This window comes from Colius striatus, chromosome 3, assembly GCF_028858725.1.
Source record: "Colius striatus isolate bColStr4 chromosome 3, bColStr4.1.hap1, whole genome shotgun sequence".
Classification (NCBI taxonomy): domain Eukaryota; kingdom Metazoa; phylum Chordata; class Aves; order Coliiformes; family Coliidae; genus Colius; species Colius striatus.
Window position 1 is genome coordinate 44,478,763 of NC_084761.1, and position 144,179 is coordinate 44,622,941.

General features: G+C 42.7%; 1 protein-coding gene across 2 annotated transcripts; it reads right to left on the reverse strand.

The window, feature by feature from the left end:
* Positions 1-1,049: 1,049 nt before the first annotated feature.
* Positions 1,050-76,397, reverse strand: TET2 (tet methylcytosine dioxygenase 2). 2 transcript variants are annotated; one of them, XM_061992750.1, is made up of 10 exons: positions 76,318-76,397; positions 21,625-25,015; positions 19,286-19,376; positions 15,611-15,704; positions 14,236-14,444; positions 13,265-13,415; positions 11,709-11,798; positions 8,991-9,128; positions 7,158-7,518; positions 1,050-5,808 (listed from the first exon to the last, which is right to left on the reverse strand). In XM_061992750.1, the coding sequence occupies exons 1-10, from the start codon at positions 76,345-76,347 to the stop codon at positions 4,415-4,417; spliced, it is 5,949 nt and encodes a 1,982-aa protein (XP_061848734.1). In that variant the 5' UTR covers positions 76,348-76,397; the 3' UTR covers positions 1,050-4,414. The 2 variants fall into 2 exon arrangements, with proteins under 2 accessions (XP_061848734.1, XP_061848733.1); XM_061992749.1 differs by having other exon boundaries at positions 1,050-5,826.
* Between the last annotated feature and the right edge of the window lie 67,782 nt (positions 76,398-144,179).

The following is a 144,179-nucleotide window of genomic DNA, read 5'->3' on the forward strand; positions in this document are numbered from 1 at the left end:
TCAGACACGCTTTCTTACTGTATCTACTTTTCTCTAGATTACATGTGATTTAGGTGATATGTGAGCTTTTAGGCTTTTATGGTTTTTGTCTTTTCTTAATCACAATATAATTTATGTGGGAAAAGATCATCAAGTCCAACCATTAACCTGGCACTGCCATGTCCAGCATTAAGCCATGTCCCTCAGCACCATATCTGCATGTCTTTGGAGTACCTCCAGGGGTGGAGACTCCACCGTTTCCCCTGGGCAGCCTTGACCATCCTTTCGGTAAAGAAATGTTTCCCAATATCCCATCTAAACCTCCACTGATGCAGTAATACTATCTGTTGGAGCATCCCATTTGGGAGTTGTTTGAAATCAACTGAGAAATGTATAAACAGGCAGAGAGAAATCCCCCAAATAAAACAGTGAATGCCTAGAGACCACTACCTCATCCTGTCCCTGCCACGTGTGCATTTGTAGCTGTTACTCAAGCAGTGAGTAAATTCCAACAGTGAATATTCCATATTCATCTGTGTCCACAAATAGCAGTAGGAAACCAGCAATGATGCTCTGCACCCTCTTCATGCTGATAAAAATGCCTTTCTCCTTCATTGTAAACACAGATTTTACTGAGCAGTACCTTGGGCCAGGTAAGTAGCATCCCAACCCATCAGAGGCAAGAGTCAAAGCAGAAGAAGGAATAAATATGTCTTAGAGCTCCTGTTTTGAAGTCCCTACTGATCCTGTCTTTTGAGTGTGGTGCTTGAGGCAGGGAAGAGGTAGGTGGGCTAAACCTGTATGGGGGGATGTGAGTCTGCTTTGTTGGAAAGTTTATCTTTTACTGGTGTGTCCTGTGAGGCATTTAGTTGCAAGCTGCTGAAGTATGCAGCTTCCCCAGGCTAGCAGATTCCCCAGGCCCGTCACTGTTGTCCGGCTCCCCTGGGACTCTTGACCTGGGGCTGGCATGAGGGGCCACGTTTCACTGCATGGGCTTTGCTACTGGCTGATAAAAATGAGAAGGGCAAAGACAAGTTTCTGCAAGACACACTTAGAGTGCATTAAATAAATATAAATTTTATTAAAAACACCCACATCTCAGCGTTATCAGGAATGATATAATAAACAGCTTTCAAATAACCTGCATTACATTACAATACTTACAGTATTTATAACCATCCTCGGATTCTTTTTATAGACATACCAAACATTTCATGAAAATGAATGAAACTAAAGTTAAAAAAAAAAAAAGTAGAACATAAGCATAGAAAATGCACACAGAAGTTCATTACCTTAGTGTCAAACGGCTAAAGTTTCCTACACAAGTTAACCACTAGCTTTAGAAGTGAACTTTATACCACTGTGCGTCAATCAAGATGAAGAATTCATTCAAGTAAAGTTGACACCACTCAGAAGCATCTTCAAGTATGGCTATAGTCAACCTGATAATCCTATACAAGCAATTTTATGTCTGCTTTGTCATTCGTTCCAACTGAGGCAGGGTTCTGTACACCAAAAATTACAGATTGGGTATTTACAATACAAAACTGATTCACCGACTAATCTTCCTGCTCCTGCTGCCAGCAGTTTGGCAAATGACGGTGCACGGCACGTTAACCAAACACCTACCGCGGATTACATGAATAATACAAGACTTAAAAAAACAAATCACCAAAAGATGAAGATTTATAAAGGATTTGATTAATCTGACACATAACCATCAATTTCTTTTTAGAAAAGGTGAAACCTTTGTTTCAATGTGGTGGGTAAAGTCGTAGACTGAGGACTAAAAAACAAAATTGCCACAATAAATATTTGACCATCAAACCCATAGGCCTCCTTTGATTTGCTCGAGTTAGGTTGCGATTCTGTCTGAATAAAATTTCTCTCGACCAAACTTAATCTTACAGTATATTGCACAAGATATCTCTGGGACATGGAGGTTTGCATGTTTAGGGAAGCCCTTGTACAGACTGTACCTTTCTATATTTTCTTTTATTCATTACAGTATCCAAGAAGCCTTGTTTAGAGAGTGACTCGAACAACTCTAGCAAACAGTCACTTGCCAAACCCCTGCCTTACATTTTTCCCTTTAATCAGCTCAGTGCATTCTACTTTCTTTTCATTTATTTGTTTGAAACAGGCAAAACATTCTAAATCTCTTAAACGCTTTCATTACAATAAAAAGAGCTAACAAATTTACAAAATTAGTTTTAGTTACATCAATACATGTACAAGAGAAATTAGAGAAGGGATTCAAAGGAAAAGCACTAAATCCCTGAAAAAGAAATACCAAAACAAAACAAAAAACCCAAGAATAATATATTTAACCTACAACAGCTTTACATACACACAGGTGACATGTTGGCATAGGAGAACATGAGTTGAAATATCCCTGAATTTTTAGAACAAAAAATAAAATTAAAAAAAAAGGCTGAAGTTCAAGTTCTACTTGAGAAAAATGTCAAGTATTGAGAGAGTTTTTTTTGTTGGTTTTTTTTTTCTTTTCTTTTTTTTTCAAAGGCTATCGGGGGAAAAGATGGTATACAATATATAAACTTTCACACTCAGTTCAATATCCTATTGCCAAACTAGTGTTGAGGTATATGACAAGTAGGAACATCACTCAAACCTTTTAATGGATTTTTAGCTCACATTATGATATATTTGTAGCAGGCTGAGTAGCACCATGATGTGAATTCTGCTCAAAACCCAAATATATATAGATTTAATATTTTTTACAGTACTAAAATACTAAAGCATTGCGTTAAAAAAAGTTTTGTTTACAATTTAATTTACTATACAACTTTCCTGCGTTTTTCTTCTTCTTTAATAGAAATTAACGATTTAAAACCACCACAGCAAGCCAGCTGCCTATTTGTTTTTTTTTTCTATTTAATCAACGGAATCACACAGAACTAACCCTGTTTCATTCATCTTGCGTAGGCATTGGTCTGCTCCATCTTCCTGGAAAAAGAGGACACTTGCACCGAGAAATGACACACACCGCAACGGACATAATTATCGACACAAAAGCGATCTGCCATTCAATATTTGAAGAGCGTACGGATCCTTAAAAACAGCAGAAGCCGAAGCTAACTAGTTGTAGTCTGTCACATGCTGCTAATTATCACCTGTGGTTAATATAAAATTCTTTCCTTAAAACTGTACATATTTGAGTAATGAACTTGTCATAATAATTGTAGAAAACAGATTACAGTATAGCTGTGTGAGATGAGCACCAGAAAAATGTGTTTTGTGTACTAAAGTATTCCCTTATATCCAGTAAGCCCCATTTTTACCGTAACTGACTGTATTAAAAATGGATATGTAGCCCACTAGCAGATGTATGGCTAAACCGAAAGTATTTAAAAGCTTCTTTAGTTTAAAAAAATTATTTTTGCATTTTAAAATAAAAGTAAACTCGTTTGTTTGTTTTTTGTTTGTTTTTTTTAATGTCTTAGTACCTCAGCATTGTTCAAGTTGCCAAGCTTAGGTAGACAAAGTGCTTTTGAAACACTACTTAGAAAAAAATATCTCTCTCTCTATTTTATTGTCCTTTTCTCGGACTTGACTGGATGAGCAAAATCCAGAGGTCTTTGTAATTCCCATATGTTAAAAAGTAAGCTTATTTTAACACCAGGTAAATTCGATACACACATGAATGAAAAGGTCCTCCCTGTTGCTGAAGAACGTTTGACTACATCGACATTTTGTTATAAAGGCAAAAACTGTTTGACTGTTAAAATAAAGACACCGTTCTCTTAGATAGCACCATGGTTTTAGAATATCCAAACAAATTCAGTGTTTTGCTGTCTATTCATTACGTCTTATCTACTTTGTTAAATAAAATCAAGAGACTAATAAGATTACAGTAAAAACTGTGTGTTAAAAAGCCATAATTCCAGTATTTCAGTACATCGTAGATTCAGCACCAGATGTTATTTTAAGATTCCTGCAGTTGTAATACTACAGTATTATTTTTTAGGGTTCTTTTTTTTTTCTTTGCTCCTGCTCCATGACTACGCAAACTCGATGACATTAAAAGTGGCCACAGATGTGCAAAACTGTAAGAAGAAGAAAAAAATAATGAAATCCACTTGCAAGATTATCTCTTTCAGTAACAGAGCCAGTGTTTTCAAATGTAAATCGTGAAACACTTTGTTGTTTTGTTTTTGTTTTTGCATAGGATGCTTTGGTCTTGTTTCCTACGTGCCATCTGTGACCACTTAAAAACCAGTGGAAAATAAGAGCGCTGGCGAGATTACCTCTTTTTGCTGGTGTGCTGAGGCTTTTTCCACCGACGAGTTTTTTGTAAAAACACTGCTTTCTTCTCCACCTTTGCCTTCCCCAAAACCTAACGAAGAACCACCCTACTGACAAGGTGGGGTTTGTTTTTGTTTTTTCCAATGAGGTAACCAACAAAGGTGTGAAGTTAGATATATCGGTTGTAAGGCCCTGTAACCCGTGTAAAGGCATATGGAGATGTGGTTACTGTGGAGTCTGTGGTGACCGACAGTGTCCGTTGTGCGAGAGACTTGATGAAGCGCAGGTAGGTTGGCTCAGAGGGCTCATGGGGTTCCGCAGGCTCCCGCTTGGCTTTTTTGCCGTAGGATTTCTGAGGCACGTAGTCCGGACCGTACTTTTCACATTCCTCCTCCTTCTCTCTCGCCTTCTCAGCCATCTTCGCCTCCCACAGAGCCAGACCATGTTTTGGTTCATTCATACTCTTGTGCTGGTAAAAGACGAGGGATATTCTGGTGGGATGATTCCTGTTGGGATTTTTTAAGGGAGTCGTTGCGTGAAGCTCACGTTTTGCACACTCTATGAGAATTGACCCATGAGATGGAGCAACTGCCACTCCACCAATTTCTGGATCCAGAAAGTTCTGCTCACTATCTGACCAGACTTCATCGGGATCCTCTGCTTTTTCTGGATTCAGCACATCAGTTTTATCTAAACCAGCCTGGGGTGTAGTCCTATCATGGTTCTGACCTGGAAGCATGTTAGACAAACCATTAACTGCGTGTGAAATCATTTCGCTATCCTTTTTTTGGAGATGCAGTGAGTTAGGAGGACCACTAAACACACCCGAAGCAGAATGGTACTCGTGTGCTAAATGTGGAGCGGGTTGCATGTGATGTTCACTGGTTTTACTCATGGAGGCATAATCCATGCTCGGATTACTCAGATTGGATTTCAGCCTCGAGGCAACCTCCATAAAATGGCTGTCAGCCTCATGGGTAGAGTAAGAGGAAAAAGACCCTACGTGATGTACATTTGGTCTAGCGGCGCAATTACTGAAGGAGTCTACCTGAATATTTTGGTTTCCGTAATTCAAGTACTTGGGACCAAAACTCTGGTTATTCCCAAACCTATGCTGGTATAATGTTTGAATGGGTGGTAGGCTTAGTTTAGACACATGGTCTTGGCTCTGGCAACCATACAAGTCCACATGCTGATGCTGAGAAGTGTAGGAGCCCAAGAAAGAGGGACAGCTGTCCATAGGTACGTTTCCATTGCATTGGTAGGGTGGATATTGGTTATTTTGACTTAATGATCCCGAATAAGGGTTCATGGGACTGGAGGAATTCAAATAAGACCCCACAGGCTGTGATGAGGTTGTATAGAGGTTCATGGACCCTCCATAGGGATCTGAAGGGTATGAAGAGCTCGAATAAGCACTGGCTGGATTAGGCAACCTTACATAGAGATTTGCAGAACCTGAACCCGAGTAGGAGTTAACGGGATTTGACTGAGGGTTGTTAGGGAGAGTGCGCTGTGGATGTTGCTGCTGCTGCTGCTGCTGTTGTTGTTGTGTGGCTGGTCCTGAAAGATGTAAAAGATCTGTAGTTGTGAAAAGAAAAAAATACCCACACAACAAACAAGCTCTTTTTTTAAAAAATTAAAAAAACCCAAACCCAACAAACTACATACTTTATAGACTTTTCATGATACAGATCCATGAAATTTCTATGAAAAGACATCATATGATGTGTTAACAGAGCTTCCCTTTCTCCTATCTCAAATATCATCCTTTAAGAACATGAATAAATACTAAGGCTTCTCATCCTTTTTGGCTTGTATCCAGTAAGATCAGATGCTAGTGGCAATGGGGAAAAAGAACACAGTGCAATCTGTTCAAAGTCACGTGCACAAAATCCAAAGAGTTGAATCATCATTTAAGTAGCCCATGAAATGGAGCATCAAAGTGCTCTCAAACAGCCATGCACAAGGTGACCTTCTTTTCCCCAAGAATAAATAACTCTTCTCATCTATATTAACAGAACAATTAAAAAAAAAAGTGTCTAGCTTTATGTAAAAAAACAATGGTGACATTCACTGATGGAGAGAACAGTTCAGCAACAAGTGAGATTAACCAAAGACATAAGAGTGAAACCATCATTCACTGGAGTGAGATGGCATTGTTTAATGGTTAGAGCCCTAGCCTGGGTCATGGGACAGCTGACTTCTATTCAGAAATATTTCAGCAACCTTCTGGGTGGCCTTGGGTGTTTTGCTTTTTTCCTCTCTGACAAAGTTGCTGTAACAACAAAATTGTCAAGACAAATTCCTTTGCTCAGGACTCTCAAATCTACTGATGAAACCTGCCAGGGATTGTCAGGTGGATTTTTAAACTCTTAACTCCACTATGGAAAAACCTGCTTTGCTTTTGGTCTTGAAGCTGAGAGTATAAATACTGGAGAAAAGGTTAGGCTTCAGTCCCCTCAAATTACAAGGTTCTCTGCAACAGTGTCAGACAGAGAGTAATGTGTAGGTCACTCATTCTTTGGCAGCAGAGCAGCATCACACAGTTTTCTGTTCATGGCTTCAGCAACGCCTAGTCTTTCAAAGGTACTTTATGATACACCGTATGGCAAATAGAGTTTGCAAAAGCACTAAGTTTCTACAGACGTTAACTATTCAACAATAAAGGATTTATCATACCACTTTTTTGTTGCTTTTTTCCTGCTTCTCCAGAGTTGACCACAATTTGGCACTAGAGTATTTGTAAATACATGGTATTGATAGTTTCTTCCAAGAATTCTCTTTCCTTTTTAATTTAAAATGTTCTTGGGCTGAGAATAATGGTTTTCCTGAACCTCGTTGTAAATGGCCCTGATTTCTAGGAGGCTTACCACAGTACACAAAGATCCCGATCAGATTCACATGTTTACCTGCCAGCTGCTTTGTGTGACCTGCAGCCTCAGAGTTGCCTTGCTTGTTGCGTGATGCAGCAGACTTATCTCTTTCACCTTTGCTAGACCCATTCTCCAAGGAGGAAAGCTTTTCTGCAGCTGCTTTCTTTGCTTCTAGCTTCCTTTGCCGGCATGTCTTAACAGGCTCTGCCAACATCCTTACTTTTCGACGAAAGGAAGTAAGGACCTGGATGCTGCCATTCCTCTTCTTCTCCTCCTGCCCTTCAGTGCTTCCAAACTCATCCACATCAGAGACTTTGTATAACGGGAGCACGTGGAGCTGCTCATCTTCTGGTGTTTGGCCAATTTCACGATTGTCTTCTCTAGTTAGTGTGCAAACCTGTAGGGAAGGTGTTAGAGTAACTCTCTCAAACCAGTCTGAGACGAGACTTGAAATGCTAACCTGTGCATTTCACTTTGCCCTGCCACTGTCAGCATTGGCACCTGGCAAGCTATTTGAGAACTCTAAGTTTCTGTGCAATTTATGCATATCACAAGCCTGCAACTTCATTTCTTCCATTGCTCTGTTGGACAGCGTCAACACACATAGAAGTTTTATGTGTATATATATATATATTTCTTGCACTTGTGCTGAGACAAACACTATAGTTAGAGCTTACCTGAATTTGAAATAAATTGTGTGATCCACTGTACCATGGCCAAGCAGCTAAAATGGCAGAACCTGAGATTTTGTACTCACCTGAAGACTTTTTTTTTTCACTGTAGCACATTAGCTAGTTACCTATTAGAAAATACGTGCAATATGACGCTGTATTTCACACACCCTTACAATGGCAACTTCCAAGACTTTGTAAAGGAATGTGTCACTGTAATGTTAATAATAAGATTTAAAGAAGTTATCATTGTATCATGCAGCACGTTCATTGTGTTAGGTCCAGGTAAAATAGGCAATGGGAGGATCTTGGTGGAGAAAAATGCTGATACAGACGTATTCTGTAGCAAAATCATTACATCAGCCAGTTTAAGGAAGAAAGCCCAGGTAAAAATATATATTGTTTTGGTGGCAGTTGACTTGTCAATTGTCACACTGTGTAAACAGGAAAAAATTAGTTGGTTTTAAAAAAATAGATATTCTCTTTGGTTGTAATAAGAGTTGCAATGTGGATCTAAGTAGTTGTTTCAAATTACAACCGTGACGATTACTCAAAACTGAGGATTATTCTTTCTCACATTTACCACAACTGTATTGTCACAGAGAGAGCAGGCAGGGAACAGAATCCAATACAGATTGAAAAGCAGCTCACTTTTCTGGTATCCTTTACACAATCTTTGCAGTACATGCTAGAGATCAGAACCAAGAAAAGTAAAAGGTGTGTGTGCAATACAGAGGATGGTAAGGCATACAGACTTTCTGCTCATCTCAAGCAGGAATGAAATCCACATAATTCCAAAATTATCCTGGAAAAAACTTATTTCTTTTCATTTAAATTTTTTTAGAAGATAATAATTCAAAGTTTTTAGAAAAAGCTTTGGTTTGAAAGCACAAATACAAGCTATTTGTGCCAGGAGCACTGAAACAGATGTTTCAGCCCTGCTAGGACCTTCTTTCCATTGTGCTGATATTTTTTCTTTTACAAGGTCTATATTAAATCTTTCTTTAATACACCACAATTCTCATCCATTTGAATGAAAAATTGTGTAGGGGGTAATGAGTTAGCTCAATTACCACTTAATATTTCTTTTTTTAGCAGTCTATGTTATGCAAGTAGAAATTTAAATGGACAGGAGATACTGAATTAAATATATGAAATAAGAGTTGGAGTAAGGAGGCTCCAAGCACCGCAGACTTACCAGTGTGCTCCCATTCTGCATATTGTGCAAGTCTCTGTGAGCATGAGCACAAAAATCCAGGCAGGCAGTGACCCCTGAGAATGGGCGACCTTCTTTTAAACCCAGGCGACACTCAAGTGCTCTGTGTTCATACTCGATCTGGAAAGAGATGGCAGATATCACTGCAAGCAAGCTGAGTGCTCCAGTACACCCAATTAGCCCTGAATGCTCCACTGTGACAACATACACATAACACCTTCTAATATCTCGTAGGTGGCAACATACAGATCTTGAAGACAAATAAAATCAAGCAATTTGATGGCAATTTTGTGTCTGTCCTTGACTCCTTTCTGCTTTGTTTCCTATTACCTTCTCTCTCTGGAGTGATTGTGAAATTGGCCAGTAATACTTTTCCTTGGGTATTGCTTCTGATTCTGTGTCAGTGATTGGTGTTTTTCCATGGCAAATGCAGCATGTGGTTTCAGTGTCTGGCACCATAAGGGGGATATGTTTGTCTAGACTGGAAATATACCAAAATATTAAGGGAAACGGGCTTTACAAAACTCACCTCAGAATGACTTCATGAAAAGGAAAAATTTGCTTTTTCATTTGTGATCTTTTTGAGTGGTAAACATTTCTTTCATTAGCTTAAGTACAACTCCAAAACCTGACCAAAACCAGAGGTAATTGGTAATGACACTACTGTCTACCCATGTGCTCAATTATTAAGGAGATTTGCATAAAGGTGATAATGCAACAATAAATCTTACATGAAAAGAAAGAATTTTGTAATGGGAGATCAAGCCTTAGACTAACAACAGCTTCATATTTTGTTTACAAAATTAAAAATGAAACCCTATTTGTAAAATGCTGTGCTGAAATTCCTGAATCTTTCAAGTAAATGCAAAAAAATGGAACTTAATGGATCCCACTTTAAGGTGAAATTAGAAGCTTTGCCACATCTTGATCCAAGACCACTAAAAAGGTGTCTAGTTTGCTCACAGACCTTGATTTTTAAAATCTGCAATATTTACCTCCCTGGAGTCTGAAAAGCAGAACAAAAGTTTAAACATGTAGTCTTCTATGGAACTGAAAAAGAGTGGTCTAAAATGTTAGCCAGTCTATCATTGTCTGACTAAAGAACACTGGTGCAACTGTTCTCTGAGATGTTCTGCTGGATCCAGAAACCAACAGAACAGAAACAGAACACATGTTCTGTTGGGTCCAGAAAGCCAGACCCTTTCCTATTCTAGATTTTAATGCAGTAGCTATTCAGGCTTGGATTGGAATAAATCTGGAAACTTGGGATTTCTTTTCAGGATTCAAAGGGAAATTATTTGCAGGGCTTTTTGGTTTTAGAAAATAGAATACAGTACTCAATCACCTCCTTTAAAGTTACTGACAGTAGCTTGGTCAGAGTTTCCCCACAAATACAAGGTCTGCATGGAACTCCTAAAATGGGAGTTCCTTATGACAGAAGGTAAAAATTGCAGCCTGTAAAATATGTATTTTCAACAAGTGTTGGGCAGGACCACGGCTTACATGGGGAAAAATTCTTTTGCAGATTTTTGTGGGAAAGGAAAAGCAGCCTGAGTTAAGAACCATTTTACTGTTCACCACCTCCTCATTTTTTCTTCTTCCTCTTCCTTTCTTCTCTTGCAGAATGTCTCTCAGATATTTGGACAGATAACCACAGCTAGTGGGCATGCAGCCACAGTTTCCTCCAAAATGAGTCTCTAAACATTATCTGATCAGGTAAGTGAAACTGGGTAAGTTTGGACTGAATCTGCCTACACTGTCTAGTTGCTACTAAGTACACACTAAAGGAGTGAGTTTCATAGCAAATAAAAATGGCCAGATTTGTGTTACTTTACTGTTTTTGTTACAGCTGAAAAATCTGTCTTGTGCTGATTGCTACAGCATAATAGTGTCAACAGGAAAGATAGATGATGTCATAGTTTGCAGTGATGTTGATAGTTTGGAGACTGTAAGTTCTGAGGTTGTGAACCTGAGAAACGAAGGCCAACAAATATGTGTTTACAAGGGGTGTGGTATCAAATTCAGACATAAATAACTAAAAGGCACTTGATAAAGGAATGCAAATGAGAGAAAGCCATGCTGGGAACCTCATAAAAGCTTTGGATGGGCTAGTATCTGTAAATAGTTTCATGGAAAATGCATGCGCACTGTCTCTTCATGCAAGAAGGCTGGGGCAGGCACTCACTCATGTGCTTCTGCCCGCAGGACTGTGTTCAAATCCCAAACACTGCTTTGAAAGAATCTTTGTAATGGCTATTTTGGAGAAAACTAAATTAAGCTTCCACTTGAGAGAACAGAACTGAAACTGCAGCTCCGGGACATAAGTGCAATACAATACACTGCCTCTGGCACTGCTGCCAAATCTCACACCATCTTCATGGCTGCCTTGCTAGTTTGTCTGGTGACTCACGCTAAACCCAGAAATCTGTGTTGCAGAGATGAAGAGTTCTGCTCAAGTGTGAAGTAATTTTATTGTGTTGATATAGGTGAAAAGATTAGCCCTATCAAGTGGACCAAATTCTGCTAGTTTTACTTTTGAAAGCATTTTAAGTGGGACTTGCTCATTTCCATTTGTCTTTACCCCACGTCAAAGGAATGCTGTCATAAAACGTACACACTGGTTTGGTGGAGGGTTGAAGCATTGGGAAGAAGTCAGGTTATTTGTGTGACTGTCCCAGTTCCTTTTTCTCCTCAGCATACCTGGTTGTTATATGCATCAGGTGCAAGCTTCTTGTAGGTAGGTGCCATCAGGGTTGACAGATTCTGCAAATAGGATTCTAGTTTTTCTTCCTATGAGAAGAGGAAATAAGAGTTCAATGATGTTTCCATACTGTATGTATGGGATGTAAGAAGTGAGGGTCTTGACACAGTTCATGTTTACACTGATGGTTGTGTGAAGGCCTAGACAGTTATCATTCTTGTTTAGACAATTACTTGTGAATCTCTTTTTAATTTTATTGTTTCATAGCCTTTAAAGTAATGAAACAGTCAACTAGAATAGCGTGATCCTTGTAAGAGGACATCACATACTGTAACCTTAACTTGCTTTATATTACAAGGAATCACATTCTTCAACGTGGAGATGTTTTAGATCTAGGAGTGACAATCTTCATTATTTTCCCTGTTGGAGTTTTGAGGAAACAATGCTCTTCCAAATGCTTGAAAGAAATAATACCAGAACGGTCCATCAAATAAATCTAGCTAATTTAAGGGTTTTGAACATTTCGATGACAGCACTTCAACACACTGAAATATCTTTTAATGTAGCAATTTAAAATTATTTAAATACTTCAGACTTCAAAAGTTCCAAATTCCCAAGCAATGAAGAACTGTGAACATGTCTAGTAGTTGGCAACACAGAGGTAGGAACGTCCACGCTTCTTTTATTTTTTATGAGAAGTGCACACTCTCAAAATGATGGGCTCTGTGAAAATGAAGTACTCTAATAACATAGTCCAGAATTATTCCTCGCCCTCTCATGATCAGCTCAAAACTCAGATCCTTGATCATATGAGGCCCTTATTTTTAATAAGTGCATTAAGAACAGTGGCATACTGCAGTGGTATACTTGTTTTTAGGAGTTTGTATATTTAGCACTGTGTGAAGAGCTGTGAAAAATGTATGGGTTTGAGCGAGACATGTTTGGTGGAGTAGAAGCTTGTATCTCCTGTTATGGGACTATATCCTAGTTTGCGACTCCAAAATTATGTCATGAAATTGTTAAAAATGTCTTGCTGTGACCCAGTGGCTGCTGCCAGAACTTGGAGCTTTTGTGTGGCCCATAAGTTACCATTTATAAGTATTACTTCTAGTTTTCATTGGTGAGTGTCCTATTTGTGTTGTCTAGAAACTGCATCTATGCTACAGGACCCAGGCCCTGGTCTGGATGTTTGCTTTGGCTGACCCCAATTTTGTGTGGGAACAAGATTAGAGGAGAAAACTGTCTTGCCCACTCAGCTCTGGCTTCCATAGGAAGTAAACCAAGAATGCAAGAATGCCATCTCCTCTAATTGTGAAAGTCTGCAAACATGGTTTCAAGTCCTGGGGCTTTTACCGGCTGTCAGAATTTGGACAGTCAGTTCTGCTGGCTCAGTGACTGGAATCAATCTGATCTGACTGGTGGCTATTTAATTACCCTACGTGTACGCCATTCAGGCAAGACTCTGGCTCCTCGTCTCTTTTACTGTATCTCTATTTGCAGAGTGACAGAAAACATTTCCTTGCAAATGAGGCTCATTTTAGAAATGGACACCAACCTCTTTTGGGTCATCCCCCAACAGCTTAAACTTTCTTGGAATCTTGCTTCTGGCAAACTTACAACCATTGTAGTACATGCTCCAGGAGCAACCAAAGGAAAATGAAGCACCACAGGTTTCAGGGTCCAGCCCTTGACATGCGCAAGTCCGTCTGAAAAGCAAGAGAATATGGCTGTGAGGAGCAGGCAGGTCACCCCTGGGGCACTCTCGCAGCGGGCACCAGCGCTCTGCCAGAGCGCTGGGGAATCCGTGCTTTTGTGTTGCTTTCCATCATCAAATAACGAAGAAATGAAAGAGGGAAGCAACACATTATAACAGAAGAACTTATCTGAGTGAGTAGTTTCATAGTTGCAAAGCAAGGACTATGGGGGTTCGATGCTTCTGTGAGAAACCTGGCTTTGCTTGGGAGACGGGATGTCTGCGTGGTGCCTCGCTAGGCAGCAATATTCACAGCACCTGAATGGGGCAGGTACTGAGGGCCCTGCAAGAAGCTGGGAGCCCTCTGACAGAGGCCAAGAAATAATTCCTGAAATTTGACTCTGCCCAGGAATCCAAAGTAACATATAGTGATAACTATGTTAGTTTTGGTCTGAGTATTCTTCACTTTCAGAAAGACATGGGAAAACGATATAGTGCAATTTCTTTAGATTCAAACTAACTTCTGTAGGCTTAGACTATGATTTAGTACATCTAGGTTTTGTTTCAGGGTTGAGGTATCTGCTGGACTGGGCCCTGGCTGAGATCTCTTTCTTTAAATATACCGAGATGCCTCACAGCTCTGGGAAGATGTTTTGCCCCTAACTTACAGGAACATTCACTTTGCTCTGCTCACAAGGCTTGTGAGTTTTCAAACCGCCTGAAATAGCTGAAAGGTTACGTGTATTTCATGGTAATAGCACGAGTGGATGTGCTTGGGCTGAGGCTGAAGCTGGGGTTGCAAGTTTGGTGAGCATACTCTTTGCTCCACTTACTCTTCATTGAGGGCGCAGCGCCGGTTCGTGAGCGTGCCGTACTTCCTGAGGGTGTCAGTGAGCTCAGAGTAGAGCCTATCAGCCAGGCTGGTTGGGATTCCTTCCCAGACCAGGATGAGAATGACGATGACGGCTGTCTCACACGTGTGGCCCGCTCGCTCGCGCACCAGGCAGAGCAGCTTTTCCTCCTGACTGCTTCTGCGGACTACCTGCATGCACAGCAACACACACCCCCAGAGCCCCAACACAACAATGCCTTTCTTAATGTGAAGAGTGAGAGAATAGGAAACCTTAGCATCAGAGTGCATGGAGGGAAGTTACTTCTACTTCCACCTTTGTCTTTGCTTCTGAACAACTCTGTCTACTTTTCTCATTTAGTGACATTGGGCCAGGGCTACCTTTTCTGTTTAATGAAGCTGACTAAAAGGACAAGCTTGACCGTTGATGTGGAAAGACATGGTGGTGGAAAACAGCTTTGTAGAAGCATCCTCTGTGCTGTGATTCAGCAGGAATCTTCTCCTGAATTTGTGCTGTGGTACAAGTGGCCCAGTTCAGTCGCCCAGTGGGCAAAAGGAAGTGAGCAGTGAGATGCCTCCCTGAACAGAACTCAGTGGTAGACACTTGTGCTTAGAGCAGGAACCACATGCAGAAATGTAGGCAGATAAGGAAGGGAGTGAATAATCAGACACAGGAGGCTCGCTTTCTTTCCCTCCCAAACTTAAGCAGCTAAACTTGTAATCAGCCACTCAGTTTTGTGACCTGCCCTTACTACATAAAAACATTACTGTGATTGACAGGAAAGCAGTAGATACTGTTAAAATTAAACGTATGTCCTTGCTTCTCAGTGCTTGTGCTACTGTGGGTATTTCTGAATAAAAAGGTGCAGTCGGTCATGTGTAAAGGCCATCATCGTGTATCAGTTTTTTCCTCATCTTGTCTTTCCTCAGCCTACACAAAGCACTCAGCAATTTGTGCCAAAGTACGCCAGTGCTTGCTAAGAGGGTGTCCTAGTGTGCCTCTTAAATGGTGTATTTTACAAACATTGCAGTGCTGCACTTACTGGACTTATTTGTAAGTTAATATTAAACAGCAGTGACAATATCTGGTGTCATCAGATTGAAGCAAAACTTCCTTCTCAGGTTTTCATATCTTTAAGTCAAATTTTACTCTTGCTGTTCTCTGTGCAACAAGTAAATAGAGCATGAGAGGCAGGGGCTGGAGTAGGCTACATACGTCCTGTGGTACTGCGGCTGTTGAGCTATTTAAAGTTTCCACTGAACAGTGTCAACTAACAGAAGGACATGTCACTGCTATCTGCTTATGTGAATCATCATACTGAACTAGATTAGTCTTAACATTTGTGTACATCACTTACCCATTTAGCAATTGGACATCCTTGAGAACTTTTGCCTTCCTTCCCAGTGTAGACAACCCTCTCAATCCTTATAGCTTTACCCTTCTGTCCAAATCTTAAAACAAACAAAAATATGTACAATAAGCAGAGTCATTTGGTTTTGTGTGAACACTGAAAAGATGGAGCACATTTACCAGTCTTGTCTTAAAAAATAAACACTATGCATTACAGGGAGGGATTGACAGTGTGATTTAGCTTTCTGATTTTACTGTAGTGGTGGATCCATAATGTTAAGAAAGGCAAATGTCTTTTGATACATACATTATGGATGAGTAAAAATTATCCGTACCGCATGAGTATTCCCAAACCTCTGTAGAGAATTTGTTATAATTGACATTCTGAAAAGTGGACTTCAAGTCTCTTTATTTTGGGGAGGAATTTTACATTTTTTCTTTAATTTCTGGATTAAACAAAGTTATTACTCTGAAATGTACACAATTAAGTTGTCATGGAACAGCTGGCGTGCAGCAGCCACTCTATTAATTTTCTCTGCTTGTTTCTGGCTTGAATGCAGCCTGAATCAGTTAAGTCATGATTAATTTGCATCACAGCTATTTCCTTTATTTTATCATCCTCTCATAAATTGTTACTTATTCTGCCTGACTTCTCTTACTGAATTAAGGATCAAAAGGTGCCCTCAAATGATGCCTTGTGTGTGTGTGTCTTCATTACCGAGGTGCGCAAGCTTGTCTCTTTCTGAAGTATTTCATCAAGGTGATTATGCCATCAAGGCAGAATCTAGCCACACATGCAAGTAGTGCTGTAACTCAGAGCAAATGGGAACCACTTTCCATGTCCTCTGACAGATCAGGTGTAAATACATGTAGCTAACGCCAACATGAGCTAATAAAAAGAGTCAGAGCTATTAAGCCATTTCCAGGCATGCTTTCTGGCCAGGCCTCTCCCCAAGCTGCTGCGGCTGGGGGATGCCCACCTGCTGAGCCCTAAAGTACACAAGGTATTAAGTGAGGCCCTGTGTTAGAGACCTCAGGGTATGCAGTGTTACAGATCCAGCTACCATGGTCACTCAGTTGCATTTTAGAGACTGGGCAATTTGCAGTTCCATCACCATTTATTGAATTCTGCCACTCTCATTGACTTTGCCTTATTTTTATTTTTCTTTTTTGCCCGCAATAATAAAGTGTGGTGACTACAGCACGATCTCTTTTTCTTTGTTGTTACCTATAGAGCAATCAAGACAGCTCCTTTCTGGTTATGTAGCCATTTAATGATGCCTTGAGAACTTTTGACCTTTCATCTCTCTTGTTTCTGCACTAAAATCTTGGTGACATATTTAAGAGCAAATATTTGTATGTAAACTTTTGTTCTGCAAAGGAAATGAAAAATGCTTATTTTTAGATGTGATGTTATTGTGAAATTTCAGTGTCACAGGAAATCATACAAATAAAATCAAGTTGTACTACACATGTTCTGCAGGACAACTGTTAGGTCACTTTTTCCTGCATATGCTTGGATGTTAGTATAGATTTGCTTCCTGAACTAACCACATTAAAAAAACATGTAAAAATCTCAACATATTCTATCGATTTGCTAATCTGCATTGTAGGACAACTGTGTCGATGCTGCTACAGAATTATGTTGTACATTACACACTGGAAATGGAATGGACTTTGTCAAAAGTGTTTTCCACTGTCACAAAGGAATTTATGCCTGATGTTTGTCATGCTTGCTTTCAGGGCAAAGCTAGTCGGCTTTAAAGCTGGAGCAAATCTCACTGAGCACAAAGTAGGAATTGGGAGAAGGAAGAGGTAAAATGCATGTATCCACCACGGATTTGGCAAGAAATTTGTTCTGGCATAGCTCAAATATTCACCGTGAGTCTAAATCCAGATGCTGGTTTGTTTGGCAGTGCTGATACCTTAAAAGTCAATCCATATTAATGGGAAGCCTGTTTAAAAGTGCTTAATCTGTGATCAGTGTCACCAACGGCACACATGTGCTTGAGAACGTTTTTATAGTTAAGTATTTTTTCTAACTTACAGGTAAAAAATAAACTACTGAGGAGCAGTTCTGGAGTTCTTTTAGTCAGGGAATCTCACAGTTTATATCGTATGAACAGCTGAAAACTAGCCATTGCTTAAGTGGTTGCTCCTACACTCTTCTCAACCTGACTGAGTAGATGCATGTTATCTATAATCTCTCAGGATTTCCTTCTGCCAACGTGAAATGAAATTAAATGAAAAAAAAAAAAAAGATGAGATCAATATTAAGGATGAAAAATTACACTTCAAAGTAAAGAAATGAAAAAGTTTCATCTCTAATAATTGACATAATGAAATGAATGACTTTCTTCCTTTATTATTTTTTAATACTAAAGAATTAACCAGTCAATGAGAGCTCTAGAGAAAACAAATTGTAAGAAGCTTCTCAGGAGGGTCAGTGTTCACTTCTCTGCCACAGGAAGAAGCTGATTTATGTAGCTCATATGCATTTGAGCTGCTCACAAAGCTGAAAACAAGCATAGGGGCAGGCTCTTTACAGGAAGGAAGGAGATGCTTAGAAAGAGAAAGGACTTTAGGATTTTAGAGGTGATCTGAAGTGGCCCATGGGCATGCAGTGATGCTCACAAGCCCTTGCTAAGAAATGGTGCTCCTTAGCTCTGACACAGCACTGCAATAATGCCCACTTGCTTTTGGTTCTGCAATTAGTTGAAGGTCTGGTGTCCAGACTTTTAAAGTATTAACAAATCAAATTCCCAACTGTTTCTGACTTACTGGGGAGGTTTTCGTTTGCTTGTTTGTTCTAAGGGGAAATAAATTCCCAGGCACCTCTAAAAATCTGTCCATTCATGTCTACACATGCCAAAAGCTACAAGGGATGCAGAATTCCCAGTGCAGAAGTCACTTTTGTGACAGTTTTTAATTTAAATACCTTAGAAAGGCTGGTGGGTTTTGTGCTTGTACACATTTTTAATGAGCACAGATCATATATCCATTCTGTGCCATTCAGAATTTCTACTTTGGTTGGCTCTGATGTAACAAACACATCACGGGATGCAACAGGATACAGGGATCTACCCCAGTCAAGATAGGGCTGGTCCTGTGCAATATGCCAAGGAGGAAGAAGGTATTTTCCCAAGACTACTTATCAGTTCTTGGGCTGAAATCCTACCCAACAACTTTGTGGAACTCCTTTGGATGTGACTGTATTAGAGTTAGCCCTTTAGGGTTCTACTCCATACTTGGTAATTTAGGGGGTCATAACTTTGGAGTCTGGTAATCTGTGCTTCATCTGGAGTTTGGTATTCTGTTCTTCAAGCTTTCTTCTACCTTGGCATTCTCCTACCCAGAGGGAACACCAGGTCCAAGCCTGCTTTTGCAGCCACTGCCAGCTGTCTTGCTTGGCAGGCTGATGTATACTTGCTCCTGCTTGGGTTTGCTGGCATCTGTCTCAAAGTGTGCAGCCCGTGCCAGCCAGCCAACTATTGGCCCTGTCAAATATTGTGACTCTCCGGTGAATAGCACAGTGCGTAATGTTGGCAACACTGGAGGAGCTAAGCCTACAAGTAATTACTTGATTTGCAATTGTTTATTTCTTTATGTGCAAAAGCTGGAAAAATTCTGACATCCGCAAAAGGATAAACGTTAAACTGCCCTGTGCCTTTGCACTAATTACCTTTCTTCCATGATTTCTCTAATAGCTGCCACATTAGGACCGGCTCCTAGATGGGTATAGAAAGGGCCTTCATCTTTTTCAATAATTTGCTCTGTTTAAAACAAAATAAAGGTTATTACTGCGAAGTTTAAGTCTTTAACGTAAAAAGTCACATTGCAAAGCTTACAACTAGCTCATTAGAATACTGCTGGATGGTTCTTGGGTCAGGGTTTTCAAACACTTATGTTTAAAGTATGCCCATGCAATTTGTACAAAACACGCAAAGCACATGGCTAATCCTGTGAATAGCTGTGATACGGACTCTGTGACTTTTGCTAGCATAAACAGCTGTTTCACATCTTGGGCTCTACACTGAAATTCAGAAGGAGTTTTCCCATTATAACCAAACAATTGCTTCTCCTTCTCCCACTTCCTCCTCTCTCAGCATCAAGAAAGGAGGATAAATGGGATAACAACGGTAAATATTGACACTAGTGAGCTGTAAGGTACTTGTTTTTCAGCAGACATGTTACAGTGTAGGAACCCACAGGCTGAGAAAGTGGCCATCAAGGTTACGTAGAGAATTTCTGCCACCCACAGAAAAAAGATTCTGTGAAATGAAGAAAGAAAAAATGAGTTTACTGAAAGAAATCCTGCACAAGGCTTAGTCAAACTGCTTGTATGCTAAGAATGCTTAGCTTTCTGTGTGTAGGTTAGGGACATATCAGCATTCACAATATATACTATATGTTTGGTTGGATCCTGGGAGGTGGGCTCCAGCAGTGAGAAAGAAATGGTCAGGCTCTGCTTGGGTTCAGAAGGAAATGGTAGAGCTGTGCTGACTTGTCTGAGGGCTGACTTTCTATTTTCCACCATGCTAACTCCAAAGGCTGAGGTGATGATGAGGTGACGCCTCTCTTGACACACAGCCTCTGAAGGCATGATGAAGGCATGCTACAAACCTGCACGTGTCAATGGCTTCATTTAATCTTCCTAAGTACAAGTATTAGGAGAAAGCAACAAACTCTCTCGATTACGCTGTGGCACTGGGTTCTTCAAAGAGGACAGGAATTAAGTTTCCTGCTCCTTTATTTCCTAGTGGGTCTGCTAAGACTGAAGGATTAAAATGCTAGTGGAGAATAAGCTTTTCTTCTCAGTTATCAGTTGCAATACTGGCTAAAAAACAGTGAGAATAACAAAATGGTTGCCAGAAAAACATGCCAAATATGTTGGAGAAACAGTATCAAGACAAAAAACTCCAAACGACTTCAGTGTTTGCAAAAAAATCTACACTTTCTAGGTTTTTTTCTCATGAAACAAGAAGGAATGACAAAGAATTGGCTTCCAGTTTTCATCCTGGGAGCTTTGGAAATTTACTATTTTTTTTCTGTTGCTGTTATTCTCATGGATCATCTCCAAGACATAACCCCAAGTGTCTGAAAAGACAAAAAGGTCAATTTTGCACTTTTGGAGGAGTATTGGTTCAACTTGCTCTTTTATAGTTGGTACAAAACCCCAGTAAGTGAAACTCTAACAAGCATTTTTTTTTCCCTTTTTTTTTTTTGTCTTTCCATTTTTGGTGCTGAACCTATTGTGTCAACCTTAATAGTTTACCCAGTAGTCTGAAAGTGCCTGTTAGATCTGGCTATGTGCAGTGTCAGTGCTACATAGAAGTTCAGGCTACTTCGCTTCCCTCTGCTCTGTTCTTCCAGTTCTTGGAGGTTGGGTATGCCATGAAGAAACACTGAGGGCCTCCCTTGCTGCCTTTTTTGTCACTGATTGTTTAGCTTCTCCAAGAAACTGCTGATCTCTTTAACCTTGCAGAAGATAAGTGAGTGAAAGAGAGGAAAAAATCTTGCAACAAGTTGAGGAATAATCTGTCATCCCTTCTTTGCTTTGGCTTTACTGAGAGAAACTTCAGCAATTTCACTCTTAGAGAAAAAAATGGCATGAAGATCTCAAGTTTTGGATCCAGAATATATTTTACACATGCTATATCTAACCTAAATGAATAAATTTGGTTATAAAGTTATGAACTACTTTTTATCAGCATGTTGTCATTACATGTCTGCTGCTCAAGGAGAATGGATATGAGGGGACATGCTACTGGCCATAAGCATTTTGAGTGAAAAATCAAATAGGCAACTGCTCTATGAAATACTGAGAAAGGGCTGCATAACTGCAGTAGGCACAAGCATGTAAAATTTAAATTTTGTAAGTCTTCACTAATTACCATTCTAAAAAATAATCCACCCAAAAAATCCTTCAAAAAAAACCATCCAACTGACCCCGTGATCCCAATTTGAAAGCTCATTTCCTTCCTGTGAACTGGTACCTTTTTTGTACATCTCAGCACTTACCAACACAGCTGCAAGATGGGAAATCATACTGGGTTTTGGCAGGTGTGTCCAATAAATTTTTTACAGGAGTATCCAATAGCTTGGAAGGTGAGTCTAAAAAATTATTGAGAACAGTTCCAGCTGTTCTTTTGGTCGGGGTTTTCTCAGCAGGTAAGTTTGCTTGCTGATCTGAGATTGGGGTTTGAGTGTCAAAATCTGCAGCACTAGTATTTCTTGATAGGATGGTAATAGAGCCTGCTGTTTCAACCTTCACATGTTTAGGTGATTTGACAGTAAAAGTCTTGTGATCAAACAGTGATTTGACCTGTATCTGTTTCAGCTGCTGTTCCATAGTCTCAATGATGCTCTTTTGTTGCACGTTCTCGCACCCAAAGTGCTGGTTCTCTTGTTTAATTGTTTTTTTCCACATTTTGTTTTCCAGCTGCCCAGCTGATGGGCGCATGCAGACATTAGACTTTGTGCCGGCCTCAATTTTTATAGGCTTGCGTGCTGCACTGGGACCGGTCTCAGCTTTGGGTTGCTGGTATGCTTGCTGCTCCTGTTTTTGCAAGAGATGCCACCTTAGAGCAGCGTGCTTTTGAAAATCCTTAGGGGTCTGGGACTGCAAATGACAGCCTCTCTGGTCTACAGAGTGTGGGATGGTTTGCTGGCTGGGTGGTAAGTACCGCTGAGGAATCTGCTTAGCTTGTTGGCTCAGGAGATCTTGGTTCAGACTACTACCGTAGCAATGTGTTTGCTGGAGTGGTGGTAGCTGTATAACTGAAGCTTGTTGTGTCTGATGCTCTTGTTCCTGAAAACAATGATTCACATCTTGTTTTGCCGTCAAGTTGTTTGAAAAATACTGCATGTGTTGCAAGTCCTGCATTTTGTTGGCTCCAAAGCGTTCGGTACTTGCAGCATTTTCTTTCTGCCCAGAAATCAAGTGCACGTTGTTTGGGCAGGGATGCTGCAGGCTTGCATTTGCTTTCTGAGTGTAAAGAGGAGCTTTGCTGCTCATGCTCTGTACCTGCTCTAGACCTAGCTGAGGGTTATGCAGTGGGAATGCAGTTGATTTCATGTACTTATTCCCAGTTTGAAAACATTTATCTACTTTGAGTTGATTGAAGGATGTCCTGTCTAGCGGCTGCTCAGCATTGCTTTGGGAGTGGGAAATGGTTTGGGGCAGGTCTTTATTTTTCATTTGCTGAGTCTGTTGCTGATTTGGGGTTAGCTGTGGACCACGTGGCAGATGCACCTGCTGTGCCTGTTTCTGAAGCATCTGTTGCAAAATATGTGAATGCAAGAATTGCTCATTTTCCCCCGGCTGGGGATTCAAATGCTGCTGTTTCAACGGGGCCCCTAAAGGCTGTTCAGCTTGTTGTTCTGGTCTTTGCTGGAAATGGAGCTGCTGCAGAGGGTGTTGCTGTGCTTGGGACTTGAGCAGGGAATCCATCTTTGTGAGCTGCGGCTGTGGTGAGTGTTTCTGGAACGGCAGCTGCTGGTCAGCTGTGGGACGCGGCTGTAGCTGGGAGGTCTCGCTTTTGTATAGTGGAGGAATTTGTTCCTGATGCATCATCTTCTGGCTCTGGGGCTGTCCCGAAGGCCCCTTCAATGCATCAGGACTTCCAGCATACTGTTTTATATAGCTTGTTCCAGCTGTGTTTGCCTGGAACTGAAGAATTGATTTCAATAATGCTTCACTGGGCTTTTGAGGAGGCTCTCCCTGGCAGAACTGTGTGGAAACCAGTTCTATCCAGGCTGGTTTTGAATAGCGTTGAACCTGTTGCACAGGCTCTTTCACTTGGTCCTTTTCTTTGTAAGGAGGGATCTCAGCTGCTCTCTGTCCTGGGAAACGCTGATAGTGTTGCTGTAACTCACCCTCACTTCCACACGCTTGCAGGGTTTGGAGGGGAGGCTCCGGCGCTGGCGTTCCTTCTTCTGGGCACTGCTGAATGGAGGCGGCCACAGCAGCTTGCAGGTTGCTTTCACTGACATCTTGCTGTGATATTTGTGCCTGCTGCGGAAGTCTCTGGTGAGGGTGAAGTTGTTGTTGGCTGAGGCCAGGACTTTCTGACATTGGTCCCTGCTGTTGCCCTTCATTCTTTATTTTCCCAGGAAGAGTTTCATCACATCTGTTCTCATAGGAATGGTGTCCTTCTTGCACCACGACAGACAGTGCACTGTTCACTTCTGGAGCAGGAGGAGTGGAGGAATCTTTGTGAAATATTGAGTTCTGTTTAAAGAAAGCACCATTTTTTTCTGCTTGCTCAGAAAACCTTTCCAGAGCGGTGCTCTGAGCTTGCAGGTTACTGCTGGAACTTAGAGAGAGGTCTTGGTTGGGAACCTGCCCTACACTTCCATGAATAGTACTGTTTCCTACGGGTAACTGGTGTGGATCATAGCCTGGAATCTCTTGCTGTAGCTGTAGTTCTGGTTTCTGAAGCAAACAGCTACCTGACAATACCGGTGGCTTACTGGAGTCTTCTGCATTGTAGACCTCAGTAACCACTACAGCTGGCACTTGAGGCAGCTCAGAGTTTGAGGTCTGTGGGGAGGTGATCTGCCCTGAGGTATGGGATGAATGTGTTGTCTCATAGGACAACTCATTAGTAGCCTGACTGGTAATGGCATTGATATGAGATGTGTTCTTCTGCATTGCTATGGAAACATGTTCTGGATAATATTGAGACAGTGTTTTCTCCAGGAGTTCACCATGCATGCTTTCCATGGAAGAGGCAGAAACTGTAGCACCATTAGGCATTGGCACTGCCTTGTTCTTGAGTAGTAAGATAATGTCCCTGTTGTGGCAAAGAATAGTTTCCTGCTCCTGCTCATCCCGAATCAGGAGGTCATGAGGATTTTCTGAACCACCACTGTTGTGTCTTGTAGACAGCATTAAATCTGAAGCTTCATTCTCTTGCCCTGTAAAACACTCAGGTTTCTTCTCACTGTAACAATTGGAGACGCCTGGCTTTTCATTGTTATCCTCTGGCTCAGCTTTTTCTCCGTTCACCTCTTTCCCTTGTTTCACTTTCTTGCTCTCACAAAGTCCATGCAGAGAGGGCTCACTAAAAGTGCGTTTTATCCCACCATTTTGCAGATATTTGGAATACGCTTTCTTTTCTTGTAAAAGGTCGGGACTAACACAGTTATTTGGACTTCCCTTCGGGTGGGGCACTCCATAGTTGCTTTTTAGGAATAGCTGCTTATGGTCTCCGTTTACTTCAACTTCAGGCCCCTCTGTTGCTGGACTTCCATTCTGTAGCTTCACTGTAGAAGGTTCTGCCTGGCAAACGTGAGAAGATTGCGGTATTAGGAACGGACTCAATCTATTGCCGTCAACATGGTTGGTTCTGTCCTGTTCCATCTGGCCTGCTCCGGGGCCATCCACAAGGCTACCCTCTAAACTTATCTGAAAGAAAAAAAGAAATGAGAATCTAAGTCAATTTTAGTTTCTGTTGATGCACAGACAGTTACTGACAATTCCAAGCATCCAGTGTTCTGATCAGTTCCCAGGCACCATGTGAGCTTGCAAGGCACACGTGAGGAGTTTCACTGTCCTATCGCATTTTGCAGCTCCATATCTCCCTTTTTCTTGAAGGTTTGCTCTTCAAGATGAAAAGAGAGTGAAAATAAAGAGTGGCTCCTGACCCTTGTTTAACACACAAGCAGATGTTTTACAAAAAAAAGTCTACCCTATTGGTGCAAAAATATCTTCTGCTTTTGAAAGATTTGCATAGACTCCTCTATCATCACTTTTCCTTCTTGAAAAAACAGTCATGCTGAAACCATGGCTCCCAGACTTGGTGCTAATCCTGTTACTTGATTAAGTGTGCCAAGCCTCTTTTGTGTGACTTGAAGGATTATTGCCACCAAACTTGCCAATTAGAGGGGAAAACTTCCTTTTTTCTGTCTTCAGTTGTCTGACAAGGTCTTTTGAAACTGGCAGCCCTAATGACCACGCAAGTGGCACAATACACATGTGATACAAAGCCATGCTTGATTGCAGTCCATAGGAACTCTTACAGTCCATCAACATCTCTGGAATGTTGAGAGAAACAAATCAAGACATTTCAGAAAGGTGTGATGGAAGTGGTATCAGGTATTTGTATCCTTTCAAGTTTACATATAGACATTGAGCATGGCTTATAAACTATGCATATATATGGGTTTTGAACCGAGCCCCACAGCTGTGGAGCTAGGATTTTTTTCTTCTTTGTTTGGATGGAAACTTCCTTTTTTTTTTTTTAATATACTCTTTATATTTTATATATAAAATTAAGATTTTTTTTTTTTAATTGGATAAAAGTACTGACAATAGACAGTGAACAAATTCCATGTAATGACAAACTAATCCTTTTCATATGGATCTTCTCAGGACTCACAATCCCAGCTAACATAGATAAAGCCCTTATTTGACTCTGCTTGTAATTTATTCTTTGTCGGCTTTGTGGTTCTCAGCAAGTCACAGATGACAGACGACAGACTGACAGAAGGCCTTACAGATGTGAGACTGCACAGAGAAAATTTAGACTCATGCACATCTTTGTCCTGAAGCTTTTATTTTCAGTTTGCATAATGGGGAATCTGTAGGGTTCTCCATTACCAGGTCATCCCTGGTTGGATTGCAAAGCCAGGAGCAGCACTACACATGGTTGGTATTGCCACTACATAGGAAGAACTACTATATAGAAAAATTTCTCCCATCGCTGTTGCTTTGTTTATATATTTATCCTAGACTTTTTTTTTTTAACGTTAAAGAATACCTCATTTATACAATTTTCAATGCAGTATTGCCTTACTCAGTTGAATACGATGATTCTAAAATGCTTTTAAAAGCAAAATTAATTCATGAGATTCATTACATCCAGCAGAATCCCCTCTGCTTGCTGCCCTGATTTATGTATCAGGACAATTCAAACACACATTTTGACAGGCAAGCACCTGTGTAATGCCTTTTATACATTTCTTCCATATACCAAACATGGCTTTAGATTTACTTTTGACCTCCCGAGGTTTTTATCTTTTCTTTCTATATTCAATTTATGTTTTGTATGACAGAAGTTGAGAAGTTGTCTCTGCAAGTAATAGTACTTAAAAAAAGAGTTGTTGAAGGGAAAGCTAAGAATAGGGAGACTGAAAAGAATGTTTGTCCATCTTGCCTATTTTCTTGACAAGGTAAGATAGGGTCCTTCCCCTGTAGCTGTATTTCAGTATATTTCCCAACCACATTTGAAGTACCAAATGATGTGAGCCTTTGCAGCTTTCCCAGGGAGACGAAATTCCATGCTTAACAGAAAGCAGCCTGAAAGAGATTCTTTTGATGTGTCATTCTAGGCCAGGCAGCAGGATGATGCTCCTAGAGTATCTCAAAAAAAACTGTCACCCTAATTTGGAAACCATTCTTTGCCTTCACGTCTTTCATACCTAGAAACTACAGCTGAACCACAACTCAGACATGAGCATGTAGGCTGCTGTATTTTGCAAGCATGAAGTGAAATAAAGTGCACCGTAGTAATTAAAACTGTGCTGTCAAGATGTTCCTAAAATATTTACTTATTTTTGAGAAGTTTTAGTCTGTGTCACTGAGCTGTGAGAAATTTCCTCTGGCCCCCAAAGTCTGCCTTGCTGCTTGTGTTCTGGTGTACCATGTGGGTTGCAACTAAAGTTCTTCCAAGAGTTCCCAGACTATCTTTCTTCTCAAATTCTTACTGATATGTAAAAAACACCTTTTTGTCTAGAAGTGAGGGTTGCCCAACTCCCCTAAACTTAGCTTGTAGATCCTTCAAAGGAGCACACCTATGCTTCAGAAAAGAGTCTTAGGTTCATGCCATCCTCAGAAACCGTGAGGTTATTCTCGCTGTGTGACATGGATTATTAGTCACTGTATTCTCAAAGACCTCATGGCATGAGTCAGCCAGTTTCTGCTACTTCTGATCACCTCCAGTGTAAAAGGCACTGGTGTTAGACATTGCAAAGGACACGGGAACTACTTGGATCTTTAAAATACAAAGCTAATGCATCGACTAAAAGTGCCAGATTTGCATTCTTCGAAATGCATCTAGGATTGTGGTGACTTTGCATTATAGTTCCTTCTCTCTCCGTCTTACACTGTTATTCATAATCCTTGAGTCACACTTAGGTTAAAATCTTGCTCAAGCAGCTACAAATCACAGCAATTATTTGTAACTTAAAACTGGCAAAAGACAAGTGATACCTTTATTACTGTTTTTAACTGGGATACTGTGAAGATATTCTTGATGCTACTAGTAAGAAGACCTTGTTGTTCCTTACAAAGTCTCTGTGCTCTTATTTGTGTGGGGTGAACTGTCTACTTCTCAAAGTAAATCTACCTTTCCCTAAGTGGTAGCAGTTAGACTTTTTTCTCTTTCCCATAACTGTATTTTATCCAGACCGTTTAGAAGTTCCACATGTTTTTCTTCAGTTATAATTCATTAGAAATTCAAGTCACAGCAGCAGCATCTGTGAAACAATTACTGCATCTAGGACCGACTCTGCAGTCTAATCCATCATAATTATGACTGGCCTCTTTGAAGATGCCACGATGCGTGACTTTAATACAGCGCATTACCGTGCAAATGGATCAGCATCTCATCCCACCAATATGCATTCAAGTTATAATTCAGTCCACCACCGTTTTAGTTTTTCAGATGCAATCAATGTATGTACATTTATTTCTTGCCTCATATGGGGCACAAATTGGAAACCAGGTACTGAAAGAGAGTTGGAGGGGGTTTTGTTTGATTTATGTGCAAGTTTGATGTATTCCTGCCATTTCCATCAATACTGAAAAAACGAATACTGAAAGACCGGGGAAGCGCCACAAACATATCTGTGGCAACAAAAGCACTCTTGATTATGTAATTTTCTTTAATGGTAAACCTTTATTTTTAGCCACTTCTAGAGATTCAGACCTTATTTTATATAGAACCAGTATCTGGAGAGTTTGTGAATGCAGAGCAGCTCAGATGAATGAATGGACAAATATGGCCACTGCAGGAGAGTACAATCTTTTGCAAAGCTGGGCCAGATTCCCAGTAGAAAGAGTAGGTGGGGAGATGCTGTGTCAGAGTTCTCCTGGCCCTACAAGGACCAAAAGGTGGGATGTCAGATGGGTTGTTTCCCCTTATGAGGTTAGCTGGCATAGAAATATATCTCCCCAGAAGTTTTTTTCCCTGGCAGAGATACATCTTCTCAGATCATGACCTCAGCTGACTTGTGCTCGAGTGATTATTGGGATGAGACTCAAGAAAGCAAAGTCAGATACTAAGGAGCTCGTCAATGGCTTGCTGGATTGTTCCCGGAGCGCTGCCACAACCTCTATCCTGCTGACACCCTTCTGCCCCGCCAGACGACACAGAGGTCTACATTGCTCCCAGAGAAGAAACCTCTGTAGCACTTTCTAGACAGGAGGTGAATTTAACTATATGTCTTGCAAAACTCCAGATTGGTAAATCGTACTTTCTGCTTACATTCTCCTGCTCCTATCTCCTGGGTACAGTAATTGGCTTCACTTAATTTTCCAGGTATTATTATGTGGTGTTGTGCAGTTGCTTCTCTCCTCTGAAGTTCATGCTGATGGCAGATAGATCTAAACCCTGAACTTCCAACAAATGAAAAAGATTCTAAAGTGAAGGGACTTTTTTTCTCCTGTTTCAAGAATGAATGAAAATCTAAGAAAGTGCACAAGAGAATTATTCCTAAGGACACTTGTACATGGCATTATCAGAAAGCACAATTTCTACACAAACCCTTAAATCTTCTGGACTTGCATACATGTGAAATTCTTTCTGATTAACTCTGTGTCAAAGTTTTCTCTTTTTAAACTTTGGAACAAGAGATGTAAGCAGTTATGATACTCAACACTATGATTTATAGTCATGTGGTTATTGTGGGATGTCATTTTTTTCTCTGGCCTATCTAAGCAGCATTTGCTTCGGCTGTGCCTTGGGTTAACACCTGTAAGCAAGCTACAAATGTCACTAGAGGAGAAAAGACAGGCAATGTAACACATCAAAGCTCCTTATTAGTGAGACATTTTTGTTACTCCTGGGATAAAATGTTGCACACATGAAAACTCTGGTATAGTTTGAGGATTTCCTAGATGTTTCACACTTAAGGTGTATTATGTTTATATACCAAGAAACAAAGCAAGCTTTCACATAGAAACTAACGGGAGAGGCAAGACCAGGACTACATCTGCCCAGACTCAGGGTAGTTTGTCATTCCCAGAACAGCTTCTTCCCAAGCCACAGTTGCTGATAGTTCATAACAAATACAATACCATCAGAAACCAAACCCTGTGCGGACCTGCTGTTTAGATATGGATTTAATGTGCTTTTCTGAAGCCAAGCCACTCATCAGAGAGAATTTTAACCCTGTCATCCAAAGCAGATTCCAAAGAGAGACTGCACTCATGACCAAGGTGAATTGAGGCTCTGAACCTCAAAGCACAGCAAAAGGATTTGCTCTGCTCCCTGCCAGCACCACTGCTGCCTCGCTACAAGCATGGTGACTGAAACTTCAAGGCAGATGCAAAGGAGGCCCCAGAAGGACAAGGACACTCTGTTGTTAGCTGGGCTCTATGGCTTACAATGGGTCCTTTTGCACTGCATTCAGCTGTCTCTTCATTTGGATAGTATATTTATTCAGTGTGTTAGCAATGGTTTGGAAAAAACTCACACAAAGCTGCTGCACTTTCTCTGCCCCTTCAAGTTTTTAGGTTAAGGTTGTGTTTCTTTCTAAAAAATACGGATTGCTTTTTCATTCTAGCTTTAAGTAGCAGCTAAGGAGTTAATCTAGAAACTACTGGATGACACTGTATTCTGCAGGAGGTCATATTACATGAATATAATTGTCTTCTCTGGCATTTAGATCTACGAATAATCTCTGTCAAACAGAAAATAAAATGTGGACTAGCTAAAATTTGTTACCTAATTTATAGCTAATTTATCCTTAATCTACAGGGAAAATGGTGACTAGTGAATATTAGATATAAGAAGACATAAGGAAATGAAATAAGATTAATAATTCATTAAATCTTATCCAAGACAGAAGCCTAATAATTCATGCATTTTAAAAACAACTAGTGCTAAACTCTCCTCAATTTACTGACAGCAGTTCTTGCATTTCAGTGATGCAATGTTCTAATCGCAAAAGCACTTGAACCAGTTTAATTTTTTACCTTACTAGAGAGGGCGAGAGAGTGAAGCTAAACTGGTCTGCACAATGATTGCTACATTATACAACCATCAACAAGGCTGGATACTGCATAATATCTACCCAGACATGAAAAATTGAATTGTTTTAACAGTTGCATAAAATCAAAGTGGAAACTAAATGTCTTTACATTATGGGTGAAAAAAACAATTATGTGAAGGAAATGAATTCAGGAGTACAAAATGCAAATAAATAGGAATTATGTTGTTGCATCACACAGGTTCTCCAAGTTTTCTGTGGTTTATGTCCTGTGCAAACTTTGCACCAAACACGTGGCACTTTTGACAGAAGAGCTCAACTCTTGTAACATCACCATAGTATGACTAGATAAATGTTACCCAAAATGTTGAACTTTAGAATCAGGTTGGACTTTCCCACTCTAACAACCAGAACACTCACGATGAGGTTGGCACCTATGCTTGCTCTTTCTCGTTGTAAGCTCATTTCTGTGGTTTAGATTTGAAGTGTGGTAGATTCAGGTGGTTTATACTGACAGGTCATCACACAGAGTTATATTATTTCCTGTTAGCCTGTCTGACATTACCCTGAGTGTTGGTATCCTGACAGACTCCAAGATGAGTGTTGCTCAATTTCTTGAACACCATCTTGACTATTACACATCTTTCACAAGTACAAGGAAGCTGAACAAAAACACACTTTCACCCTTTCTGTTTTTGAGTGTCATTGCAGTTGATATTGCAACGGGAAGGCTACAGGGATGGGAGGGAGTTACAGTCTTAAATGCTTCAGATGCTGAAACAAGTGTGCACTGACATGCTTCTGTGCTTGGGTATACTTGAGAAACTTCTCCTGTGTGCCTCTGAAGTTTGGGCAAGCAAAATTGTTTCAAAATGATGCCCACGTGGGACATAATTCAGTTAATTCACCAGTGCCTGTGGCTTCAACATTGGGAAACATGAAGTCATTCTCTTTTTTTAAATTCATCTCACCTAGTTATCATGCCAGCTTAGGTGCACTGGGTAAAGGCTGACAAGGTATGGTGGGTAGTGCTATCAGGTGCACAACTGGCACTCAGATCTGGTTTTGATTTCTGGAGAAATGGTGTAATTTGAGGGATGATTTTCCTCTCAGACTTTCAACTACTTTGTGTGTCAAATGGTAATGATGATACTGGGCGCTGATTAAAATCAGCTATCCAAGAGCAATAGCTAACTGCTCATGCTGTTCTGAGCAAGCTCTGTAGCGCAGCATGTCTCTGTGTCTGCATGCCAGAATAAGCAAGTGTTGGTGGCTGAACCGTCCTTCAAGATACGCTTGATGTTATCAACCCTCCGCTTCGGTAAGGTTACCAGGAGGTCAGTGTCATCATTATTCCCACTTTCTGTGATGTTTGTCCATCTGGCTTCAGACCTGGATATGGCATGAATTTCTTGGGTTGATGACTTCCTGACACCAGCCAAAGGTCGGTTATCCGTGATGATTTCATCACAGCTGTTGGCAGAGTTAAGTAATTCACTAACTAGAAGCAGTGCAAGAGATTCTCTTGGCTCACTTCACCTCATACTACAAAGAATGGGAAGACCCAAAAGAAAAACCACTGGCAAGCTAAAGACTTCAGGGTTTCATCATGTTGGGACAGTAAGACTAGAAAACAGGAACAAAAATGGTCCTCTTCGGTGTGTGGGTGGAAGAATTGACAGAAGAGAGTAAAATGTGGGCTGCAGCATCCTCAGAAAGCCTATTTTCACAGGTCTGTTTTCCATTATCCTTTAAACTTCAAATAAGAAATCCTGTTGGTCTCCACTTCTGATGAAAACAGAATTTAGTATAAAATGCAATTTTCCTAAATGTCTTTTCTAAAAGTTGAAGGACATAGCAAGAGGAGAGCAGAGAGAACACAGAAACAAGGGTTGATGACTCTTGAGGATTACTCTAACTGTTGCTCCCTCATGCCTAGATGACAAAGCATACTTCCAGTCACTTTGCTGGCCTCAGTATGGTAGCTTTTACACCCCTCTACACATTCCTCTGTTTTTCTCATGCCTTTGTCACATCTAGGCTGGGATGCTGTAGTGAACTCAATTTTCAGCTGCTATTTCTGGCCACTGGGAAAGGAGAGGCAGAGCAGAGATAGCTCCCATGCCACACAGCGTGTGCTGTGTGTGCCGGCACAGCCACGGGGCAGATGCTAGAGACCCCTTCAGAGGCAGCCACGAGATATCTGTGTGTCCCTGCGTGAGATGCTGCATGTCACCAGCTTCTGCCTGGTTCCCTATGTCCTTCTGGGCATTTACGTCCAGATGGTGAAGTTGGAGGAGTTGAGCTACAACAACAGTACTTGCTTTGGAAAGATCTTGTTCCATTTTAATTGTTGCACGATGTGATTTTAAAATGTGTTTTCATGTCCACTTGTGAGGGTTTGTTTTTTTCTGTTTAATTCCTTCCAATTTGTGCCTTGCACAACTTACAGAGCAAACCAAATCATTCACAAAAACAGGTTTGTCAAGGGCCTGAGGAGATGACTGCCCTGTTCTTCAGCTCCAGGACACCATCTGCCAGACCTCTACCAGTCCACTCCAACCTGTTTTCAAAGGGTTGCATGGTAACCCAGAGTTACACACAGTACTTTGTTAACCTTACTTATTAGAAAGCTTCTACCATTTAAAATATAACGCTTGAATATCTCTTTCCATCTACCATAGACTTAATGAGCAGGTTTTTTTTTTGATTCTGTGCTATGGCTTCTTCCTCTCCATGTAACCGAAGACTGTTATTAATGCTCCCCTCTTAGACTGAATAAACAACTCAGTTTACGACATCTGATCTCCTCCCTGAGTGGATCTATATCCATACCATTTGTTCCCTGACCAGATGCACAGAGGTCACAAAGCAAATGCAACAGTCTGCTCTTCTGAGACATTACGCACATGCCCCATTCTGCTAGATTTTCCCTGAGTTCAGATGTTTGCTCTACAAGCAGCTATAATATGTGCCAATACAATATTTTATTTACCTCTATGAATTAACCTGGCTTCCTGCTCTGTAACTAAAATCAGTGTTCTACCCTCAGTGTGAGAGGGCCTGTATAAATTGCATGGAAATCAAAAGAAAAGACTTGTAACAGAGCTTCATAGGCAAGGTTGTTTCTTTAAAACCTGACTTCAGTTTGTTTTAAGCCTCTGAGATACTGGCACAGGCATCTCTTCTGACTTCCACTGTTGCTGGGGCACCACAGAAGATAAGAATCTAATGCATTTTTAGAGGTCTATTAGAAGATGCTCCCTGGAGCTACAGTTGCCATTCAGTTTCTTTTTGTTTTCGTGTGTGGTCTGCAGGAGCAGTTTTCATGTGGGTTATTGCAATCTACATGGAACAATGGCATGGATTATCATGCTGAAATCTACATCTGAGAAAATAGTTACAATTGCCTCTCCAGATGTACAAGAGATGAAAGACAAGGTGGTTTTGATGACCAGAGCCAGCTGACAACTGAAGAGCAGTTGAGATCAAACCTTGATAAAAGCACAATTCCGGGAGAGAAATGAAACATGGGATTTGGCATTGCTTAGCCACAGTTCTGAGCAACACAAGAGAGTTTGGCATGGGTACTATTGCCATCTCCTTCAGTTTTAGGTTGGAGATGAAGATGTGGGACTGCATTTTCATTTTTGAATACACAGCATAAAAGCTAGAAAGAACTTGGTCATGGACTAATCTTAGATGAAATGGCCCAAACAAATTGTAGGTCAAGAGACAACCACTTCACATCATGCCAGTAGTTATCAAGGAGTTACAGCCTAGCTTCTGAAGATTGGCTTGAAAAAGAGATTTCCTGTAGTTGCCATCTTGGCTACAGTATTTTTTCCCCCGCCTTTCTAATTTTAGGTTTTTATTGTTTGGCAAGAGACTTTTCAGCTTTTTCTGTAGAATGTCACTATTAATCTGGTTCTAAGGATCAAGCAATGGGCTTCAGCTCATGCTTCCACACAACTGAGGCCATGTCCAAGTTCCTTCTTATCTTGTTCCATCCCTGCTCACATAGGACGTGGGTTTTTATCTGTAGTTATTTAAAACTTTTTAACATTTAAGCATAAATGGTCAGTACGTGGGGTATTTTATGTATTTGCAGCAGGAAACAGTTACAGAGCTCCTAGAGCAAAAAAACCACCCCAATTTATTATAGGGAGACAGGAATTTATCTTTCTGTAGTATCTCCCTTCAGTATTTCAGGGAAGCTAAAACCAAGTAAAAAGTCTGGATTTTGTGAGCAGGGTGTTTGTTTAAAACCACAGCTCTGACATGAAGGTTTCTCCCTTTAACTAGATTACATGACTGGATAAAAACTCAGGATTGCTGTACTGAGAAAGTGTTGGGACCTAGAACAAGCTAGCATTCCGGCTTTCTTTTAATTTCCATCAATTCAAAGCACATTCTTTCTCCTGCTTATTTTTTCCTTTTTATAATGAGATGCAACATGAAGAGAGAGAAAATGTGCTGCTGCCAAGGTAAAAGAAGGGGGTGAGTGGAGGGGTGGATGTGGAACTGGCAGAATGTGTTTTAACTCTTACTAAGACTTTCAGACTCCCGCAGCTGACACTTGGAAGAGTAGTATTTGAGCAGTCCTGAAGGGAACTGCAACACTCCTCTCTCTGTCCTTCCTTTTCAAATATTTTCAAAGCTTTGAAAATAGTCAGTTGTTCTTCATCCTGGCAACTTGCCATTTGCTGCTGGCTCACATCAGTTTATAGTCTTCCAAGGTATCCAGTGGCCCACACGGATTTGAGAGAGTTTGAAGCTCTAATGAAAGATCTTTGGTACTTTGGCATATTTAAGAGAGATACAGAAACGGGTGAGTTAAAAGAGCTGTTGTGAGTACCCGCAAAGCCCACTTCATATTCTCAGTAACAAGACACCATTTCGGTAATTGATTATTGTCTGTCCATAACATAGTCATGCTCTTAGTACACAAAGAAGCAGCGTGGAGGAAAAGCTCACTATTGTAAAGTACATACTCAACTGTATTTAGAAAGCTGGGAACTATAGCCAAATCTAAGATCCAAGACTGCTTTAAATGAAACTAAAAAACTATGGCTGAGACTTTTTTCTGTTTAAGTAAATATCTTTACAACAGACAGTGAAAATTAATAGAAGTATTCTAACTGACTCTTGTCATTTTTCTATGGCAGGGTGGCAGGTGAGCTCTCTCTCCACAAACAGGTCAGGTGACTTTTCATTGTTTAAATCCACAACTCCAGCGAAGAGGACCTGATCCCACAAGTCCCACAGAACTGCTCCTAGCTGGCAATGTTATGCACAATGTTTGCCAGGCTAGTCCTTCAGCCAGGAGCCTAACAGCTGGGGTGGGCCTGAGCTCAGGAATGCAGGTGAAGGAATGAACGCCTTGCATTGTGCTGGGTGACTTCCTGTAAGCCTATATACATCCTTGTAGGTGAAGTGTGATTGCACAGTTCAGCCACTGCTTTTCTTGCCAACACAAACTTTTGCTCCCTCTTCCACTCCACCTCCCCCAAAATACATCAGGTAGAGAAGAGAGTTGAGGGCAAAACAAGGGTGATGTGGACATTAAGCTCTGACATATGCAAGTGGGCTTTCTCAGAAGAAAATGCAACACAGCCTGTGCTTGGTAGTATTACTTCTCTACAGCCTTTGGGGGCAATGAACATCTGCTTTTCCTTTCATAAAAAAAACAAAGTGGGAGAATTGGGAGGAGAAGACAGCTATCAGGACACTAAATGTCTGAATGCAGTTATTCAAGCTAACACACAGGACACCACCCAATGCATACAAGAACACTTAATTGTTTGTTAACAATTTAAGGGTCAGTCAAGTTGATTATGAGAAAATGAGTTAATAATTTTGTTGAGGGAAGGGTGGGGGATAATGATGAATGACAAAGTCTATCTGCTTATTACACCACTCAGCAAACAACTCTTCCTAACAGCCTCATCTAGCTCACAAAAGCTTTTGGGTAATAAATCAGAAGCATGCCTTACCTTCCCAAACCAAAATGCTCTTAAAAGTTTATGATAGGTATTAATGATTAAGTGCAGGTCCTGAAAAGTTAGTTACACCTAAAATTAGAACAAAAAATTAGATTGGTAGAAAAAAAATATTCTCGTTTACCTGCAGTTAACCTTTAAAAAAGCATCTGGAGGACTAAAGCAAATCAGGGGAGCAATAGAGACCGGACGGATACTGCTGTGCATCAACTGCAGCATGCCACATCCTTCAGAGGAATTACAGCATGAAGCTATTCAGAAGTTCAGCGTGCTGATGCCTCTCAGTGCATCCTGTTTCCTACTCTTCCTACCCCTGCCTTGTGGCACTGTTCATGGTCCTTTCACTGCCCAGTCACCCTAAAAATCATGCTCCTCTGTTCAAGCAGAGAGGTCATCCTGGCATAAGGGCCCAGGGGGCACAAGCAGGGCAGGGTGGGTGTCAGCACCACCACACAGGGATCCAGTCCCATCCAGAAACTGATGGAGATCTCAGCAGGTCCCAGTCTCTGCATGTCTGGACTCCTTGCCCCAGCCCCTGTTGCTGGAGGTGTGGAGCCTTTAGAGGGACACCTTCAGAGCTGTCAGAAGCTTACGACAGACAGTTTGTGTGACCAGAGTGCCGGCTATATAAATATCTGTTTGCTCTTTTTCTTCCCATCCTCCTTCCTTATACACTGCAACATAGCCAGGCAGCATAAAGTCTTAGTCTGTGCTTCAGTTTTAGTGACTTCATTGAAAAAATTCAATGTGTCAAAAACAGCTGCTCCTACTTAATGATCTTGTGGTAACTAAGGCCGATTTCTTTTGTTATGCTCTCCGAAGATTAAATTTTGCTCCAAACTCTTTTGCCTGAAGGAAGCTATTGTAAAACAAGATACTCAGAAATTAGAAAAAATATGTTAAAGCAAAAACAGAAAATCAAAGCAGTTTAACTCTAGCGGTGCTGCTGCCAATGAGTTTGAGGAAAGATCCTGAGATTATGCTAAAACTATTCTGGTATTGTGGACTTATATCTGGGGACCTGCTTTTTAACAATGTATACAGAATATCACATCCGTGATATAAGAGATGCTTCTTTGATGTTAGGTTTTAAATCCTGATTTGATCAAACAGGCTACCATGCAAATAACTAGATGCTAGTAAGCATTGCTATTGCTTTAGATTGTGAAGAGGGAAATACAAAGCTCAAGGATTTGCAATCCCTTTTATTAGATATCTGTTGGGGAGAGATTGCATCTACTGAATACTGAAAAGCTCCATCAAGATTACACGGGAAATTGCTACAGAAGATTAAAATACATGGTGGGCAGCAATAGCTCGCTCTCTGTTTGTTGTCTCAGATTGTATTGTGTTGGAGGAAAGATTGGTGTACTTCAGATAGCAGCAAGGAAGAGAGAGAGAGGTTTCAAGTGACATTTTCCATGACAAGGTTAACAAGAGGAAGTAGATGGGGGAATGTGCTCCCTAGACCTGCAGGAAGTTGAAGCTGGAGGAATGCAGTGCAGCGGCTAGAGAGTAGAGCTAAAGACTTTGACAAAAAGTATGAATACTGACAGTAGTTTTTGGAGATGAAATTATTGAGGATTGCCAACAGATCCAGTGTTCAAGCTTCTCAGTGTTGGGATGCTCCCGCAGCACTGTATCCCGAGGGGCTGGGTGTTGATTACAGAAGGCTTCTCCTTTCCTCAGCTCAGCTAGGAACCTACTGCAAAGGTTATGCCAACTGTGGAACTGAAAGTGATCACTATTTTTACTGGTTATAAAAAGCTTTCTTTTAAAAAACAGCATTAGGATACAGACAGAATACTCCTGTGTGCAAAGGAGTCAGAAGTGGGCTGTAATGAAATTCTGGCTGAAATGATTGCAGCATTTTATCTTCTGTACTCTGTGTGTCTGCTGCTTAGAATTATAATAGTGATTCAAGGGCCCAAAAAGGCAAGAGAATCAGGCAGGAGAATCAAGCCAATTTCTCCAGATATGGCTGATGAGAATAGTCATCCTTCTTAATTGAATGTTAAAGCTCATGCTTCACAACTATGGCACTTGTTTCCAAGTAGCTAAAATAACTTTGATTCAAATCAGTCTTTATAGGAACTGGCCCACATGACCATCTGTATCTCCCAGTGCAGAGCAACTTTGGTGTTTCCCTGACCCCGCTGACTTACACTGAAATCCTCTCCTCTGATCTAGCCTGGTACCAGGATACATGATTATATGACCTGAGATACTAACTGCGGGATGTGTGAAGCCACTTCTTAAAGGCTAACTGTCCCTGCAGAGTACCTCCTCCTCTTCCCTGCCACGAGCAGTGGGCTACTGAATGGTATTGGGGCTTGCATGTGATACCACTTAGCCTTCATTTTATGTTCCAGCTGAAAAAAGGTATCAGCCTTCACCAGGTATTTTGCTCATATGGGTCACCACCACAGATACACAGGGAATTACAGTAAGCAGTATGTAACAATGTACAAAAGTTAGGAAACACATTTTGTAAGCACTTTAAGTACTTGCTGTTCCCTCTTTATCTTAAAGGTACAGACATATTTTAATAGTATACAGAAACAGACTAAGTCAAGTACTGCCAATATTGTCTTTTAAGAGGAGATTTGCATTTCACTCATGGACAATAACTACTGCACATGTTACGCTGAACAGTAACTCTTCCTGCGGATTCAGGGTGGACTGACATGCCTGGGCAACCCTTGCACCTTTTGCATCCCTGGAGAATGCAGCTTGCAAAATGTTATTCCCACCTTTGGTTCCCCTTTGAGTAGCTGGCTCCATCTGCGTCTGCATCTCTACACAGTTCTTTATTTGAACACTTAGGAGACTCAGGAGCTAACTTAGAAGCAAACAAGTGCGAGGCTGTGAATCTGCCTGTGCCAGTCACCTGCCTGTAGAGCAGTGGTCGCAGGCTACACACTGTGTACAGCTTGGCATGGCAAAGTGCAGAGCACACAGTACAGGATATAGGGTGTGTTCTTCTGACCATAGTTCAGGAATGAACTATTCACAGGCATTATAAAAGAAATAGCTATACTTTTAAGTTTTAAATAAACTTCAACTTGAGATTTAGTAGCTTTTTGGAGCAGCTATAACATCAGTTGTTAACTCTGTAGCCATTTATGGCCTTATAGGCATTTAGATTCAGTTTTAGGTACAATTACTTCTATAAATGTAAAATGATTTTACTTTATTTACACTTTCATTTCTATGTACTATAAATGAAAAAAACCCACCATGAACTCTTGCATCCATTGCAAAATGGACAGGAAAACTGACATTGACTAGATCAGTGAGCAGATTTTACACATAAACATTAGAGAGTCTAGTAACTTAGAGGTGCTACTTTTGAAAAGATGAAAAGTAGAGAGTGGTGGGATTTTTTTTTATATTAGTCATGCTTCAATAAGTCCCACAATGCTCTTCTTTTGTAATACTGAGTCTTTCATTGCTTTACAGTGTTTATTTGCACTTTTTATATTTTTTGCTTGAAGGGAAACTCTCCTGTGAGCCTTTTTTAAAAAAAACAAAATCAAACAAAACAACAACCAAGCACTTAAATTTTGAAGTCTAGTTTCTATATTTCTCATCTTCTCAAAGGGAAAAAAAATAGATTTATGATATTTGAATGAAGAAAAGAAGACAGATAATATGAAGTACCTGACACCTCTTGAGAACAAAGATCATCAGCTTTTTATTTCAGTGTTATAGTTAGAAAGTGCATTTGAAAAAGTTACGTTGTCAAATAGATCATCTGCTGGGACGATTTACACAGTTCTCTCACTTGTTATCTTTTAGTCGTGACACATAGCTTAGTTAAATTCAAGACACTACAGATGACAAATGAGAAACCATGTTTCTTCACTTAAAATCACAGTTGCATTAGAGTTTTCTGCCTTGTATGATGTTGCTCCTGAATGTGTATTCCAAAATCCCACTCATCTGAATTGGTGCATTTCTGCTCACAACAGTTTAGCATCTGAGCATTTGAGCCAGAGCCCAGGGATGTCAAAATTACACTGCAAGCTCTTAGAAGGATATTCCTAAAAGACACCCCATACCTAGAAAGGTATGTGTTTTCATATCCCATATGTCTTTGGTCCATGTCTGCCTGTCTCACAAGTAGAACTGCAAAATGCTTTACAGTGGGAAACTGAATCAGTAATGGACAAACAGAAATCTCTTTCTGTCCTCAGTTCCATAGTCCACACAGTTGCTTGTTTTTATTGTTTTAATTTCAGTATTAAGTGTCTTTGTGAGCTGATGATTAAGGAAGAAAATCCAGGAAAACCTCATGCTTGTACTTTTTGTCCTACACACAAAGTTCTATATACCTTTTTCTTTTAAACTTCCCAAACGGAGCTAAGATTTGCTTGGATATCTTTAGGGGTGAGGGAAAAGGACTACTTCTCAGCTTTAACTGTCACTTTAGCAATCCAGCAAAATAAACCTTAGTCATAATGAAAAGCGGGTGATAATTTGTAGCAGGTGATACAAATGCTGTAGTAAGGTTCTTGTTTTTACAAAGGTAAACTCTAGTTCAGTAGTTAGGACACAGAATAGGAATCTTTCCAGGTTAGGAGAAAAAGGGGTTACAGAAATGCATAATCCTTGTCATAGTTGATCTTTTGTTTCCTTGAGCTAATGGGTGTTTTCTCAAGAAGTAGAAATCCTTGTTCTAGCTAGGCATGGAGAAGATAAGGACAATATCACAGGAGGAGGCAGTTGTGTTTTCCTAAAAGGTATGTTACTATTTAAAGAGGGAGGGAAAGAACAGACAGGAACTGCTTGAGGAGGACATGTTTTACCCAGGGGAAGGAAAAAATGCATAGCTGAGATCAATTACACTGAACAGACTGTAAGAAAAAGAGATATATAGAGAGATATAGAGAGTGTGTGGGGGATCCAAAGTTTATGGAAGAAAAAATGCATTCATGAAATGGTAGAGATCAGCATTGAAATGTGAAAGTCATGGTTTTTAGAGACGGAAAGGATTGGATGAGTTTGATTGTTGTTTTTTTTTTTTTTAAATTTTTAATCATCATCGAATGAAATGTATTTTGATAGAGAAGAAAAGAAAAATGCAAATCAGGAAATCTCCCTGTGCCTGGGTTAAAAAAGCCCTCAGAGTCACTAACACATTGAATATATCCTGTTTTAGGCAGGTAATGACTTGAAGCTCCCTGCAGAAAACAAAGCTGGTTCAGAATGATGCGTGACAGATGCAGAAGCATTATGACTGTGAGATGGCACAGTTATTCCAGCTTCAGGGTTGATGGGAGTTTATCTAAGGATAAAGGAGAGAGGGATTCCCTATGCAAGGTCAGTGCAGGGTAAGAAACCCAGGAGGAGACCAGCTGTCTGTACTTACTAACCTCTAATCCAGGAGGATGGCTTTGTTGTGCTGTTAGATTCAATGCAGATGAGGTACTGGCTATCTAGGAAGTCATTTTCTGTTTCACTGATTTTGGTTCTTGTTGTTTTGTTTCCCCTCTCTTTGTATGTAAAACAAGCCTTCAAGGAGTTCCTGAACAGAGGCTGCTCTGCTCCTCTCTAAGAGCAAATTTCGCCATGAGCAATGTGCTGCTGCTGGCTGAAGGGCTCAGCAGCGCTTCTCAAAGAGCCTTGAGAGTACATAAATTCAGATCTTCACCAGATAGATAATTTTATATGGCCTGTAGAAGAATAGGTCTTTGTCAGGATGAGATGACAGCTGACTTGTTTGAGAGGGGGAGGGAGTTTTCTCAGTTTCTGTGTATTTCTATTCAGCTGCTGCAGAAACATCCCCATCTGCTTTGAATCTAGATTTTAATTCCAAACCCTAGCAAGAAAGCAAGCTGGCTTGCCTGTCTGGCAAAGTACACACATGGCAAGTTTCTGAGCTGAGAGCCATTCCAAAATCCAGGTATGTAAAAAACTTAAAAGCCAAGTTACTCAGCTTTTTGTTCTGTTTAACCAAAAATTCAGACTCATTAAATTTCTCTGGTGAAAGCAGGCAATGAAACTTTGCTTTATCTCTTGCATGATTAATGGCTAGTGAAACAGAGGGTGCAAATTAAAATGCTGATTACCCTCATACATAACACCTATATCTCGATTCATGTAGAATTACATGACTTTTGCATATTTCATATATATATGTGAATGCCCAAGGGCTTATTTTAGCATCATGATCTGCACAGTTTGAGTTTTCGCTTGCCTTTCCTACTGCAGGAAATTTTATCCCTAACTGTCAACAGGTGTTAGAAACAGAAGCAGCTGGAGCCAGAGCTGAACATTTCTGTTCTGATCTGATAAACTTGCAAATAAACCACATGTAACTTCTGTTATGGATGCCCAGCAAAAGCTAATCGTGATGCAGGCTCTAAGTTAATTTCTGTGCCTGTTTCACAAGCTGTAACAGGGGATAGTGATATACAGGCTAACTTGCAGGCAGATAAGAAGCAGAACTGGCTCTTAAATTGCTCATGGCTGAAAGGAATCATAGAAATGCAAGTTATTTGCATTGCATTCTGGAGAGGGTATGATTTAAGGGTTTTTTTTTTTTTTGTAACGGAAAGAGAATAGACAAGAGAAACTGTTGAAGCAAACTTAAGCTGTTGTGAGAAAAAAAAGTAAAAAAGGGTTTACTGTGAGCTGAAAGAGAAAAGAATTGAAAGATGCCCATTCAAATGCTTCATCTGCCTTCTAATTTTAATTAAGACTCCTCCTTTGTAACTATGCCACAGAGCCTGAGTCTTTAAAAAAAAAAAAAATTGTCACTAGGCAGATTTCTGAGTCTCCTGATTGAATCATCATTTTAATCTCTTCACTGCCTCCCCCCTTCTTCTGAGTAGAAGCTACGGCTGAATTATCTGACAATTAACATGCTGAGAAAAGTTACTGCACTCCCTGGGGGGGTTCAGCGATGCAAAACACTATTTTGCTGTGACAAAAATGCCAAAATCTTTAAAAAATCCTATGTGGTAAAACATCCTGTGTTTTCTGAAGCCTAGATACACACCCAGTTTTCACCAGGAAAAACTATTCATCATGAACTTTTTCTGAAGAAGAAAAAATATTCCTTCTGTTGAGTTCTGCCCTCCCCCAGTATCCCCTCCCCTAGTAACCCCTCCAAATTTGGAGAACTTGTTAAATACAGTGGTCTTTGCAAAGAAATACTGACCAGTGACAAAACCTGCTGGTTGGCTTTGAATGTCCTTGCTCATTGTCCTTGTACTTTCTCAGATCCTTCCTTGTCTTACTGCTTCACGGTTCACCCCTCTTCCCTAACAAAGCACTAGAAACAGCTTCTTGCTGGGTGCCTAGTGGGGTCTCAGCCTGCTCTTCTGCACCATCCCGCCCTAATCCCATGGAAGCCAAGCCAGGTTTATTGAATTGGGTCACTGCTCCCAGTTAGACACCATCCACTCTATCAGCCTCCTCTCCTAGCAACACAAAGAGGAAGGGAGAAATAAAGAAAGCAAACAAATCCTTTCTACATCTTCTCCTGCTGCCACCTTTGTAAACCACAGATCAGTCCAAGCAAGGTCTGCCCACAGGGACATACTAATTGAGATGCTGTTTGGCAGCAGACTCTTTCCTTGCACAAATGTTCACAAAATGACTAATTAAAAACAAGCCTCTCGCCCTGCTTCCTTCCCTCAACAAGTTAACATAGACATGTTTTTCCTTTCATTATTTCATGAACAACAATAATGAACACACTAAGGAAAGAGCACTTCAGGGACAGTTTAGTTTGAAGAAAATGCCAAGGGTGGTTGTCCCTTTCTTCTCCCACTCTCTGACGGCTGTCTGCACTGCTGGGAAGGTACAAACCAGAAGGAAGTAATGGAAGAGCAGGTGTATGGGGAAAGGTGGGCCGTTCCAGGTAACTTTTAATTATAGTGAAAAGGAAGCAATATGCTTAAGCATAAGAGTTTTGTTTTGGTTGACCCAAAAGTAATTTGAGTATTTAATACAAGAATAAAGAGATTTTCTGTGAAGACAGGAAGGTTAGGTCTTAGTGAGGAAACCCTTTGAGTTCTGCTGCTCAGCTGAGCATCTGTCCTCCCACGGCCATGCCTGGAAACCAGAAGGCATTGAGTAGGAGTGCAGAGTGCCGCCTGACTCCAGAAAGTACACATGATGCCAAATGGGCAGAGCTCTTAATTACATCATATATAATCACGGTGTAATCACGGAAACATGCAAGGAATGGGAGTAGCTTTAATTCAGGAAAAATAGCTAACTGGGTTGTGTAATGGAGAAAAACAGCAAATGCAGGAGGAGAATGCAATGGTGAGGTGACTGTTGCATAGCGGGCAACAGGATAGTTTCCCTATCAATGGGAGATTGTGAAGCAACAAGCTGGATTTTTACGTAGCTGGTGTACATGACTAACATGAGCTTTGTGTGTATGTGAAATGCTGAGGAACTGCCTTCACTGTTATTCCGCTGCGTGTGCGCTCACTGTTGACTAAACTTGGGAATAATTGCTGTGAAACTTTCAAGCATATAAGAGTTTTCCTGTAGGCAGAACGGACAGATCTCCAAGGGAGAAATGAGTTGGCTCCTTGCAAGGACCTTGATCTCTAGACTTGGAGAGCAACAGCTTTGCTCTGCTGGAAAAAGCTGCATGTGCACCCACGTGCTTTGGAGGCAGCCTCCTGGCTGGGTCCATGCCAGCTGCCCGATAGGAACATGCTGAGGAAGCAGCTCTCTGCTCCACGTGCAGCCGGACTGCCGGCTGAGCGCCCACGACGCACAGGCATGGGAAAAGGAAACCACGTCAATCCTGCCAAGGCTGGGAAGGGACGTGGCGGGGCATAGGGCCCGCCTGTGCCTGTTGGGTGATGTTGTTCCGAGGAACTGCTTGGGAAACCTTAACAAAACTCAACCATGAGACTGAAGAAATGAGCAAAAGGTGCTGTGGTGTTTAAGCACGCAGACATGCAGATGAGCACCTCACGGGGATTTACAAAATCACTTTGGTGGTCAAGGTAATTAGAAACTTCATGGGAATTACCTAGAAATACTTATCTGTCTCTCTCAACATCTAAATGCCTCTGCAGAGATGATTCCCAAGGCCTGTTTTACCAGAAGTCAGGTATGCAGGTTTGGTGACCACTGTATGCAAGGGTCAGATGCTTCCATGCACAACTCTCCTGTTGGGTGCCTGAGCTCTGCTGTGTACTGCTGGTGTTTTGGTAGCCAGCTCTCCAAAATGCCTGCTTCTGGCATTCCATTAGTAGTCTCATATGTGGTTTGTGGAATTGCCGCTGACCTACAGGAGATCCTGTCAATACATGGACAGTGGCCAGAATCAGCCTTATGAAGCTGAGGTCAAAGTGTTTTGCAAAAAAAAGGAAAGTGCAGTGGCAATTCCACCTCGAGTTGTACTACTGGACCTTCCTTGTTAAGCAGGTAAATTAACTTAGTTACAAGGAAAAGCCAAATGCTGCAGGAAGTAGGGCTCATATTTCCATATGTAAAAACCACCCTCCCCTTATGTTTGCACCAAATCCTCAACACAGAAAGACAAAGTAGTTTGATTCACAGACACAAAAAACTGTCCTCCTCTGAAACAGTTAAATATATTTTTGTTCAGAGTAAGGAGAGGGCAGATAGTGAAAAGGATGATCTTTACAAGCTGGGGTTTTATTTATATAAACTATTCAGAACACCTTGACAATCTTTGGGATACACAGAGCTATATATAGAAATGTGAGTAACTGTATTAGTGAGCGTGATACTGTGTGCAAGCCAGGATATTCCCAAGTGTTTTCAGCCATGTGCTTTCCCTTCTCTCCACTAGCCTTGTACAGGTTAAATCACTTTAGCATCATCCAAATTATTTTTTTCTTGCCTTTTATGGTAATGATTTCTGTATGAATACTATGTAGTCTTGCCATTTCTACTGAATAATACTGAATATTATTAGGATCTTGTCAAGCTCTACCTCTATCCCATTGCAGTAGGTTATTCTGCAGTAAGCAAGGTATACACAAAACTCATCACTGGAGGGAGAAGCACAGGTATGACATGAGTCAGTAGATCAATAACCTCAACAGGCTGATGATTCCTCCAGAATTGATACATACCTGCAATTACCTTGAATTACTTACTAAGCTTCTTAGACCCTAACACTAACCTAAGAAGTAATGTCTTTCCAGGCCATGCAATCACACAAGGGGTTTCAGTATGGTTACTTGTATTTTCAGGTTTGAGAACACAATGCTGTGAACTAGGGTTTGTTACTCCACGGCTGAAATGCAAATGCTAAATAATCCTGACTGGAGAGGGAATTATTCCTGATTTGGGGCCCACATCATACTTTCCAAGCAGGTAGTTCTAGGAGCAGCAAGACTGAGGAAGCCTGGGAATCCCATGGGTTTGCTTTTCTTGGGCAACTGTGAGTTTCAGCTGATGCTTTTCCCATGACTGTATTGTGTATAAGGGCTCTCTCCCATGAGAGATCTCTGGCATGTAATGACATGTGAAGTAATGCATTTGTTGCTCCCTCACTTGGGATGTTCTCAGGGTTTTTCTCCTTTACCCAGCTTTTGATATTCACAAGTTGGAACACTAAATCTATCACACACGGCTGAAATCAGCCAGTTGGACTCATCCTCTCTTTGTGGAGGATGGATAGGTGCATATGCACAGTATCATCTCATATTATTCATTTTGCTGGGAAACTAGTTTAATATATATTTTTCTAGTCACAAGAGAGATGTATGATGTCGGTAGCTTGCAGAAAGCTGCCAGACATACCACCCTAAACAGGAGTCTGAGATCGCCAGGGAACACTATCTCTAAGAAGTGGAAGTGGAGAGGAGACAATAGAGAAGGATAATTTTTAAACAAGCCTAGACAGTAGTTGACTCCTGGACCCTGCAAGGTCAATGGGGATTACGCAAGGAGTTCCTCTGGATGCAACGCGAAGAGGTTCATGTTTGGGTTCACAGAGAGAAGTGAGAAGAAGTAAAATGAAACAAGCCTTTTCAAGCAATAGATTTACTGTACTGTGGGACTGGCTAGAGGAGAGTTTTTCTGGTTGATAGCTAATGAGTGTTTTGGGGAAAGCAAAGTAGAAATGTTTGACAGTTCACCAGTGGACTTCAGAAAGGGGCAGGGCAGAGAGGTGGTGCTGTTTAGAAAAATTCTGGGTTGGTTTAATGAACAGTAAGTCACGTAACTGCAGACTAGGAATTTTGTGCCAGTCAAAAGTTTTTCCAAAGAAAAAATTTGTACACATTGACACACATGTGAAAGGCTGGAGAGCTTCTGAACACAAAGGACAGGAAATCGTGAGTGTGTTAGAAATAGCCCCTTCCTAATTTCAAGATGGGAACTGTTTCAGGAACAGTTGAAGGTAATGGCAAAGTTTGGTGGTGGGAACTGAAGAGAGAAGTTTGCAGGTTGCAAAGGGAAGCAGAAAATGTGTAGGTGCTTTGGGAGCAAGCAGGCTGTAAAGAATTAAGGAAGAGTGCTGTGTGTATCCAGATACAGATGCAGACCTTGGTTAGACTAAGTGGATGTCTGTCTCTCTTTGGGAAAAAAAAGCAGTGAGATAAAATGAAGGATCTTAAAGCGAGGGCAAGAATAGATGAGCGAGACTGTGAAATGGGGCAGGCTAGATGTGAAAAAAGAGGTTCTGGATGAAGTGGAAGAAAAAGCTTATGAAAGCAAGTTTTGAAATAAAGCAGCAATGCTTTTCAGCTTGTAGAAAGTGAACAGAGCAAGCAAGAGGTGAAACTAAGTTTACACAGCCAAGGAAATTAGACTGTTTTCTTCCTTTCAAAGCCATGCCACTAACAAAATAGTGAGGTTTAGCTTTCTGTGAATGACAACTGCTGCTCTTATCTAGAGCTAGTGTAGAGTGACCAAATGGTAACAGTGATGGACATGATGAGAAAAGTCTCTAATGAACATACAGGCAAAAATACACGTGAGGATGAATCTACTTATCTAGCTTATTTGTAATAGCTGCTACAAATGTCCCATTCAAAATGATCAAATGGATTATATGATATCTTTCCTGTGACCCGTGGAACTGAATCTGTGTCATGGAGTAAGGTCACTACACTGTCAGCTGGGTGACAAACGTAGTTTGAGCATTGACTCAGGACTGCAGGCCATGGGCCTTGGGCCAAGGGATGTCGAGCGTGCTACAGAGGTGACACACGTACTCCCAGTGGAAGGCTCCCAGCCGATCGGCACACCGCCACACCGTCCCCGTGCCAATTCATGCAAGGCAATGGGCTGCTCCAAAAGGGGAGACTCCTATGGCTGTCCAGATGGATGTGACGCTGCGCTGGCAGCACTGAAAACCTGGTGGAGCTGAGGAAGGGAGTCTGTTGCATAGTCGTTGACCGTTCTTGATCTTAGAGCTTTCTAAGGAGACTGAACACTTGCCGAAGAGGCCCTGCTTGCTTTGGCCAAAAAAAGATCTAGATATTTTGCAATAAAAGGAGGGGACAAAAGCACACATCGTGCTGCCATAGATTGGCATAGCTTCACTGATCCCAGCAGAGCCATACTAGTTGACTTTCAGCTTCAGGTCTGAACAACAGCATTAACACAACGAGACTGCGGTAGCTACACTGATGTAAAACAGTAGTGTTCCAGATATTTCTGGTATAACACAGAGGTAAGTCTGTCCCCTCATGCATTACTGCTAAGATAACTTGCTGTTGAGAGTTTGTTTGGAGTTTCTGCATTGGTTTGAACAGGTAGCAACATCGTTGTTGTAGTTTAATCCTTCAAATAGTGCCATGACAACTGTGCCACATGGTGCCTGTCGGGTTCAAGCAAGGACATGGTGCGCGTGTCAACAGTGGAGCTACAAATGAGGTAATGTATTATCAGCAGACAGGTCAGGGCTCTATGTATCAACTCCTGGAGCACAGTGTGACTAAAAATAACTTTCCATTGCAAGTACCCATTTCCCGAAGAAGGAAATGCCCTTGTTTGACACCTTCAACCCCAAACAAACCAGGAATGACTTATCGCAGTTCCTGCATCCCTTGGTGTTCCAGTGTTCTAGCTGGATGTCTAGCTCAAATGCTCTGCTTTCCCTTCAGAAGGTGACCAGAAGTCAGGAGCCATATAAAGACCTGAGAAATCCCAGCCACATCCCCATCACCTGACCATCACCATGGATAATGTTACAGTTATGCACCAGCCTCACTCTCAGGAATGTGAGTGTCTGGAGCAAGTCTCAACTGAACTCACTCATCGTGCTTTTGGAGTGTTCATCACCAGATCAGGATCTAGATTACTAAATAACCTCACATGTCAATTTCCCACTTGGGCCTGAACCATGAACAGAAGCCTTTGGCATCTGTTATTAAGATGGACTTTATTCTTGTACACATAGACCAGAGAGATCCCAAGCAAGTAATATTTCTATTAAAAAATACATTAAAAATGACTCTTCATTTGTAGTTTATGGTGTGCCCTGAGAGATTTATTTTATCCACTAAATTGTAGTGGATGTTTTGGGCCTTGCATGTACAAAGTGGAGTGGCATGGGTTCAAATCAAGAAGTGAACTGAGTGAGGTACAGTTTCTCATGAACATTGTGCAAAAGAAGTTTTCAAATTTAGATGCTCTAATTGTATTTACGCTTCTTTACAAAAATCTTTTATCTGATTTCTATTGGGACCACATTTTACTACCTTGTCCAATAGCTCTAATGATTTTACTGCTGGCCAGGCAACTTCTATTCCCCTGCCCTCCTAATTATTAGTTTTCCAGATGTTTATATTAGTAAGTCGTGGAGTATGCTAATGAGAGTGGCAGATTTACAATTTTGCCACTACAGAACAATGCAGTCTTCTGCTTTGAGAACCCACAACAGAGAGCAGAACCCCACAGTAAATAAATAAGTAAATAAATTTAAAAAAAAAAAGTGGGTGAAAATTAAGGGGCAGGGTAATGTAGGTGATAGCGTTACAGGAGTTTGTTACAGGCCACCTGATCAGGAAGAGGAAGTGGATGAAACCTTCTACAGACTGCTGAGAGCTGCCTCACAATCATAATCCCTGGTCCTCATGGGGGACTTCAACCACCCTGACATTTGCTAGCAAAGCCACACAGTCCAGGAAGTTCCTACAGAACGTTGATAACAACTTCCTGTCACAAGTGGTCGAGGAACCAATGAGGATGGGTGTGTGCTGCTGGACCTTATGCTGACAAATACAGTTCAGGTTGGGGATGTGAAGGCTAGGGGCAAACTCAGCTGCAGTGACCATGAGATGGTGGAGTTCAAGATCCTGTGTGGAAGAAGCAGGGCACCAAGCAGGACTGTGAGCTGAGGCGAGCTGACTTTGGCCTCTTCAAAGATTTGCTTGAAGGAATCTCATGGGATAGGATCCTAGATGGTAGAAGTGCCCAAGGGAGCCGGTTGATCTTCAAGCACCACTTCCTACAAGCCCAAGATTAGTGTGTCCCCACAAGTAGAAAAGCAGGAAAAGGAGGCAGGAGCAAGGATATGCTGGGACACCTCAGGGAGAAAGCAGCCATCTATGAGAGGTGGAAACATCATTTTTGAACAATCTTGGAGGACAGGTGAGGTGTCTGAGGACTGGAGAAAGGCCAATGTCAGTCACTCAAGTCTTCAAAAAGGGTAGGAAGAACGACCCAGGAAACTACAGGCCGGTCAGCCTCACCTCCATCCCTGGAAAGGTGATGGAACAGCTCATCCTGAATGCCATTACTAAACATATGAAGGAAAGGATGGTTATCAGGGGGAGTCAACATGGAGTCACCAAGGGGAAATCTTGTTTGATCAACCTGATAGCCTTCTATGAGTGCATAACTGGCTGGGTAGATGAGAGGAGAGCAGATGTCATCTACCTTGACTTCAGCAAGGCTTTTGACACTGTCTCCCATAATACCCTCATCAGAAAGCTGTGTGCCTTGGATAAGTTGAGAGTGAGGTGGATCGAGAGCTGGCTGAATAGCAGAATCCAGAGGGTGGTGATCAATGGCACAGAATAGAGTTGGAGGCCTGGGGACAGTGGAGTTCCACAGGGATCCATTCTGGGGCCAGTCTTGTTCAATATCTTAATCAATGAACTGGATGAGAGGACCGAGTGTACCCTCAGGAAGTTGGCTGACTCCCCAGAAGGCTGTGCTGCCATTCAGTGGGATCTCAACCAGCTTGAGAGTTGGGCAGAGAGAAACCTCATGAGGTTCAACAAGGACAAGTGCAGAGTCTTGCACCTGGGGAGGAACAATCCCATGCACCAGTATAGGCTGGGGATTGACTTGCTGGAGAGAAGCTCTGCAGAGAGAGACCTGGGGGTCCTGATTGATAATAAACTAACCATGAGCCAGCAATGTGCCCTCGTGGCCAAGAAGGTCAATGGCATCCTATGATACATCAAGAAGAGTGTGGCCAGCAGGTCCAGGGAGGTTCTGCTCCCCCTCTACTCTGCCTTGGTGAGGCCTCATCTGGAGTCTGGTGTTCAGTTCTGTATTCCCCAGCACAAGAAGGACAGTGAAGTGCTGGAGAGAGTCCAGTGCAGGGCCACCAAGATGATTAAGGGACTGGAGCATCTTTCTTACGAAGAAAGGCTGTGGGAACTGAGCCTGTTCAGTCTATAGAAGATGAGACTGAGGAAGGACCTCGTTAATACTTACAAGCATTTGAAAGGTGCATGTCAACAGGATGGGACAATATTTCTTTCTGTAGTGTCCAGTGATAGGACAAAGGGTAATGTACAAAAGCCAGAACACAAGAAGTTCCACACGAAAAGGAGAAACTTCTTTCCTGTGAGGGTGAAGGAGCCCTGGCACAGGCTGCCCAGGGAGGGTGTGGAGTCTCCTTCTCTGGAGGTTTTCAAAACCCACTGGGACGTGTTCCTGTGTGACCTGATCTAGGTGGACCTGCTTTAGCAGGGTTGTTGGACTAGATGACCTCTAAAGCTCCCTTCCAACCCCTACCGTTCTGTGATTCTCTGCTTCTGTGAAAGTCTCAAATACTACTTGCATTAATACATGGGGAAGGATCCTCTTTAACAAAAAAGCAAAAGCATTTCAAAAAGGCATGTACTAATAGAAATAAGCTTTCTCTGAAGTAAATAGTCCATGGCACATCTAGTAACTGAAACCACAGGTGTTTTATTAACACACATAAGCAATGAGCTAAAATGGAGCTGTTGGATCAGGCAGGCCAAAACTCTTCTGTCTTTGCTTTAGTTGATTCGGAATGGGCTTTTTTTTCTTTTTTTTGCCTGACTACAGACAGTGCAGTGAGTATAAAAAGGACAATTAAGCACCACTGCTGAGCATGTTGCTTCTTCCCATGTTGCACACCCTGGCAACAAATCAATTTTGTCTTTTGCTGTTACGCTTTTTCTCTCTCTGCTGGCACAAAATTATTCTCCCAGAATCCTCTAGAGCAACTTTTTTTTTTCCCCTTTACAGTTCATCCTTCCAGTTGCCACTTTAGTATCTAGCATATAGCAAGCAATAACTTTACTTTTTTTTCTGTTCTCTCTAAAGGTTAACTATAGGTGAATGTTTTATTCTTTATAACAAGTAATTGACATGCACAAGCCAACTTTCTGTTCAAAACATAATTTGTATTCTTGAGAGATCTGTGCATATTCTTGTTCACATGCTTCTTCCCTGAAGGGATTTGGGAGGGGGAGGAGAAGGAGAAGCTTTTAAAGTTTGGCTCACAAAAGTTACAGAGAAAGATCTAGGCTTTCAGCTCCATCAGATAAATGGAAATGCAACTGCACAATGTACAGTACAGTGGCACGTACTGATAGGAAAAGAACAGAGTAAATAAGGGGGAGGGAGAAGGGGAAGAAGGAAAGTCAGCAGGCAGAGAAAAGAGAATACTCAGTGTCCAGGCAATCTTGCTGCTAAAATATAAATCATCAGAAGCTTTGATCTCAAAGGTTGGTGGGCTCATTGGAAACACAATTCAGGTGTGATTTTAACAGAAGCTTTCTAATGAAATGTCAATGCAGTTCTTCATATCCTTACACTTGGGACAGCATTGGCTTAGTGAAATGTGATGATTTGATCCCAAGATCACTGAAAGCAGTTTTGTCTCAATCACTTCAGTGACCTTAGGATTAAGTTTGAAGAAGCACTATTTTCACGGAGGTGTGATGCAGGCACTTTGGGAGCATACTTTTTTTTTTTTAAATTTATTTTATAAACTAAGAATGTTTTCAGATGGTTACATCTTCTGGTGAGGTCTTTTCAGAATTTATGTAAAAAAAGAGTGTCAGCATATATGCAACACCTGTAATTTAGAATATAGCTTGCGGGTTGTGGTCTCCTTGGTCAGGCTGGTAGGTGTGGTGGGTACAGCTGCATAATCCTTGCAATGCCGTAATCTGGCAGCTGCCACTTCAGGCCTTTAATTTTACCACACAATGGTGAATCTCTATTTTGTAGTAAGGACCTTCAGTCCCCTTGCTTCCTTTTTACTTTTTTTCAAAACCAAACAAACTTAAAGACTCCCTTTAGCAAACACAGAATGTATTTCAAAGTTAATGTGAAAGGGCATTTAAAGACTTGACATTCACACTTTCACCTATGAGGGCAGGTCTTGCCTATCAGAAGTAATGCCCTTAGCTTGTAATACTCAAATTTGTGGTTTTAGAAGAATGAGCAGTCTATTTTTACTCAAAATATTATTTACAGACAGAACTGAGACAGGAATATATATTACTTGTACATTATAGCAGCAATTTATGGGACTTAGCTAGTGCAGATTCTTCACACTACTTAGGTTACAGTATCCTCTTGCAGCCCCTTACTTGCAGGTGCCCACTGCACCCACTAACAAGTATTCTCCACACACAGATACCAGTTGTCTAGTAGAAAAAAATAAATATTAAGTAACTAAGGCAACTTACCCAGACATAGCCACCTATCTTTTACAATGAAAGCCTGAAAGAGCACCACAAGGGTTTTTTTTCCACTCACACTTTATTTCAAACAGGTGTGCAAAGGGAACGTATCAGAGAGATTTAAATAGAAGGTTAAGTAGACTGTAAATTTCCATCTACGCTTGGTCTAATTAAAGCTACGAACATACCTGAGACTGAGAATTTTGTTTAGAGTAATCCCCTTATCAAAACTGTCATATGCCAGGAAATGTTAGAAGCAGAGTTTCTTATTCCCCGTGTTCTTGAGCTACTGTGTCTGCCATTTAAATATCAACATTTCTCAACAGCTTTCAGTTTAACCCACAGAGGTTTCCCACAGTAACTACTGGCTGACTTACGAGCCCCTTACTCATACTGGTGATAAGTTAATTCCACAAATAGCTCCACTGACTGCAATGGGATCACATTTAAGTATGACTGCATCAGCATAAAAGATTTCCAGCCCTTTAGGAGGAACACAGTTAGTGCTATGAGATAACCACAACAGTACTCCCAGAGGTTGTGATCACCAGACTTTTTAGCTGCTTCTGCTCATGTGAACGATAAGCTCGTGCACCACAGACAAGTGGCAAAATGTTATGACTGCAAGCTGTGCTAAGCCTGGGTTTGGGTTTTTTTTTTTTTTTCCATTGTTACCCTCCTAGAGTGAGTGCTCTGCCTCTTCTGTTTCTTGTATTCTACCACAAAAGCAGTATTTTAAGCTTTAAGGGGCATGGATTTTCTCAACTTATAGCCTTACATGGTGGGGTCCTGAGATTTGCACCTCTACCCAGTATTTGCACTTACAAATAATTAAGAGATTATACAGAAAAAAAAACCCCTTATGTGCTATTTTTGTACCACAGCAGTGTCTTCAGGCCTTAGATGAGCTAGAAGCCTCCTTCTGTTAGACACTGTAAGGATATATAATGTGCTTTTGATTCTCCTCATTGTTATCTGTTTCTCCCCAAAGAGCTATATTTTGAGTTCCTTACATGGATGCACTTAAAACCACGTGTGATCTACACAGTTAATGACATTATTTGTGAGATTAACTAATCATCACTGTGGCAAAGCACTCATGTTCAGATCTTCATAGTCAATGAAGAGAAAAGGGTAAAAAAGTTTTCTAGTGCAGGAACTACACTCCTACATGAAGCAGCAGACAAAGGCTAGGACTGGAAACAGGTGCTCCTGCACCAAGCCAGCCTTCATGAAGCCACCAAGTGGGTCCAGGGCTAAATCTACATATAGAACACAGGGATGCCCCTAGGGGTACTTTTGCTGGTGTCCCAAGGACAGATTTCCCTGCTAAGCTTTTGCCTGCATGCTACAAAGCTTTCTTTTTTGAGAACTGCTATGTAATAACCTAAAATAGCCTGCCCCATCCATCCTGAGTGCAGCTGGGCAGAGTTCCTTCATAATATCTGTCATGCCTAAAAATATTCCTGTTATGAAAATAGAGATACTATGTCTCGTTTTGTGTCCTGTGCCTGTGTGTTTAGTGTATGTGTGTGGAGTAAGTCTGAGGGTGACTTCTTCATCCACAGAGCATGAATGCTGTATTGAAGAATTATTTAAAACAGTGAGCTTCATGAACAAGGGCTTGACACTTGTTTCAGTATTTGTCTATAGCACTACTGCTACATTATAAATACATCTATATCAAAGCAGACAACGTGTAAAGCAGGGCAGGGAATACCTCTGACTTCTAGACTTGCTAAACTTGCAAAGCTATGGGCAGTGCTGCTCACAGTAGTATTTTGCAGAGGTGAGAGAGAAAAATACAACTAGGAATGAGGCAGGCTAACTGTTACGAGTGAGATAGAATATAATATTTGAATGCTTCCAAGGAAAGAAATTAAAGGATAGTGCAAAGTAGGCAAGATGTACTTTGACTGGTGTGTAGAGGATGGTAATGGTGAGGACTAAAGTGACAAAGCAAGGTGGGAAGCATTTTAGATCATATGTGGTTTTCCTCCTCTGAAAGTTTTAAGTCATAGAAAAAGCCCACAGAGGAATCAAATATGACCATATAGAAACAGGAACTAATGAAACAAATTAAGTCTTGGGGTAGAGGAAAACCCTATTAGTTCAGTGTTTCTCACAGCTTTTTTCCCCTTCTTGCTTTTTATTTAAATGATGATGTGATCACCCTCATAAAAGAGGCAAACCCTGCAACCGGGCCTGCCCAGCTTAGGTTTTGAAGTGCAAAGAGAAGCAAAAACATGTAAGCACAAACACCTGCTGCATTTAGGAGAACAGAAAGAAACAAGACAAAAGATGAAGCAAAGAAAATGCCCAGGTTGACATCAGTTCCCTCTGAATCTGGTCCAGGTCAGCATTGTTGCTAGCTGTACTGCCAGACAGGAGATTCCAGCAGGATGCCCAGATTTTATGAAAGGATGGGTATTTCTCACAAGTACTATCTTTACATCAGGTTACCATTGCTTTGAAACTTTATTTGCTTCACAGTTTCTACAGCTCTACAAACAATATGTCTGTGTGCACATCCTCTGTGACTGCTGGAAACTACTTCTTAATTCCCCTGAGGGAGAGGCACAGGCAGATGAAGCAGTGCTTTCCTGCCCAGTTCTGCAGAGGAGAAGTGGTAACCCTTCCAAAAAACATTTTGAAAGGATTTCTAAGGTCTGTATCCTAGCCTATAAAACCCTTTGGCCCATGTAGAATAATTTAGCTACTTTCAGGTAAAAACAGTTTTGGCAGAAAAAAAGGAAAACTAGAAGGAATAATAAAAAGCCCAAACCCTTGAAAGTACACATTATGACCTTCCTCATACATTAGGCTGCAACAAGTCTGATAACAGGCAACGATGAAGTAAACAAAAAGCCTGAGGATTGTAAAGTAAATGTTTCGGTATATTAGCTAACTGTTTGTGGGTGTTTTGTGCTTTTAAATTAGTTTGTATTAATGTTTGAATGCAACTCATCTTCCAAAAAAAGTTAACTGAAATGCTCCCTCTCTTGCCCACAAGTCATCTCCTCCATCAATACTTTTGCTTATCTCTCTTCTCCTGTTTCATGTTGTTTCAAGCAGCTCTTTAGTGAGCCACAAAAATGTTAGCTATCCAGTTAGGTTTAAGTGGACCCCAGCTGAAGTAAATACTCCATGCAGGCATACTATCTTTCTTTTCCATTTCTCTTCAGGCCTGCTACACATAGATCAAGAGACTTTAAAATGTTTAGTGAGGAGATTATGGCATTACAGAAACTATTGCTTTCACAGTGCTGTGTTTCTATAGTAACCATCTTATTAAAGCACTGAAGCCATCTGCTTTAAATATTAGCTTTACTAGACCATCAGGGCTAGCTTAAAACAATATCACATGTTTATTCAATATTAAAACTAGAAATAAAAGAAAAGAACTACAGGAGAGCTTTTTCCTGTTCCTTCAATCTAATCTTTAAAAAAAACCACCCAGTGTTGGCTTGCTCTCTTTAGCTAATTTAACAGTTCATGCCATTACTTTAGAAAGAACTGTTTAAGCAACCATAGTGGCTGCTGGTGACATAAATGACAGCTTTCTGCATGTTGAAAGAAACAAACAAACGAAGAAAACAGCTTCTTGGGGAAGTGGTCACTTTGTGTATGTTCCTCCTAATAACAGATTTTCTTGACTCTGTTTTTGCAGAAGTATTCTCAGACCTGCTGTGCCAAAATCTTCAGAGGAGGGAACGCACAGGGAGAAAGCCAGCAGCAGCAGAAAAGTGCCACACTGGAGCACACAACTGTCTGTTTTTATCATAGTCTGCTAAAGGGCAGATGTCTCAGAGAAAGGTATCAATACCCAGTAATGCATTCAGCCAACCTCCAGCTTACAGACAAAACCAGGAGACTTAAAATCCCCTATAGAGTGTATCCAAAGGAGCAGGGAGCCTCAACATTGTCCCAATTCACAGAAATGCCTACTACTTACAAAAGAACCTGCAACAGCAACAAATCATAACAGCAAGGTCATTAGATTAAGTATACCCAATTGTATTTGTTTCCTTTCAGCAATGTGAAATACGTTGGCTGTACCTTCTTTAAGTACTCTCTTCAAACTGTGCTAGAGAGCCAAAGCTCCTGAGAGCCCTTCTCTGTCTTTAACATACGGTATCTAGCTCATTCTCCAATATTATTTTTACTGTGCTCTACTTCCTGCTCCCTTGTTCTGTGCTGCCTGTTAGCACAGGCCAATATATTTGGAGTCAGAATATATGGGAACCCTCATAATTTGCAAACGTCATTTGAAAATTTCCCTGGAACAAGAAGAGAATTCAAATCTTCCCATGGCAAAACCACACACGTCTGGCACTGTAGCTCAAGAGAAATCTTTTCCAATGTTTTGCATTCTCTGAAACATGCTTCTATCTCCATCCACTACAACTTAACAAAACCATACATGCTACTAAGATTAAGTACTGTATTGCATCTGGTTTTCCCACTTCTCTTTACTGCCACATTGAGCAAGTGCCTACACTGAGCTGTTTGTGATATTATCCAGATCTTCTTCTGTAGGACAGAATTCTTTGTGTTATGCATAGAACAGCAGCAGGGTGCCCAGGTAATGCAGACACAGTCTTTGTCAAAGAAATTCAGTCTAGTGAATCACCAGACCTTCACAAAAAAGGCATAATTGCTTAATTTTAAGATTCCTTCAGTATGCATTTCTTCCTTCCTGATGACACCAACTTCTCTGTTTTTACACACTAGCTTTTTTCTAAAGTAGTTCTGGGGTTTCTCATATTGGTAACCCAAGGGCAATATCTGAAAAGGCAGGAACAGTCGCAAGCACAAGCACTGAATGAGGAAGAGCAGTTCCCTGACTTACAGTGAATATCAAGCTGACAGTTGATTGCAAGCCTTCTGATAAAAAACCATAGTTTTTGCACAGGCTCCAGTCCTGTTTGTGTGGCTTTGTCAGGCATCAAGTTACCTTTCTTCTCAGCCTTGGGAAGGTTTCAGCTTGAATGCTATGTGGGTCCAAAAAGAAAAAAGTGATCAAAACAAGAAGACTCGGAGGAACACAGAAGGTCCAGTAGCAGATGACTTCTAAAGGAGATGATACAAGTATTTGGCAAAGTGACAGTTATGATTTATCTGGCTTGGGAGAAAAAGATGGATTAAATGGTCTCCTCCATGGCTATTTTATACAACTTTTTGGAACAACTTGTCTGATATTCTCACTACTGTGCATTGGTACAGGGAAACTCCACTTAGTATATCCTAGTGAGAATTTTCCTGGATGAGCATGCAAGCAAGTTTGCACAAGGCATAAAGGGCTTATGCAAGGACACTCACCAGTCTTACCCACAAAATTTAAAAAAAACCCCAGTTTTGCACATCAAAGATTTACACTAGAGCACAAGGTTCTTTTACATGGAGTTTTGTGATACTTGCTAGGCTTTAGACATCTATTCTCTTCACACTTGCGAAGCTATGGCAAGTTAAAATCATTAGGGGGAAAAAAGAAAAAGCTGCCAGGGTAGCAGAATATGAGTAGAAGAGAAGGCTTGACTTTGCAGCTTCTGGTTTATCTCTACCGAGTTCCTAAACCAGGGGTTCTGCCGCTTGCCTGTTGCATAATAAAGCCTGTTTTCTTTCACTGATGTGTAATTTGGCTTCCAGAAATAGGGGTTTCATCATATTTTGAAGCTTTGGAGGCTGGCCATGGCCAAAGGCAGCCTGGTGGCCATAGCACAATAGTGTTTCTTGTAGCATTGAAAGACATGGGAAGGAACATTAGCACCTCACTCGTTTAATCCTGTGAATATGAAGAAGAGCCATTGCCGGCATGGCTCCACCAACTTTTATTTTTTAAAACTTACTCTGTAACATGGGATTTTATTCCTCTACTAAGAACATCTCTGGGCATATTTTCCCATTTGTTTCCCTGCATGGTAAAAATATAAAATATCCCTTGTTTTTTTTTCATTATTCTTGTTCTCTTTCACACACATTTTAGTTCTTGTGACTCTCAAATTAACAGGACTCATTTTGGTTTTAAGTAGGGTGATAGGAAGCATTTTCTACCTGTGGTTTGTGATGAGAAGATATTCTGCAGACCTGTTGCAGGTTCCCACCTTGCCTTTGAGCGCTGTGGGCAGTTGTTAACGTAACATAATGTAATGCATTGTCCAGCAGGTGTTCTGTAGGTTTTTCTCTCTGTGCACAGAAGAATAAGCAGTTGGTTTGCTAAGGAACCATGTTCTGCTGAGAAAGCAGGGAGTAACAGAGAGAGAGGAACAAGGTGGTCTCTGTCTGTCTGCCTCCTGGGTCACTCCCAAGAGTCCTCTCACTGCCTCATTCAGTGCTGCAAGTTTTGGTAGTGCAATTGAGATACCATCCAATATTCACAGCTCCACGAGACATCAATGAAAAATCCCTCTGGTAAATACCACAGGCACTGCTTCATCTCTTCTGCATCTCCCCTTGCTTTTTTGGTAGATCGGATTTTGAAGGTGGAGAGAGTGGGGAAAAGAGGATTAGCAGAAAATTATAAATTGGTGAATAATCTCTTGCTCGCTGTCACACACACGTGACAGAGAAAGCTATGTCTGGGGATAGTCGTTTATTACGCCAAGGGATTCTTTCCCCCAAACTATGCACTGATACTTACTGATCAGCATATGTTCTGAGTATAAGAAAATATCAAAAGTCCCAAGTCTATTCTCTGGCAGTTGGGTAAAATTCTTTGGTAAGAATTGCACTCATGTATCTGAAGACATAATTAAACTTTAGGTGTGCCTTTTGCTGAACTTGTTGAACAAGATTTCCATCACTTTTTTACCCAGAGGACAAACCCATGACAGAGTCTGTATTTGTTTTGAGATACTCATCTAAACTGACACAATGGCGGTATTTACCCTGTAGCATACAATGGTAATCTTACACTATTTGCTGCCATCCTGCCTCCAACTAAAAGTTCTTGCCCTATATTCTATTCATTGGGTTACTATAAGATGCTTTTCATAGAATGTAAGAAAATATCATAAATCACAACAAGAAGAAGATTCAAACACCACCAGATCCAGAATTTGTGTCTGTATAGATCTTACACTGGTTAAGTTAAATGTCACAGTAAAGCCACCAGTCATCATAAATACTAAAAAATCAGTCCTTATGAAACACAGTATTTTCTGATTCAGAACACTTTAAAAAGCACTTCAGGATTTCTAGAGAAAGACTCTCAAAGACGTGCAATGATATACCCAGGAAAAAAGCTACATACATTTAGAGAAGATTTTATAGGAAGGCTCTAGTTCTCCTTTCTCTGAGTCTGCCAATACTTGTACAGTTTCACAATAAGGTGGGGATTTGCCTTCCTCAGGCAGAAGAAATGCCACAAAGAACTCTTAAAATAGGAACACAGCAGTGGCCTACTTCCATTCTTATTTCTAGGTCTATCATATCCAGTGTAATGAAGGTTCAGCAGTGAAAAGACATCAATAACTGACACTTGAACATCTGCTCACATTCCAAATGCCGCACTAAAAGTTATCTAGGAGAGTGGGCAAAACCAGTGATGGGCCAGAGTCTGACCTGCAGAACATTTCACCTGCTCACGTTAGAGCTATATGACCACATGTAATGAGCTAGTAGCGAGACCAGAACAAGCACATCAGCCTCTCCTGGTTTACTTTGTTTATACAGTGAAAAAACTCTGCAAGAGCTTTGAAAACTCTAATGTAGAGCCCCCATGGGTATGGATGGGAAAGGTGAAGGCTATTGACTAGCTTTATAGTTATGAAAGCTTTATTCAGTAATGGGATTAAATCACATTGGAGAAGAGGCATGAAGTGCCTCTTCCTAACAGATATCCTATGATATTTACAAACACTGACATGTACCATAGTAACTAGTATAAAATGGAACTACCATCTTTCTACCATCTCATTTGCTCCTGAAAAGTCAATCTTTCTATTTGGAAGGTGGAAAAAAAAATCCTTAACCATTTAGTAGGCTTTTGCAAAGCTAGGATTAAGTTCTTTGATTCCAAAAGTAAAATTGGAAGTTGTTTATTAACAAGTACGGGCTATTTTTGCTAGTATAGCAACTTTTTCAAGAAAGCTGTTTATCTTTCACAACTGCTCACAGTTATATAGCCTGTCTTACATACACGTATTTCTGAGAAAACTTCAAGAACACTAGAATCTCACAAAAACTAATTGTCTGATGACGTCCCTTCCATTTTACAATAAATTGCTAATTTCTAGGAGGGAAACTGCTATAGTGTAATTTGGTGTATAATACAAATTTCTTTGAAGAACTTTAAGGTTAGGAAAGCAACACTGCTTCTTTTTTTTTCCCTCCTTTTTTTAAAGTAGACATCTACTGTGTCCAAAAGTGATTTCTGAAAAACTTCTGTGAAGACAGAATGTGGACATTTGACAGTTGAGCACACAGCACCTGTATCGCTAAGGGGGCGTTTCTGCTCTGCATCTCTTTCTTAAGGCGCATGTCAAAAAACACAAGTACCACTGACTGGCTGATGGGTTTTTTCAGCACTTGTGTAATTTGAAACTATTAAGGTATCTTTTTCCTAAATGGATGGTCAAAACCTGACTATAAAAGCTTCATTTGTTCCCAAGTGCAAGTGTTAATAAAGGAACAAAAAAAGCAACCGCCAATCAGGAATCATACGATCATGCATTGTTCTGTTCTTTTAGCTAGAGTAAGCCAGCTTTGCAGTTCCGTCCCGCTTTGAAAATGTTAAGTACTTTGTGAGCAAGTTCAACGCAGAAACAGACTTACAGTGCTGAAGAACAGTCTCATTTCTACCCCTGAGTTGCTGAATGACTTTACCCGCCACTCCTGCTAGTTAATAGTGGCTATTTTTAGTTTACGGTGGAGAAGTCTCTCGTGGTGGCAATGATATTTCAAAACAGTTTGGAAGCAAAATCTTCTGCCTCAAACATCCAACGTGCTCTCAGGATCTGCATTCAGTACGAGTGCCTCGCTGCTCAGTGGTGCTCTAGGTCACCCTCACGCCCGCCCGAGGTGCGGCTTTCACTGTCTCTTTCATAACTACCTGTTAAGAGTTCTGGGGTCATGTTTGTAAACACTGCTGCCATGTGCGCATGAGCACGTGGTGAGACACCAGCATGACCTGGAGTGTGGAGAGCCAGTGAGTGGGGAGGTGAGCCTTGGCACCAGTGTTGCCGCCACAGCCAGCTCCCTTGCTGGCGCACACCCCTCACAGCCCTGCGAAACACCACGGTGGGTTATTTTGAAGGGCGAATGGAGACCTTTCTCCTGTGCATGGTGCACATGGATGATGGTGTTCAAGCAGGTTCCTTCTCTCAGCCATAAGGAAATAGCAGCACTGAGTTGTTCTCAGGAAAATCTAAACTCATTCCTGCCCTAAAGTCGCTGAAATTGGAGCCAGTGTGGTCCCACAACACAATGCAAAACTATGGCTATTAGGAAAAAGAATTGTATAAGGGCACATCGCCAAAGTTTTCAAAACGACTTCAAAGTCAGATAGCCGACACTTTGCATCTGTAATAGCTTTTTGCTGGCTTTGCACTGACGAAATTAAGACCACGTTTCAGGCAATTGAGGAAGTAACTCCTAAATTATTTCTGTTTACCGGTAGAGGTTGCATGAAGCTAGATAGGGACAGTACAAACAAAAGTCACAAGCCTTTCATTTCCTCTTAATGAGAAACTAGCAGATACAGCCACCCAAAGCCTATGGAAATTTTCATCTCGCTCTAGCCATGCACTTCATACGCTTCAAGAAAAAAAAAAAACAAAACTGCAGAAGAGTGGGGAACACTCAGTAGTCTCAGTTGCTCCTTCCTATAGCGGCTCCGTTGCAAGTGCAGCTGGAAGTCTGGTTTGCTTTGACCTTTGCTAGGAGAGCTGAGAATAGGACAAAGAGTTAAAGTGTTACCAGTCCCTGCTGAGTCTGCACTTCTCCGCCAGGCAAGCCAGAGAGGCGGCTGGAGGGTGTGCACACAGTAGAGGATAAGCGGGAGGGGGTGCCGGGAGGGAGAGTAAAACAAAAGAAGAATAAACAGTGCACACCCCGAAACAAAACAAGGGAACAAATAAGTACAGAAAAAATGCTTGTCTTTGGAGAACATGAACTTTTCTATTTGTTTCCCTCCATGTAGTTATATCTTGTTATCTGAACTCAAGGTATGGTAGATATATGGGTCCTTGAACTCTGAACCCATGAGGAGAGCTGCAAAAAGTAAGTCAATACAGCTTTAGCTGAGTAGCTGGAAATGCTTTGTCTTTTTGTGCCTCAGCTCTCGGAGGCCATTTAATGCAGCAACACACAGCTATTCAAACTTCTTTCTTGCTGTATGCCAATGGGCTGCTAAAGCAAAACCAAGGCAGACTTCTCCAAGTGATAACACAACTGTGGTTTCAAATTCTAACTGCTCCAAGCTACTTGTGTTTCATTGAGACCCGTCTCTTAAAACTGTACAGATAGCGGTCCTTTGGCTTGTTAGCGGAAAATGAAAAAAATGTGCCCATTCATTTCCACAGGCTTTCTGAAATCCTGCCCTACTGTGAATGTTACCCAATTCCCCAACAGCATCTCTGGAAAGCAGAAAAGCACCTTCCTCCGTGTTGCATGTACGTCCAGCTAGCGCTCTCCAGTGCTAGTACTCTATCGAGCAATAAAGTTGCTATTTTTGACTCGCCATGGATGGCCTCACTGCAAATCCCTGCCCTGAATATTGCTCAAATGTAAACCGAGCAAGCCCAAAGGAGGTAGCGAACTCCACCGGTTTGCCACTGCCCTGCCTCTGGCCATGACTGCTGTGAGAGGCCACAGAAGCAGGTGAAGAACAGGGGCTCTTGCAGCCCTCTTGCCTGTTACAGGGCCCCTCGGGGACACTGGGGAGGGTGTTTGTAAACAGTGTGGCCACGTGCGCATGACCCACGTGGGGACTCGGCAGCCAAACCTCCAAACTGCATGGGGAGAGGAGTAATGATGGGAAAGCAAGTCCAAATGCTACTGCTCCAGATTTTCCCAAAGTAGGCTGCAGTGCTGTCAGAAATCTACATGTGGCAGGGAAATATCCACCCGTCCTTCATGGTCAGCTACCTCTGTCAGCATCCAAAGATGCTGAACGAGATAAATTACCCATCGGATTTTATTTCCAAATACATTTCATCATGGATTTTATCACGAGTCTATGACTGTGCTGAAGTTACTCAGGGTAGGCTCTCAGTTAAATGCACTGCGTATCACATCAGGCTGGCTGAGGTATGACTGCCCACAGAAAAAAGAACTCCCAAAGACTGGAGTGAGACATTACAATTTACCATCTCCCATTCAGGTTGAGGGGATAACAGGTCACTGTTGCACAGAAACCTATGAAAGCTGCTAAGGTTGTGTCACTTGCATGAGTTTGTGCATCTGTCTCTAGCAGTGAGATTTCTGACAATAAATTAAAGTTTATTTTGTTTTGTTTTTTTCTCTGAGCTCTGCTACAAAGTATGACATCAAGGTGAAGGCTTGTGAACTCTGACAAATCTTTCATTGATAAAACAGCTCTAAACAAGAGTCGTGTGGTAGGCTGGAGCTCATGTACAGGAATGGTTTGCAGACTGTGGGAAATCTTGCCTGAATGAAAAGGAGGATCAAGGGTATTAAAAGTTAATGGGAGTTATTGGAGTACCTACTTATTGAAATGATATTACACAACTGTTTCACAATTCAACTGCAATTAACTGACACAACATACTATTTTTAATTAAAATTACCTCATTGTGAGATTTTGCTTATTTGTTTGGAGGTGTGTGGAGACATCCGCAGTGCTAGTAAAATGGACATTACATCTTTTCACAGAAGGGATGTTTTCCTTTTCTCCACCCTTTCTCACTTGGAGTGGAGGGTTTCAACACTGCTGCCGTCAAAGCAGTGTGCAAAAAGCTGTCCTTTTCCCTGAGGAGACAAACAACAGCATTTAATTTGGTGGGTTGTTCTGGATGAGCATTGCTAGTTTAAAGGTCTGAAGGCTTCTGAAGCAAATAAAGAATGTGTTGTCAATCAAGAGAAAACGCTACTGAAAAAAGGCTTCTGAAAAAAAAAAGTGAAAAGCTACTTGTTTCTGAGTCCAGTTTCTGTTTCTTAAAATTGATACTTCTGTTATCTTAGCAGAGAAAACTATCTGTAAACCACTGAATGAGCAGGAAGGAGGGTATCATGGGTACACCACTGGGCATTGAGATACCGGTTCAGTTCCGAACTATACCACAACTTTCCTGTATGTCACTTAGGGTTAAGGGGAAAACAAACAAAACAAAACAAACCCCTCAAAAAAACCCAACCCCAAGATTAATGGCTCCAGCAAGGTTTGTACCACATTGTGTGATCCGTGTGTGCTTCAGCTTTCAGTTGTTGCTTATTAATTTTGTACCCTTTCTCTTACTCTTTGCATGTTTTGCCTGCTCATTAATATTAGCAACTTGTAGGAAAAGGCTGAAGTAATACTGCTTAGGAACTCCTCTTAACATATGCTCTTAAAGCAGGTAGCAATAGAGGCTTTGCTTTATTTACTGCAAATATTTAGGAGTTCGGAAGGGAGCTGCCTGCCTCTGCTTTGCGTTATAAACAAGCGTTACTAACACTCTGGCTCCTTGTGCACTGCCAGACCCCTTCTCTCTGTCTCCTGTACTGAATTAAATAGCAAAGCCAAACAAAAATGGCTTATGTTTGTACAGCCCCAAGCACAGTGGGATTCTGTTCCGTGGCTGGGATATGAGGTGCCTCCTAATGTGCAATAATTAATTTCACTCTATCCACTCTCCTTATATTTAGAAGCATCAGAGTTGCCATCCTGAATTAGACTCAAGCTCCAGCTTGTCCAACAAAATACCTCTAACCAGCTAACAGCAGCTGTTTCAAGAAAAAGCAGCTATTCAGTAGGTAGTTACAGACTCACTCTTCCAGAGCCAGAACTTCTTTCCAATTCATCAGATAGGATTTCTGTTCTACAGCAAAAAATCATGTTAAATTGCAATTGCTTTGGGAAGCTTAGGTTTTTTAAAAAGTAAAAACTTGTTTCAGCTTCTATACCTGCCTCTTCTCATCCATTTTCTCCCCTTCCCGCTCAAATAAGAAAAAATACCCCTAAAACTACTTTTTTCAGCTCATATAAAGTATCTGACTGACTAGATGCCTCACTACTGCAAGTGTCTCTACATCACCAGACTGTTAAAACTCTGTGAGCCTAAGGAAATTGAATAGGGCTCTGTGAAAATGGCAAGGGCTGCCATCAGTTTGCAGGATCACATACGACCTGACAGCAACAGGAAAAAAAAAAAAAGAAAGAAAAATGAAAAGAAAAAAAAAAGAAATATACCTATACCAAAGATACTGTCAGCTGCACAACATAGGCACAATTTTCCTACCTGCTCTCTCACTTCCCAGGTGGTACATGTAGTAATAAAGAGAAAGAAAATAGCTCAGCACAATGCTTATTTTTTCCTGTTATTTTCTCACACCTACAAAAGCTGCTTCTTTGCATTAAGGATTACAGGGAAGCAGCAAGGTACAGGTCCAAACTTATTTGAAGAAAACAAATGTTCTGTGGAAAGTATAGAGAGCATCATAAAAACAGAGAAGTGAAAGACTGTATTTTTCTGTTTTCTGCATTTTACAGGCTTATGAATAGCAAGAATGCTTTTCCCTATTTGATCAATATTTTCATTTGCTCCTGGCTATGTGATGTGTACACTCCCAGTGTGGAATGGAGACTCATTAGCGTAAGCTTTCTTTCCCCAAAAATGTCTACTGGTTATATGAGTCAAGTGTTAAATCTGACCCTTTTCAGTTGCTTGGCTTTCATGTTTTTGTTTTTTACTGTCACCATTTTCATAATACTTCAGACATTTTTGAGCAGACAAACTGGAAGTCAAAAAGACAAGCAAGCAAAGAAGTGCAGTGAGAACAAAAAGTTGGTCAGTTGAAAAGACAATATGTTAAGGTCTTTAACACATGGACAAACATGCTCCCCAACTTCTCCAAATCCCGGGCAGAGATGAATCAACTGTATTTTCCAGCTTTCATATTGTCTTTCAGAGATAAATTCCATTAATAGAATCATAGAATCATAGAATGGTCCTTTCATTAAACTGTATATGTAATTTAAGCTTCAAGGAAATGTCTCACTTTTGTGAACTTCAGTAACTTTGGGGGAAGGGAAACAACTCCTGCTTTACTGAAACAGCTAATTTTCCTCATTTTACTGTGATCAGGACAGTAATGCTACCTACACACAAGAGGAAATATGCAATCATTATTTTCTTCTTTTTGCTTATATGAGAGCTGAAAAGAGATTTACATCCTTTCGCAAATATAAAAAATGTAGAACTTCAAAGTATGTGACTTCAAACACCAGTGAAGTAGCACTAAAAGAACAAGCATTAAACAAAGATGAAAAAAGTATCAGGGGCATGAAACCAGGGTGAGTGCTGCACAAACAGTTGTTGTCTCTCACGCTAAGGGACAAATACAGAAAGTTATTAAAGGACACTGAAGTTGAGGGCAAAATTATCCTGTCAGCATCAGGCTCAGGGTTAACATTTACCCTTTGATCTCTCTAACAGCACTAGAAGTGGCAAGAGAAGGAACAAACAGAAACTGCAAATTCAGAAATGCCTTTGTCATGTATTCTCTCATACATTCTTTATTCTTGTTTGCTACCTTCTCCTGCCCACCTGCTGCAAGACCAATGGGAACCGTGTGTCAAAATGAAGTCAGAAAAGAAGACGAAAGGAGGTGAAGAGCTTAGTGAAACAAGTAGATTCTGGATGTGACACAAATAATTGTGTCTCACAAGTGAGGAAGAAACCGCTGGAGTGTAGGGACAAAAACACAGTGATTGTAATCAACAGAAACATACCATGGAACTGACTAAAGAGAACACACAACAAATAGCATGTCACCTGTACAACAAGGTCTGAACATTGGCCTTTGTAGTCTGTTGTATGATGGTGAGCATCATGTCTCACCTACATAAATTCAGAATATGGAAGAAACACTTGTACCAAACTGCTTCTTCCCTACAATGAAAAATCAGCTCTTAGGATTCATTTTGGAAAGCAAGTGACGTGCTTTGCACACTATCCTAAGCACTTCCTGCTAAACTGCATGAGAAAGTCTGAAAAATATGCATGGGACTGGAAGATGTTTCTGGATGAGAAGCAGCACCTCTGCTAATAAGCCCTCACAGTGCATGGATAGCATAGCCTTCAAGTGTCTCTAGAGATCAGAACCTGTCTGACAGCTTTGGTTTAAGTCCACAAAGGGAGGCATGAAATACATTTTCAGCTGGGTACTTATGAGAAACTATGATGTATTTTCACCTGTGCTTCCTGAAACCATCTTAGCATGACAACCCCAATAATTATCACCACTTCTCCCCACTCTCCTTTTGCTTTTTTTTTTAAAGAAACCCCCAACAGATTGGTTGAGTAAATGCAGAAATCTCCACCAAGCTTCTTACATCTAATGGACATCCCAAACTTGCCTTGCAGTGGTATTAGCTTTCATAACAGCAATATTTCTTTGTGTCATTATGTCTCATTAAGTAATAAAGACTTTCAGCTATTTGATTTTACTTATAAAGTTAGTAGGATTCATGATTTCTTTTCTGTTCTCTTAAAAGGGAATTGTTCTAGCATTCTAACAGGCAGTGAGTCATGCCTAATTAAGGAAAAAATATATAACAATTTACAGTGGGACTCTTGTATTGCAAAGAGCTGTTTTATCATGAAAGCTTTCGAGGATTGAATTCCTTATAAATTTTTAAAAAAGAGGGGGCAGGGAAATCACTTGAAACCTTTGCAACAATTCCCTTAAGCCTTGTCATGTACTAAGGGTCAGTCTGTTCCAGGGAAACACGTCGACACGGCCCAGATTGCGCTTGAGTGGGACAAAAAAAATCAGATGTAGAAAGCTCAGCCAAAACCCAAACTACGATACATTTTCTTCAACACTGTGTTTTTTCTTTCTTTCTCCCTCCCCTGCCACCAGTGAGGATCAGGGACATTCCTAGAACTCTGTCCTCACTGGCTGCGTCAAGGCAGCTGCCAAGGATGCTGGGACGCTGTTTGTAAACACTTTAACCACGTGCGTGCAACCACATGGAGAGTCATCCTCCTGACCTAAACATCTACCCACTTGGTAAGCCAGGGTATTACTGCAATGGAGCCAAATCCTTTCCAACACGACATGACATAAAGCAGCCCATGCCAGGACATTTCAAGACAAAGCTTCATCAGTATATGCATTGCTAGAAAGGAGATTAAGCAGAATAGTTAATCAAATTCTATTCATTGAAACATTAAGTTTCAGGGTAGAGTAGCTCATGTAAAGAATATAAAAGTTATCATCCTCTTTATATGTCTTTGAAAAATTCAACTTCAGCCTGGAAACTTCTCCTCCCCTATACAATGGTGAAACCAGTATTCATACAATGGGAACACAAACGAGGTAATGCTGTAGAACACGGGAAGATTTCTCATACTGTTTTAATTGCATCATAGCAACTAATCAGAAAGTGCCAAGGTTACTGTCCTATACTCATGGAAGACATTTCCAAGGAGTGCTTGGTTATTTAGCTGCTCCTGGTTACCTTAGCTATCTCACCACTCACCTGCTTGCTTGCTACTTCTTTTAAATTGTCTTTAAAGATGTGCTCTACTCAATTAGCATGAAAAGGATGAATTTTCCTTTCTTGCTGAACTTGAGCAAAGAACAAGCCTATTCCTGTGCACACAAAAATAGAAATGCTGCCTTTATTAAGGAAAAAAACACACACCAGAAATTAGGTCAAACTGAAGCCTTGATACTGCAAACCTTTATTTATTTGTATGAATAATCCTACTGGGGCTTCTTGCCATTTGTGTGCTACAAGGCAACAATACTCCTACTTGGAATCCACACCTCCACCGAAAACTTTGGTTTTGAAGGACAGCCTGAGTTTTGCTCAGGTTGCTAAAGTGATTCAGCTTTTTGGAAGGTGTTTGACAGAGGTGTCAGAAAAGATAGACAGGAATCTAAACCTTTACAACTTTTAATTGTTAAAGTGTTTTTCAAAGCAGATTTCTTTAAATTGTCCCTAGATTTAAAATCCTTTACTATGAACAACTACATTGTTTCCGATTCTCTTAAAAGGCATTTTTTTCCTTCAAGAACAGTGTGAGACATGAGTGAAATGAGTTAGTTGTGCTTCCTATTTCTCAATCCTTGTTTTTCTCTACCTTCCTTCTTTTACTCCCCACTACGTAACACGAGGCATGTTCCTAGTATTCTAGTTCAAACAACTTTTTTGGGTCAGTCATCAGCTGTCCTTGGGACTAGTCCATCTGATGCTGGAGGTTCAGAATTTTATTCCTTAACCCCACCAACCTCTGTCTCCACCTACTGAGCAATTCCTTGGGAAAACTGGGGGTGGGGTGTATTTTTTTTAAGAGACTCATCTACCCTAAGGGAAGGCAGAAGTGACTTCTTTTCAATGGGTGACTGAGAAGATGATTACTCATGGTACTTTCCATTTGTAACATTTTATTACCTAGGATATTGGGACGAGCTATGCAAATGGAACATGCCAACAGTGATGATCTGAAAGTGTAACAACCGGAACTGTGGCAACTTGTCACTGGTTATTTGTTTGGTGTTCAAAAGCATAGTTTTCCTGCAGAATATCATTAAATGAGTAAGAAGGTATTCACTGTCTTACGGAGTATGAGATCGGAATAATGCTACAAGTGTGATTGATTCATATAATTCCCTTCTTGGCTTTCAGCCATGATGCAGTCATATGCTTTATCTCTGTTCAGTCTACTGCTTTTTTTTTTTTTAATAATGAATCATAGTACATCCCACTCCATTTCAGAACTAGCACATTGCCTTTCAAAATGATGTCACAACACTTACTGTTGCTGGCGGACTGCCTTAACAGCAATCAGAGAGCTGGACTAAATAAATACTGTATATTATTTGGCAAAATCATTTGTGGTTGTGTTCTCCAGCACAGTTTCCAAGATAACCACCAACTCTACTTGAAACTTGGCAACTTTTTTCTACCACTTTCAAGCTCCAATTGTGAAGCTGGCTTACAGATGCTGCTACCACACTTAGAGCTACTGTGTAGCACTAAATTGAGAGAGGTAGAAGGGTCATTCACTGCAACAAGCCAAATTTGACAGCTCGTCTGAAGTCCCACCTTGAAAAAATGGACATTTTTTTTTTTAAAAAAGGACATTATTTGGCTCCTGTAGCATCAGAAGACACATCTTCCATTCATAAAGAAAAAGAGCAAGGGATTTAAAATGACTGCTTAGGCACACTCTGGAAAAAAACACTCTACTACCCAGGGAAGTAACTTAGAAGTGAAGCATTCCCTGTAATCCCAAACAGAGTTCGTTACACTAGTCCAACCCAAACTTGGTGTTTTTCCACACCTCAGCAGCAGATTTTTCCAAAACATGGTGAGGTTTTGGGATGGTGTTTTGTTTTACATTGGTTTTTTTTCTTTAGGGCCATCTGTCTGTTGCTAGTATTTAAAAAAAACATATGGAAGACAGAGACCCAGTATCATCTGAAGTGCTCAGGGCAAGAGGGAAAGGTCCCTTCCTACTCTGGCAGCTGAAGTCCCCATATCAACAGCATCAACAGGGTCTCCTGATTCTGCATGCAGAAACCAAAACATTTCCAACCTCCTTATTTCTGTTACCCAATGTGGTACTGGTGCCAATAAGAGACCTTGGAAATCTGTCTGTCATAATAACTCCTCAGCAGGCACACGTTTCTTGTTCTTTAAACAATGTTGACATGCCCAAGTCTAGGACCCATGCGCACTATATCAAAACAATACCAGTTTCCCTGGCTAAAAGCCAAGAATTAGAACAATGCCAGTCTTCGTTAAAAGCCTTACTATGAACAGTGATAGCTGAGCAAATTTGGGAGCCTCGGTGTCTCCCATTCAAACTTTTCTTCTTTTGAAGATTTATTATCAATTAATTCTGAAATGGGAAATACAAAACCACTTTCTGAGGTTCCCTGGATATATTCATAGAGTTTTTTGATGTTGCTTCCCAAAGCGAAACAATTGTTTCCACTGAAAAATTACTTTTTAGTTCTTCATTTCATGGAAACAGCAGTTTAGTCCTACCACCTAAGCACCTAAGTGTTATTTTTCAAATCTTTGCCATCCCTTTTTTTTTTTCTCCTCCTTACACCCTGGTTGCTAGATTTAAATAATTTCACTGGCAGTGTCCTCTGTGACACCAAGGAAGAAAGATAAAATACTGCCCAACAGTGATTTGTTTACATTGGTTCCAAATTTTTTTTCTGTGGGATAAAATCCAAGATGTATACATTCTTTCCAAGCATTGTTAACAGCAGCAGATCTGGCAGACCGAAAGTTCTTGACTTGCTAGATTTACCAATGTTTTCAAGACATAATAGACTTAAATATAATAGAAAGAATATTATTTGGAAGCAGGAAAAGAAAAATACAAAACTGTCTTTATGCAGATTCAGCAAAATAGTATCAGTGTTTACATTCACTTTTATTTGTCTTTTGAAAAAAATCAGATACTCAGCAACTGAGAACAGAGGTGTCACAGTACAGCAGTAACCACAGTGACACGTGCTTGAGAGAGAAAGTAGTGTTTCTGCACAACAACCCAGTAAATACTGATACCTGACCATTGTTAGTCACCGACCTTTAGCAATGATATATAAACGGTAATCCATACAGAAACTGCATAGGCTTACCTGTACTTGGAGTGGTGCAAGAAGTTAATTGTGAGGCTATCAGGAAAAGAAAAAACACACCAAGAAAAAAGAAGTTTTGGGAAATATAACAACAGTAATTGAGGTGCCAGAAGCTTTAAAGGCTCAAAGAAAAATGCCTGTTTTCCGTGGCTACTCGTAAAAAAGGAGCTAGTACATTCATCACAGACCACTTAGGGAAATTTGTCTAACTCCCAAAAGATAAGAGATGAGATGATTTATAATCTATTGTCAGCCTGCCACACCGAGGGGGTCTCTTAAGAGTACACTGCATGTACCATAGTGTTGGTTTTGCCACCTTTTATTCAGTCAGAGCCCCCTCTAACTCGAGTTGATACATGACATGACCATTAACATCTCCCTGCTGAATACCTTCAGCAACCACGTCCTGTTTTGCACTTTAAAACCTCCAGAGAAAGTGTCGTGGTGGAATCCACGTGCAGATATACAAGTGAATATACACGTAACTACACTCACTCCCCCTGCTGCAGTAAGTCAACCTGCCATTAACATGCAAATAGAACGGCCTCATTAGTCGACAAACACCCACTGACCTGCTTTCACTAGCGACAGTATCTCCTCATCTCCGAAACTCCTAAACTTCACACTCAGAAAAGAAACAAAAAAAAAGAAAAGAAAAAAAACCCATGCCGAACTGATATTCAGAGCTGCCGATCACTGCTCCAAGCCTGCACATTTGCATGCTGCTCATAATGGAAAACAAATCTTGTGATGAGATCTTTGCAACACTTTGATGGAAGCACGCTAGACCACATCACTTCTCCCTTCATCTCGCTCTCTGAAAAGGAAAACTACTTAGCAGAAAAGGGTCTGCTAAATTTCCAAGCTTCAGACCGCGAGCCGAAAAGCCTCTCTCCTCATAATTAAGGACTATTGACTGCTGATGTCTACGGGGGCGATTTAACGCCAATGAATGTCACGATGCGAGCGTACAGTGCCGCGCGTCCGACTTACCAACGTGGTAAGGTTGTTGCTCTTGTCTGTCATCTGGCGGGGAACAAGTCTGACCTCGCCGACAGCGTTATTATAAGGGAACACGCACGAGAAAGTATTTTCTCTTTTTTCTTCCCGTGGCCACATTGTGCAAGTAGCCCCGACAGTAGGATTTGGCAAAGCGGGTGAAACGCGCGTGTAGACCGCACAGAAAAAGGCAGGCCTCGCAACGAGCCCCCACCCCCCGCACACACTTCTCCCTCGCCCCCCAGATATGGGTTTCGTTCCGCCCCCCCGCAAACTCCACACACAGCCTCCTCTCCCCCCGCCCCGTCTCCCCCCCACCTCCCCGCCTTCCCCGGGGCTGCGCCCGCCTTTGTGTCCGCCCGGGGCCGGGGAGCGGCACAAAGCCGGGGCCCGCTGCCGCCCCGGCCCCCCAGCCGCCCTCCGCGGGGCTCTGCGCGAGGGGCGGCCCAAGAAGGTGTGGGGAAAGCCGGTCCTCGCGGGGCGCAGCGCCGGCAGGGGCGCGCCGGAGGGGCGAGCGGGGCTAAGTCGCGGAGGGGGCAGCCGCCGGCCGGACGGCGGGGGCTCAACGGCGGCGGGGGCGCCTCCCGCCGCCGTCCACCGTCCCCTCGCCGACGCCGCGCAGACAAAGGCTCGGGGACAGGCGGCGAGACAAAGTTGGGTCTGGCCCCGCGGGGAGGGGGCGGCGGGGTCCCGCGGCGCGTCGCCCCCCTCCGCCTCTGTCAGTCAGCCATGTTGGGGGAGCCGCGGCGATGCCCACCCCCCCGTGGGCACCCGGCGGCGCGGCGCGGCCCCGCAACATCCCCAGGGGCGCGGGGGGAAGGCGGCCGGCGCGGGGGGCCCGCTCTGACCTCTGCCGCGTCCCTCAGCCTTGCCGACATCCAGCACGCACAGCCGGGCGCCGCGCTCCCCGCTCCTACAGGGCCGCCATCTTGCTTCCTTCTGCTCCTTGACGAAAGCGGCCGGGCCCCCGCATCAATATGCACGCGGCGCCCTGACGTCGGCGCCCGCCCCGCACCGCCCCGCGCGCGCAGCAGCCCCCTTTCCGCGGCACCCCGTCTCCGGGCGCGCCGCGCGCCTTCCCGCGCGGCGCGTGCGGGGGCGCCCCCGCCGCTATCCCAGTCCCACACCGCGGGCCGCGGCCCCAAATAGGGCCCTTTTTGTTTTGTTTTGTTTTGTTTTGTTGGGTTTTTTTCCGACTACTGACGCTTTTTGACATTTTGGGTTCCCCCCCGCCTCCCTTTCCCCTCTCCCGCCCCCTCCCTCTCGCCCGCCTTTTCTGCTTTCGCACCATTTGCCCTCACGCTACGCGGGTCCGTGGGGTACGGCGGGGTGCCGTCCGCCACCCGGGACACCCTCCTCCTGCATCCCCCCCGCCCCGCTCCCAGGCGCCGGTCGCGTGCTTTCCCACGGCCGCAGGAACCCGTCTGCCGTCCCTACGGGCCGGGAGGCTGCTCGGGCAGCCACGTCTGCCTGCGGCTGGGGGCTTGGGGGGCCAGTAACGTCTCTCGGCAGCCGGCTGACAGCTTAAAAGAAAAGCCAAAAAAAAGAGAACCCAACAACAACAAATAAAATCTCCCCAGATTTCCCCAAAAGTGTGTCCCGGCTGAGGGGGTGGTGGGGTGGGGAAGGGGGTGTCGCTCAGCTCGGGGACGAGGGGACACCGGCCGGGCGAGCGCCCGCTTCCACGCGTCTGCCGCACGGCTCGGACGCGTGACTCCGCGCCCGTCCCCAGCGAGCGGGGCTGATTACACCGCTCCCAAACTCCGGTTTTAGCCAAACTCCGAATTTATTACTCTCCGTTGGAGAAATGGTTTCGTGCGCGCCACAACAACAGCCGCAGAAGGAGGTCTGTCTGCCTGTCCCAGCCCCGCGGCCCCGCGAGCGGGGTTTGGTGGCCCCCGGCCTGCCAGCCCTCCCAGAGGGTGACAAGTTGTCTCAGCCGTCTCCTCCCTACGCCCCCCACCCCATGACTGTGCCCTTGCTTTCGCTGCACAAGCTGGAACCTTTCCAGCTCGGCGGCTGTGGGGAGCAGAAGACCGTGCATACACCAGCTGTGTGGGAACCAGCGCTCGGGATTCACAGCATCGAAACACGGCCCCAAAGTCCTGAGCGCTGGACTGACCAAGGGGCCTCCCCTCCACCGCACCGTCCCCCCTGCGCAAGCTAGAACAACCTCCGAGATGCTCTACTCCAGCCTGCCCGGGAGGCGTTGGGAGAACAGAGGGGGATTTTAGGAGAACATTAGCTTCTCAGTCAGACCTTTTCCCACCGGTGGATGTGTCCTTCACTCCGAGGGTGGCAGGAGGGGGTCTTGCAGGCGCTCTATTCATCAGCAGTGCCGGGGAGAAGACAAATCCCCAGCTGTCCCCTGACCGAAGAAGGCAGCCTGGTGAGAAAGGGCTTCAGAAAGATGCGAAATCTGGTGCGCTCAAGGCAGATTGGAGTGATTTCTAGGAAGTTCAGGTCATCACTGAGTAACTTGTTTTGCACATCACAGGTTGTTCTCTGGCTTTTGGTTTTGCTTTAATTTCTGTGAAACATTTCAGAAGCAGACTGAAGATAAAAGGTTGCTCTTGTAACTCGCTAAGAAACCTCTGTCTGACGGCAGTGTCACTCCTCTACCCGTGCCGGGCATTTCACTCTCCCAGCCCTTGGAAAGGTGCTGGCCTGGCTAGCCCTGTCCCGTAGGAAAATACATGCGTTTTCTAGACAAAGGTCTTTCTGTTTGTTTCTGCAGAACCGACTTCAGCGGGATCTCGTGAAGCCTAAACATGTGCAAATAGGCTCAGGGTCTCTCTCTCTTTGTGGAAAAGTAGATGATGCAAAGAATAGACAAAGTCTGTATCAGTTTTGTCTTTTTTTTTTTTTTTTTTTTTTTTGGTGTATGTTCACAGCACTTGCTTGGTTTCCAGCAGGCTTTAATGAGTATTTCAAACTCTTTTAAGTCTGCACGTATATTAAAGCCTAGGATTGCTTTTTCCCGTTGTGTGGCACATTCATCTGACATTACCAGGAACGAGCACGTTTCACTTCTTAGCACATGCACCGTGCTGTCTCCTCACAGAGCCGCTCACCTGCAGAGAAGCCTCTGCCCTCTGTACCGTTCTGTTCTGCCCGATCAGGGCACGTTCGGCGGGGCCTCTCTCTCTGTATTTGCATTGCATTGATCCTCTTTTGCATGGCTCAGATCTCTCCCGTGCCCGCGCGCCCTTCGCGGTTGGAGAAAGCAGGTGGCTGGTTTTGGCAGGACGTGGCTGTGCCAGCTCCTAGTTTCAGCACGAGCACAGTACTCTTTTCCCTTTGTATGGGCATGCAGCTGCAAACCTGGGTAACTAGGTGGTTAAAATGAAAAAAAGAAAGGAAAAAAACCGCAGCAAACCAATCCCAAAGCCGCAAGCAGGAGTCTTATGCTGAGCTGGGATTCTTTTATTTTCTTTTCCAACTGTGCACTTGTGCTGAAGATAAGAGAGAACTCACGCACGAATGTGAGAAGCATGCATTTTTAAAATGCTTCCTGTCATAGGTGTGGTTCACTTCTCTGTTCTTTTCTTTCTCTTTTTTTTAAAAAAAAAAAAAAACAAAAACCCTTGACTGCCCTAATGACAGCCTGTTGTAATCACCAGGCTACACAAACCCAGAAGCAGTCCTGCTGAACCAGCAGTGCTGTCTTCCCTCCCAGAGCACAAGGCGCATTTACAGAGCCTCTGCTGCTCAGCTGGGTTGTGCTCAGCTATCTTGACCTACAAGCCTTCTAATTGACCCTGTGCCCCCCCTCATAGCCCTGCCACATTTTGACGGACCACAGGATCTTCTGGCTTCCAAAACAACTGCATTCTGTTACACATGCCTCTGTCAAACGCAGCTTGCTCTACAATGTACGTTTCTTGGTATCCACTAGCAGCCTAATGAGAGGGTCATGGATCTAATTTCTCTCTTGGAATAGCCCTGTTAGCTTCAAGGTACTGCTTTGCAGTATCTCTGCCTATCGAAAAGGGAGAAAAAATGCCTGGTCTTGACCATACCCATGAGTGACTTAAAAAAACCCACACCTTCTCACACTTAAAGAGTTGGGGGAAAAAAAAAAAAAGGTTTTCACTTCTTGAACGTGCCATTCCCAGCCTGAGGTTGCATGCATATTTCAAAAGAAGTACCTACTGTAAAGAATGGATATGTAGCTTCCTTTCACTTAGCTCAAGTGGTATTTGTTTCTAGGGCTATCTCAGCCTTACCATTTTCCTTCTCGGTCGATCTTTGAATCTGTAAGCAATGAAAATGTAAAAGAAAAGAAAAACCCAAACAAACAAACCCAACAGATTAAACACATTGGCAATCCTACCAAAAACCCCTCTCTAGACTACGTGTCCTCTGCTATCCTTGTCAGGAACAACTTTTTCTCTGTTTGAGATCTACTGGGAACAGAATAATGTGCTTCGATCGAACTTTCTGAGCTGAAGGTTGATAGCAATAGAGCCAAGAGGCCTGACAGTCAAAAGGTGTGATTGCAGGACAGGCGCTTGGGGCAGTCACTGTAGGTTGGGGCTGGAGCAGTGTTTCTCATTTCCCCATTTCCTCAGTGGGCACTGCAGCCAGCCAAATATTTCACAGGCAAAATGTCAGGTAAAGAGCATCCCGTCACTTGACAGTTAAAGCATTTGTATGTACAATGCATAACTGCACATGATTAGATCAACGATCTAAAAGAACATCTGACTTATACTTCTGCTAGGGGGAAAGCTTTCTCCCATAATGGATACCAGAGTGGCCTGATGGATGGTCAGGAAATCAGTCACAGCCAAAATTTCCTCCCAACTCTAAAGCTGCAATGAGCAAACCTGGGTCTGACTATCTAAAGGAATATAATTTGCTTGCCCCTCTCAAAGCTCTGCATGAAGCATTCAGAAATATGTATGGTACAAATAATTTTTCATCCTTTACCTTTCATTGAAGAATATGGGGATTCATATTTTAACTATGCCCTTCATGTAGCTTGCTGGGCCAAATTCAGCTCTGACTCAAAATTTCCAGGCAAACATGAGTCTAGAACTGTAATTAAATATTTTCTATTGAGGCTGCAACTCTTCATGTTATTTTATTCATGTTTTCTCCCCTCTGTGATAAAATGTGAACAGCTACATGAGGTCAGGGAAAACGAATTTGCTAGATAGCCCATTTCACCTCCTCAAGCAACCACAAGGAGTCTAGAGAACTGTCAGCAGTGACATGATAGGCCTACACAAAATTTCTCATATCCTTTCTCCATGTAGACATTTATCTATGTCTTTCAGTTAACAACACTGATTACTCATGGGGCCACATCCAGATCACAGCAGCTCCCACCAGAAGCTCTACAGAAACAAGGTGTCGCACTCCTGATGTGAAAGACAATGGGGCTGGTTCAGTGAGCCATCATTTTGCTTTGGATTATGCCTTCAGCAGGGCTTTTTTGAGTCCTGTGATAGCTATCCATCCCTATGCTCAAGAGCCTAGCCTCAGAGCTGAGGGATTGGACTGATGCTGGGGCTGCAGCTGTGGCAGAGAGACAGGGGGAGTGTCCCTACCAGCAGGATTTGGAGGTAGCCCAGGACTCCAACATAATAGGACACTCCTTTCTTTTTTCCCCCACAAGGTGTCAAAGGTCACTATTTGTCATTTCTTAGTGTTCCTTCCCTGGTCAGGAGGGGGCTTTTCTGGGACCATGCAGATGAGATGGTGCAGATACTATGTGGAATTTGCGCAACAAGGTATCCTAGGGCTGGAATGCCTGCTGGGACATCAAAGCTGAAGTTTATTATCTGCCTAGTGCCATCATTCTGCTGGTGTGCTTCAGTGGTGAAGAAGAGCTGTAAGCGATTCAGCTTCTCAGCTCTTAGCTTTTTACCAATGGTTGTAGATATCTTTAAGTTGCTCTGTGGTGTTCATGGCTCTCAAAGTTACTGCAGCCTTGTGGTTGCTTGAATACTTGTTGCTGGAAAGCCTGGATCTGGGCATCTACTAGGCAGGACCATGGCAAGGATGCACACGCTGGGGCAAGAAAGCTCCTGACCTGGGAGCAGCAGTAGGGGTGGCTTAAGGAGGGGTGAAGCGGCAGAACCTTCTGTGTGCCTGAAGGTACAGCTCGTCTTTCTGGGGTGCCAGGTTTGCTTTACTCCCATAGCTATGGAAATAAAATCCCAAGTTCTTCATGCAAGGGAAGACTCCTCTCATGAGCACGTAGGGGAAGATGTGGGCTGAGGGATGAAGACTTTATCTCTAGTTTCTCCTGAGGAGTGTCATTGTAGTTTGTTAACTTCTGGGAATAATCTTCTCAAAAAAAGGCCAAAAGCTGACCTGCAAAGAAAGGGCTCTCAGCAACGTGTATGACTTCTGGATGCAACTGAGTTGGTGACATTCAGGAACAAAGTCGGCTCTCCGAGCTTTGCTCATCCCACTACTGTGCCCACCAACATCCCTCAGATGTTTCCACTCTTGGACCACAGGGCCTTTGGGAAGGCAACAAAGCCAAGAAAGCAAAGGAATCAACCTAGTACCACAGACCAACATATGCAGGGTGACCAGAGAAGTACACGTGGGAGCCCTTCCCTAAAATATCTGCCTCCGGGAGTAGAAGGGTTGACCAGTCTTCTCTGAGCTGAATGCTCTCCCACATATGAATGCCTGATGTAGCAAAGCATGATGAGCTGTGCTGTGTTTCCATCAATTACATTAGGCAGCCATCAGAAGACTCAAAACCCCGCTGTTACTATCAGTTCAGCTCTGGGGAGGAAAGCCATGCCAGTGCAAAGCTGTGCCACAAACCCTCCACAGTGTTATTAAAGCAAAGGTGTGAAACCAGGAGTGCTCCTGCCTGGTGCCACCAGCTCCTCAGTATCAGACTCGGTACATAACCGTGTGCATCTCTCACTGCCTTTCTGGGCTACAGCAGCACTGAGTAGCAGCAATAATTGATTTTTTCATTGGAGAAATTAAAATCCTGTGATAAGCCCCAAGCTGTGAGCATTTTACTACTGTATGAGTAGCTAAGAATGGACTGAGCAGAACAGACTGCCTACAGCTGCCAAATCCCTCTATCAAAATTTTCCCCTGATTTTTCTTAGTGACATTTGATTTTCTCCTCACCTTTAAAGCCCTCCACCACCCCGCAGTTGGCGTCCTGAGCTCATTGGTCTAACTGGCAACAGCCATGGTTTTGCAGTGGTACTGTGGGATCAGGCAGGTAGACAAGACTGTGGAGTCTCCTACATGCTCTCCCTGGCCTCTGTCAGTGAGGATGAGGTAGCCCTGGCCCGGGCTGCCTGGAGAGGTTATGGAGTCTCCTTCCTTGGAGATCTTCAGGACCCACCTGGACCTGTTCCTGTGTGGCCTGATCTGAGCGGACTTGCTTCTGCAAGGGAATTGGACTGAACGATCTCTGGAGGTCCCTTCCAACCCCTACAGTTCTATGATTCTATGATCCCTTGTGTACAGGCTGTCAGTAGCTGCACAAGCAGAGCTCATGCAAAGCAGGAAGGGCTGTGGGAGGCTTCAGCACTTGTGTTTCCAATATGGACATTGATAGCATTGGCTCCAGCCAATATAATGTTGGTCCTAGGCCCTGCCTTGTCCTTAGCTTTTCTGAAACGTGTATGGTGGTTTGTTTGTAGGGACCACTCTGTCCTCTGCCCCTGAACATGGCTTTTGGTCAACTATGAATCAAAGAGGAATGATGAAAGGCTAAACTCCTACAGCTGTTGGTCACTAAGATGTGTTCAGTGCCTTTTCTCCTTGGAAACCATTTTCCTTGGAAAACTGGGGTAGAAGATGAAGAGATGACCAAACATTTGCCTCTTGCAAACACATTTTCAAATTAAGTGTCTGAAGATAGGCTCCCTGTGTCTACCGTCACTTTTAGTCAGGCGTTTTCCAATACGTAGATTAAAAGTATAACTTTAGATTTCAGGAGTTTTGTCATTTTATATGGTTCATCTCAGAAGTAGAAGCAGAAAGGTCTTGCCATCGACTTGGACAAGGTGAGATGTGTTACTTTTTGTGATGCAGCCTGTGCTTTTCTGGAAGAAATGAAAGCTGGCTCCTAAGAACATCCTGCAAAGAGAAAAACACGGAGGGCTGGTGAAAGAACCAAACTGGGTGATAGAGACCTGGGCTGCAATACAGCAAATGCCAACACTTAGAAGCAGCCTTAGTGTTGTACTGACAGGTCTGGGAAAAGCAGGAACTGCATGGTTATACAGCTTATAAAGAACTCTACTTTTTATTTTTTAATAATAATTTGCCTTTTTAACAAGCTTAGTGGGACTTGGTCAGCTGGTTCTTCCAGTGCAAAGCCCAAACTTAACCACAGGAGTTGCTATCACCCCAGTGATTTGGAAACTCTGTTTCTGAACAGAAGTGTATGTGTCATGTTTGTTCATTCCTTAGTGCAGGCACAGTTTTCTTGAGTTAAATTTTGCTTAAATCAATTTTACTCCATAAATAAAAACTACATGCAAAGCTAATTGCCTTGCAGTGTACATTTAAGCAGCTAAATGGTGTTCAAAAGCAATGTAAATGCTTATGTACCCATGATCTCATTAGTGAAGGATTTCTAATCTAGAAGCAACGTCTAAAGAAGATAAACGTTAAAGTTAACTTTATCTTTTTTGATTTCCTTCTCTGACAGAGTAGTTTGTCTGCAGTCCTAGCTGAGCTGTCAGCTTGCTTTGATTTTTAATTCTATGTCTGCTACTGCTTTAGGCAGGGAGTCAGCACTGTAGCTCTTTGGGGTCAAGAGATCAGGGGTTCAGACACGACCTGGCAATAGCCTGGGGTTTTGCAGCTTGGGGAAGGAGCTACAAGCTCAGACTTTGAAGGATTTTTTGTGTTTGGTTGGGTTTCTCTTTTTTGTGAATGTGATGATGCTATATACTGTCCTTCCTCCTCCTTTTTTAAAAAAAGCTGTAGAAAAGCTCTACTGAAAGATGTAGACATGCAGTCATCACATTTTATGTATTTAAAGGTACAGTTTAGTCTGAGAATTTGAAGAAGGGGAATAACCTGGCAAGTCTCTGCAGCTGTGAGACACCAGCACGAGTCCTTGCTACCCTAAGCAACTTAAAATACCCTCCAAAATTCTATCTTCTCTGGGAGAGTTTGACAGGGGGGGAAAGCTGTCTGCCTTTCATGGCTCATTAGCACAGCTTTCACTCTCATCCTCCTTGGGTAAAATGTACCATCTTACACCCATTTTCAGCAGGTGGTGGGCTGATGTGGCAGCAGGTGGGACTTGTGTTTTGCTGGTGATGGCAACCTGCCCTGTCTTCTCCTTCCTTTCATGGAGTGTTGAGAGACAAGGTAAAAAAGATTTTATAAATCTGGCAAAAAGTGAAAAAAAAAATATTGTAGCTCTTAGGATGATCTCTGCCTTGCCAATTCAAGTTCTGAGAGATCAGAAAGTGTATTAAAACATGCTTGCTGTGGGAGAAGATTGGCTGTGGCCGTGGATTCTGACTACCACATAGTCTACAATTAATTTCTTTTATTTTCATCCAGGAAATAAATGTATGACATCACCCTCAGTTTTCTGCAGTGCCAAGGAAGTGGAGTGCCACACATCAGAGGTCCCAAAACTGAGACAGCTTAAGGGGCACATGTTTTAGAGGATAGTTAGTTGGCATTTCCATAAAATTTAGCTGCTGGATGCTTTTAGGGCATCTCAAATTAGAGGCCTGTTTTATAAGGTTTTTATTTCCAGTCTGACTTTGCCTTGCTTTTCTGTTCGTAAATAAGACTCTTATCAACAGCAGGATTTAGCAAAGATAAACAGATTTTGGTTTAATTCCTTCAGAAATTGTGCCAGGAGCACAGAAAATAAACAGGAAGTATTTGGATACCCAGCACAGAAACAAACCAGGATTTAATAGGCACCACAGAGATTCCAGGGGACAGATCACAGCCTGGAAAGATGAATAGAGAAGGGCATAGCTGATTTAGAAAAACTAAGCAGAGAAAACTGAGGGTTAAATTTTTCATTGAATACTAAGAGAAGCTGCTCTTCATCTGACTTTCTGGAGGAAGCAAGTGGAAGTTTTATTGAATGAATGAGACTAGAGATAGATTAAGAGGGAATAGAGGAGAGTGTCAAGAGGGACAACTGTTACAGCCCATTTGGTCAAAGGGAGGTGTTTGGGAAAATACTGCATAAGCAACTGCTAATCAGTCACCCACTGGTAATGAAGGACTTCACCTATCCCCTGCCTTCGAGGGGACAGCATCTGAGAGGGCCAGAGGCTCTATATGCCTGGGGTCACTGGGAATGTATGTCAGAAAAGGCTCCAAAGGCACCAGTGGGTGATGCTCTGGAGTCAGCAGCCAGACGGTGCTCTCCAAGGGCAAACTGTGCCCCGTGGTTTATTTGCCATGGGGAGATATGCTCTGTTGTTGACAGCTTGGTGAAGCTTCAGATGCAGAAATTCGGCCAGCTGGAGAGCCATGCTTTTGGTAATATATTAGACAAGGGAGTGGAGAGATGGTTTGCAGGAGTGACAGCTTATACAGCAAGGCTGTGCCCTGAACAGAAGGGTTTGAAACTGCTGAATCTGGATTTAGAGTGATGTATGTCATCTGCTCCTCGTTAAATGCTGTTAAAACATTGATCATCGACTGTCCTTCACATCTACTGGAAATAAAGCAAGAAAAACCTGGGGTAACCATCAGCAAAGCACATCCACAGCTACTATGCCATGACATTAACTTCTGACTGTAAAGCTAGTTCTGTGCTGAAACAAGTTACCTAGCGAAGAAACTGCAACAGAGGCTTAGCAAAGCAGAGCCTGTCAGGACCTGTCTACCCATGCAGGCCAAGGGTGGACCTGGAGACCACCTGCAATCCTCCTCTGACCCACATTTCCATCACCCTGTGAACACTGTGGACATTTTTAAGAATCTCAAGAAGAACTGACAGTCTCACAGCAGCACATCAGTTGAAGAACATGTAGAAAATAAAATCTGAGTGCTGAGAGTAAGATAAATAGTGAAGATGTGCAATTTGCTGAGCTACCTACACTCAGCATTACAGGTCACGTCACCACAGGTGAAGGAGGGGGCACAATTTATCATACTTGTTTCTAGGGAATGGACTGAACCTGCAACATTAAAATACATGAAAAAATATGACTAGTCATAAACTGAGGAGTGACTTGGATGCAAAACATTATTTTGTTTATAGAGACAGGAGTCCAACAAAGCCCAGATTCAGAAGTATTTTAAATGTCTTGAATAGAATAAAAATACACAAATGTGAAGTCAAATTAACAAAAAAAAAAATCCAATAGGAAATACATAAGGAAGTAGGGACTTTCAAAGTAATTACTGGAAGGCTATACCCGTTTGGGAGCAGGAAGGACACCCACAAATAATGCTGACACATTGGAATGGGTCTACCAGCTTTCTATCAGTTTCTGACCTTTTTTCTGAGGTCACTAAAACTGAGATGTAAAGAAGTTCAACTTATTTGTTTTAAGAAAGGCAAGGTTAAGATCACAGTCCTCAAAAATCTACTAAGGGAAACATTCTTGATAGCTGCAAGTTCTTTAATCAGGCAAAAAAAAAGCAAACCACAGTGGATGGAGGATAAAGCAAGACAAATTCAGTCCAAAATGTTCTTGGTTTTGAGAAAAAGTGGCATTTTTTTCTTAAATTGTGGAAAAATTTAGCAAGGGAAGTGGCAGAGCCTTTTCATCAGGGGTTTATCTAAAAGACACTTTGTGATGCTATAGCTTTTATATAAAGGCTGTGCTGTATGAGAGGTCTGGTGAGATGATCTAGTCTGTGGATCACAATTTTATGTCATTTATACTGTTATTGTGCTTAAAGCATGACAGGAACAGTTAATCCAAAGATGTCTTCCCTCTGGCAGGAGCTCTATCCAGTAAGCAGGTGCCTAGTGTTTGAGAGGAAAGAGGTAAAGCACAAGATGGCTTATGCAAAAGGATTGTGATGGCATCAATTGCACAGTTCTTCCAGGGCTTTGAAGCCAATGATTGCCAAAGTAGTCAAGAGAGGTGGCTGCTAGCTCACTAGTGAGCACATGAAGCTCCCACTTGTATCTTGATTGGAAAAAGAAACTTTGTGGACTATTGTTGTGGAGCTCCTGTGGCTTTGACCATTTTAGCTGTCTGTCCCTCCTTGACAGAGCTCTTCTCAATTTTCAAGCAACAAAGAAAAAAGGGTGTTCCATCTGAAGGAGGTCAAGAGAGCAACAAGTTTATGAAAAGGGCAGGACTCAGATTAACAAAAGTGGGTGGGATGGAGATGATGAGGTACATTTGTCTTTCACATCTAGTCACCCATGTTAATTTGTTCTAATTGCATTAGGGGGAAGTTCAGGGGATGTTCACTGAAGCTGGTGCTTGTAGCAGCTCCAGGCATCTGCTGGGGGATTTCACCGAGTCAGCTGCATTGAAGGCAAAGATGCCTCTCTCTGGCAAGTGTAGACACCATATAGGTACATATGTCACTGTATTAGTGACATGTACGTAGACATATGTATGCATACATGTTTTCAGGAAAGACATCTGAACATAAAACTTTGCAGTTCGTGAACATAATATTCCTTCACTTCAAACTTATGTGAGGCTGATGCTTTCCACATAGAAAACCAAGCTATTAACTTCTCTTTTGCTCCTCTTCTCTTTTGAATGCAATGTTTTCCCAGAAGAAAACATTCATCACATCCCCCATAATGGACTGGCTCTTTCATACTGATCTTTCATACTGTTCAGCACAGGGTCACCAAGATGATCAAGGGACTGGAACACCTGTTTTATGATGAAAGGCTATGGGAACTGGGGCTGTTTAGTCTAGGGAAGAAGACACTGCGGTGAGGATCTCATTAATATTTACAAGTATCTAAATGGTGGATGTCAGGAGGTTGGGGCATCTCTTTTTTCTATTGTGTCCAGTGACAGGACAAGGGGTAATGGGATGAAGCTGGAACACAAGAAGTTCCATTCAGACATAAGAAAAAACTATTTTACTGTGAGGGTGAGGGAGCAGTGGAACAGGCTGCTCAGGGAGGGTGTGGAACAGGCTGCCCAGGGAGGGTGTGGAGTCTCCTTCTCTGGAGGTTTTCACAGCCTACCTGGACACGTTGCTGTGTGATCTGATCAAGATGAACCTGCTTCTGCAGGGGGCTGGACTAGATGATCTCTAGAGGTCTCTTCCAACCCCTACCATTTTGCAATTCTGTGATTCTGTTTCCTCCTGGCCATGATGGATTCCAATGAGGGAACCTGCAAGTGTGCGGCTGCACAAAACCCCCATGATCTGGTCAGTAAAGTCCAGTGAATTTGGTTTAAAAACATTATTTTGTCTTTTGTGATAACTTTTGCTTTCTTCACATTGAACCATTTGGTGTTTGAGTGGGTTGTGACTGTTTGAAGCTTCTCCGAAACCAGCACGTTGAGCTTTAGCTTTCCGGTCTCCCCATTCAAAGGAGAAGATGCTGGTAAACCAGGCAACTTCAAAGCCTTGGCTCCTGGGGGAAGTGTGGGTCACAAGTAGGGCAAGGGTTGGCCCCAGAGTGGTCCAGTCATTCTGACCTGGATAAAAGGGAGAGGTTTGATGAAACTGAGAGGTGAAGGAATTGTCCTATCCTCATCTTCTTCTGGTCCTCCCTCCCTCCCATTCTCTGCTCCCTTTCCCAGTCACCTTCCTGGTCCACTTTGTGGTCCCAAAGAAAAGCAACAACCTTTTCTTTTTGGGGTAGCTGGTTGGCAGCCCCATCACTGAGGCTGTAACTGCATCAACAGTCTGCAGCCATGAAAAGTTGCTTTTTAGGACACATTTCCTTCTGCTGATGGGTTTTTATATTACACTTATAGCAGACCAGACCTCATCCCAAGAGAAGTGCTAAGTAGGAATTAACAATTAACTTCTATTTCCAAGCACCTCCCAAAGAAGTGTTTACACTTTTCCTGCTGTGAGGTGTCAAGCAATAGATGCCGAACTGTCATTACTTATCTCTCTCTTGCTAATTAGTCTCATGTGTGCCTGGGAATGTAGACACACGAGACGGCTATCTGCAGGTGCCTGCTCTATTGGGTACTGCTTCTCCTGAGGTGATGTTTTGGAACCTCTTTTCAAAGTGCCTCTGTGCTGGTGAAGGATGAACTGTAAGGGCAGAGCATCCTTTGGGGCGGGTGTCCTGAGGAAGGACAAATGCTGACTGATGAAACTCAGTGAGCAGTAAAACTCACCCCAAACACAGGGAAATGCTTTTAATTAAAATATATTGACTCTTTAAAGTCAGGGGAGAGATCTCAGAGAGCGACAGCATGACCAAGCCTGCCTGGGCTTTAACCCATATGATTTAAAAGGGCAGTGCTGCTTGCCTTTGTAAGAGAGGAAGTTTAGACAGAGATTTCCCACAGAGACAAGTGGCCCTTAGCAGCAAAAACTTCTCTCCTTTTGGTGCTTTTTGCTGGATTTCAGTGGCACTAAATCCTACTGAGTCCTACAGCTGTGTTTCGTCTCCCAAAATAGTGCTGCTGGGTAGGAAACTGCCTGTAAAATACCCGTCCTTTGGGCATGCAATCTGGGGACGTGACTTTTTTTGTGAGGGTGAGCAGTGTGGGTGGTGTTCATTTCCTCAATGTATTTATTTAGCATTTAGGTGTTGGCAATATGTATTTATGAGAAAACAGCCATCAGTCAGTAAAACCCCCAATGATCTCTCCCAGTTTTAAACAGAAAGTTGCTCTCTGCGTATCAAAGCCAACACAAATCAGTGCAAACAATCATTAAGTCATTAGCAAAGGCTGTAAATGCCAGTAGTCCTAAGATTAAGCCTTCTGGTGTTCTCCCTGGAATCATCTGATTTGAATGCATCCTGTTACACTTGCAATCTGCTTTCTGCTATCACAAATAAGCTGTCAGCCATTTAAGTTCTCATTTAAAAAAATCCTAGAGTTCTTGGGTTGGAGCTTCTTTTTTTTATTATTGTTCTGTTTTGGTTTTCTTCCTTGCTCTGAAGAGAATGTGATGGTTCCCAGAGGGCAGCCTGGGGAAAGGCTTGATCTCCTGCAGGGTCAAGTACTGTCAGCCCAATTTTGGGCTGGTATAGCCCACAGCAAGGGTAGCCAGGAGGGAGACTGAGCCTTACTCTGTGTGTGGGACATAGCCTGCTGTTTTCACCTGCCTCCTCATCCTCTGTCCCTGTCCCTTATCAGATTCCTTCTCCAAGGAGAGATGGGAGAAGACGATGCCTGCATTCATAAAGCCTGGGGAGGCACAAGCCTTTTTCAGGGGAAGATTCTGGGCCCAAAGAGTCAGCATGAGGGACATGAGGGGAGCTCACACCCATGGAGTTGGGAGTTGTGTCAGGCATGAGGATAAACTTAATTTTTCTGAGGAAACAGAGGCAAAGAAAAGTGACACAAATGAAGGGAGACAACCCCTCCTGCAGCCCTCACTATCCAAGTGGATGGGGCTTCTCTTGAGCCTCCCACCCCCCTCCCTGTCCTCTCCAGCTTCTGAGGGCAGCTCGGACAAAAAGGTTTGCTGGAGATGCCTCACAGCACATTTCCCATTGCAAACCTTCCCTGGCCACCTGACGTGTGAAGCCACTGGCTGCTGCTGGCACTGCCATTTTGGCATCCACAGGTGTGGAATGCTGCTGAGGGGTCAGCTACAGAGGCAGCCTTTGGTAGCGTTAACTCTTAATTCATTTACGTCATTTAACTATTGGCAAGGCAGTTTAAAAAGGTTTTAAAATGCACAGGGACATGAATTCCCCCCTGCATCCCTGATGCTTATGTTTAAGTCTCTCTCTCATTTGCACAGCTATGAAGATGTCAGAAGGTTTCCTGTAGGACTTGGCTGGGATGCCTGCCCAGAGGCCAGCTTTTGCATCCCTAAGGACTGCTTTGCTGGAGGGATCTGCAGGTGTGGGAAATCTTCATATAAATGCCATCTGCCTGGGAAACCTTGTCCCAAGGGAATACTTTATGATTTTTTTGGTCATGTCTCTGTGATGTGGCGAGCTGTAACCACCTCCTCTGAAAATATCTTGTCAGTGTGGAAACCCTGGTGTAACCATCTTTACACAAATCATTAACCTACTGCAAGGAGAAAAAAAAATGTTGCCCAGCTAAGTTTAGCTCCTTACACAGCAAAATCTATATAAGCTAATAAAACCTGACAACCCCACTTTTGTCTGTAATGAACCACAGTAATCCTACTGACTGCCTCCTGAGAGAGGCTGCACACATCCCTAGTTGAGGAGAGCCATTGGATGCACCTAACTCCAGCTCCAGGGCTTCAGGAGTGCTTTGGTAAGTGCATTTCCTCCATGGAAGACACTTTTTTTAAGGGGTTTAGGAAGCCACAAGAGTCAGATACACCTCCCCAGGTGGTGACAAATCCTTTGGACAGCTTCCCACCAAGACATAAAAGCTGTTCTGCCTTACTCCTTCAGCTCTGTGCAGCTGTGCTGCCCTCTGCACCACAGGTGAGCCTCCAGCTGTATGGACAGGTGTGAGGGCTTTACACCTGTGGCTGTTTCTGGAGACTGTCTTTGTTCCTTGCAGCATCTGTACAAGGAGGACATGGCTCCTGCCCTAGGGGAAAGGGCTACTTCACTACTGGTTCTCCTCTGAGGAAGTAAGACCTTCAGAGCACCACAAAATGCCGCTGAGGAAATGAATCCCCTGTGCAGAGTCGGGGACGGGTTGGGGGAGGCTGTACTAAGCCTTCTGGGAAGGCATGGAACAGAGAGGGGGTGGCCATGGGCATAGAGCATGGGCAGCCCTTTGGGGCCTACTGATAACAACAGATGGGTTTGACTCCTTTTGGAGTACCTTTCTTTTGGTCAATATGTTAGTTTTTCTGGAGAAAAATTATTTCCAAGGTGAGTATCCCATTCCCACCACAGGCAGTTAAAGTCTAGCCCTGCACTTCTGCTGACGGCTGCCAGATCTTCCTGCTCTTGGAGAGCAGCAGTGCAAAGCCACTTACCTGACACAAGGGGAAACCCCTCTTCCTCCCCTGGGTGACAGGTTTGTGACATGTGACTTAACAATGTTCAGTTTCTCAGGATTCACAAGCAGCACTCAGTGCCAACAGCTTACCAAATCATGCGTGCTTTCTGTGGGCGTGAGTGACTGTGCAAGCAGTCACACAATCATACACATGCGTGCATGTAGATAGATGGACACATGTGCATGCATGTAGCATGCATATAGCATGCACACCCAAAATTCGTATTAGTGAGCAGTGTCTGGCTTGGTGGCATGGAGGGGAAGTGAGCCATGTGCCCTGCTGTCTCTGGCTCCCTCCCTGGGGGGCTGGGGTGGTCCTCCCCATTGCATGGGCACAGGGGCTCAGTGGCACAGCCGTTAGCACCAGCTGCCTCCCATGGTGCACGGGTGCCTCTTCTCTGAGGCAGCGCAGGTGGCAGATGATTCATCTCTGTCATCTGTGCAATGCTCATCTGCACAGTCTCAGCTTAGGTGGACGTTTTTCTATTTTTTTTTTTTTTTATTCAATACCCAGATGATTCATCTCCTCGTGCTGTTGCTTCAAAAGCTTCAGTCCCAGGGGTACTCTCTTCTGTGGTTGGTCTTCTAGGAAAACAATGCCACCACTTCCCTCCCTCCCTCCCTGCTGAGCAACACAATCTGAGCTTTCTTTACTCTTTGCTCTTTGCTTTCTTATTGGCTTGCGGTTGGGCTTATGTGGCATCAACACACACCTATGTGTAAGAGACAATTTTCCATGCCATCTCACAGAATCATAGAATCACAGAATCTTAGGGTTGGAAGAGACCTCGAAAGATCATCTAGCCCAACCCCTCTGCCAGAGCAGGACTACCTAGAGTAGGTCACAAAGGAGCTTGTCCAGGTGGGTTTTGAATGTCTCCAGAGCTCCATCCAGTGCTCTGTCACCCTCACAGTGAAGAAGTTTTTCCTTGTGTTTCTTTGGAACCTCTTACATTTCAGCTTGTACTTGTTGCCCCTTGTCCTGTCATTGGACATAATTGAGAACAACCTCTCATCCCTTATATTCTAGGAGGACAGTGATTACGATGGCATCTTCCAGCCTCACTCTGTCAGGACTTGGCTGAAGGCATTGAGAGAGCCTGAAGATGTCTCACAATACCAGAAGAGTCTCCCCAAAGACCTTTACCTGGAGTTAGTGGGCAGAGACATCACTTCTGAAGGAAACCAAATCACTCATCCAGAGTGATGAAGCACATATTCAGCTTTTTGGTGTGCCAACTGCAAAGCTAGTTAGATGTTTGTCCTCTGCTGTACTTACTGGTTCATGAGGTGATGAGAAGGAGTTGCTGGAGATAGAGATGCTGGAGATAAAACCAGTGGGGGGCATGAGGGCTTTAAACTGGATGTTTGTAAGCACCAGCTGGAGGTGGGAGATGGTGGGAGATGATGGGAAGGTAGGTATCAAAGAGCCATGAAATCATTCCATAGAACAAGCAGACTTCAAAGGTAGAGATATGTCCAGAGGAAGGAAATATCCTTTCTTCCAGGACAGGAATATCCCTGTGGACATGAGTAGCAGGGACAGTGAGGGAGAAGAGGGGAAAGCCCCTAGCATGGATGTGACAGACATCATGTGGGTTTGTGGCTTGGATTTTCACTTTAGCATTTCCTGAAAAAGAGTAATAGTTTCTCACACAACTCTAGCAGCTGTGAAATGTATGCTTGCCACGGATACGTTTTCACTGCTTCTGGATGTGCCCTCTGAAAAAGCAAGGGCTGTAAAAAGTCTGGCATTCTAATTGAATGTGTGTGTAGGATGGAGAAGGTGCAATCTAAGGTAATTAAAGCTAATTAATTATTACATGGTCAAATGAGCAGGAAATGCACATGGAAACTAAAAAAAAAATATATATATATGAAGATAGGATAATCACTTGTGTGTTCAGATGCACATTTACCTGAGCAAGTGTATACTCAGCATTTTAAATAGGGTTACTATAGGAAAGAGAAAGCTATGAAGAGAAAACATTTCTTAAAATGCTCTCTACTTTTTTTTAAGAAAAAGAATCTAATTTCAGTATCACTTGCCTTCAAAGGGGAAAATATTGACACTGAACAGCCTACTGCACTCTCTCCATACAAATACACCTGGCCCGTGAATTTAGTCATTGTTCAAAAACACCAGAAAAGGCTAAACGTTGCTAATTGTCCTCACAGCATGCAGTGTTGTGTTTCAGAGTCATTGCAGTGAGGCTGGAAAAAACAAGGTGAGAAGGCTGGCTAGTGAGTGATTGAAACCAGTGGGATGGGAGTGTGCAGAGGCAACTGATGGCTTTTACATCTGCCTTGATTTGGCCCGGATAACCATTACAGCTGCAGTAAGCCAGAACCTGCTTTCCTTGCAAATATAAAAATACTTGCTCAGAATGTCTCCAGAGCTGTCAAAATGCAGAAATGTATCTATCCAGAGAACTTGAGATAGGGGAGAGAGCAGTACTGGAGAAAGAAAAATCAGCTCCTGTGAGAGAGATCTAAAATTTAGAACTTTATAGTCAAATTTTCTCACTTTCTCCCTCCTCCTCATCCAAAGATTCTGATTTTAGACATTTTCAAGAAAAAGCAAGCTTGCCAAATATTTGCAAAAAAAGGAAAATCTAATTTTATCGTAAAACTGTTTGATTCAGAAATCCATCCTAACTCTTGTCTGAAGTCTTGCAGAGCCAAGACACCTGTGTTTATCTGAGGAGTGGGCAGGAGGGAGATGAACAGAGCCTGGACCTTTCTCGAAGGATGAGCACTACAATTTGCTGTTGATGTACTGCAGTACAGACTTTCTGTCACCTTTGGGTGAAAAACAAAGATGGAGCAGACGTTCTTGGAAATGGATAATGATCTGAGCATTTTCCAGGACCTGCTCTTGCACAGAGAGTTGAAGGACAAGCTCAGCACTGCACCTAAAGGCATGATCAAGTCCTTGGAAATATGTAACAGCTAAACTCTCATCTCTGAAAGGCATCAGCAGCACAGATTTGGGATTCATCAAATACTTTATGAAGGCACGGGCACCAGGCTGACCTCCAGGAAGCGGGTGGATGAAGTGTGAGGGAGAGTATGTGATTTGTATTAGAAATAATCAGTTAAGACAACAGCAGTTCCAGGGAACCACAGCAGATCATTTCCAGCAATTGATTTTTTTGGAAGCCCCATGGATAGAGGTTTTTTTTTCCTTTTTGTATAATGGATCTGTCTCCCAATGATTAACTAAGTTATTCCTCTAGCAATTACATCCTCTCTAAAATGAGAAGTTACTAAGAGCAACTCTCATCCTCATGCTTGTGTGGTTTGCCCCTCTGAGCCAGTCTCTTCCACTATCTCTCCAACATGCTCATCTTTCTTATACCCAACTGTACCCCTGTGGTTCTCAAGCCCCATGAGAACCACATTGAAACATCTGTAAATGCAATATGAAGACAAAGTGAACAGCTCACACCTTGGCCCTGACACAAAGGCCATGCCTTGTCTCACCAGCTGCTAAGCCCATGGGGCAGAGAAGGAGGTGCCAGCAGATGCAGGACTTGGACTATAGGCATCTTGTTTCTCAAACAGGACCAGCAATGCTGTACTGTAGTTGAATCAGGAACAGTTTGTTTTCTCTCAGCAGCTGTAGAGTTGTGCGTGTTTGCTGTTGGAGGTGCAACAACTCCTGGAGGAAGGGTCTCTGACTGCCTGCAGGGACAGGTGTGATACAAATGGGTGGTCTGGATGTTTATATTGTATGCTGTCCATCCTGCTCCATTTCAAGATACATTTTGGGCATACCTAGGAGATAGCAGGCAGATTTCTTCTGTTAACTTTAAAATTGCCTCCTGAACTTTAATGCAGTCAGTAGAGTATGATGAGCCCCTTTCATCCTTGAGTGGGAGTTGCACAGGCGCAACTTTTCCCAGAAGAAAGGTGTAAACTTCAGGGCATAAGATGGAGACGAGTTCTTATGGCCACTGGCCAGCGGCAAATGATTACAAACTAGCAGTGGCACCCACTTCCTTCGGCTTCTTATAAACCAGATAATTATCCTTTAGCTTTTATGCTGGTGTCATCAGCGTAGCGTTGGCTTGTTGAGTTGGCAGGAACCCATGCAGTCTTAGCAACAGGAAGTTTCTTCTCTCAGGGCTTAAAACTTTAATAACTATTTGTTCAACGGGTAGTATGAAAGCCAAGGCATAGCAGAAACACCAGGAGTTTCCTGGGAGACCTCCCAAAGTCTTCAAGAACTACTGCAGGTTCAGTAGTAAAGTTATTAAAAGGAGAGAAAATCTTCTCTGAAGAGCTGGCTGGCTATTTTTCTTGTGCTCTTTCCCTCACTCATTTACCTGGCCAAATCTCTTCAATCTGCTTTTATTTAGTAAAGTCAAGGAAATAATTTTCTTTTATAAACTGAATCCTTCTTGAGTGATCTTGGGGAAGAGGTAGAAGAAGAGAATACAAATCAAAGCACTGAATTTATTCCTAACAATGGGAGCTGTTGCTGCCAGTCCTGAGACAAACAGATAAGTCCAGTAATTATAGATAAGTGCTTTTGTTTGATCTATATAACAATTTCTGCATTTTCAGGTAATTTCCCTTAGGCGTTCACAAGCAGGTGGGAAGCTATTCTTACACAGGCTGTATTTTAATCTATTTTCAATTGACTTCTTGATGAGCAAACAAACAACTTTCTTCCATTTTTAGCTTCCACTAAAGCTTTTCCTGAGACTTTGTATGAGCTAAAGTTATGATTGGTTTTTAATATGCTTTCTGACTTCTGCCCTTTCCCACAAGTAAGCTGGCAAATAAAATAAAATGCCCGTTGCTTTATTCTTGATTTTCTTCAGTAAAAAGAACTTCAAAATGATTACAACTTCAGAACTTATGACAATTTAGGGGCCAAAAGCTTTGGCTGAGATTTATCCTAAGTCTGCTAGTTGATATAAAAACTTCTCGAGAGAAGTGAGAATAGTGTATGAATAACTCAAACCCTTCATTTTTCCCAACCTTCAGATTCCTATGAAAGCCCACTGGGATGTTTTCCAGAGGCATAAACAGAGACACAGATGCCGTGCTAAACTCCATGCACTCCGCACGCTCAGCAATCCAGCATGCAACCAGGACTTCAGGACTACTCTCAGGAACATTTCCCTGGCTAGTGTGTTCAAAAGTGCATGTGAGCTGAAGCCAGCTCCGTAACTAAGCAATGAACTCAAGCGTTTGCTATCCCAGCTTGAGCTCCCTGAAACAAAGCCAGAATCATGGAACAGGTTGATAAGTTAGCAGTATGGCCCACACAGTCATTCAGAAAACACTCCCCTGGCTGAAATCTCCTCACTGTACTGCTGTTTCTAGGTGATTGTGAGAAATTTCAGAGGTTTCTGCTTGGAAAGGGTATCTTTTTTTTTGATGTGCAAAGTGAACACAATAGCAGGCTTCTTGTCAGCTTGGCTGAAAATTGTTCTTTTAGTAGTGAGAGAGCAGCTATTTGAGAAGGACAAAAGCAAACCAGATACTTTGAACACTGCATCTTGCTCTTCTTCCTCCTCTCCACTGTCCCCAAGAGCAGGAGTTTCTCTCTAGAACAACAGCATTCATCGATCCCACCTCCAGATGCAGTTTGGCCTTGATGGCAACCCCAAAACGGGTGGCCAGTCAGTCTGGCTGAAGAAGATGGTAGGTGAGTGGTTTGCCTTTTTTTTTTTTTTTTTTTTCTGAGTGTTGATATTGGGGGTAAGGATGGAGTGAATGGTGGTGCACAGAGACAGTGAGAGTGTGGATCAAGAAATTTGCTTTCTCTGAGGAGTCTTTGGTGGCCTTGTGGTAGCTTCCCCTTGACAGGCAGCAGTCGCCCTTTGGCAATGCAAGACTTTTTGTGATTGAAGGAAACCTCAGTCTTGGCAATGCTGTGGCCAAAAAACATACCTGACTTAGTTGCAACTCTTGTGATGAAGCTCTAAGGCTGTTTGAATGAAATTTCTAAGATCTGATGAGCCCTAGGATTTCTGAAGTGTCTTAGCCGTGTTTAGGTTACTGTTACCACCTCAATAAAAAAGCTGATGTTGAATGGGGTGAAGTGAGACAAAATATTGCTACATTTGTTGCCATTCTCATTGTAGCACCCAGCCAAGAGGAGGTTTCTCAGCTGCTGGGAGGTGGGGACAGGAACAGAAACAGCTGCTCCTGGGAGCACCTTATCCTGGCTGAGAGCCAGGGGTCTGAGAAGGACAGTCACGGCAATGTGGCATGTATCTGTGGCACAGATATGTGCCACATACATTCAAGCGGCACCACTCCCAGAGGGTGTTGAACTGCAGAGAGTTTCCTGGGTGCAGCCCTGGTCTGTGCCCACCTGCACTCTCCAAGATGGTGCCTGGGGAGCGGGCAGCCATGCTACCTGAGTGACAAGCTCTTCCCTTTAGCATCCTGGATGATACATCCCATTGCAAACAAGGTAGCAGAAAGCTCCAGCTCAATAAGAGTGACTTCGCTCTTAGTCACTTTTGACACTGACATTCCACTGATGGTTTTGGTTACCTCTGCATGTATCTAAGCCAGTTTGACCACTTCACATCATGCCTTCTCTAGTTTTCTTCTTTCCCAGACAGTTTCTGGGATGAGACAAATGGAGGACGACACATCTCCCCCTTAGGAGTAAACTAGTGGGATTGTGTTTGACAGTGTGATTGCGCCTGACAGTGAGGGAGCACTAGTGTTTAATTGTGGACCATGTTAGTGTCAGCTAGGTGTAAAGGGAACAAGTGTCTAATAAGTATTCAACACAGTTCATTATCAGTCATGGTAGATTAAATAACAAGACATACATTAACTCAATTAATAATTAGCTTCCATCATATCAACTTGATAAAAGAGTACTGTTAAGTAAGTCTGACATTGTATTAATATAGTCTTTAATTTTTAACACGAGTGATTAAGATAAAGCAACTGCCAAGAATCGCATTGTAACACCTTTTTCAGCTATGTTGGGATAAACATCTTCTTGACAGCGTTAAAGCTTCCTAGGAGTTGTTAATGTTAACTCCCACATCTGATATTTTTCTGAAACCTTTAGGATGTATATTAATTGCTCACTTACTGCCCATTCCTTTGGGCAATAGCAAACTGGGAATGGACACCTGATGCAGCAGAGACAGTTTCAGAGGAGGAAAGGCAATGACATAGTGAAACCATGCAGAGCTGAGACCATCCCATGCAGAGGAACATGAGGAGGAAGGAAAGCTGGAGGAGATGGCTCGGGTCTACCATGAGCTCCCTCTGCAGTGCTCAAGCTCGTCCTTTGCCTTTTTTTGTATTACTTTCTTATCTGTGTAAATATATGAATGTTGACCTTTTTTTTTTTGGTGTCATTTAATTTGCTCTGTCACTGCTAGCATTGCCATACCAAGTGTAGGTTTAACCACATTTCCTGGGCTGGTTTGAGAGGTACTGAGAGCACAGAGGTACCTGCTGCCTTGTATGGGCTTCTGTTGGCCATGTGGAAAGTCTGGGTTTATGCTAAAAGGGCAACAGGAATGAAGCGTGGTTTGTGAGAAGCTTAAGCTGGTTACACTTAGCAGAGATCCTCCTCATACTGAAATGCTAGTAGGAAGTGGGATGAGAAACAAGCATGGTTGCAAGCATGATGTATAAATCCGCTGCATTGTTTCCAGTGTTGCTGCTGTGCCTTGTTCTAGTGGTGCTTTTTTGAGCTGCATGGGTAGGACCTCTAGCAGGACCTTTGAACTCTTGCCTTCACTTTTAGCTTTAAAAACATGCAGGAGAAGATCTGCTGGTGGGAATCACACCCAGGAGTAGGTAGAGGTGTGGCAGCATCTGTGCTCTTGCTGAGGCACTGGTGGGCATCCAAGGGGGTCTCCCCACCAACGCTGCTGGAGGAATTTATTTTGTAGGGGTTTGTCTGACCCTTTTTCAAATCTCTAAGCTTTTTGCACCTATATGATGTGCTGCCAGCTTTGGCCAGCCACTGTGCAGATGAGTATCTTTCCCACTTTCACACTCTGCCTGCAGGTTCCTTTCCACTCCTGCTTAGCTCCTATGTTAAAATGAGAGTGAACAAACCTCACCGGTTGATGATGTAGAATCAAAGAATTATTTTGGTCGGAAAAAAACATTAAGATTATTAGGTCCAACCACTAACCTAACTCTGCCAAGTTTGCCACTAAACTGTATCTTTAAGCACCTCGTCTACATGTCTTTTAAATATCTCCAGGGACAGTGACTCTACCATCTCCCTGGGAATCCTAATATCCAAGCTAAATCTCCCCTGGTATAACTTGAATCCATCTCCTTGTGTCCTATCACTCATTACTTGGGAGAAGAGACTGACTCCAATCTCTCTACAACCTCCTTTCAGGTAGTTGAAGAGAGTGATCATGTCTTCCTTCAGCCTCTTCTTCTCCACATTAAACAACACCAGATCCCACAGATGCTCTTCATCAGACTTGTTCTCCAGAGCCTTCACCAGCTTTGTTGCCTGTCTCCGGACACACTCCAGCACCTCAATGTCCTTGGGCCCAAAACTGAATACAATATTTGAGGTACAGCCTCACCAGCACCAGTTACAAGGGGACAATCACTGTCCTGGTCATGCTGGCCACACTCTTTCTGATACAAGCCAGGATGCCATTGACCTTCTTGGCCAACTGGACACACTGTTGGCTCAAGTTCAGTTGGCTGTTGATTAAAATCCCCAGGTCCTATGTCTTTCCCCAGGCTCATTGTCTTTCCTGTGTCACTGGACAAGTTGCTACATATTAATGTGGGAGTTTTGGGGGTTGAATTTTTTTATAATTTCAGAAGTGAAATTTAAGTTGTTTCTCAAAAAAAAAACCCCAACCCTGCTCAAAGATGAGTATTTAGTTTACAAGTACATGAATATTAATATCTGTCATTTATCGTTTTGCTGACATGAAAGACTAAGCAACCACATTGTAGAAAGATTGCAGAGACCTTTATGAAAGGGGAGTGAGCACTGTTATACAGGTGCATTAGCTGTTAAATACTGCAGTAATGCCAGTTCACCATATTAAAAAATAAAGGTAGGGTCAGAAAAAAAAACAGAATTCAGCTTAAAATCAAAAGAATGAAAGGAAAACACATGCATATATATATATATATGTATCTTTATCTTTTTGGTTCTTAATTACCTTCTGTTTTTTGATTTTTTGTTAATGATTGCAAGGGCTTTTGTTACACTTATATGCTGTATTAACACTTTGTTATTATATTGAAAACCAGATTTCCAGAACATTATTCAGAAGAAGGGCCAAGGCCTTAAGAAAAGCAAATGTGATGAGATACTTGATAAAATCATGGAAAATGACAAGCTGCTCTGGATGGTTAAATCACTTTTTCTGGTGAAACAAATTGGCCAGGCAGCTGGAAAGAGCAGGTAGACTTATTCTGAAAATCACATTAACAGTGTGCACACAGGAAAGTGATGTCCTGATGGGAGGTGCTCATTGTTATTAATTAAACAACTTACAGATTGTATGATTAGTATTGACCTACAATATTAAATCAGTAAATTACTTACAGAGTGGGCAAGACTACAATATGGGGAATTGAATAAGTTAATACATCAAAATTAATGGGTGTCTGGAACAATTACAGTCATTAGTGTAACTACAGTCACTTTAAATATGTAAAGGGAAATCCATAAAAGCTAATAACATTACCATGGAAAGGGATTTCTTGGGGTGAAACACAGATAGAGTCTGCTCCTGAACCCATATTAAGTCTGGAGAGGGTGGGCATGAAGTCGGGGTGCACCTCCAGGTAGAAAAGACTTTTCTTCTCTGTGTTTCTGTGTGGCTTCTTAAGGCAGCTCAGATAAACTACTTCCAAGCTGTATGTAATATGCACCTCTCCACTTAAGCCAATGAAAATTAATGACTGTAAATACCTCTCAAGATCAGGCTTTGATGTAATGTCCTCCCAGAGATTAACAAAAAGTAAATGGTGCTTAATTTAATAAGCTCAAATCCTGCTCCATACTCATAAGAGCCTTTTAAAGTGCCTTGAAACTTGGGAAATCACTAACGGTTTAAAAGATAAACCACCACTCAGGGGCTGCTGATAGGACACTGGGCTTCCAATTGCTCACGTTGCTTTTGCTCTCTTATCGGACTGTGTCAGCACAGCTGCTTTACTTCTGCTGAGAGCCTGGGCCTTGGACCTTAAGGCTTCCCTTCCCTTCCTCTGGGCACAGCAACCATCTGCATGGACTAAAGATAATTTTCTGCACTGTGGAAACGTTTCACTGCACATCTCAAGCAGAGCGTTTCCTGGCAGGCACAATCTGGGAGAGGGTTGCAATGAGTGCTGAGGCCCTGGCTACAGCTTGGAGACAAGTCCTGAGAGCTCAGGTACTTGTGTGCAGTTCATATCTAGGGATTCTTGTGCAGGTCGCATCATCTCCCACACAAAATGAGCATTTAACATTGGCAAGCTGGTTCCTGCCAAACTCCCTTCTGAAACAACATTAGAGTTACTCAGTGCATCAAACATTACACAGGGCAGGGCACGTTCCCCAGCCTTTCTCACCACAGCCTGAAACAGAAGGGAAGGTGCCCTGGCAAGTTCAACAGCAAAGCCTTCGTTGACTTGAATGGAACAACAACGTTTGGTCTCAAACTGTGAAGACTCATGTATACCAATGAGGTTTCCACCCATGGAAGGGAAAAGGACTTGCACTTGTGCAATGAGCTATTACCATGCTAAAGATGCAGGAGTTTGTGTTCAAAGATGATCTTCTTGCACTTCAATGAGCAGCTGTGGGTCCTGGTCACCTCTGGAAGCTACGACCACCAGCTTCTGACACGCAAGGACATGTAGACACTTAGGGCTACTTTTGAGAAGAAAGGGATAGGAACATACTCTGAATCCACAACAGGGCAAAGGAGGTAGTATGTTATGGATTTGATCTCCCTTAATCCTGTTAGCTTAAGTGAAAACACAGCGAAGCCTTAACTCCCAATCACCAGGAAACTGAAGATCTCCAGCCATTTTGTATCCAGAAGCAAAGTTACACTCTATTATTAAGGCAGATTTAATCAACAGGAACCAGTGCTGGAGGGCAGTAACAGATAAGCAGAGAAATTAGTCTCAGAGTCATTGTAATTAAAAACATCTGGGTGATGTCAGACTGCGTAAAAGACCATTTCATAAGGAGTTTGTGAGCACTCCTAAAATCATCACGCTAATTGGCAGGAGCAAGCCTTTGCATTACACACCACACTTCTTTTTCTGTGTGCGTGTGTTCATGTCTGTGCAATATTTATGGGTTTGGATATTCCCACAAATGCTGTTTCCCATTGTTCAGTGTTGGAAAACCAATGCCACTTTGGAATTTACAAGGACAAATCAATGGCGAGGCTCCTCAGCAGATGGAAATGTTTAACAAATTTCTGTATCCACTGGAGAGACTTACCACAGATGTATCTTACCCAGAGACTTTGGCCAAGTCTTTATTTGTACATGGGGAGATGTTCTTTTTTTTATATATGAGATTCTTCACTGACACTGAGCAGACACAAAGAAGCTGTACCTATTATTCCCACCTCCGGTGCTGCAGAATTGGCTCTGGTGGATGCAATTCAGATGGAAAATGGGCAGAGTTCAGATTTCCTTCCTGGGATGTATGGCAAGACTTTCAACATCAAGACCCATCAACTGGAGAAAATGCCCTTGACTTTATTATTAAGTAAGGTCAAAACAAATAGGATACCTCAGGGCCAGCACCGGAGTAGAAGTGAATTTTCCACCAGGACACCGGGAGAGTTAAGCTGGGTGCTAGGCATATGAAGGACGGTTGAGCTGGTGCTGATAGGATCTGGGTGCTGTTCTGCTCTTCTCAGAATGGGAAAAGAAAGGAGTGGTCAAACTCTTCACCCTTCCTCCCTCTCCCCTACATCCAAACACCCGTCTGTCATCCTGAGGGGACAAATGTAACCTACTCTTCCTCATTTCTTGCTTTGCAGCTTTATTCCTCACCTTTGCCCACACCTTCAGGTGGCACCAAAAATCCCCTCTGTGTCCTTGGGTCAGAGGTGCAGGTTAGATGGGGATGTCCTTGTCAAGCTGCCACAGTGTTCAGGGAGTACAGCTTATTGTAGATAGGTGTCTGTGCTGCCTTTTTGGGAATGGGCAGCTTAGGAACATGCTGAGGACTTCTCTGCCAGAGAAGTCAGCCAGGGCAGGTATAGACACAGGAATTTTCCCCTTTCCAAAGGTCAGTAAGACTTTCTGATTAGGAAAGACTGAAAACCTTAATGTCCAAAAGGGCTTTTAAAAAAGTAAATAAATGAGGTTTAATTGACAGACGATGATGATGTTTATTGTTTGTAGGACTTGTGTTGTCCCCCACCAATATCTAAACTTCACAGCTTATTAGTTTGTTTTACAGTCTGAGTAAGAGTCACCCTGATTAATGTTAATGTGAGACTGTCAAATAAAAGAGAGCTCAGGCTTTTTTCAGATGCTGTCCTTGTTATTTTATAGGATTTGATGCAGGGGAATGGCTGCTTCGATGTAAACTTGATGCAGCTACAAGGACTGGAATGGCAAGGGTCAATGGGAGTTATTGCAAGACACACTATACAGTAAAACATCACTGACATCTCCATTAATGGACTGCTACAGGAAACTTTAACTGTGCTAAAATTAACCTGGGGTATTGTTTAAGCATTTTATCAGACTGATCTAATCTGCTTTTCCAGGTGTTTACAACATAACTGTACTTGTGATTTTTATGCACACTATGCAACTCTCTGAAACTCTGCAAATGTGTTATGCTAGAGATGGATTTTTCTCTCTATAAACATCTCTCTGGAGCAGAGTTCTTTGCTGCACTAAAGAGTGTAAGGGTGTTTTTTAGGATAAGGCCACTACAGCACATCCCAAGCTCGTTGCAACTGACATTATAGTTCTCTGCAATGGAGAATCTCACCGCTTTAGCCCTGAGCTCCTGGGAGCAACCTCTAAGAAGTGGTGCTGTGTGCACTGGGGACAGATGTTCTGGCACTGTCTCACAGAGGTGCAGAACTGGGGCTGCCCTCAGCCCTGATGGGATCCTCTGGATCTCTGAAGCAAGCCCATGGGCTGAGCATACCACAACCCATCACTTTGTAGATGTTCTAAACAAAAGGAAAGAGCCACATTCTCAGACCTCTTTGCTGCAATGTGCTCACCATATTGTTTCTCGCAGCCCAAAGGTGGCTGGGTTTTATGAAGTGCACAAATAGCTCTCCCAGAAGCCAGGGTTGCTTTGAAGACAGTTTTTTTTCCTTTCCTGGAACACAGTATCTTGAAAATAGCTTACAGTTTTTTTAGATAGAAAATAGATTTTCTTAAACAGATCCATATCCCAGGAATATACACAGAGGGAAAGCTTGCCAGGCATTAAAAATACCAAACTGAGCAAATTTGGTTTGTATCAAAGTGTGCCAGCAATTCCACAAAGCAGCAGACTGTGTTTAAATGAGGTCAGACATGCTGCCTTTTAACCAAGCTTCAAGATAAGCCACGTGTTGGCAAAGTGCACCTCTGCAAATCATTAAAAGCAAAGAAATGGCCAGCTGGAGGTAGGCTTGTTGTCAGCCCTGCCTTCTTCCCTTGCAGCCCCCGAAAGCCTCCTTTATGAAAGGGGTGAGGGTGTCCTGCCACCAATGTCATATGGAGCAAAAGCAGCAGGGTTGTTATGCCTGAGATAATTCCCACTACAGGTCCCCAGGCTGACTGTGATACATCCCAAAAAAACTGAGGAGGCCAAAGAATGCCTTTAGGATAGGCAAGGAGGACTCGTCCATCTGCATTTGCTGCCTTGCTCCCTCCCAAGGTGGATAAGAGGCACAGGCACCTGACTTTTGTCTGGCTCCAGTGCCTTGTAAAACATAATAGACCAAAGACCAAATAGATCAAAGGCCTCAGCAGCTTAATAGCACCTTCCCTCCTAGCTTTTTGCTAAGGCGATACTCGGAGTGCAAACCTGAACCAACAGGCTGAGAGCAAAATTGCATGTTTTCACAGGGAATCTCCCAGTTCAACAACTAATTGAAAAAAGCCCAAGACCAGCAATTTGCTGAATGCAATAGCTTACTAGTTATTAGTCATGTAGAAACCTGAGGAAATGGTTGCTCCCTCACACTCACACTTGGCTAGAAAGTGGGCATGGGGAGCTAGTAAGGCTTCCACTGTCCTTTGCATCAGTCATCAACTTCAACCCTTCCTGCTTCAATACTGCAAAGCAGGGGTACCTGCTGTGGTGGGATCCATTGTTTCTAACAGCAAAGTGGCATGGAGTCTAGTAGCAGTGTACCAGGAAAAAAAAAAATAAAAATCACACATTCTTGTCACCAGGATTAACTGGAAGCATCTGTGCTGGTGCATGGGAATCAAGGGATCTCTAGCAGGCATATCACTGGATGAAGGGCTGTCGCTCCTGCACAGCATGGCTCCTGGGAGTGACGCTTGTCTCACGCCTTACCAGTTTCTCTGGTATTTTTGAATAACCCAGACCCTTTACCAGGGGAAGTCAATTGCCAAGCAACTTGTTGATCACACTAGCTGATGCAGACACTGTTGACAATGAAAAGTTTTAAACTTTGAAATGTCACCATTATTTCTAGTTTTCTTATTAGGCTGGATTGCACTGGAAACAATGAGTGGAACTCTTAAACTGATTCTCACTGTAAGTAAAGGTGTGAGGTGGTTTGGTCCTTGTCACCTGCAATGCAAAGTAACAAATCGTGTCAGATGAGTGACATTAGAATTTATACAGACTTGCTCTATAGCAAGCAGGTGAATATCATGGAATTGTAGAATCATAGAATCATTTAGGTTGGAAAAGAATTTCAAGATCATAGAGTTCAACTGTTAGTCTAGCACTGACACCTTCACCACTAAACCATGTCCAAGTGTCACATCTACACGCCTTTTGAATATCTCCAGGTATGATGACTCTACCACTTCCCCAGGCAGCCTGTTCAGTGCTCCATAACCTTTTGAGTGAGGAACCTTCTCCTAATCTCCAATCTAAACCTCCCCTGGCACAACTTGAGGCCATTTCCTCTTGTCCTGTCACTTGTTACTTGAGGGAAGAGACCAATCCCCATCTCACTACAAAATGGCATGAATATTAATTCCCATTGAATTAATGTGAAGTGACTTCACATGGGCCGTTCTAGGGTATTTTGCGTCTCTGGAAAAGACAATTAAATGCTTAATGGATCCTGGCTGATTTGTTGTCCCAGAATTTTCTAAAAGCAAACCTTGCAGTGAGTTTTCCAAGTGAGCCTGTTTTGTTTTGTTTTGTTTTGACAGAGGTGGGAATAGTGCCTGGGTCAGCCTATAGAGTAAAATGCAGAGAAGAATCCCATCAGTTGCAATAACCCTTGGCTATTTAGGCAATGTTGGTCCTGACTTTGGTCCTAGGTAGCATGATTGGAGTAAATGCAGAGGTCACTGTTGAGGTTACATGACATTCCCCTACAGCCTTCCCCTGCCCATGTACCTATACATGCACACCCCCATGTACCCCCACCACAAGTGGAAGTTCTGTCAGAGCGCAAGTAGTTTTGGAGATATCATTTCATAAGCTGAGTCTGTCGTTTCACACAGGGCCAAGGGCTCAGTGCATGTAAGATGTGCAAAGCCCCTCCAAAAAATGGCTTTACTAGAAGCATTTCAGTGCCAGGTATTGATCCACTGTGGCCACCCTCATCCAAAAGTCAGCCTTATACAAAAAAACACCTCCGTGGAACCCTGGTCAATTTTGTGCTCCTACAGCTTGCAATGGGTCTAGTTGGGAGGAGGTGATGATGTCCTGGTGGTGCTGGTGCATCTATGTGTTAATGCCTTGTGCCCCATGCTACTCCATGAGACCCCTTCCCTCAGCCTGGCACTGTGCAAGAGTGAGCCTCCCAAAAGCTGCAGGCTGTGGGGAAGGCTTTTTACCATGTTAGAGAAAAGAACCATGGATGAGACAAATTATGGCTACTGCTAGCTTTCTGAATTTGGAAGGAAATTATCCTAATATCAGCTGATTTTTTTTTCAAATTCCACACAACAAAGTGTTTTTTTCCCAAACAGAGACTTCAGAGTTTAGATTGTCAGCAGTTCAGCTTTAGGGCTCAGTGCAAATACTCTGCTTGAGCTGAATGATACCCCTTGGCAAGGCAGGAGTTTTGCTCCTGACATTCTGGGGCATTGCACAAATGGAAACACACGACACAGATGAAACATCTGTCTCTGGAGGGAGCTGGATGCCAGCATGTAGGAAAGGCATCTCTATCACTCCAGAAAAGCTGTAGATCTTTAAAAGCTAGAGATGCTGACCATCCTCCAGAGCCTGCATCCTGCTTCCCTCAACTGCCTGGAAGGTGGTGACACCTCTGCTGGGAAAACCTAGGGTGTAAACATTTCTAAGCTGCCATTTAGATCCTTAACAGCCTATTTGCATTAGGACAAGATAAGAGGGGCTACTCAGCATACAAAAGAACTTCTGCAGAGCTTCCAGTGCTCTCCAGCTGGGCTGCAGGTTGGACCCTACAGAAATAGCCTCCAATGGTTTCTGATGCACCTTCAGGAGTTAGAATTGATGAACTTTTGGGATATCACTGTAGGCTACTTATTTGGGTTGCAATTTTTTTTTTTTCCCCAATGTTTGCAGCATTAATCAAGAACACTTTGCAGGGCCTAGCTTTTGAAAGAAAACCAAAGTAACTTTGCAGGGTGTTGCCAGCCCTACCCACTCAACTACTTTTAGCTTTAAAAGACCTTATCAAGTTGAAACACAACTGACAGGTCATATTTGGAGGAAGCAAGCCAAAAATGTTTTCACTATTCAGTTGGCTAAATTACAGTGCTGAGCAGCTTAACCCCTGAAGAACCATTCTCATTTGCTCCCTGTACTCCTTTAAAAATTGGTTTTGAAAAGGACAAAATGCAGTTGGGCTATTTGTGAACTGAAATGTGAGTAAAACTTTGTGTTTTTCACAGCATTGTAAATAGATGGAAGATTATTTGGTAAAAGGTAACTGTGGGAAGAGAAAGGGAGAAAACCCCCAAAAGCGATTTCCATCAGCATTTCCAGGCTCCACTTCTACTGTTGTGCAATAAAGTCCAATTCAGTTGATATATCAGTTATCCGAAATGGAAAGACAGAAGGTTTATATTACTTTCCACTATTATGGGTATGATGAAAGTACCACAGGACCCTATCCCTGATAGAAACCTCCATTGTCTGAGACACAAAGCTGAGTAATAAACACAATCCCCCAGGGGAGATTCTCAGCTAGTGTAAATTATCACAGCAATTAATGCGCTATTTTGATGTATGACAATTTACAACAGTTGATAATCTTCCTCCTGGCCTGGAAGAATTGCTGATTTTAGCACACGATTCAATAAAGCTATAGCTACAATTGCAAACTGCCATGATTTACATGCTCTACTCAAACCCTTCTTCTCTGTCACATTCCTCCGAGTAAAGAAGATTAAGTGCAACACTTAAGTTCTCCATCTTCCTTACAAAAAACACCTGTTGAGCATGCACCTTCTAGGTGCAGACAGCAGTTTTTAGGCACTGGTCTTCAGCACCTTCTGAAAGCAGCTTGACTCTGTCTCAGGGATCTCAACCTTATGCTCTCTCACTGCCTTGTGTCATGGGAGTCTGTGGCTCTTGAGGTGTTTTCCAAATGCTGCTTTGAGAAGTCTCTGAAACAGTCTTTGGAAATGGGATGGATGGGGACACAGACTTTGTAAAGCAACAGGCCAAGGTGGTGTGTTTCTGGAGCTGTGTTACAGCCTGAAGGATGAGGAATGATGAGGTTGGGAGAAATCCTTCCTGAGCCCCCTGCTTGGCAAAGTAGCTGTCACTACTGGCTTCTCATTGCCTCTCAGGATATTCTCATCCAGCACCTTATAGCATATGAACATTTATTTGCAGTGACTTTTTTACTCTATTTGGGCTTTAATGCATTTAGGACACCCGTGTGATCTCTGCCACGGCTGAAATTTTCGTGTCTCCCTAGAAGCAGAGCAGAAGGCTCTGAAGGAGCTATGTACGTTTTAGAGTGATGCATACAGAGCTTCCTTAACATCTAAAGGTGGAATTTCAGGATCTAGTTGTGCATTGATGCACCTAAATTATCTAAATCCCTCTCTAGCAAAATGACTTTTATTATTTTTTTCCTCCTTTGTGAGGGTTGTGCTGCTATTGTTCCTTCTGTACATGTATATCTTTAAACTTATGAATGATACTGTGCAAACTCACAAGAGTGAGAACTCCTCACCTGTACTTTACATTTAACACAAATATGCACTAGGTTGAATCCTGACTTTATTTTATTTTATTTTATTTTATTTTATTTTATTTTATTTTATTTTATTTTTTAGCCTAGAGGTGTTGTAGATGCCACTGCTGTTACACATATGCAATGAAAACAGGGTTTCTTTATCTGGATAAGCACTTTTGGATCCTGCAGGATGTAGACATTACTATTATAATAACGGTTATGGTAATTTCCAAGGCAGGTGATAAATCTATCGCTTAATCCATCTCTTCCTTAATTAGACAGCAAGCGTAACATCACTATCTGGAATAGAAGGAGACTCAAGTGAGATAAGTGTTTAAAACCTAAAATTCACATTATCCTTTCCTTTGTGAAGGAGGGGGTGGAGAATTATTTAAAAATAACAAACTCCAGTGATTTATGTGGTATCCTCTCATCTTATCAAAAAAGTACAAATTCAAATTGCAGAAGCTTTAGTGAACCCAATGGAGAAAAGCCTTAGGTTTAATCCTAAAAGACATTTTAAAACCATGAGAAGATACAGAGCACAGATCTTAAAAGGGAAAATGAAATCCTTAATCTTTATCAGAGTGAAAAAGGCCACTCCAATAACACAGAAGATTATGCAACTTTGAGGAAAAGGTTTAAGTAGTTACTGCAACTTAACTAAACTGGGATGGTAAGAGCTGGGAACAGGAGACCTGAGCTTTGTGTTTAACTCGAGGCTGGGTAGGTCATGCATGTGAAATCTGGACTGGAACATGTAAGTTGAGGTCCTGGTTCACTCAGGGCCCTCTTGTGTGGGAGCAGCCCAAAGTGTTTCAACAACTTGTAAGGAGTAGGACAAGTTGTGTATGTCCTCACGATGCTGAAGCAGGGGCCAAAGCATTAGCTTAGATGGTACAGTGATGGATTGTTGGCCTCTATTTCTGTAATATTGTCTTCCTTTTAATTTCCTGAATATAGTTATTTTGTAAAGGTTTTGCAGCTAACTTTCCTGGTTCAAGAAGCCTTTCAGGTGCTGGCTTAGACATCTTCTGCTCATGAGCTGGGGCCCTTGTAAAGAGATCTGCAGCCTTGCTTGTGGCTGCTGGATTAGTATTATCATTGCCATGTGCTTGGCATCAGACCCACATGAGCTGCTTTCTCTAAAGGGCTTAGAATAGAGAATAAATTACAGTTTTTGCAGGGAAAAGAAAAAAAAAAGGTGAGTCAAACAGTTTAAAATTTCACCCAGGGCTAGCTTGTAGACACTCTGCTAGTACTGTCTAACTTTTTATTCCACAATTTTTTAGCAGGATGCATTGTAAACTGGTCTGTGACTGCAGGTTACTCTTTCCTATCTTATTTTTTAGCACATTAAACTTTTTTCTTCCAATTGAAAAGATAAAAAAGTGTTTTTTACAACCACATCAGAGTGTTAGAATCTGAGTGTCTCTGCAACAGGTGGTTTTAAGAAGAAACAGGTTTGCATTTAGGGTGTTTTTAGCTGATTTGTAACATAATGAGTGTTTTATATCTGTGGCCTTAAATGTGAGTGACAGGGGCTTGTCACTCATAAAGCCTTGTCTGATGCTAAAGATTTCCTCCATCTGGAGCTTCTCTTTTCTGCCAACTTTTATCCTACTGTGGAGAGGCTGTAAGGGTTGGATTGTTAATTAATAATATCCTAAGGATATTGTCTTAAGCTACTGGAGTAAAACAAAGCACTGATTTATTGTTTCTTTTTTCCAGCCTTAAAAGACTTTAAAGACTCACAAAATAGTCCCACCAAACTCAAACAACAAACCCCAGAATGTTTGTTGTAGTGGTAAGATCTAGACATAGTGCAACTGCTGCATGTGGTAGAGGGTGGGGGAAGAGGAGGGAAACCCCCATCTTGCCTCCCCTCCATCATGAACAGAGTGTATGTAAACCAGTTGAGCTAGTTTACAATAAAGTCTGCAAACTAGATTGAAAGCAGTATGCATTGATGCTTCAACATCAGCCCCTGGCATGTCCTATGCAGCCTTGATGGGCCTGGCTGGGACAGACTTGTCCAGTCAGCGTTAGTCTCTGCAGAAGCAGTGCTTTTGAAGGAGATATGCAGGTTAATTTCGGCCATGGGTCTTTCCCCTCGAGTCACCAATTATTTTTTTTAAGGGAGCTACTTCTAATTTATATCAGCTTAAGTCAAATAAAAATTGGGAGCAGTATGTCAATAAACCCACGGACTGCTGTCTTGATGGAGTATGAATTGGTGCCCTTTTACTTAGGCCAGCTTGCATTCATTTCATATACCAACATAATCATCTGGCATTAGCATCTGGATGAGGGTATTAAAAGAGGAAAATTTACACGACACATCAGAAGTGACATTCAAATACAAATTTCCCATCATTTTCTTGACTCAAATTCTGCAATTACAAAAACCCAAGCTCATTACGGGCTGGGGGTCCTTTCAAACCGCAGGGCAGCCTCGCAGGCAGGGAGCGTGGCAGTAATGCAAGCGGCACTTTGTGTTCAAACAGTGCTTGACAGCATTAAATATAACATAGACTCATCTAACCTTCATGTCTCCATTCAGGTGCCTCACAAAGGCAGTGGCGTTGTTTTATTATAGATTGAAGTGCATTTTCCTCTTCCTTTGACTGGCTTTTCTTTTCCCTTCAGAGCACACTGGAAAGATCTAGACACGCTTTTTTTGGTGTATCAAGACAGCTTGGGGATATTTTCTTCTCTCTCTTGTCTTTCCCACTGCACAGGTTATCCCCCATTTTGAGGGCAGTGTTGAGTATTTGGTGAGTGGTAAAAGGCCATCTGGAGGGGATGAGAAACGAAGGTGCAACAGATCTGCCACAGTGATGCTATTTGACTTTTCACACAACCGTCAGCAGTGTGAAGGGGAGGGATGAGAGGATTCAGGGATCGATCTGGCTGTGGGTTAATCTATCTTGACAGCAGAGCTGTCAAGGTATCTTTGCTTAATGGAACCCGGAGATAATTTGATTTAGCAGTTGGGGCCAAGCTGTGAACCCTGGGATGAAGGGGCTACTGATTGGTATATCCCCCCGCGGGAGGGTCGGGGTGTCTTCCTGGCGGAGGACAAGTCCTTCCTACAGCCCCCCCCCCCCCCCCCCCCCCCCCCGTGCTTTCTGCAGAGCTTGGGGCAATGAGCCAGAAGCTTCCTCCTCAGGGCGAAATTCCTTTCATTATCTCCTCCTTTCGCTCCCCCTCATCTCGGTTGACTGCTTCCTCCCCTCAATGGGTAATCTCAAAGGAATATTTTACGAAAAAAAAAATCATATTGATATAAAATCTGGGTTTTTTTCTTTTTTAATTGTAGTCTTATGCAAAATCGGGAACCATCCTTAGGAAATAATAAAAGTGACAGAAGTCAAAGAGACAGGGAAGATGAAACGCAATTATACCAAAAAAGTAATTAAAAATGCAGATTCGCTGGAGAAACGGCAAGCCCGTAATTGCAGCATTCTCTCTTATCGCCGCTTCAAAAGCTCTGCGTGCTCCCTTCCTCCTCCGGGAAGGGCCTCAGCCGCGGCTGTGCTGCCACACTCTGACCTCTCCAGCGAAATACGGGGGACCCAGAATAAAACTGGGAGGAGAGAGGGGAAGGAGGTGGCTGAGGGGCCTTCACCCCCTGAAACTCGGTGCCCGGGGAGGGATGCCTGCCCTACAGGCAGGGGTGGGAGAGATCTTTACAGGGCAAAGGCTGTGAATGTGTAGGTCTGGAGAGTGCTAACCTGCTGTGCGCACCTTCAGATCAGTCTTTAACGAGCAGAAATACATAATTGCACTTTAAAATAAAAAAGTTCAGCTGAGAAATTTGAAGATACTCCAGCTAGTGACATGCCTTTGTGTGGCACCGGGGAAACAAAGACCTAACAAGAATATATTTAGTTCTTGAGCAAAATGTTTGTAGCTCTGGAAAGTTGTCCTTAGAGGTTGAAATTCCTGGTTGGGCTGTGTAGCAGGTGGCATGGACACACTACACGCACCACTGTGGCCTCCTGGTTGACACCACTCCTCCTCTGGGGCAGTCGGAGGCAGAGGGATCTCTTTGGTCTCCTCTTCCCTGGCTTGATGCACAGATGCTATCAAGTGTTAGGGTAGAGGTGCCAGTCTTTGCCAGCAGGTATGTGGAGATATGGCTGTGGTATGGCTGTCAAAGATGTCCTCAAGGCTTTGGGCTCAGTATCTCCCAGGGAATTCAGAAGAATTGGGTGCTTCTAACCCATTCAGCCATACTGTGGCCTTTTCTGTTCGTGGTCTGGGCCACTTTCTGTGTAATTATGCTTTATATACGAACTTGAAGTGCACTGAGGCTTTCTGATTACTGAAAGGCAGAGGAGTAATTTTGGAAGCACTAAGCACTGTGGCAGGGGCTGATATCTTCCCTGTACAGGCTGGCCAGGGTTGTGACAGACAGCAGGGTGGCATGGATCACCTGGCCTGTCTTCACCTGCCATGGATCTGTGAGATTTACTCCAGCATGAGAGGAAACAGCAATTGCAGATCTCTGCTCAAAGGCATCAAGCAGCTGGTGACCTCTGGGTAAAATTACAGAGTCACAGACAGGATTTGCTGGCCTAATGCTCACTGCAATCACGGGACAGGTGTGTTTCCCTTTCCAAACCCCACCCCATGCCGTATGACGCCGTGTCTTTGCCCAAAATTTTGGCAATGCACCGAATCAAAGCACTGACTTTGTCTTTTTCCAAGCAAGGTTTCACAAAGGCTGGGGCACAGCTGGGATAACTCATAGGATGTCTCTCTGGTGCTTGCCAGCATCTTGAGCTGTGGTATGAGGGTGCTGGGCAAGGAGGTTTTTCTGATGCCTCTAATGTGAGTAGTGGAAAAGCCTTGTCAGGGTACTACCTTTTTAACCATCCTAGCTGGGATACGGAAAGGAGTAGGTGGAAAAGGGGATGAAGTCAGGCACATGACATTTTTTCCTCTGAAGAAATAGCCAAATGGGTTATGCTAGTATAAATGCTGACAGAGTTCTGCTCTCTGTTTTGCCTCTTTCCCATTGTAGCATGAGCAGTAGACCCAAATCAGCCTGTTTGGTGCCTCGTGGCTGAGTTTAAATCCACCTTTGTCAGCAACGTGGGCTCAGATCTTTGGCTGAAGTCCCTGAGGTACATCCTGCCATGTTGGCATCCAGAGTGGGAGCTGCAGGACAATGAGGGGTTGTGGGAACAGCTTCTGGGCACTTGTGTTTAGGACCTACTGCTGCAGTGGCTGCTGATTACTGCTTAATTTTGCTTTATCATTGCTCTGCTTTTTAGGGCACAGCTGCTCTTCAGCAATATGGGACTGAATTCCCTCTGTGATTCCCCACCAAAGGCATATCTGAGCATGATGAAGCCTTTACAACCTCTATGCTGGCTCTTACAGCATAGATTTGTCCCTGTAAGGCATCAGGATGCTCTAAAGTGGTGAGAAGAGGAGGTCTTCAGGATGGCTTCTGGTATCTCCTCTGGACTTTCAGGCACTGGAGGACACCTGTGGCACAGCCAGCCCCATGCTACCTCAGATTGCAGTGAAGAGGAAATGGGACTTTGGAGGCAGGCTGACATGTGTATTGCTATCCAGTCTGCTTTGGATAAAGTGACTATTGGCACACGCAACTTCGTTTAACCATGTGAACAGCTTGCTTGGCAGGGACGGTGCCAGCTGGATGCATGGTCACAAATGTAGGCACAAGGAAGAGGCATCCGCATAATCTGACAATCAAAACCCGACTCTTAAAGACCAGAGTGTGTTGTTTTATTTCAGCTGGAGATAGAAATTGTGATCTTGAATTATTAACACAGCCTTATATTGGAGATACGTATCAAATGTGAAAATCTTTCACCTGTTGACTCTTTTTGAGTTGGATTTTGCCAGTCTCATTGATTCGATCAGTGCGTAATCTAACAGAGTCTCAGGTTTTCTCTGGAAATACTTACATAGCACAACTTACCTCATGACCTAATGACACGGTTTAATTTGACATATCATTATTATTGCTAATGTTACTGTGCCTCTAAAGCACCGCAGCCTTGCCTGGAACCCCCACCGTGCAAGGGCTGTCCAGGAAGGTGTCAACAGCAGCAGTATCTGGGTTAAGGAGCATAAAGCAGCAAATCAAAAGTTTCAAAATGAGCTTTGAAATGTTATTCCTGTCTTGAGCCTGGATTGGATGTCGTAGCCATTCAAACACAGACGTCACCCCAGTCCCGAAGCTTCTAATGACTTTCACCCAGAGAACGCAGAAAGCTAACCAAAAGGCACAAACACTAGCTAAAAACCTATTTCTAAAGCCAAAATGTGGATCATCTTTAGTTCACATAGATGGGTGAAGGCAGCAGGCACTCACTGTTGTGTTAGCTGTGATATGACTGTCAAATTTCGGAGCTGGAGGTTAGTTGCTCACACGCAGCCAAGTGAGCTGCAGCCACTGGTTATGGCTTGACAGTGTCAGAGCTGAGCAAAGATTATTTATTTCCACATAGTAGAGCCATAATGAAAAACTTCTTGCCTCAGACAGGCATGGTGCTCACCTGGCTCCTTTTGTGTTGATAGATGGGAAAGTGAATGAGATTTTACTTGCCTGCAGAAAAAAAATCTGCAAAGAAAACCATCCCAAGCTCACCTCGTTGGAAGGACTGCCAGGGCCTTTTAAAGATGTTTTTGGGGGTAGGGCAGTAGTGAAGTAATTATTATCTGAATGCACGCATACAGCAAAATGTTTTCTAAATCATCTCTTTTTAAAGCAAAACTGAGTGGTAAGTAGGAATACTTCCCTGCAGGCTGGCAGAAGGACACAGTTGGTATCACACGTTTTAGCAGCTGGCATGTTAATGAGGCCATTTTTATTGAAATGAGCTAAATACTATTAACATTGTGGACTCCCAACTGATTTCTGAAGCATTTATTGAACTTCAAAAAGTGCTTCAAGAATCAATTAAAAATAATTTTTTAGATTTGATAGAAAGAAGACCAAAGAAAATTCTGCCGTCACGTTTATGTTTATCTGAACAGATCTTACCTTTGTGTGACTGACTTTAAACAGTTTCCTCTCTTTTTTCCTTTCTGTGCTCTAAATAACACTGAAAAACATCTCTTTTGAGAAAGCGATAGGGTAATTTGTAGCCAAGATGATTTTGTTGGTGAGAGTTTTCTCCCTTGTGGGAAGATGGTCAGTGTATGTTTGAAAGTTAATATATGGCTCCATTATACACTTCACTTTGACCAGTGAACTTAAAGATTATTTAAATTATTAATTAAATGTTAATTTAAATTTTTACTCTGGAAAAGAAGAAAACAATGAAGAGCAGTCTGGTTTGGCATTGCAGGAGCGGTGAGTGGCAAAAGGTGCTTTCCATTTCTCCCCTCCCTGACAGATCTGGGAGGAACCTTTGAGCTTTGACTGATGCTTTTTGGATGCCCAAGCAGGCAGCTCTGGGTGTGTGGTGAGGAGCTGCTTACCATCCCAGCAGGGCATCTGCTTCAGCACTGCCAACCCCGTCACAGCACGGGGAGGTGAGGGGCTGCTGACCTCTCTTCTGCTTCCATCAGCTACGGGAGAGCTGCAGTTGGTCAATATTTAAAGTGTTGTGACAAGCTGTAGCATTTTCAAGAAAGAGTCAATTATTTGGTGCTAAGGGGAAGGGCTTGCTGCTAAAGACAAATGTTTAAAGGAAAAATCAAGCCACGTTCTTGAAAGTGACATTCATCTAAGCAGCGTGTCAGCCTGCAGATGCCAGTGGAGTCATTATCCCAACCTGAAACAACAACCTATGCAATTTTATTTCCCTCATTTTAATTTTTTTTGTCACAGTAGGTATTTGCTGCCTGCAAATACGTGTAACATTCATCAAAGACTGAGACTTGATGATGCATTGATGATGCATTGAGGGCAGCAGGAGCCAGGCATGCTGAGATGGCTGAGGGCACCCTCTGAGCTGACAGTGTCCATGCAGATGTTGCAGGTGGAGGTATATTTAGGAAAAGGGATGACTGATGGGTTTGTTGAAATAAATCTGAATCAAGATTTCCAGGCTATCCTCTGGCCTCCCCAGGAGGCTGCAGGGAAGTAGGTGCTTGCTGTCAGATGGGCTTAATGGCCAGCCCAGAAAACCTGCTTACCAGCAGTGCTCCCAGGAAACCAGGTTTATGCACTGAATGCTTTGGAGGGACTAACACAAAAAGCCTGGAGTGAAAATGTTAATTCTTACCCCGAGTACATCTTGGCCATTTACCAATGAATCCAGCCTGTGGCAGGGAAATGCTGTTGGAACCATTTAGCAGCTCTGGAAAAGAAAGGCAGAGTGTTAAGAGTATGATCTATGGTTATGTATCAAAAATATGGGTTGTTAGGTCTGTGCGCAGCCTGCGAGACCACAGCGTGCCACAAATGCGCAACTGTGCAGCAGTTCAAATGAGCAGTGTTTCTGTTTGTGTACGTGTTCCAAAATGGTATCATCACTTGTAGTTTTATCTCAAATCTAATGTGACAATTACTGGACACTAAGACTATATTTTTTTTTCCATTGGTTTCCTTTGAAAATAATAATAAAAAAAGACATCAAAACCAGCCCTCAAAACAAGCAAAAAGATGCCGCGATGAAAGTATAGCACGGGAGAAAATAAACCAGTAGGCTGAAAAAAGACTACTTGTTGTATAAATATGCCTAGAAGTGGTTGGATTTTTTTCTCATTCAGTTTTAATCCTATCCCAAACTTTAAAAATAGCCCTATCAGAAGGAAGGAAAAGGAAGCCAGAAGAAACAGCATGTCACTCTCGTGCCTTTAATCACAAACCTGTGCTTCCCCAAGCCACTAGGCAGTCATCCAGCCAGCACTCAGGTGGTAGGAGCATGACATGAAAGCAAAGGAGGCCAGAGCCTATCATACAGTGAAGGAAGGAAATTCTCCCACCCTTAAATGGGACGTGTGAGCCTGGCAGGTGGGGATAGCATGGAGGAGAGGAGGGGAGTGGTTGTGGTGCAGGCTGGTGCTGGGGCACCAGCATGGGGAGATGCAAGGTCATCCTGCTAGAAGGGAGTAAAGTCCCCCACCTGCTTCCTCTAACCCTCCTAGCTGACAGCATCCTCTGCGTGCTCCTGCTTCTGGCTGTGGGGGTAACAGCATAACGCTGGAACAAGCTTGGTGTACTCTGCATCGAGGTTTTGGGGACTTAGATCATGACTGGCAAAGTCTGCAAACTGCAGCTGATGTAGGAGAAATGAACTCAGTTTACACTTCTTCACTCTTCTGAGTCCAGTTTTGTCACACAAAAAAAGAAACATGGATGATGCAGTTGCCTAAGTTAATTGCTAAAACCTGATCTTTGCTAGATATCGCTGTGGCAAAAACTGGTTTATCTGCTTGTTGTCTCTGAGGATGCACAATTGCTTCAAGCTTTGTCCAGGGAGGACTTTTATCTTTTTACTGTTATGAAAATTGTGGACTGTTTCTCAGTGTGTGAGACACAGCATCCTCAAAGGCTGTGCTGCCTTAGTTTCTGTTAGGTGTGCGCGCGCACACACACACACATACACACACACACACACAAGCTATTTTGGATTTATTTAAAGGGTCCAGGATCAGTGTTCTGGCTGGTGTAATTTAACCTGTTTTAATGAGTACTGCTGTCATTCTGCTGATGTAGCAGAGTTGTAGATCTTGATCATTCTCTTCAAAATACAGATTCAAAATACTCTTAAAACGCATTATGAGTGCTTTCTGAATACCCAGAAATCCTCTTCCAACTCCTGTTTACTGAGGTTCCTATTATTCACTGAATTTACAAGACAGGGGCAGCGTGCAGGTAAGCCTGCTAAGGAAAGCTATGAGCATCACCATGGCAGAAATCAATCCAAGATGTGCTTGTGGCTGTGCAGCAATTTCAGCACACAAATAATTAACATGTTTAAATAAAAAGGCCAGCCAAGGTGTTTGGTGATAAAGACAGTGTTGAAAAGCTCCACAAGTTAATCCCTTGGGTAGGGCTGGGGCTCCCATGCCCAAGGGCTGCCATGGGGCTGCACGTTGGACAGGGGTAAGGCCTGGCTGCCTCCAGCCCCAGCATTGTGCTACCAGGAACATATCCAGTGGGTTATTGTTTGCTGATTTTTACATGGTTTAGACAACTTGCGTAGGTCTCTTTAGATGTTGAATGCTTTTATGGAAGCTGCTGCCTGGAAAGCTTCACGTGCCAGAACCCAAATCTTGAAATAGGTAATAACTTTTACTGAGATTAATAGCTTCATTCAACTGGGAGGGGATTGTTCCCAGTAGTCAACCGTGTAAGAGTTTGCTGGAAGATGAGACAGCTGAAGACCTAAAGTCAGTAAGAAGATGTGATAACCAATATGTCTTCTTACTGCCATACAGCTTCCCTCCTAAAGTATATTCTTTGTCCTATTGCTGAGTTGTGGGGTTTTTTTCTCACAGGTCTCCATTTTCACAGGTTATTGTTCAGGTAAATCCCCATCTTCCAGCCCCTGGCTGCCTCAGTGCTTTGCTGCTGCAGGGTGGCCCCTGCTCCTCTGCCCAATTTGGCCATAAATAAGGCTGGCAGTACCTCTGTGGGAAGCTCTGCAGTATGGATGCTATCTCATCGATTTTTAATTTTTAAAAATATCAGTGTGCAGCAGTGGTGGAGACCTTGCCCACAGGAGCCTGGGATGCCAAAATGAGTGGAGCCAAACAGTATTGGTTGCAGCTTTCTGTACACACTGTGTTGCCGGATCCAAGCAGAGTTTGCTGAAGCCAGGCAGGATTGTTGATTCTTACATGACACGGTGAGAAACATTAAAAAGCAGGGCTGGCTCTTGCCCACAAAGAAAGTACATGGCTGCTGCTGAGAGGCAAAATAATTAATTGTTATTTATTGCCTGAGAGGGCAAATAGCTGCTTTCTCTGGCAAATGTGAGCTTAGGGTAGGCATGGATAAACATTACCTTTCCCCAGTGCTTCTTGTGTGTGAGGCTGTTCCCTGGTGAAAGTCTGGGAGAGGAGGGTTTGCGGAGGGGGGAGTGACCTGTATAGGGATTTCAGAGGGGATATCTCAGAACAAACCCCATAGCCAAAGCCTTCTACTCCGGGCTTGGCTTTGTCTCCCTTTTTACTGGGAAGGCATCTCCCTTTCTGGGACAGTCAGCCCTCACCTGGCATGTGAGATGAGGAAGAGCTGAAAAGAGCTACTGAGATGAGTGAACTCTCTGAATGCAAGAATAAAAAATGAGTTCAGATGGGAGGTGGCATCTCCTTTATTACTCACCAGATGACAGCACCAGTCTCAGCTGCTGTACACAACCCAGAGGCTTTAACCGGAGGTGCCTTATTCAGGAAATAATGTTTTCCCTCCCTCCCCCACTAGCCATTCCTCTTTTTCAGAGGAGCGGTGGCCTCTCCATCTGCTGAGCCCTTCAGCACCTGGGAACACAGATAGCTTGAGCTTACCTCCCTTCTCAAGCCTGCTGGCGGCTTGCACGGGGCAGCAGCAAGGAGCTGAGGGCTTCCCTACAGACATGTGAGGGAGGCAACAGTCATTTCAGGGAGACACCCACAACCAAACAGCCTTCTAGATTTGACACTGCTGGGTTTGGCCACCCCACACCTGGCCATGCACACTGAGCCATGCTCTGTCACACCTCTCTGTCTCCCTAAAAAAACCCCACAAACAACTCCCACGCCCCCTGAGATGGAGAAAGGGTGTTTTAACTAAATGAGTCAAACGAAAGCATTTTCATCTGAGCTCTGCTCTCTAATGTAACACTGTGGTCAAAGAGAAGAAACAAAAGGCTGTCTGTTTTTAAGGCTTAAATAATTAATTTTTACTGCAAACAAGACATAAGGGCTGACACGGGACCAGATGTAACACTGCCTGCATAGTAGTGGGTGCCATTAGATGTGTAAACCCAGGGAAACTGGGACTCTTTGAGGAGCCGGTAATGGTCTGTTCATGGTAAAGCCATACACAAAATCGACATTCACACTCAAAATCAGTGCAATTAGTAAAAATAACTCTCCCTGCAAACTCAGCCCTTTTTGCAAAAACATCACCTCCCACTCATAATGTGGAGTACAAGGGGCCTTTTCTGAATTACCTGACTCAATTTCATTTATATCTAAACACTTTGAAATCACGTGATGGTGCCGTAGCCTTCTCCAGAAAAAAAAGCTGCTTTAAACAGAAATCTCTCTGCCTGGAGAACTATAAAAAATGTATGACTCTGTAAACATGAACTAAAAGGGCTGAAGTTATCCTTCCTGTAACTTCAATAAAGCTGATGCTCTGGTCTGTGTCTTTACGAATGAAATCAGCCTGAATGGCAAGCGAGATGACTTTATACTGGATTATTGCAAATGTTCGCAGGTACTCCACTTTGCTACATTGCTGTCGTGCAAATTTTAAGTACCATGTCTCCCAAAAAACCAGAAATAGGAAGCTCTGTTTTGTTAAATCACTGCATATCAAGTATTTATTGTGAGGCATTTGGAAATGGCTATCACATTTTAAGAGCTCACTTGCAGACCAGCAGTCTCTAGGAAAATACAGAGTTTGAACATTGATTTTGGAATGGAGTGGTTAAAATAGTTGGTTTTGGTGAATTTTTCCTCTTCTGGATTTTAAGGAAAGAGATTGTTCTGCTGTTGTCTCTTCAGGAATGGTGCCGCTATTTTTTACTTCCCTGTGAATGGCAAAAACATAAAGCAAGCTGGCATCAAAGATTGTGCTTTATAAGAAAGAAAAGATAAAACAGCTACATATGGCAATATGGACAGTTTCCAACTTAATGGAAATAAAAGAGTCCAATTTTTCCAGCATATACTGAGAATTGAACTGTATTTTTATGCAAATGCTATAGAAAATGCAGCTCAGCAAAGGCTGTTTTCCTAACATTGGCTGGAAAGCATTTTGAGAGCCTAAAGACTTATGTTTTCCACAACAACTCGGTGAGAGAGAATATAAAAAGGTAACAGAGTGTCTAAAAACATTATGCCTATGAGGGCTGGGGTTTTTTTACATCCAGGTTTCATCTCAAGAATCTCAGTTCTCCTCAAGAGGAGGAAATACTGCTGAGGCTTTAACAAGTCTAAGTACTGATTATTCCTTGCTATTTTGATTTCTTTTTTTTTTTTTTTAAATTTTTTTTTAATACAGGTCAGAAGCAATTTGTTTGTGGAGTAAAGCACGAGAAAAACAGTGTATGTCTGCACAGCATGATCCAGCCCTGAGGGCAGCCACCGCAGGTACTTTAGGTGCAATATAGCTTTGATAGCATAGAGTTTTATATATCAGAGGGGAAAGGCAGCACAGCATGGGTGCACAGTGCTAAATCATGTCTGCTACTGAGAGGACCCAGCTTCATCCAGGTAGCTCTGAGTTGAATGACACTGTGCTACATTGGCTGAAAAACTCACTGCATGTAGTGAATAAGATGGTACTGCTATCAGGGGAAACCCATTATCTAGAAATACCTTTGAGAGAGGGTAATTGAGGCACACCTTGGGGTATGGATGAGCGTGGTTCAATATGGGGATACTCCTTAGAAAAAGAGTTGAAGGACCCGAGTCCATTTACTAGCATGGGTGGGATGGGATGATTTCCCATGTGTTCTGCTACTGTGAAAAACATATCATACAGCATTAAGTCTGGGACTCTGTGCAGGGTATCCCAGGAAGCCTGTCACAGAAACATTTCTAGAATAAGTCTGAAGGAAATGAACATGCCATTAGGGTGTCCCAGAAATGAGAGAGAATGAGTTTTAGGCTGTCTGTCTGTCACAGTACCTTCTCAAAATATCTGTGTGCCTTTTGAATTAATTGTGACTGAAGGAGACTATTTCTCACTGACAAGCAGAAAGTGGCAATCTATAAGCATAAACCAGACTGAAAAGAGGCACACTAGAGACCTGCCAGGGACAGGGAGCCAAGAGGTAAAACACAGAGCCATAGTCAGGGCAGACACTTGTTTTATAAATGGTACAACAGGAAGGCTGAAGCGAGCAGGCGATGCCGGGGCCATCTGTGTAGGGGAAGGTGGCTGCGGAGAGGCGGTCGGATGGATTGAAGGAGCAGCAGGCTGGATTGCAGAGGTAGCATATCATTTCCCCTGTGGATGCCAGAGAGAGGGTTGTATCAGTCATATGTGCTCCCAAGACCCATGATGGGGCATGGATTTGTGGGAACTATAACGTCACTGTAAATCCTTGGATGCAAATGGATCAATATCCAATTCCTACATCATAAGATTAATTCACAGAAGCTTTGAAAAGAGAGGAATTTACAAACATGACATTAACCCTCAGAGTGGCCAATCAATATGCCACAGGATGAAGGGGGTGAGAATTAGCTGTTTTTTCAGATAATGTATTAATGAATGGGATGAGCTCAGAGGAACACTTCTCAAATCTGGAGGAGGTGTCAAAAAGATTGCAAATATATGGCCTCACTTTTAAAAGAAGTAAGCACATCTCACTTCACCAGATTTAATTGGAGCACCATGCAGGTGCAGAAGCAATGTGCGTATTAAAAGGCAAAATACAACCAACTAAGAATGTACCAGTACCACAGAATACGTCTTCTGATCATGTTTAGCTGTTATAGTTTAAAGGTTTGCTCCAAATATATTGGCTTTCATCAGCTTGATGTCTGGCTTGTTTGGGTGGGGTTTTTTAAAAAAAGCTTTGTTCAGAAGAGTGAAATTAGATATTCTGACAATTAAATAGCTTGAGCTCTTTGATACATTTCATTCTTTAGCATTAACATTACTACCTGCATTGGAAGGGCTGCTTTCTGCAATTTCAAACCTCTATTAAGAGATGAGTAAAGAAACCCCATACCATTATCTTACTGACCATTTTCAAAAACGGCCAGCATTCCTCTTGAACAATACTGCTCTGCCTCCCTCCTTTCACTACAAAAACCTTTTGTCCACCATTTGTGAATAAATGATAAAATGACCTGTTGGGATGAAAATATTGTCATCATCAATCCAAAACCACCACCAGAAGCATTAAGGCTGAGAATATGCATTTTTCTGCTGGACAAAGCCAAAAAGCAGACACTGAGTTTTGTTAGATAAGCATTTTACCAATATATTTTTTAGACCAGACCTTCAAAAATGCTTTCATGTACCGATGGGGGTAAAAGACCAGGAAAGCAGTTCAGTGCATGTTTTCTGTTCTACAGGTTTTTTTCTTAATAGTGCTAAAGAAATTGTTCTTCAAAAGAAGGAAACCAAAAACTGCACTTTGGTTATAGTTACACACTCTGGACTTTAGAGATGGCCACATTACATCACCGGCAGCCAGCTTAAGCCACAGTGCTTTTAGAAGACTGACGCTTTCCTTGGTTGCTTGCCAAGGGGGAATACTAAGGACAATAAAGCAGCTTACAAGGACACACAGCGATGTAATTACCTGAGTAGCACCAAGAGACTATTAAATTGAGAAGGTGGCAAAAAGTCATTTTGCGTGCCTGCTGCTTTACCGCAGGGTAGTCGCAGGCAGCAGTTTGTGTCCTCACAGCAGGCAGTGGGACTTGCCAAGGAAGGGCATGCTGTCACCAGGGGACATGTGCTGTGCCACCACATGTTAATTTCACAAGAAGAAAAGCATTGCTTTCACCGCTGGCTGGCGTGCACTGCTGGTGTCGGACTGGGATGTGCAGGACAAAAACTTGTACTGTAAAACTGTCCAAGTGCTTCATGAAGCAAAATTTTCTGAAACCAGACGCAGACAACCCATGTGCCGACGGCAGTCCTGGGTGGTCAGCCCTGCCAACAGGATCAGCTAAGTGCTTCAGAAGACAGTGGGAGAGACCTGCTTTGGTGCACTGCTACAGCTTCCCTTGGCTCACACAGGTCAGCTGTGCAGAAACACCCTCACTTGTAATATCAAGCAGACTCAAAATGTCTGGCAATGGAAAAAGCCTCCTATACAGGTTCCCACTTCCCCCATGTAATGCCCTAAGTTTCTGTTGAGGGCCACCAGTACCAGCATGTAATTGGATGCTACAGGGAAATCTGGGAAAAGACAGAGTACGCCAGATGCCAGTGACAGTGACTCATTAAGTAGAGGTTAAAGACACATTGATTAATTTTCTGGAGAAAAACTTAGAGCAAATGTTATATGTGGCTCCAGAAGTTAATAAAAATGGCTTCATTTTTACAGATTTTTCTTGTGTCAGAAAATGACAGCCAAGGAAAGAAGTGGATGGAAAGATCTGCCAGGTCCCAACAGGAAAAAGAAAAATCAGCCATTTGGTTCCTGCCCTCCTGCCAAGCACTGACCACTGTGAGTTCAGAGAGCTCCCCTGAGGTTAGGTGTGTGGTTTGTTTTCCCATGGAGGATGTCAGTCAGGTAACGTACAACGGAGAAGCATACTGTACGGGTAAGCTGTGTTTTAAAGCTTATGGTGCTGCTGATTTCCAGCTCACTGCGTAAAAAGCATCTGAGATTTTGTTCTTTGTTTCAACCTTGATTACGGCACAGTGGGGGCTGATGGTCCTTCTGTGGCCGCTTCCTTGCACCAGTTACTTTTTTTTAACTTCTTCATATATATCAGCTACAACATTTGGAAAAGGCCTATAGAAATGTCTATGAAAAATAACTGCAGCCATCTAAAAAAAAACCAGCTGGGTAGAAATTAATTGAAAAATTGAATTGTAATAATCTCCTTTAGATTTTTGCAACAGGCAAAACAAACTGCTTAAAACTGATAATGTTATTTGTCAGAGAGATGGTACAAGTCTCACACAGAAGATACAACATCCACATACCTTTAAGAAGCATGTCCCTAACAGAACATGGGCACCCATTCTTCACCACCGCTGTGTATGTGACCCCTCGTTTGGGCACAAGCTGCACTTTGGTCCAGGTAAAGGGATGCTACCTAGATGATGGCCCAAGGGGAACCTGGCCAGATACTGACTGTACAGTTTTGTTGACTCCCAAGTAAAGATAGGAGACGGTCTGTATTGGGTCCCCTGTGCTCCAGGTTTGGTGCATGAGCAGAGGGCTAGAGGGGCAAAAGCAGAAGGGCAGCCCTGCACTGCCATTTGCCTTTTTCTTTGACGGCTAAGCCTTGTGAGATATTTATGCTCCGGCTGTCTGTTTTTACAGTTGCCATGTTTTTCTCCCACATGACTTAAACAAGAAAAAAAAAATTCAGATTGTAATTCTCAGCTCACTCTTCCTAGAGGGATGGAAATTTGCTCTTCTGGAGGCTATTATTATTGCCAAAGATGACTTATTAAATGCTTATCTCTTATGGTCCACCTCCGTAAGACTCAGAGCTGTCTCACCTTTACCACTACCAAATCACAAGCAGAAGAGGAAAGAGAGCTTTTCTCCAAGCTCTAGCTCCAGGATTCACAGTGATTAAGTTGGTCTCTGGTTTTCTATTGAAAAAGTAGATTTCCAGCTGCCACGATTGTAAAGGAAAGTTGAAAGTGTAAGTCCATCGTATGTAAAGCAAAATATGAAGATTATGAGGTGGGTTTTTTTCTCATTTAGTCCTATATTTTGAATGATGACTCCTTTCTGCACAAAGCTGAAATGGATTGGGCTGGTACATCTTTTGAATGGATTTTTCTGGCAATATTGTATTTTTTTGCTCCCCGAGGGATAACTTCAGAGCTTTTTTTTTTTTCAAAACCACTTTGCCCAGTTTAGACATCTCTTGGAAAAACTAAATGAGAAGGAATTTGTAAGAAAAAAATAATGATCTGCTACATAAATTTTTCACAATTTCATACACGGATGGAGTGGGTTTGTAGAATTACAGAATTGCAGTGACTAATAATACTAATAAAGTGTCTGATTGTATTATGTGGTTAAAGACAGTCATAATACTCTCATTGTCTTTGTCATTCTCCCACTCCTTGCTGTGACATCAGCTCATCCTAGACCATCACATCCTGCTCATGGCCGTGTCTTTGTTTATAAATAATGAGTCATTATACACTCTGCTCTATGACTCGTACAGCTGTATTGCCTGATTTTCCTCCCTCCAGAATGAAATCCCCCTTTGCAAAGATTTGGTATGCCTTTAAAACAGCAAAGTTTATCTGGTGACAAACAGACACCTCAGCACGAAGAGGAATGGAAGAAATAATGTTCTTCCTGGGTATTTGGTACCTGGAGTAGGCTGACCTATGGTAAATTGTGCTGATGGCATAATCCGGTGCAAACTGAAGCCATGATTTCCACATGCGATTGTCCCTGCAGGGCACATTTGATCCAAAGAGCCTTGCTGTCACACAGGCAGCAAAACTCTGCACAAAATATTTGAGTGCTTACATGTAAACAGATACACACGGAAGTTACATGTTTTCTCCACAAACACCAAACTGGTTTAGTAATATTGAAGTCCAAACTCCTCGCTCTCCATCATGCTACCTACACAGCACACTCAGGAAGCTCTCCTAAAAAAAAAACCAATGGGGAACAAAATGTGTTTTAAAAGTATGAGAAATAATTGTAACATTTTCCAAAAAGACAAAAATACTTTGTTCTGACACCGAGAACATTGAAAACATACAGTGAACAGTCTGGCACTCTAAATAGCTGATTTGCATAGTTGGGAAGTAGTTGTTTTAATTTCAAAGTATGATCAAGCACGTGCCATAGCAAACCTCAAGTGCTACAGACCTGCAGAACTCATGAATTTCCTATCAACAGACAATGTGCAATCCAGTATGCCTACTTTGTACAGAGGAGTAAAGGGGGAAAATGCAAAGGTATAACAGATCCTCAGTGAGGTGAGGTATGTAGTGTGTCTGGTTTTCCTTCCTCCACTGTAATTAGTTATTTTGCAACTCACCTTTGCAAAGTGTGAGAGATCAGGTGGCCCTGGGAGTGACAGTGGCAGTATTCACGGATAAAGGAGGGACCACTGAAAACCAGAACAAAACATATGGTTCCTGGGGCAGATTGATGGATGGATGGATGGCCTGCCTTCAATTCCTGCTCACATCTCTGTTGCTATGCCTTCCCTTTTCTTTTTCTAGACTGAGGGCCTCAAACCCCAGCCAGTCAGCTGCCAGACATAGGCAGGGGTCTGGTGTAGAACAAACTCTCAGCCAAAATCTTGGGCATCAGTTTTACTCTGTTGGTGACCCCCTGTGCTGCAGCTGTGCCTCTCAATAGCTTTTTGCCTCACTTTCCTAGTCTGTAAGCGCAGAAGTGGTAACTCATCCCACGAACGCGAGGTGAGATGGTCAGGTATTGCACAGGTGTGCTGCTGTCAGACAGTATCTGCTCTTGAAAAATGTTGCATACTGGTGTTCAGGGGTGGTTGAGCAGGAGGGGTTTATTGATGCCCATCACCTCACTGGCAGAGCCTGTGTGTTGTGTTGAGCGTGCCCTTTCTTGTGGTCTGGCTTGCAGATCCTCCTTGTACTTCTGTCCCACTAGGTCTGAACTGATCTAGGAAAATCCACCTTGAATTTCTCCCAGAAGGATCCTGAGTGAAGCTTTCTCACCTATTCATCATGAGCTGGCCTGGAATGGGTGCCAGGACACTGCTATCACCTTGCTAACAAACCTTCTGCAGAAATGAAGATGTTTTGGCTACAACAAACCATCATATTTCACTGCAAAACAACTCTGCTGACTGCTCATGCCCCTGCTGCCTTCTTCCCCATAACAGTCTCCTCCTGTGGGTTTCTGGGAGCTGGGGGCACCCATGAAATCCTGCTTGTGGTGCATCAGGAATCACAAACCTTTGCAAGGCCCCCTCTGTTCCCTCACTCTATTTCTCAAGCAGAGGAGGGACTGGATTTGAGCAGAGAAGTGTCTCTGCAGCCATGCATTGGAGATGAGTCAACTGCTTGTTCACTGCCTGCCTCTCTCTGCTCCTTCTGAGGTATTTTTGGGTGGAGAGACTGCAAATTTGATTTGTTAAATACGTTTTTTAAAAAATGTAAATGATAATTATAAAATTCCAAGAGTCCTTTTTTTCCAAGATAAATTTTATGTAGCTGGCAGTTAAAATAAGTGATTGCCCCATAAATACCATTTTAATAGCCTAGTCAATGGTGTAGCCTCTGCTGTTCTGAGATTTTTATCTCAGAAAAGGGAGGAAAAAATCCTTTCCCGTGGATTTATATTGCTGTAGTGTCTGCTGCTGCCACTCTTTACTTGCTGAGTAATTTGGGGGGAATGTGTTCTTTAAAGACAAGCAGCCACAGATGAGAGAGCATGGGTGCTGGTGGGGGCTGACCACCCTGGAGGTATGCAGCTGGCCGTGCCCTGGCTGGTGGTGGCCTGAGACAGCACATCAAGTGCTCCAGTTGATGCTTTTTAGAAAACAGCCTTGATTTCCAAAGCCAGTAATTTCTGCACATAAGCACCATCCTCTTCCATCAATAATGTTCAAGTAGGCCAGGACCCTGACAATATCTTTGTCTCCAAGTTGGAGAGGGATGAGTTTGGTAAATGGATTATTTGTTGGACAAGGAATTGGCTGGATCGCTGCATCCGAAGAGTTGCAGTCAAAGGCTCAATGTCCAAGTGGAGATCTGTAACAAGCAGTGTTACTCAAGGGTCCCTGTTAGGACCAGTACTGTTCAATATCTTTAATTTTTAATTCCATAGACAGCGGCACTGAGTGCTCCCTCAGCAAGTCTGTGAATGACAGCAAGCTGAGTGGTGCAGTGGATTTGCTTGAGGGAGGATAAGACCTCCAGAAGGACCTTGACAGGCTGCAGGGGTGGGCACATTAAGTTCAACAGGGCTGAGGGAGACCATTTCGATACCTTTCAGTATATAAAAGGGGCTTATAAGATGGAGAAAGACTTTTTAGACAGACCTGTATTGACAACTAGCAAGAGTTTTAAACTGAAAGAGAGTAGACTTAGGTTGGGTACAAGGAAGAAATTCTTCCCTGTGGTGGTCAGGCACTGGAGCAGGTTGCCCAGAGAGACTGTGTGTGCCCCATCCCTGGCAGAGCTCAAGGCTAGGTCGGATGAGGCTTTGAAAAATCTGGTCTAGGGGATGATGTCCCGGCCCATGGCAGGGGGGTTGGACCTAGATGATGTTTAACGTCTCCTACAACCCAAACCATTCTGTGAGGGAGGCCTGGGACGCCCTCGGATTTCAGTTAAAAAACTGAGCAAGCACAGAAAGACGCACACTGTTTCCCCAGCAAAGAGCCGCCGCGGCTGTCTTGTCCCCGGAGGCAACCTGCCACGCCGCTGCCAGGCCGGGACAGGCCAAGCCGCCCTCTCTCCTCATGCCGCTGCCCGCGCTGCCCGGGTCCGGGCTTCCCGGCGGCCGCCACCCCTGCGCGGGGCCTGGCCGGCAGCCGCGCCGCTGGGGCGCTGCGGACGGGGCGGCGGCAGGGGGCGCTGCGGGCCCGCCGTTGCAGCGGCGCGGGGGCGGCGGGAGCGTTGATCCTAATTGGAGCCGACGCGCGGCTCCTCCATAATCCTCCGACATCCCCCCGCTGGCTCGTAGTTCCTGGGCGGGCGCTGCCGCCGGCTCCGCGGGGGAGCAGCCGCCGCGGCTGCAGCCGGTCAGGTGTTGCCGGCGGGCGGGTCGCGCCGCGCTGTGCCGTGCCACACTGCGCCGCCTCCCCGCCGCGGGGGGCCCGGCGGCCATGTTGTCCCCTGGCGCGGCGGAGCTGCACGGCGTGCTGTGAGGCGGAGTGACGAAGCAGAAAGATGAGACGAAGACACCCGCCGCCCCCGGGGGTTAATCGTTAATCGTTAAAAAGTGCCTTTATCTGGTTTAATTGGAGCACGTAGCGCGGGTGTCGCTACCCCGCAGGCGGGAGATGGCGGAGCGGCCAGGCAGGGAGCTACTTCCCGGTCCCCTGCTGCCTCCCGGCCCACCCGGCCAGCACGCCGCCTCTGGGACGGGGTCCCAGCCTTTCCATCTCACAGAGGGGAAGGGACAGTAGGGAGGACTTTACCCACCACGCTGATGCTCTCCCAGGAAGTTGGCCCTCACCTCCAGGGAGGGGCCATGGTACCCATAGTCGGCCAGTGGTGGACTCGGGGTGCTACAGGCGCTTTCATTACATAAACTGAAGGCTGGTCATGTCCTACTCGGTGCCTTACAGACCAGTTTTCCTGCTACGCTCTTTTGAAGTCAGTATTTTGCAGGAGAGATTGGGCAGGGCGATATTTGAAGGGGCAGTACTGAGCAGCTGAGTCAGGCCCTATGCCCACAGTGGCTCAGGCACCAGTACTTCCAGTAGTAACTCCAGTGGCTTTCCAGGATGCAAGGGAGCTCCTCCTTTGGTGTAGGTGAGGAGTTGCAGAGTTCAGCATTGCTGCTGGTCAGCTGGATAAGCTACCAGGTGCCCACTCTTCCCTTCCATTGCATCTGCCCACAGGCCCATCTGAGAGGTAGAGATTTTTGCTCTGTACATGCCCCGATCAAAAGGTATTAATTATGTTTTGCTGCTGGGCTGTGGGACAGCTCTCGACCTTATACAACTCATGAGACAGGAACAATGCAATGTGTGTGCATGTTTGTGGGGACAGGACAGATATACTAGAAACTACTGGCTGCTAGTCTTACTGTTCCTGGCTGATATTACCACTGTCTCTGTATTCGTGTAGATACTAATTTTTACCTCTCCACGTGAGCACACAAACGAGTCTTGCTAGGGACTGCATGCTTCTGCAGGTTTGCCAGAAGTGGAAATGTGAATTGTTCAAGCTCAGTCTAAAAGATTTGAACCCAAAGGTTGTTTCCACCCTCTTTTTATACAGATGTAAATCTAGAGTTAACTCTGCTGAAAGAAGAGCTATGCAGCAGAAAACTATTGTGCATGCCTGTGAGCAGATACAGCTGACTGTCAGAGAAATCCAAATAATGAAGTAGCAGTGAATAAGCCAGGCACCTTACTTTCAGCCGTAATAAGTAGAGTTTCTTGCAAGTGCTGGTCTCTCGCTAAACATGGCTGAGAAGGCAACCGAGGTCCCCTGAAGTCTGTGTGAGGCACAAATGCATATACAGGCTTTAATCATGTCTTAGAGGCAGAGTCCCTGCAATCTGATTCTTACATGCAGAATTACAATATTAGATACACTGCCAGACGGGTTACAGACATGGATTGGCTTTAGAGGGATCTGCCTTTGCATGTCTTCTCATGTGTGCCATAAGCTATTAAAGCAAGATTAATGGATGCATTCTTCTGCAGCTTTGTTCTCTCGGGGCAGATTTATGTCGCTAGGTGGGTCCTGTAAGCACTGGTGCCATACATTACACCTCTCGCTGATTGCTGGTGCTGTGGTGTAACTTGTAAAGCTCTCTTTCAGTCCTTTACAACAGGTAGTAGTAACATTTTTGACAGGGATGGGCAGCTCTGCTGCCCAGGACGTTGTTGTGTGTTAGGGGGACTGATGAATGTTTCTCCTGTCCTTTCCCTTTATCATGCTCTCTGATCCCAGAAAACAGCTGTGTACTGAGCTGGGACAATGCTTCTCTGACCTTTACATGAGCCCAGAACAGGCACAAGGAGAAATTTTGTTACCTAGTCTGCTTCTCTGTTGTTTCTGCATTTGTACTTGAGGTAAACCTAGGCTCTAAGAATACTCCATTCTCAAATGCTTCTGTTTTTCTTCTTGTGGCCACCTATAAAAGACTGCTTAGCTTATGTTTTAAAGAGGTTTGCTTTACAGGAGTTCCTAACTATTTTCTGTATTTAAATAGCTTTTCTGTTTCTTTGCATTGACTTTTTTCCCAATATAACACCTGCGTACATTCTTATCTGGTATCTCAGAGTCACCTAGAATGGAAAGCAAGGATGTATTTATTTATCTTTGCTGTTACACTGTCAAAGAACATCCTGCATTCTCCAAAAAGAATTTTATTTTTCACTTTTTGTGTGTTTACTACTGGATCTTCACTTGTGCTCCCAGCCCCTGCACATTTTAGTACCTTTTTATCTATTCTCTTTTCAGAATCCGTCAAGTTTTTGTTTCCTCTCCCCCAGCCCCCGCCTTTGCCTTCTGGAGTTCTTTTTGAATTTCTTCTTTTTCATTCTGTGTCTGTTTGAAGTACTGGTTCTACTTTGTCATTATGTCTTCCAGCTTCTTCATGTTGGCTGTCAGGTTCCTCTTCACAGCTTCACTTTTTAGCCATACCCCTTCTGTGCAAAGCTGCTGGTAAATGGTAAACTTGAAAGAGCTTACTGTCTCTCCTAGTTGGGCTTCTGGGGTGTTGCCAATGCCCAAACAACCTTTTCAGCTTGGAGCTGAGTATTACACAGAGTTGGTCACTGCAAGGTAAAAGATGTTTTATTCTTCTGTTAAATGTGTTCACTTGCAAATGTTGAATAAGCTGAATGTCATCATGGGAATGACACATCTTCTGTAGCATTGCTGCTCAGTGGTTTGGGCTTATACTGCAACTCATATGCAAGGGCTACACTGGTTTCTGTATTTGATAATTGTGTCTTGCCGTAGCTCTAATAGTTTGTCCCTTAAAGCTTTGGCTTTCTAGTGAAGGTCTGTGAAGATGGGTTGATAAACAGCAGTTTGCATTGTAATATTGTCATCCAAGACAGCAAACTGTTTTTTGGAGAGGAATTGGTAGAATATAGCATAAATATTGTACAGTGCCTCATTCTGTATGTAACACGAGTCTGGAGCAAAGCAGTTTCAACAGCCTGTCTCCTACCATCTTAAACAGCGACTTATATAAAGTGTGGGGGAATGGACTTTATGATTTGGGATTGACTTAGAGGCTTCCAAGTCTTTCCTGCTTTTGTCATTTTGAGAAAATTTGATTCCAACTTTGGCATATATGTACTCATATCTGTTTCCCCTGGTAAATAGTATTGCTTGTATTTACCAGCAGTAGTTTTAAAGACTTTGGATTTTTTTTTTCTTTTTGTCCTTCAGAACAAATTTCATTCCAATTTTGGTATATGTATTTATACAGTAGAGGGTATCTCTATTTACCAAAGTTGACTTGGCTTCAGAAGCTCCTGAATCCAATGTAGCTCATTCTGTGAAGGTAAATGAGCCAACTACCAACCCAACCAGTCCTCACAGTACCTTTTGTTTCACATAGGCACTGCAGCAGGGGAAAAAGAAAAGATCAGCTTCTGAGTGAAAAGCTGTGGCTGTGGTTTTACTTACAGGAGAAAAAAAGCCCCACAAAACAAGCTGGTCTGCCCTTCAAAGGATGGTATTTGGTTTGAAAGGAATGAAAAAAAAATCAGCAGTCACTTTCTTGATATATAGTGAACACAGAGTAGATCGGTTTTCTTAATAACTTCATTCTTTCTTCTAAACAAAAATATGGGCACTGCTAACTGTCTAGTTCAGACTGTACAGACTGTACAGTCTGAACTAGAGCTAGACCTCAGCAAAGTGTTTTAAGTAGTAGGTTTGTTGAAGAAAACACATTTTCCAGGGAGAGCAGATCTACTTTGGTGTGACACAAAATCTGTTGAAGGTTTATTACACCATTCCACCCTGTCCGAATCCAAGAAATGAAGAAAAGGAAAGGTTTTTAAAAATGGTTTAATTTTCTGGGGTTTCATGTTTTGGGGTTTTTTTTGCCTTTTCAGGTAAAAAATAGAGAACAGTGTATTTACTACTTTAAATGCAAATATTTTCTCCCTTGGTGTTTTGTTTTCTTTTTTCTTTAGTCAACTCCCCTTAACTTTTATTTCAAGTAGATTCAACTGGTTTTTTTTCTGCCCATGATTGTTTTTTGTTTGGCCGTTGAACCAGATAATCCAATATTTGCACAGCTCTCCCTGGAGCTGCACAAAGAGGTAATGCTGTCATTATGACAGGTAGACCTCTGGAGATTGCATGGAAGCACAGGGTCTCCTAGCAGAAGCTCCCTGGCCTTTAAATGTTCACTCCCAGATCTTCAGGATTTCCCTGCAGATCTCTGGACTGTGTTATATTAGAGGGAGTTGAAATGTTGAGGGGTCTACGCTTTCCCAAAGGAAGGTGGAGGAAAAATGTTATTCAGCAACAGGACACGGAGTTCCTGGACTGTTCATGGGTATTTTTCCCCAAGGGAAAGATAAGGCTTCTAGTGCTAAATGGTAGGATTTATTCCTGTATATATTTGGAATTTATTTTCTTTTTACTTGGTGGATTTTTATTGTTCTGAAAACATGGTGACATATATACCTCTTTCTTGCTGTTCGTTCTCGCTTAGGTCGATGTACCCTGTTCTGTTTGTACAATAAATACTTGTTCCTAATTAGACTCACCTTCTGTTTGTACCAAAATGTCTTGGGCTCATGAAAACTGTGTGACCCATGAAGCTGTCTGCTTGGGACAGACAGCTTCTACAGATCGCTCAGCTTGCATGTGGAAATTCAAAGTTTTTCCTGTCTGCCTTCGATGATTAGTAGTATAAATTTGCTAACCAAATGCCCACTGTTATAATCACCCATAGGTTTGGTGCTTGTGAAACCTATTTGCACAAATATTATAAGCCACCAAAGTCTCCACCCAAATCTGCCACAGCCTCTCAGATCTTCCAACAATTACAATCTAATTAGACTCGGCATTTAAAGTTGCCTCCAGCATTGGAAACAAAAGTAATTTAGCGGTAATAAAAGTGGTGGATTGACAGCTCAGGAGGCTGAACTCGGCTTATCCACAAAACTTACCCGGAGTGGGAAAGAGCTGCAAGAATCGCTGCGATAGCTTTCTGAAGGGCTTGACCTCTTGCCTCGAAATGACAACCTCCAAGGGATGAACATATGGGTAGTTTTCTACAGGTCCCTCTACTGACACTGCCAAGAGTGCTGCTAATTACTGACAGTAATTAGTATATTGTCTGTGGCTTGAGTACTTTTCCACTAGGAAAAACACCTGATTCATTGTATGATAACAAGCAAATGCCCATCATGTAGTGACGGTGCTTATGAAGTTAAGAATTATTCTGAATGTGAACTGCAGCCTATGAGGTGAAAGGCTTTATCCTATTACCAGTCCCCTGCATCATTCAGTCTACAGAGTGTGAGGCACAGGGCTGTGATTACCAATTCATTTCATAAAGGCCAGCCATTTAAAATTCTCTCAAACTAGCAGCTGCTTGAGGAATGAAAAAGCACCTGGGTCTGGACAAATATATTTTTCTTCTTCTGAGTTAATTTAAAAAGAAAACAACAGTTATTTTCCCTTACAAATGAGACTTTCAGTCAGTGTTGAGCTATCACAGCAGAAGGACAACTTGTCTTTGCTTACTTGACATGCAGGATTCTTTCAGGTCCAGAGGTGGACATCATGGTTAGGCTGAAGAGCACTTGAAAAAAGAAGATGCTTCATGTTGCCAGTCAGTAAGAGGAATTGTTTGGATTTGATGTGGAGAAAAGAGTAGGCAATCCACTTGCTCTGGTCTCTTACGGTGTTGGTGGATTCTTTTACTGCTGTTGCTTAAAACTGCAGGCAGAGACAAGAAATACTTTTCTTTCTTTCCTATCTGTTTTCTTTTCTCTCTCTCCTCTTTCCTCTATCCATTGGTTTCTGTGCTCTAGAATACGGTACTATAATGCAGGAGGGACCACCAGTGACTTCTGATAGCTGAAAGGTCTTAGCTTTCCTCCACATGCTGAGTTAACATACGCCTTACTGCAGCAGGCAAACCTTAATTCCATTGGCAGTAGGATTACAGCAGGTATATTTACCCTCAAGAATATTCATTTTCCATATCTAATTAGCTCTTCATCTGCTGAGTCAGGAGGAAAATGAAAATTATCCTCTGGTTTAGATTATGTTTTCCTAGGACTGACATGAGAATTCTGGGTGACATTCTCAAAAGCATCCAATTTATATCAGATCAAAAGACTGTGGCTTTCAGGGGATCATCTGCTCCTCAGATGTATTAGGGACATTAGAAAACAGTACCTTTGGTTTCTAACGTTGAAGATGGAGACACAGATAGAAGATTGCTGCTTTTATTGCTATCAGTATAGGATAAGAACATAATTTATGTTTTCAGATGAAGCTTCGAAAATGACAATCTTCTGTGTTCTAACTGGAAAGCAAGTTGCCCATGGGGTGTGTTTGAAAAGAGCATGAGCTTGCACTAATAATTCCACTATACATCTTTTTCTTTGTCCCTCTGTGGTACAATTTTCTGGCAGCCACAATCCACTTCGGAGGAGGAAGAAAAAGGTTGAGGGTTTTGTGTGTGTGTGTAAAAGGCTTTTGATTTATGTGAGGGGCAGCTGGAGAGTTTTGGTGGTGTGTTTTTTTTTTTTTTCTGCAGCATTCCAATGTGATCTGCAGATTACTGTTTTCTATTTGAAAATTAAGTATAAGGAAGATGCTTTTCTGCCTCCTTCATCTATTCCACTTAGCCTACAAGCAAATTCAGAGAAGCTATCTCTTATTCCAGAAATATGTATGCCTCGGATATCTATGCCTTAATGATCTAGAAATACTGTGCTATCCCACTCGCCAGCCAAGGCTGATGTGGAGCAGTTGTACCTAGGGACCTGCACTGCAGGTCCTTTTCTCATCTAGTTCAGTTCCCTCATCCCTATTTGAGAAAGGCAGAATTTCCTAGATATAACCACGTCTGTGAACAACTACGACAGCCAGCAACCTGTCTGTTTATCTCTGACTACCTATAGCTATACCAGCAATTTAGCCCAACATCTGACTTGACACCTGAATCTTGCCAAGATAACAATGCAGATGGGTAGGGTGTGGAAGATAATAACATGGATGGAAGCATTTAAGTTAGTGTATGTTTTTGTAGAGTAGTTTGGGATCCATTAGGCTGATAAACACTATATCGGTTTAAAGCAGTATTTTGTCTCACCCTTACATAAACTTACATTCCTTGGCTTTGCATTTTACTGTGCAGATTAAGTTATAGCAGTTCTGTCTGGAACGCCCATTGAAACTAAACAGTGGTGCATCTTCTGCTTCATTGTTTAATATCAAATGCTTTATTATGGAAATTCAAATAAAACTTGACCTAAACAAGGCAGGTCTTTCTGCTATTTTTAGAACATTATGCCATATCCCATGTCTGCATTTCACAGGCCTGTGTGTAATTAACGATGTGTGTCCTTCCTTCCCTTGTTAATTGATGCGCAAGCTTTTGGGAGGTATGTATCATTATCTAATGTAATCATGCAGAAACGTGAAAAGTGGAGAAGGGAAGAGAAGAAAAAAATCCCCACGCTTGATGCCTTGTCGCAGTTGAAGCGGGAGGCAGGGGGTGAGTTGCCCTAGCAAGTTCAGGACTGGACCTCCTCACAGTATTGCCAGGATCCATGAGCTTTGAAGTCAGGCTCCAAATGCCTCCATGATCCTGTTTAGAGAAGTTGTTTTAAATGTGTCTGTTCCTACTGTTGCCCCTTGCCCTGGTACCTGGCAAGAGGGCAGTGGAGCCTCTCCCTCCATTTTCTGCTCAGTGATCTCCAATTCTCCACCGTTTGCTTTCAGGTTGGAGGCAGGTGTGCGGGAGACCGTAGGTTCCTTTAATCCCTATTAAGAACAGCAGATCACAGTGGCCCCTCTGGCCTTTTTCCCTATGACTATGAAACTAGCTTTAGCAGCAGAGAGATTTAATCTTTCTAGTGGAAATGTAGTGCTGGTCAAAGGTCTGCACTGCATCTTTTAGGACAGTTTCTTAGCTGTGTGAAGTTAATCGTAAGGCAGGTTGCAGGTTTTGGCAGAAGGCTTGCGCTACAGGCTGTCCTTTCTGTGGGGCTCTGCTCTCTTCCCTGGGAGGCATCCCAAAGAGGAAAGCCACAAACCCTGCCAGAGGACTCCAGGCCCTCTTGCAGGCTCCATTTCTTGCCTTTTTCCTCTTCCGACCACCTATTTAGTGACTGAGAAGTGCACTATGAGCTGAGGGAGGATGCTAAGCAGCTCCATGTCTCTCTTTTGTGTTTAAAACCTACCTGATGCAGTCCATCAGCTGCTTCAGGCCATCTCTGAGGGCATAGACGGGGATGAGCTGAGGTGCCTATGCTACATGGCATTCTGGCTGTACCCCTGCCAGTACATACAGCAGATAGGATAGGCTGATAGGAAGCAGCCAGTCACTCCCTCAGCTGTTGCTCCCCAGTTTTGTTCCACCATCTTCGGTTAATTTAGATCATACCTAAAGTGCGTCCACAACTACGTTTAAGCAAAAGCCGTTACCATAGTAACACTGGAGATTTTCTAAATGCGGTCTATGATGTAAACAACTAAAATGACTGTCACCCCAAACAGCTGTTTGTTTCTTCTGTGTAGTTTATTGAATATTTAAATCTGTTGTAGCACACACAGATTTACCACTTCTAAGTATAACTTGGAGTAACACATTTTTTCTTATTGCTTCCATTTCAGCAGATTTGTTTCCATGTCAACAGCTCACATTGATAAAGAATTGACATTCTGACTGCATTTGGCAGTGTAGGGTACAAGGTGACAATTAAAATAAATCAATGTTTCTAATGATGCTACTGTTAAAACCGTGCCAAAATACTGGGATTCCCATGCACCGTAGCCAGAGATTGCTTCTTGAATCTGCAGAGAGCGAGGCAGGAATTCTCATGGGAACAGACTTTCTTTTCAAGGTTTTCAAGCTTTCCTGCTTACAGATGCAGAAAGACCGGGAAAGCAAACTCGCACTTGCTGCTTGTTACAGAAGAACGCACCTAGCACTCCTCTGTATGTGTGTATGTCTTGTGTGTGTGTGTGCATGTATCTAATCTAGGTGAAGTCTAGAAATACATAAAGCATGAAATAGAAAATAAAACATAATGCTTGGACTAAAATCTTGGTTAGAGTCAAGTTTCTGGCAAAAATTGTGTAACAGGAGAGCTTAATTAACACCTTCCCCCACCCCTTCCACTCTTAATTTCCTTGTAGTGAATATATGTGTTGAAATTACTGAGGGACAAGAAACATAAGCTTGCAAGCCGACTCAACAAAGACCAGCACTTCAAATTGTGTATTTGGGGGATGGAAGTAGACTGCTTTTCTCTGTCTGTATGAGCAGCATGTAGATACACAATTGCCACAGTTGATATGTCATCACCATGTTTTCCTTCAGTGTGTAGAGGGGCTAAGATCAGTGGCCCACTGTATTCAGCATTGCATTTACACACGTTAAGAGGCACAGTCCACAAGAACTCCCAGACTAAGCAGACAGCAAATATGGAAAGGACAAAAACTATTACCCCATTTGACAAGGGAAGAGAGGGTTTAAAAGGAGTTTTTCAAAGCTGCAAATGATGGTGGTGGCTTCCAGGTGATGCCAGCTCCTTGTCTACAGTTTGAAGGCCAGAAAATTCCTTATCTGATGTCAGCGTGGGTTTGCAGTAGTGTCTCGTGGCCAGTGTGGAAATCCAGATCAGTTTCAATCCTGAATGAAGGTGTGCTCACCTTCAAGGGTGAGCAAAGTTTGGGGATATATTTCCATGGAGGCACTCTGTCTAGTTGGAAGTAGGTTTTATAATTTCTCCTGCATCACGGGACTATATATACCTCCTAATGTTAGGCATCTAAATGATGTGTCTAGTGTTCTTCGTTACTATGGGTTCTCTTGGGTAGCCAATGGAAACAAATAGCTGTGTCCAAGTGACAGTTCAGATCACCTTCAGCAGATGTCTAGCACTGTCTGATACTCCTTTGTGAATGTGTAAATTTACTTGTTGTGTCTTTCATGTCATAGGATCATGTAAGTTTTGTGGGTCTGATGAGTGTGCAAGCTTCTTTTTCCTAGTGAGGCTACTATTTTTTAATGAAGTTCTTAGATATTGTTTTAGAGAAAAGAATACAAAAGCAGAAATACTACTAAGAGCAATGGGATTCCTGCTCTGAGTGATGTATACCAAAATGTGGTGAGTTTTTGCCCTCTGACATACACACAAGTGCAAACCCCAAACTCCGAAACCAGTTGTTTATGAAATGGAGAATAGAGATTACTATAGTGCATCCCCTCATGTGATAATGATAATTTTATTTCCAGAATGCATTCTTTGGAGGATCTCCGAGTGCTTCAGAAGGGCTAATGAATAGTGCCTCACGGCACCCCAAAAGGTGCCACGTATTATTACTGTAATTATTATTACTGTATTTACTTTGTAAATGTGAAAGAATTGTGGGATACTGATAAACAGAGAAATTTCCAAATCACTCACGTCTGTGGCAAATAACTTTTCCATGTAGAAAAATACCACCCTCTAAGATACAAGACAGGTACAATGTTACACATTTCAGCTAATGAGACATTGCTGAGCGACTTTAATTTGATTGCGCAGGGCTGAGACACTTTTAGGATGCATCCTCGGAATGTCACTGAAGTGCTGTAGCGTACAAAATAGACAACAGCTGAAAAGGGGTGTGCAACCTCTGGTTTTTGCTCTTGAATATTGGCTGTAGCTGACAGTAGAACAGCAGCTGGTTAGGTGAGTCTGCACAATAACAAGAGCTAAGAAGATCTAGCTGTCTCTGTTGAACTGCTGCTGGCCTTTGTTATCATATTACCTCATCTCCTAGCTGCAGGGATTGGCAATCTTTCAAGGAGGTGTGAGCAATGTTGCTTTCCCCTACCTTGAATTAGAGGTATGATAGTAGCAGAGGCTGTAAGTGCTGCTTCTCAGAGGCTGGGCTGAGTGAGGGAGGGGTCCTGGGAGGGGGCAACCTCCAGCACCTGTGGGATTTGGCTTTGGAAGATGCCAGGGTCAGGCAAGCATCCCCTCTTGGTGCCACAGCTTCCAGTACCTGTCTCAGCCTGAGCTCTGATATCTCCCATCAGAAGTCCCTCATAACAGGCTTGTGGCTGTTAGCTCTCAAGCCCACTTTCAGAACCCATAGCCACTGTTCCACGGAGATATGGGTAGCCATATGGTTGTGCCACTCCTACCCCCATTTTATTAGCTAAATTTAATTAACAGGCAATTACAATAACCAGTCAGACAAATATATTAACATACTGTCATACTTCATTGCAAATAATGGCTGTAGTAGCCACAGCAATATTATTTGGCTTAATATGAATGTGTTTGACGTGTGTCATAGAGAGTGAGATAAACACGATGCCTAAGAAAAACTGTGTGTTAACATGTGGTCTCTGTTATTCAAAAGCTCTGGAAACCCGTCTGCAATCAATAACAGTAAAGTAAAGTTCTGAAGAATGAAAGTATGGTCACAACCATTTATATACAAGTTAATGCAAACCAGAAGAAATTCATAACCGAATGCAGACAGGACTGGAAGAAAAGCTGTAACTTAGTCCAAGAAATTCTGTACTAAAGGCATAGGTTTTAACAGGGATAACAAGACCCATTCCTAAGACACAGTTGAGAAATCTTTGTGAGAAACAGAAGGAATATATGCAAAAGATGTCAAATTGTGTTTGTCTGTAATTTGATACAGCATGAATGCTGTGAAAATATTAACCTAATTCTATCCCAAATCTGAAACAAAACTTTGTTCTTGCCACCTAA

What these genes read in the sequence shown, in the direction of transcription:
- TET2 (XM_061992749.1), bottom strand. Translation starts at nt 76,347, where the DNA reads ATGTCGGCAAGGCTGAGGGACGCGGCAGAG. An exon ending in GATGTCCAATTGCTAAATGG is followed by an intron (nt 14,445 to 15,610) that starts GTAAGTGATGTA and finishes CTGTGCATGCAG; the next exon opens with GTAGTCCGCAGAAGCAGTCA. An exon ending in CTGATGCATATAACAACCAG is followed by an intron (nt 9,129 to 11,708) that starts GTATGCTGAGGA and finishes ATCTCTTTCCAG; the next exon opens with ATCGAGTATGAACACAGAGC.